This window comes from Sus scrofa, chromosome 2 (assembly GCF_000003025.6).
Source record: "Sus scrofa isolate TJ Tabasco breed Duroc chromosome 2, Sscrofa11.1, whole genome shotgun sequence".
Classification (NCBI taxonomy): Eukaryota; Metazoa; Chordata; class Mammalia; order Artiodactyla; family Suidae; genus Sus; species Sus scrofa.
The window spans coordinates 69,869,970-69,981,962 of record NC_010444.4 but is presented as its reverse complement, the minus strand read 5'-3'; the positions used below and the strand labels follow the sequence as shown (position 1 = coordinate 69,981,962).

Genomic DNA, 111,993 nt, shown 5'->3' with positions numbered 1-111,993 from the left:
CGTTTGCTTTCACCCCCAGCACTGGAGCAGTGCAAGCCAGAGCATCACATTATTCTGCTAATTCTGGCAAAGCTACTGGCTATAAAGTGTCCTCTTGTTCAAATGTGCGTGTTTATGATCATCAGTGAGGGAGTTCCCGTCGTGGCGCAGTGGTTAACGAATCCGACTAGGAACCATGAGGTTGCGGGTTCGATCCCTGCCCTTGCTCAGTGGGTTAAGGATCCAGCGTTGCCGTGAGCTGTGGTGTAGGTCGCAGACACAGCTGTGGCTCTGGTGTAGGCTGGCGGCTGCAGCTCCGATTTGACCCCTAGCCTGGGAACCTCCATATGCCGCAGGAGCGGCCCGAGAAATGGCAAAAAAAGACAAAAAAAAAAAAAAAAAAAAAAAAGGAACCATGATCATCAGTGAGTATGAGCATCTCTTTCCAAGCTCCTGCACCTTCTGGGCTTCCTTTTTTAAAAACAACACTTTATTAGAATTCCCTGTGGTGCAGCAGGTTAAGGATCCAGCATTGTGCAGGTTAAAGGTCTGCTGCAGTGTCTCAGGTTCGATCCCTGGTCCAGGAACTTCCACGTGTTTACAATGCAGCAAAAAAAAATCCCCCAACCCCCAAACCACTTTATTCAGGTGTGACCGACGTACAAAAAACAGTGCACATTTGTTAAGGATCTGGCATTGTCATTGCTGTGGCTCCATTAGATCCCTGGCCTGGGAACTTCTGCATGCAGCCTGCGCGGCCAGAAAAATAAAAAATAAAAGACTGCACATTTAATGTATATGACATGAAGAGTTTGGCTGGGCTCTTTTGTGAGTTACCTGTTCTTGCTCTTGGCCCATTTTCTATACGGTGGGGGCTGGGGGGATGGTGTGGAGGTGTCTTTTTCTGGTGGATTCACAGAAGTTCCTCAAGCCTTTGTTGGTTTCCGATCTCTAAGATGTTATTTCCCATAAGAGACAATTGGAAGGCGCTTTCTTTCTTTTCTTTCTTTCTTTCCTTTTTTCTTTTTTTTTTTTTTTTTTTTGCTTTTTTTTCAGGGCCGCACCTGCAGCATATGGAAATTCCCAGGCTAGTGGGTCAAATAGGAGCTGCGGCTGCCACCCTACACCGCAGGCACAGCAATGGGGGATCCAAGCTGAGCCTGTGACCTATACCACAGCTCAGGGCAACACAGGCTCCTTAAACCACTGAGTGAGGCCAGGGATCAAATCTGCATCCTCATGGGTACTACTCAGGTTCGTTTCCACTGCGCCACAACGGGAACTCCTCTTTCTCTTTTACATTGTTTTTGTTTTTGGCAGCACCTGAGGCATGTGGAGGTTCCCAGGCTAGGGGATGAATGGGAGCTACAGTTGATGGCCTAGGCCACAGCCACAGCAATGGTGGGATCCAAGCCATGTCTGCAACCTACACCATGGCTCTCAGCGATGACAGATCCGAGACCCACTTAGTGAGGCCAGGGATCGAACCTGTATCTTCATGGATACTAGTCAGATTCGTTTCCACTGCACCACAAAGGGAACTCCACGCTGGGCTTTTGTAGCCAGCCCCATGCCCCAGCCCCAGGCGAACACTGATCTGCTCTCCCACACTAGGGATCTGTTTTCCCAGAAGGTTATATAAATGGAAACATATGATATGTAGCCTTTCGAGTTTGGCCTCCTTCACTGCAACATAAAGCATCTGAGTGTAAAGCTTTGTTGCCTACATCAACAGCTTGTTCCTTTTTGTCGCTAAAGAACATTCCATTGCATGAATGGACCCAAGTTTGTTTTATATTTACCCACCGAAGGACAATGAGGTGTTTCCAGCTATTTATGCTTACGAATAAAGCTGCTGTAAATAATTATGGACAGGTTTTTATGTGAACATAAATTTTCATTTCCAGATACGCAGTGGTGGGATTGTGGGGTCGTATGATGGTTGCGTGCTTAGGATTTTTAAGAATTGCCAGGCGTTCCCGTCGTGGTGCAGTAGAAACGAATCTGACTAGGAACCATGAGGTTTGGGGTTCGATCCCTGGCCTTACTCAGTGAGTTAAGGATCCGGCATTGCCATGAGCTGTGGTGCAGGTTGCAGAAGCGGCTCGGATCTGATGTTGCTGTGGCTGTGGTGTAGGCTGGCAGGCAGCTGTAGCTCTGATCGGACCCCTAGCCTGGGAACCTCCATATGCCACAGGTGCAGACCTGAAAAAAAAAAAAAAAGCGCTAAATAAATAAAATAAAAAAACTTTTTTACAAGACTAGATTTCTGGAAGTGGGCCTTCTGAGTCTAAGAGTTCACAGGTTTGTCATTTGGAAACGTCCAGCTGATTTATCCTCCATCTGGTATTTAACTAAGGACACCTCTGCCAGGGACAGACATGAGACTCAAATCTTCCTGAAACAAACCAGAGGGCGTCCCTGCCCAGCTCTATGCCCAGCCAGGGTTCCCCACTGCCTGCTGGGCTGTGCCTAGGCCCACACTGGGAGGTCCTAGGGAACCTGATACCACAAACTCACCACCCTCGAGTCTCACCCTCTCCTCCCCATGTGATTCTAATTCTCCTCCCCATCTCTACCTTGCTGGTCCTTCTCTTCCTGACTTAGCCTGAACTTCAGGTCTCAGCACTGATATTACCTCCTTCGCACACCAGGCATACAGCAGGTGCTCAATAAATGCTGTTGAAATGAATGAGGTGGGAAAGGGAAGGGGGGCAGGCTTATGGGGCAGATGAAGGAGTCTGTAGGCCACAGGAAGGAGCACGGCTCCTTCCTGGGGCAATGGGGAGCTACGGCAGACTTTAAGCAGGGAAAGGCATGTTGAAATTTTTTTTTTTTCTTTTTAGGGTTGCACCTGTGGCACATGGAAGTTCCTAGGCTAGTGGTCAAATTGGAGCTGCAGCTGTTGGCCTACACCACAGCCACAGCAATGCCAAATCTGAGCCGCAGCTTTGTCTATGCCACAGCTTGTGGCAATGCCAGATCCTTAATCACTGAGTGAGGACGGGATGGAACCCACATTCTCATGGATAATAGTGGGGTTCTTAACCTGCTGAGCCCAAACAGAAACTCCAGGCATGTTGAAAATTGTACTTGTAGGGGCAAATTTTTGTGTCAAGGGCCCTTATCAGTGGAAGTTTCTAAGTGCTTAAAATAAACCCCCTTGGGAGTTCCCACAGTGTCACAGTGAGTTAAGAATCTGACTGCAGGGTCTCAGGCCAATGTGGAGGTGCGGGTTCAATTCCCAGCCCACACAGTGGGTTAAGGATCTGGCATTGCCGCAGTTGTGGCTCGGATTCAATCTCCTAGCCACGGGTGCGGCCATAAAATGAAAAAAACAAAAAACAAAAACACAACCACTTGGAGGTAAAGGAAACCCATTACAAACCCATTACATGGGATACAGTTCTCAAAATATGTTTTGATTGTGATGGAATTTGTGCATCTTTCCTCACACATTGAATAGCAAGGCCTGGCGGCAGCTCTAACTTATCACTAGAAGCAACAAGGACCAGAGTTCCCGTTGTGGTGCAGTGGAAATGAATCTGACTAGTAACTATGAGGTTGCAGGTTCTATCCCTAGCTTTGCTCAGTGGGTTAAGAATCTGCCGCTGCCCTGAGCTGTGGTATAGATCGCAGACATAGCTCAGATCCCACATTGCTGTGGCTGTGGCTGTGGTCGGCAGCTACAGCTCCAATTAGACCCCCTAACCTGGGAACTTCAATATGCTGTGGGTACAGCCCTAAAGAGAGGAAAAAAACAAACAAACAAACAAACAAAAAAAAACAAAAAAAAAAACAGCAGTGAGGAGTGTGAGGGATGCAAGTTTTCCCCTCCAAATTCATGGACCAACACCCACCCCCGGAAATCTACATGCAGACCCATTGGATGTCTGAGAACCCTAGAGAAAAAACTCCTAGATGTTGGAATGTGACAAGAGCACCGGAAATAAGCAAATTCCACAGAGGTGTCACAGAGAGGGATAAAGATTGATTACCAGGGACGATGGACACGCATCCAGACAGAGGAGCATCCGGCGGCGGGGCCATCTGTTCAAAGCAAAACAGGAAGCCTGTGGCCTGCCCCTGTGGCCTCTCTCTGGGATCAGCCTTTGTCTTTGTGACTTCAATTCCCAAAGGCAGACCTGGATACCTCGAGCCAGCTCCCAGCTTCCTTCCCCCGCTCCGGAAGCAGCAGGCAAAACACCCGACCAGGCAGCATTTCTCGGGTTCTGTGCTCTCCTGACATCATCTCATGGGCACCAAACATGGACCAGTGGGGTCAGTGCAGAGGGTAGTGTGCCCGTTTTTTCTTTTTCGTTTTTTGATTTTTAGGGCCATACTTGTGGCCTACGGAAGTTGCCAGGCTAGGGGCTGAATTGAAGTTGTAGCTGTTGGCTCACCTATACCACAGCCACAGAAACGTCAGATCCAAGCCCTGTCTCCTGCAGCCTACACCACAGCTCACAGCAACGCCAGATTCTTAACCCACTGAGCGAGACCAGGGATCAAAACCACATTCTCATGGATACTAGTCAGATTTTTTACCAGCTGAACCACAACAGGAACTCTGTAGCATGCCCATTTTACAGGTGAGGAAACTGAGGCCCAGAGAGTACTCCCCCTTCCCTCAGGTCACTCAGCCTGGCTGTGGCCAAGCCAGGAATCCAGATCGCTTTGGATTCCAAGTCCTGTCTGTGATCATTTCTACTCTGAAATCACCACTGACCTCAAGATACCATTCATTCATTCATTCATCCAGTCATGCACCAAGTTATCAAAAGTGCATCTGAGGAACCACAGGAGCAGTTTCCCAGAACATGACAGACCCACCAAATGTGAGTGATTTGAGACTGGCAGCTGTTCCCCACTCAGCCTCTGTTTTCTGCACATATAGGTTGGTGACCTGTGGTGGTGACTTCACCTCCAGGGCTGAGCCAGGCCTGTACACAGCAGGTGCTCAGAGGATGCTTGCTAAATGGACGTGTCCCTTGCCCACCTGCTTTCCTGCTGACCTTATCAGCTTACTCCCTCATGCCCCTCCTCTTGTGGCAACAAGGTTCCCTGCCTGTGGGCGGGACAGCTAGAGGGCAAGGCAAGTGTCCTGGTCCCACCACTCCCACTGCGGGCACCAGGGGGCAGTGGGCACCCACATTCCCCCTCCTCTGTGCCCCCAGCACTCCTCAGTTTGGGAAGCTGAGAAATTGATCCCCCTGCTGGTCAGGCTGGTTTCTCCCACCATGCTGATGATGGAAACAGTAGGCTCTGGGGAACAGGGAGGCATCAGGATTCTCTGGCCACTGGACCTTGTACCACTGGGTCCCATTTATTCTCTTACAGAGCACCTACTATATGCACAGCCATGTGCAAAGCACTGGGGGCAGGGCAGTGAATAAGGCAGAGAAAAGTCCTTTAAGAAACTGACTTTTTTTTTTTGCTTTTCAGGGCTGCACATGCGGCGTTTGGAAGTTCCCAGGCTAGGGGTCAAATGGAGCTGCATCTGCCAGCCTACACCATAGCCATGGCAACACTGGATCTTTAACCCACTGAGCGAGGCCAGGGATGGAACCCTCCTCCTCATGGATACTAGTCAGGATAATTACCACAGAGCCACACTGGGAACTCCTATGAAACTGACATTTAAGGGAGAGAGACAGACACCATGGAACCAGGCAGTTACAACCAAGGGTGATCAGGACTGTGATAGGGATACCTAGAGGCTAGAAGGGAGAGGGGCCCCAAGGAGCCCCTGACCCAGCTTGGGCAGGGGAGGGAGGTGGTCAAGAAAGCCTTCCAAGAAGTGTGAGACCTGGGAAATGGATAGAAATTCTTTCAGGTAAAGATGATGAGAAACCATGTTCCAGGCAGAGGGCATGGGCCATGCAAAGGTCGGGAGGCAGCTGGTCCTGCCCCTGCCAAAGCAGACACATCCCAATGCTACAATGATTCAAATAGTGAGATTCCGGAACAGACACTGAGCAGCAGATCAGGGGAAGACAAGACATAAAGGCCAGAAATAAATATTTATGGATTGCTAGCTATGTGCTAGGAGCTAAGGAGCTCTTGGCAAAGAATAACCCAGCCACTGGGACACACACCGATGTATAAAGGGGGGAGTTCCCATGTGGCTCAGCAAGTTAAGAACCTGATAAAGGATGTGGGTTAAATCCCTGGCCTTGCTCAGTGGGTTAAGGATCCCATAAATATCCAATTTGAACCCTAGCCTGGGAACTTCTATGTGCCACAGTTTCAGTCCTAAAAGAAAAAAATAAATAGGGAGTTCCCACTGTGGCTCAGCAGTAGCAAACCAGACTAGGGTCCATGAAGATGTGGGTTCCATCCCTGGCCTCACTCAGTGGATTAAGGATCCAGTGCTGCCATGAACTGTGGTGTAGGTCGAAGATGCCACTCAGATCTGGCATTGCTGGAGCTGTGACATAGGCTGGCAGCTACAGCTCAGACCTTACCCCTAGCCAGGGAAATGCTACAAGTGTGGCCTTAAAAAAAAAGAAAGAATGGAATTCCCATCGTGGCTTAGTGGTTAACAAATCACTAGAGGTTGCAGGTTCAACCCTTGGCCTCCCTCAGTGGGTTAAGGATCCGGCATTGCCGTGAGCTATGGTGTAGGTTGCAAATGCGGCTCAGATCTGGCATTGCTATGGCTCGGGGGTAGGCTGGTGGCTACAGCTCCAATTAGACCCCTAGCCTGGGAACTTCCATATGCCACGGGTGCGGCCCTAGAAAAGACAGAAAGACCAAAAAAAAAAAAAGAAAGAAAAGAAAAATAAAGGGGGATGCAGAGGCATCTGTGTGAGGTGGCGATGTCCATGCTGAGACTCAAAGGATGAAGAAGGGGTGAGCAAAAGGGACGGAGACAAAATGTGAGTGGAACAGCATTCTAAGTGGAAGGAACAGCATAAGGCATCAATGTGAAGAGAGGTAGTCTTTTATTCCACTCTATCTCTCACCCAGATGTTCAAATCGCCTGCAAGTCAATCTACCTAGAACCCACCCACCTCTTCGGATTGGGGGGGCATGCAGAAGTTCCTGGGCCATAGATCAAACCTGCGACACAGCAGTGACAGCACTAGATCCTTAACTAGCTGGGCCACCAACGAACTCCCAGAACTCACCCACTTCTGGCCATTTCCATTGTTCCACCCCCACCCAGACTGGTCATCTCCCACCTGGACCAGTGCAGTCCCTCCTCCCAGGTCCACAGGCTGCTGCCATCCAAGACCACGCAGCCTGTTCTCCCACACCAGCCAGAAGAGCCCAAAGTTCCTACCAAGCTCAGCCTCTGAGCAGCTGCCAGGGTCACCCCAGCCCCGCCTGGCTGAGTCAAGCCTGCTCTACCCTGAGAGAAACTGCCATGCCAGTTAGGTAGCTGTGCGTGGCTTTTATCTGGAGTGATCTTTTTTTTTTTTTTTTTTTTGCTTTTTAGGGCTGCACCCACAGCATATGGAAATTCCCAGGCTAGGGGTCAAATAAGTTGCAGCTGGTGGCCACAGCCACAGTAACATGGGATCCAAGCTATGTCTGTGACCTACACCACAGCTCATGGCCACACCAGATCCTTAACCCACTGAGCGAGGCCAGGGATCACACCCGCATCCTCACGGAACTAGTTGGGTTCATAACCCACAGAGCCACAACAGGAACTCCTATTTGGAGGGATCTTTAGAGAAGTGTTTCCACCAAGACAGGGCTTAGAGTCACCAAGCTCATAGCCCCTATTGCTCCTGTGGGGAATTAGCACAAGGGTCTGGAGCTTGCTGATGTATGTGCCTCATGCTGTGACTGACCACCAGCCAGCATGGAGCAGATGAGGAAACAGAGACTCAGAGAGGTTGAGCAATTTACCCTGGGTCACTCAGCCTGGCCCCAATAGGGATCCAGCTAGGTTTTGTTTTGGTTTTATTTGTTTATTAGTTTTTTGGCCATGCCCAGGACATGGGGAAGTTACCTGGGCCAGGGATCAAACCTGTGCCACAACAGCAACCCAAGCCACTGCAGTGCCAACACTGGATCCTTAACTGGCTGCACCACAAGAGAACTCCATAGAGACAACCACTTTGAAGTCAAGTTCCTTGGGTCACAGATCTAGAATCACAGGCCTGACACTGATTCACTGGGTGAAATGGGGCAGGTCACTCTGCCTCTCGGGGCCTCAGTTTCCTCATCAGTACAAATGGTATGGTGACAGCACCCACAAGTGGGAAGGGAAACAGCATGTGCAAAGGCCCTGAGGTGGGGCTGTGCCCGTGTTTAGAGAAACATGGAGGAGGCCAGCAGCTGGAGTGGATTGATTAAGGGAGATGATGATGTGGGCCACAGTGAGGACACTGGCTTTTACTCTGAAGAAGGTGTGAGCCATGAGGGATTTTAAGTAGAAGAGGTTCCTTCTGACCACAGAGGGGAGAATAAACTGTGAGGGGTGAGGGCAGGAGCTAGGAGGGCAGGTAGGATGGGGATTGATCTGGAAGGAGGCAGAGACGGGTAGAGAAATCTACCAATCTTGACTCATCTCCAGGTTTCCTGCCCAGCAACTCCCAGCAGCCTGAAAGGCAAGACAAGGACTTTAGCCCAGGAGGCTGCAGCTTGGGGTGGAGCTCAGCAGGGACTGATGGGCGGGGTTACATGTGGTATCTCACAGGCCAAAGTGGCTGGACCACTCAGGCTGGAGCATGCGCTGCTGACACAGGGAGTGCACATGTCACATGCTGGCTGGGCGCCACCCTGCTGTGCCCTCTGGAGCCTGGAGCTCACTGGCAGGGTTTGAGTGTTTCCCCACAATCCAGGCCTCCATCCTGTGGGCTCAGGATCTGACACTGATTCACAGGACAACTGGGGCAAGTTACTCTGCTTCTTTGAGTCTCAGTTTTCTCATCTGTAAAAGAGGGTAATGACAGCACTCATACATGAAAATGGGAATGGCACATCTGGTAGGCGAGGCAGAGCCAAGCCCTAGTATTCCACGTAGGACATTTTTTGACAAAGGCCAGAAGGGCCATCAGGAAGAGAAGACTGTGCAATCAAATGCTGGGAGGTGAGCTAGGAGTTGGCACACACAGAGGCTTTGTGGGAGCTGAAGTATCCCCTAAGACAGCTGCCGTGAGTCTGGGAGAGGAACCATTGAGGAGAGAATTGAGACTACATATTGGCTAAGACCTCCCCACACCCTCCTCTCCGGGAGGTGCTGGGCTAGCCCAGCCTTCCCGACTGGCTCACTCAAGTCCCAAGGTCAGGTCCTGCGCCAAATCTCAGCGCTGGAACATCCTTGTGTCTCAGTTTACTCATCTGTAAAATGGGGGAAATAATGGTTCCTCCCAACCATAGGAACTGCAGGGCCTCACTTAATAAACGCTCCGGATTATACCTATTATGGTGATTATGGTGATCGCTAGCCAGAGAGCGGAAAGAGCATCCTCCGGGAGACCGAGCCACCCGCACTACCCCCCGCCTCAACTAGCCTCAGTCCTGGCTCCTCTCCTCCCCTGCCGCCCTCAGAGACTCAGTTTCCCCATTCCAGCCCCTCGGGCGCGGAGGCGGCAGGGGAACCCGCGCCCCTCCCGCCGGCAGGGGCAGCACTGAGCTGCCCAGGACACCCGGAAGGGCCCCGCCCCCGGCCCCGCCCAGCCCGGGCTGCTCAGAACCGGGAGGCGGCGGCGGCGGCGGCGGCGGCCACCGCGGGGAAGGTGCGCGCGGCGGCAGCAGCGGCGGGGCCGGCGGCGGGACGCGGAGGACGCCATGGCGGCCGCCGAGCGCCGCGCCTTCGCGCACAAGATCAACAGGTAGTGAGGCCGCCGGGCCCCCGCCGGGGCGGTCCCCACGTGTCTGAGCCCCGCCCCGGGACGGCCTGGCCCTCCCCCCGCCTGGGTGCCCCCAGTTCGAGCCCCTTCCGCCTTCTCCCGGTCCGGCCCGCTTCCTCTGGCCCCGGGCAGCAGCGGGAGAGGTGGGGAAGGCGGCGGGGATCCGTGCAGGGGCTCGCTTGGGGGCTGCGGGCGCGGCGGTGGCTGAGGTCCTCTCTCGAACCGGTGGGACGCGTGGGGGCGTGTCCCGGGGCCTTCCTGGAGGAGACGGCGCGGGGCAAGCCCTGCCCGGCCCCCTCCGCGTCTCCTGGCCCCTCCCGGGTCCCCGAGCCCCATGGCGTGGGAGTTGGGGGTCTCTTCTCGTCCCACCCTCTGTGCCGGATGTGGGACAGAGATGCATCAGGCGCCAGGGCTTGGGAACAGGAATGGTGCTCCTGGCAAACTTTGAACCCCCATCGGGAAGTTTCCCGTGGTCTTGTCTCCATCGAGTCCCGTGTCCAGCTGTCTGGGGGGCAGGGGGCAGGGGGACAGCTGTGGCTGTCCCCCCTGCCCCCAGCCCTGCTTCAGGCTCTCCCAGCACCGCCTGGACGCGCTGGAGATGGATGGGCGATTGAATGGAGGGAGTGGGGGCTGGGAACAGAACCAGCTGGTGGGCAGACGGGGGAGGGGGCAGGCGCCAGGCGCTGGGGGATCCATTTCCCTAGCCACTGGAGATTGTAAGAGACTCGGCCTAGTCGGGGGATGTCAGGCTCTCTGGGACTGAAGAGCCACTCCCCCATTAGGGTCTTTGCCTTCCTAGTGGGTTCAGAATCTGCCCTCAATGAGGTGGGGAGGGACCTCTCCTGGCTACCCCCCGGTAAAGAGCCACCCTGTTGTCCAGCGTTGGCCTGAATGGAGACACTGTATCTTGGGGGCAGATACAGTGGGGGAGACGGAGGAGAAGCAGGATAAAGTAGATTATATGTTAGTGGTAAGTGGTATGGGGACATACAAGGCAGAGAAGGGAGATGGGGAGTGTGGAGACTATTTTAGATCTGGGAGGCGTGTCAGGAAGTCCTGGATGAGAAGGTGACATTTAAGCCAAGATCTGAAGAAGGTGAGGGAGGGGTCCAGACACAGGGAAGGGCAAGTGCAGAGGCTCAGAGGTTGAAGCAGGCAGAGGGTGTTCACAGAGCATGGGAGGACAGCTGTGCAGGAGCAGAGTGAGGAAGGGGCCGTGGGAGCTGGTTGTGCAGGGCCTTGAAGGTTGTGGGGAGGAGTTTTTAACTTTTACCCTGAGTGAGATGGGAGCCGTGAAGAGTTCAGAACCTAGGCGGGACATCATGACCTGGTGTCTGGGGCACAGTGGTTGTGCGATTGTTAGGTTCTGTTATCTCTCTGTCTCTGAATTGTTCCTCTGTCTGGGATCTTTGGTGTTTCTGAGCCTGGGGAGGTTATTGCCATCTGTTTCTTTGCCCCTCAGTCCCTCTGTCCTTGGGTCTTGGCTTCCACTCAAGTAATAAAGGCCCTGGTTTCCTCCCTGTGAATTGGATACTCTAGAGCCCAGGATAAGAAGAGCAGAGAACGATCCTGGGGTTCTAGTGAACCACAAGCAAAGGGCTCAAGGCTTCCAGCCACCCTCTCACAAGGTCCCCAGAGCAGCCTGGTGGGGACCCAGGTATTTATATGCTCAGACATAGGCCTGTATTCATCTGTTTGTTCATTCAGTTATTCATACCACGAATGCCATATTAATATGGCACATGAGGGAGTTCCCTTGTGGCACAGCAGGTTAAGAACCTGATGTCACTGCAGTGGCCCATGTTGCAGCTGTGGCATGGGTTCAGCCCCCGGTCCAGGAACTTCCACATGCCTCTGGGGTAGCCAAAAAAATATATATATGGTATATTAATATTAGAATATTAAACAATTTTCCAGTTACCTAATGAATAGATTCTTTTAAAACAAAGATTTGGGGGGGACAATGTAAAAACACAAACTTATGAACATAAACACCATGGACAAACGTTACTGTAGGTAACATAATATTCATTTTTTTTTCACTTGTACGGTTTAAAATAAAATCTGAGGAGTTGCCATTGTGGCTCGGGTTAAGGATTCGGTGTTGCTATGAGCTGTGGTGTAGGTCGCAGACAATTCTTGGATCTGGCATTGCTGTGGCTGTGGTGTAGGCTGGTAGCTGTAGCTCCAATTCAGCCCCTAGCCAGGGAATCTCCATGTGCTATGGGTGTGGCCCTAAAAAAAGGCGAAATAAAATAAAGTAAAATCTGATCTAGAATGGGGATAATGACCAGCACTTCTAATGTGCTTGCTTATTGCATGCCAGTCCTCCTCTGAGATTGTCACCAGAGCCTGTCGACCTCAATGTAACTATGGAAATCAAGACTCAAAGAGGTTAGGTCATTCTCGAGGGTCTCTGGAGGGGGAAATGAGCTCAGGAGGTTGTGGCCCCAGAGCCCAGAATAATCGCAGAAACTATGCTTCTGCCTGCCTGCTCTTACCCCAGGTGTGTCCATTTCATTCTTCCTGGGCCTCCGACAACAGCGTCTTCATTCTACCCCTCAGTTGTCTGATGCGGGGCAGTTTGTGTTTCTGATTTGAAGACATAATGATTTGTTGGTGAGGGCGAGCACAATGAGATATACGTGGACAAAATTTCCAAAGGTACCTCTGGGATTTCGAGGAAATACTTTCTCTCATCCCTGTCCCCAGATAGGTCTGCAAACATGAGCACATGCATAGATTATTACTTTTTACCTTGAAAAAACTGTGACTGCTGACATGCATAGAGAAAAATGCCAAATTTATTTATTTATTTATCACTTACAGCTGCACTTGTGGCATATGAAAATCTCCAGGCTAAGGGCTGAGTCGGAGCTGCACCTCTGGGCCTACGCCACTGCCATGGCAACGCCAGATCTCGGCTGCATCTTTGACCTACACTACAGCTTTCAGCAGCACTGGATCCTTACCCCATTGAGTGAGGCCAGGGATCGAATCTGCATCCTCATGGATACTATGTCGGGTTCTTAATCTGGTGAGCCACAGCGGGAACTCCAGATGCCAAGTTTAAAGGGTAATTATGAAACACATGCCAGGGGAAAAGTCACTTGAATCAAGATAGGTTCTGTCTCTACCTCCCCACTCCAGCAACCCCCCACGAAACTGCTGTGCTACTATCCCTTCCTCACTTGCATTATGGTTTCTCCATTGAAGTTGGCTGCCTCTCTGCTCTAGGTTGGTTTTGCCTATTTAGAACATCCTATAATCAGAACCAGATGGGATGTCAAGTCTTATATACTGGCATAATGTGTCAGGAGGAGGGCTCATCTGTGTCACCTATAGTCAAGCTTATCCTTTTTCATTGCTGTGTATTATTCCCCTGTTTGTGTATTCTCTATCTTTGGTCAGGGAACATGTGAGTTATTTCACTTTTGGGGCTGTCATCATCAGAGTAGCTAAGGACATTCTCAGCCATGGTGTTTCCTCCTGAGTATCCACACCTCAGAGTGGAATTGCTGGTTTGAGGTATCTTCACTTTTGCTTCTTAATTGCAGATAGTTTTCCAGAAAGGATCCCGCAACCACAGATGAGAGTTCGCATTACTCTACATCTTTGCTGGCACTTGTATTATTTGTCTTTAAATTTTCCTGTCAGTCCAGGAGGGGTAGGGTGGGATGTAAAGAGGAGTCCATTTATAGTTTCATATTTATTCATTTTCTTCCCTTGTTTTTTCCAGAAGTGGGAACACAGCATCTGAGGCTTATATCATTCTTATTTCTGGTTTTATCATCCTCCTCCCCTGTGAGGATAGACCTCTGTTAATCTGGCCAGCCCTGGGGAGAGGTCCACAGAGTCACATAATTCCTAGTGATGCCACTACTTCACCTTTCCCCTCTGAGCATCTCTTTAGTATAATGAAGGGCTGTTGAGATTTCACCTTAGGATTTATCTCACCAATAGCTAGAACCCACCACCTTATCTTTGCAGTTTCCTTCATTGAAGCCTGAGATCACTCCTTGAGAAACTTAACTAAATTCAGCTCAACATTTTACCTGTCTTTTTGGGTTTTTTGTTTTTTTAATTTTTTTATTAAAATGTAATTGATTTACAACATCCTGTCAATTTCTGCTGTACAGCAAAGTGACCTAGTCATATATATATACACACACACACATTCATTTTCTCATATTATTTTCTATCATGTTCTATCACAAGTGATTGGATATAATTCCCTGTGCTGTACAGCAGGACCTCATTGCTTATCCATTCTAAGTGTAATAGTTTGCATCTACTAACCCTAAGCTCCTCATCCATCCCACTCCCTCCCCCGCCCCCAGCAACTACAAGTCTATGCTCCAGTCTTTGAGTCTGTTTCTGTTCTGTAGATAGGTTCATCTGTGCCCTATTTTAGATTCCACATGTAAGTGATGTCATATGGTGTTTGTCTTTTGCTTTCTGACTTATTTCACTTAGTGTAAGAATCTCTAGTTGCATCCATGTTGTTGCAAATGGCATTATTTTGTTCTTTTTTATAGCTGAGTAGTATTTCATTGTGTATGTGTACCACACCTTAATCTATTCATATGTTGATGGACACTTAGGTTGCTTCTATGTCTTGGCTATTGTGAATAGTGCTGCAGTGAACATAGGGGTGCATGTATCTTTCTGAATGAAAGTTTCCTTCAGATATATGCCCAGGAGTGAGATTGCTGGATCCTATTGTAGTTCAATATTTACTTTTTTGAGGAACCTCCATACTGTTTTCCATAGTGCTTATACCAATTTACATTCCTAACAACAGTGCAGGAGGGTTCCCTTTTCTCCATATCCTCTCCAGCATTTGTTATTTGTAGATTTTATTATTAATGTAGATTTATTATTGTAGATTTATTATTAATGATAGCCATTCTGACTGGTGTGAGGTAGTCCCTCACTGTAGTTTTGATTTGCATTTCTCTAATAATTAGTGATATTGAGCATTCTTCCATGTGCCTGTTGGCCATCTGCCTCTCTTGAGATGTGGTCTGTGGGGACATCTGAAGCAGATCTGATGTGGGAGTGAGAACAAAAGAGAAGCTGGGGACCACCCCGTGTGGGCACTAAGCATCTAAGAGTGTGGGGCTGCCCTGAGTGTGACAGAGAGGACAGTGGGAGGGCGTGTTAATGGTCAGGCTCTGGGTGGGATGCCGGGAAAACCCCCACATGGGCTCGAAGGAGGTAGGTGATGCATGGACAGATCCGAGGATTTGTTGGTGTTTATTTTTATTTTTGTCTTTTTAGGGCTGCACCTGTGGCATATCGCAGTTCTCGGGTTATGGGTCGAATTGGAGCCCTAGCGGCCAGCCTACGCCACAACCACAGCAGTGCAGGATCTGAGCTGTGTCTGTGACCCAAATCACAGCTCGTGGCAACTCCAGATCCTTAACCCACTGAACGATGCCGGGGATCAAACCCATGTCCTCATGGATACTAGTTGCGTTCATTACCACTGAGCCACAACAGGAATTCTGATTTGTTGGTGTTTAGATGGTGTTGAAGCCCTGAGACTGGATGTTTGGGGGGGTGGGGAGGTGAGTGTGGACAGGGAGCCCCTGTTCTTGGCCCTGCTCCCTATCATGGGCAACATGGAATGCTGGGCGCTGAAGGGCACAGACTTTGACCTCCAGCTAACCAGGGTTCTTTCTGGGCACTGCCACGCTCTGCTGTGTGACCCTGGGTGTCTCACAACCCCTCTCTGAGCCTCCCTCACCTTTGGTATAAAAAGCAAGGTCAGGAGTTCCTTGGTGGCTCAGTGAGTTAAGGATCTGGCATTGTCACTGCTGTGGCTCTGGTTACTGCTGTGGTGTGGGTTCAGTTCCTGGCTTGGGAACTTCTTCATGCCACAGGCGCAGCCAAAAAAAAGCAAGGTCAGAAATTCCAGTTTCCCAGGGTGCGCTTTGAGGCAATGTGGTAACATTGAGCCTTAATTGAGCACTTACTGTGTGCCAGGCCCTACACTTGGAACAGCTCAATAAGTAGCTGGTACTGTCCCAAGCCCAGAGGTACAGAGAAGGGATGTCACTCTCCCACGCTTGCCCAACTCCAAGTGCAGAGCTCCGTGACTCAGTAAACTGGCTCTGGTGGCCAAACCATTGTGGACCCAGCCTCTTAGGGCCTCACTCCAAGGCTAGTGGCAAAACGAAGCTAGAGGCCCAGCATGCCCCGCTTCCTGCTCTGGGGCAGCAGGTGCACAACAGCTTGGACCAGGGTACAGTCAGGTTCCCTGTTCTGGCATCTTTTGTAAATCACCCCCCAACCCTGTGCGTGCCTAGGCTTCCAGAAGAAGTTGACCAGACTTGGGGAATTTGAGAACAAATCCCTGATTTTTAACATCCTTCAAATTTGTTACAAACTTCTCTTCCCTTCCTCCTCCCCCAGCCAATAGAAGCAAGACTCTGAGGCGGTCAACAGAGAAAATAAATGGAATACAGGGACAGAAAAAGAATGAGGCTGGGGTCTCAAACTGGACGTCCCATGTCGGACCAGAGTTGTGGTCAAGTATTATTTGAGCCATGTGGATTTGAGTCCAGATGAGGCTGACGCTCCCAATGGGTCCCAACCCACATCTGTCTTACCTGGGCCTGTCACACACATTCATTGGTGGCCCACGAGCCGCATTTGCAGTCTTCAGCATAGCACTTTATGGGGCACAACTTTTTTTTTTTTTTTTTTTTGACCACCCTGCAGCACATGGAGTTCCCAGGCCCTGGATCAGATCCAAGCCACAGTTGAGACCTACACTGCAGCTGCAGCAACATCAGATCCTTAACCCCTTGCACTGGGCTGGGAATCAAACTTGTGTCCCAGAGCTCCAGAGATGCCACCAATCCTGCTGCGCCACAGTGGGAACTCTGGGGCTCAACTTTTTTTTTTTTTTCTTTTTTTTTTGGTCTTTTTTGCCATTTCTTGGGCTGCTCCCGCGGTATATGGAAGTTCCCAGGCTAGGGGTCTAATCGGAGCTGTAGCTGCCAGCCTATGCCAGAGCCACAGCAATGCTGGATCTGAGCCGCGTCTGCAACCTACACCACAGCTCACGGCAACGCCAGATCCTTAACCCACTGAGCAAGGCCAGGGATCGAACCTGCAACCTCATGGTTCCTAGTTGGATTAGTTAACCACTGCGCCACGACAGGAACTCCTGGGGCTCAACTTTTTATTAAGAAACTTTTTTTTTATCTTTTCGTCTTTTTTAGGGCTGCACCAGCGGTATATGGAGGTTCCCAGGCTAGGGGTCTAGTCGGAGCTGTTGCTGCCAGCCTACGCCAGAACCACAGCAGTGCGGGATCTGAGCCACATCTGCGACCTACACCACAGCTCACAGCAACGCCAGATCCGTAACCCCCTGAGTGAGGCCAGGGATCGAACCTGCGTCCTCATGGATGCTAGTCGTGTTCGTTAACCACTGAGACACGATGGGAACTCCATATTAAGAAACTTTTTGAGAAAAGTAGGAAGTGGGAGAGATTGAGGCCTGAGCCCACTGGCACTTGCCTTCTCAATTTTAAGAGGAACTGAGGCCCAGAAATGTTGTCTTTTCTGCCCAAAGCCACACAGCTAAAGGATAAGGGGCTTCTCCTAACTTAGAGTCGATTTACGCAAGTTGGGCCATGAGGGAGATTGGAAGGGATTCACTCATTCGATTAAAAAAAAAAAATTTTTGTTGGAGTTCCCACTGTGGCACAATGGGATCAGCAGCATCTTAGGAGCTCTGGGTCACAGGTTTGGTCCCTGGCCCGGGAACTTCCCAGAAAAGTTTTTTGCCCCCCCCTGCCCCTCCCCTGCCAAAAAATTTATTGAGCATCTACTATGTGTGGAGTCCAGTGCTGGGGCTTCCACGGGAACCACACAGTGCTATTCCTATCGTCACAAAACCCCAGGGAGCAGGGATCTCCATGCCCAGAGCACAGAGCCCAGCCTCAGAGCCTTTGCACTTGCTGTTCCCTCTGCCTGGCACACTCTTCCTGCAGGTAACGGCATGCCTTTCTCTCCTTCTAAGCTCAACTGTAAGGAATTGAGAGCTTGGGGAATCCCTGTCCCTACTGGGTTCGTTCCAAATTCCTGTGGCCTCCTCCCCTGTGTGTCTTGCGCTTTCACCCTCATCCTCTGGGTCTTGGAAGGCCAGTGCAGAGGCAAACAGTCCGGGAAGGCCGAGGCACTGACCTTGGTGGCCCGGTGTGCTCTGAGAGTCATGCTGGCCAGTTACACACCATCAGCCTCATCTCAGACACCCTGAGAAGGTGCGTGTATGCAGTGCCCACCGAACACCAGGCCCCTAGCTCAGCTCTGCACAGCAGTCCCAGGAGGGCAGGGCAGCTACAGATGGGTAAACTGAGGCTCAGAGGCAGGAACGACTTGTCCAGCAGGGGTAGAACAGGGCTCGCATTCTGAATGGGGAGCAGGGCATAGGGGCCAGGGGAGGCAGAGGTCCCCCAAATGAAGAAGTGGACATCAAGGACCAGCGGAACCCCCCCTTGACCTGGAAGTCAGTCCTGGTGGGATGGGATTCAGGTCCCTGGAGCCGAGGGGAAGAAGGAAGAGGGGGGATCAATGATCCTCAGGTCCCACCCAGCAGCAGCTCCCCCATCTGTGCTTGAGAAGGGAAACGGGGACCGGGAAGGGCTGGGGCAGGGGGCAATGTGTCTGTTGCAGACTTGGAGCCCACACCCTGAAATCTGTGGATCCCGAAGCCTGGGTTCTCTTGGCCCAGGGCCTGATTTTTTTCTTTCCCCGGCCTGGATTTTCCTCTCATAGAAAGAATTTGTTAGCCCCCAAGCCGTGGTTCCCAGGGCCCTGCTGCCCAAGTTTTCCTGCCTCTGATGGCCTCCTTCGTGTCCCCACAGGACCGTGGCTGCCGAGGTGCGGAAACAGGTGTCCCGGGAACGAAGCGGCTCTCCCCACTCCAGCAGGCGCTGCAGCAGCTCCCTGGGGGTAAGAGTTTGGGAGGTACCCCCCACCCCTGGTTTGGGGGAAATTGAGGCTGGGAGGGTCCCAGCTGTGGCAGGGGAGGAGGTGCCTGTCTGGGCCCAGTACCATCCCCAGTCCTGTTCCCAGTGAGTGTGAGTGGGGAGGCTGGTTCCCCTCTCTCCAGCTGCTTCCTTGGGGGGGGTTGGGAGGGGAACATTCCTGTGGGTGGTCAGGGAGGAGAAGTTCCAGTCTGCTGTCGCCTGTACCTCCTGGTGCCTGGACCACCCAGATGGAAATGGTAGGGAGGGAGGTCTGAGAGAAGGGAGGTGCTTCTGGCTGCAGCAGGGAAAGAGGTGGAGCTCTCTTGCCCCAGAGCCTTAGGAATTGTCTCTTTGCTGCAGTCAACATGCCTTTCCTTCCACCATTAGTTTCCTGCCCCTCCAGGCACAGGGTGTGATTTCCTGCCTGGAACAAGGCTCAGGGCTGGCCAAGCGGGGGTGGGGTGGAGTGGCTGAGATCTTCCAGGGCCCCCTCCACAGCTCCAACACCCTCCATGGCTCCCACCACCCTCTGATTTGTCCAAGACCAGCCCAAGCCCACATTCACCCAACCCCAAGGGCAGGAGTCACAGCCACTTTGCTCTGACCCAGGTCCCACTGACTGAAGTTGTCGAGCCCCTAGACTTTGAGGATGTGCTCCTGAGCCGGCCCCCAGATGCAGAGCCCGGGCCACTCCGGGACCTGGTCGAGTTTCCAGTGGATGACCTGGAGCTGCTGCTGCAGCCTCGGGAATGCCGCACCACGGAGCCTGGGATCCCCGAGGATGGGTGGGTTCAGCCCCACACCCTCCCTGTCTGTAACTCCCCTCTGCCCCTGTACCCTCCATCAATACCTCCTTTCTCACCAAGCTCCCAACAGCCCCAAGTTCAATGCGTGGCTCGGCTGTGTGACCTTGGACAAGATCCCTTCCCTCTCTGAGCCTCCATCTCTACATCCCTGAAACAAACTGAAGGACAGGCCTCATCTCATGAGGCCACTGGAATGATTAACAGTGGGCCCTGCCTGTGTTTACACTGATTGTATTTTTTTTGGTCTTTTTTTTCTGTCTTTTTGCCATTTCTTGGGCCACTCCCACGGCATATGGAGGTTCCCAGGCTAAGGGTCCAATCGGAGCTGTGGCCACCAGCCTACTCCAGAGCCACAGCAACGCGGGATCCGAGCCGCGTCTGAGACCTACACCACAGCTCACGGCATCACCGGATCCTTAACCCACTGAACAAGGCCAGGGATCAACCCCGCAACCTCATGGTTCCTAGTTGGATTCATTAACCACTGCGCCACGACGGGAACTCCTACTCTGATTGTATTTTGCGCAGAAAGCTGGATGCCCAAGTGAGGGCCGCGGTGGAGATGTACACCGAGGACTGGATCATCACCCACAGGAGGTGGGTCTGGCTTGGGGGACAGCTCAGGCTAGACAGCTGAGAGGCCAGGTCTGAACTGGGGGAGTCCCCTTTTCAGCTGCCGGTCCCCCTGTTTATCTGCCCACCATCCCTGCAAGGGCAGCTGGACTTCAGGTGGAGCACAGAGAGGGTGGGTGGGCTTGCAGGCATCTCGTGGGCCTTGTAGTGTGTCAGCACATCGGGGAGCACTGGGGAGCCCTCATCGCTGTTCCCCATCCAGCCCTGCCTCCTCCTAGGTACCAGCACCTGAGTGCAGTGTACAGCCCCATCACTGCAGAGACACAGCGAGAGCGGCAGAAGGGCCTCACCCGGCAGGTCTTCGAGCAGGATGCTTCTGGGGATGAGAGGTCTGGCCCAGAAGACTCGGTGAGGGAGCCGTAGGCAGGGGTCACTCTAGGGGTGTGTGTGTGGTGGGGGGGTTACAGCCCCAGCTCTCAGTCATATGCAATGGGAAATGACCCAAACAGCCTTGAACCCCAAAGGAAATGTATCAGCCCTGTAAGTGAAAAAGTAGAGGAAATAATAGTAAGCATTTATTAAGTGCTTACTGTATACTAAACTTGTCTTCATCTTTCATTCTTGGAGGCAAGGTCATACCCATTTTGCAAATAAAGAAACTGAGGCACAGCAAGCTTAGTAGAGGGACTTCACTGGCCTGCTGAGTCGTGAGCCTATAATTTGTCAACCAACATTTATTGAATGCCTGCTTTTACCAGTAATAATCATATCAAGATTTTTTAATTTTTTTAAAAATTTTTTTCTTTATGGCACCATTGGAAGTTCCCAGGCTAGGGTTCAAATCGGAGCTGCAGTGTCTCTGGCGTAGGCTGGTGGCTACAGCTCCGATTGGACCCCTAGCCTGGGAACCTCCATATGCCACGGGAGCGGCCCAAAGAAACAGCAAAAAAAAAAAAAAAAAAAAAATCAGAGCTGCAGCTGCCGGCCTACACCACAGCCACAGCAATACCGGATCCAAGCCCCATCTGCGACCTACACCATAGCTTGTGGCAACGCTGGATCCTTAAGCCACTGAGTGAGGCCGGGGATTAAACTTGCATACTCAAGGATACTTACTAGTTGGATTTGTTTCCACTGAGCCACAACAGGAACTCCAAGATTTATTGTTTATTGTTTCCATTGTTACTATTTGTATGGGGATGTTACTATGTGGATGGGGAAACTGAGGCCCTTAGAATTGGGTTCAGAGACTCAGGGTCACAGAGCTGAGCTGGGATTTGATCCAGGATAGTCTGGCTCTGACCATAGTTGAGTCTGGGAGGTCAGGCAGGGTCCTGGACCAGGGACAGCCTCAGTGAGAAGAACTCTCTCTCCCCTGGCAAAGTCCCAGGGAAGGTTCTCGTTGGCCCAGTCCAGGCATATCCTGACCTTAGAGCCAATCTCTGGGGCTGGCAGGTGCTGTGTTCTGATTGGCTAGGCAAGGGTCATGTGACACCCAGACTGGGAAGTAGCCTCCCCCAACAATAGTAAAGGAGAGGGTTCCCTCAAACAGAAGGTTCTAGAAAGAGGGTCAGCAAAGCCCTCAGGTGACCCCAGCCCCTGGTCCTCAGCTTACCCATCTAGAGAATGGACACCAGGACAGCCTCACTTGAGTAGGATAGAGGGGTATTCAGCTGGTGCTCAGTGCTTGCCCATGCTCCCCTGGCAGGATGACCCCCGGCACTCCTCAGGCTCCCCAGATGACACCCCACGGAGCAGTGGCGCCTCTGGCATCTTTGACCTGAGGAACTTGGCGGCCGACTCCTTGCTGCCCTCACTGCTGGAGCGTGCGGCCCCAGAGGACGTGGACCGGCGCAATGAGGCTCTGCGACGGCAGCACCGGCCCCGCGCCCTGCTCACCCTCTACCCAGCACCTGATGAGGTGGGTGCCTGCCTGCCTGCCTGTTCAGACCTGAAGCCTGTGCATGTCCAACTGATATGTATCCCTGTATATGATCCCACTAACATTTCCTAGGTGCCTACTGTATACCCTGCACCTTAATTCGGTGGGGTTTTTTGGGGGGGGGGTCTTTTTAGGGCCACACCTAGAGCATGTGGAGGTACCCAGTCTAGGGGTCATCCAGCAACTCCAGATCTGAGCCGAGTCTGTGACCTACACCACAGCTCATGGCAACGCCGGATCCTTAACCCACTGAGTGAGTCTAGGGATCAAACCTGCATCCTCATGGATACTAGTCGGGTTCTTGACCTGCTGAGCCACAATGGGAGCTCCTTATTCAGTGGCTTTTATTGGAGGGCTACTGTAGACCCCTGTATTTCTTCAACCAGCATTTATTGGGCACCTATTATGTCCTGCTATATTTACTCAACCAGTACTTATTATATACCTACTATATAGTCTTCTCTTTAATCAAATAGTATTTAATCAATCAGTATTTATTGAGCACCTACTGTATAAGCCTATATTTATCTACCCAGTGTATTGGGCACCTACTGCATACTCTATATTTTTATTCAGTGATTTTTATTTATTTTATATATACTGCTATATTTATCCACTCAGCATTTAATGGGCCCCTACTATATACTGCTATGTTTATTCAACCAGTATTTATTGTATGTCTACTGTATAGTCTTCATCAAACAGCATTCGATTAACTAGTATTTATTGAGCACCTACCATGTGTACTTATATTTATCCAATGGACTGTTATTAGGCACCTATTATATATAGTCACCTAGTGAATTAATGTTTTAATTCAGCCATTTATTGAGTGTTTGCTGTATACCCCTAATTTATACAATTAGTACTTATTGGGTGCCTAGTATATTTCCCTATATATGTCCAGTCAGCATTAATTATACTTTCTGTATATGACTGTGTTTATTTAACCACTTTTTAGTAGGTACGTACTGTATTTATTAACTCTATATTTATCCGATGAAGAGATTTGAGTGCCTGTTATATAGAAGGTACTGGGGATACAGCCATGAGTAAGACAGACCCAGTCCCTGCCTTCCAAGTTCACAGTCTAGTGGAGAAGAGACCTCCCTACCAGGAAATCACAACCCAAACAGAGGTAGTGCCATGATGAGAGGCATGTAATTGTCCCTCACACAACCCTCAGTGTCCCGACCACGTGGCCCATTTCAGCAGGGCCTGGTAAGCATCTGGGGCATCAGATGCCTCAGGTTGAGAGAAGGCTTCCTGGAGGAAGTGCCGGCTAAGCTGTGGCCTGATGAGGAGCAGGTATCGGCGAGGCAAGGAGGAAGCGGGGAGAAGGGAAGCAGAAGACATGTGCAAAGGCCCAGAGGCAGGGTGCTGAGGAAGTTTAGTTAGGCCTGGGGTAGAGCTAGTCTCCGGTCACACATTCCAAGCCCTTCTTAAGGATGTGTCCCAGCTGCCTCTTTGGCTCTTGGCAGGACGAGGCTGTGGAACGCTGCAGCCGCCCGGAGCCACCCCGAGAACACTTCGGACAACGGATCCTGGTCAAGTGTCTGTCGCTTAAGTGAGTGTGCTAACAGGCCCCTCCCTCCAGACATGCAAGGGGACCATGTGTATTACAGGGCAGCACAGGCATGACTGTCACTATGTGATCCCTGCCATTACCGTGTGTAGCTGAGACGCATGAGGACACCCGTGGACTTCCAGGCTGGAAAATAAGACTTCCTTTTTCAGTATTCAAAGCTGCCAGACCTAAGCTGCAGTTGTGTGCCGGGCTCAGTTCTTAGCCCTCCCTGTGTATTAACTCTGATCTTCGCCACTACATTTGTGATCTGGGTGCAGGCGGGAAAGTGAAGCACTGGGGTGGTGAAGTCACTGTGCCCAAGATTACAGTGGCTTGTGAGACCAGAGTCTAGCCCTCATCCAGTCAGCTGCTGGAGGGGGCGCTGGTGACCCGGGACCTGGCTTCCAGCTCCTCTAGGCCCCCCTCCACATCAGCCCCTGGGAGCAGGCAGAGTGCGTGGGAATGGAGCTGAACAGGATGTGGCCTTGGACCTGAGCCCAGCCCTGCCTCTCCGCATCCTGAGTTCCTGCCTGAATGGGGAGCAGGAAAGGGAGGCCTCGTCTGGCCTGAGGCTGCCTGCCTCAAGCACATGGGCTGGCAACCAGCTCTGTGGACTCATCCAGTCATTCAACAAACACTCATTGAGCGTCTACTGTATGCAGGCTCTGTAACTGTGGGATGACCACACAGGTCTCCCTAGGTGGGGGACACCGCACCCACAAAGGCCAGGAGATGCCTGGAAAGAGGGAAAATGAGGCCAAGAGGTGGGCGGGGCTAGAGCACACAGGTCTGTGGGGAGCCTCAATTTTAAGTTTTAAGGTGTTTCCTTGGAAGGCCTGTGGCCAGCAGGGCAGAGTGAGACAGGGAGGCAGTTATGGGAGCCGATCAGGTGAGCAAAGAGGAGATCCAGTCCAGGATGACCAAGGCCATAGAGGACACTCCAAAGAGGGGAGGCAGGGAGGCCTAGGAATTGAGGATTTCAGGATGGGGCGGGAGAAAGATGGGACAGGCCTGCAAGCCCTTAAATGATTCTGCATGAGTCAGTGGGAATTAGATGCCACCCCTCTCCCCACCACAATGCACCAAGCCTGGGCTGGACCTCAAGAGGGAGTCGGAGGTATGGAGGTGGGTGGGTCAAGGTTAGCCTGTGCCAGAGAGCCCCCATTCACTGCAGGTTCGAGATCGAAATCGAGCCCATCTTTGGCATCTTAGCCCTGTATGATGTTCGGGAAAAAAAGAAGGTAGGAGCTCTTTTCTTTCCCTTCCTCCCACCACTTCTACTCACTGCAGGGCAGTGGGCTTCCTGGAAGAAGTGGCCCAACTGCCTCTTGTGCCCCCAGATCTCAGAGAACTTCTACTTCGACCTGAACTCAGAATCCATGAAGGGGCTGCTGCGGGCCCATGGCACCCACCCTGCCATTTCCACCTTGGCCCGCTCTGCCATCTTCTCTGTGACCTACCCCTCGCCCGACATCTTCCTGGTCATCAAGGTACCTACTGGGGCCAGCAAGGGGATGATAATGGTGAAAAGCAGTTGTGATCCCTGGTGCTGTGGGCGAGGCTGGAGGAAGCTTATGACCCAAGCCAGGTGGGGAGAAGTCAGCAAGGACTTCTGTGGAGAGGTCATTACCAAGCCAACACCCATGAGTTGGCAGCCAGGGGACAGCCAGGGGACAGATGGCATCCCAGCACATGTGGGTGGCCATTTAAAATGGTTTTCTTGTTTTTTTTGGGGGGGTTTTTGGCCAGCCTGAGGCATATGGAGTTCCCAGGCAAGGGATCAGATGCAATCTGTAGTCGCGACTTAAGCCACAGCTGCAGCAACACCTGATCCTTGACCCACTCTGCCGGGCCAGGGATTGAACCTGTGTCCCAGCACTCCCAAAACTCGGCCAATTCCATTGTACCACAATGAAAACTCCAGTTTTTGTTTTTGTTTTTTGTTGAGAGTTTTTCAGTTTACTAGGGGAGGAAAGACCTAGTTTGCACATTCACTGGAGACTTTAGGTTTCCAGGAGTAAGCTGAAATTTCCTTTCGCAAAACGTTCAGTGGGGTTACACAAATGACATTAATTGAACACCTTCAGGCAGGCACTGTTCCCAGTTCAGTCAGGCTTCAGAAGGATTTGGGCCTTTGGTCCTCACAGCAGCCCCAAGGGGGTTGCCAGGGGGCCCATTTTACAGATGGGAAAACTGAGGCACAGAATGGGTAAAGAATATGCTTGGCTCTGAGCAATCAGGACAGGTGTCCAGGCCCACAGCCATGCTTGCGGTGGCCTCTGTTTATACTAACAAAGAAAAATTTAAGTGTGGGGGAAAAATGGAGTCTGGGCTTGGAGCCTAGTTTAAAAGGTAGGGAGGTGGCAGTCAGTTGAGCAGACTGACAGCTAGCCTTCAATCCTGGGGACTGAGTGGGAGCCATGGGTGGTGTTGGAGCCAGAGCTCTAGCTGGATGGAATATATTTGAGGCATTGAGGATCTGGGAGGTTGGGGGTGGAGTGGGGAGCGTGGGGTCCTGGCAGTGCCTCACTGGGCCTGCTTGCCTCTCAGCTGGAGAAGGTGCTGCAGCAGGGGGACATCAGCGAGTGCTGTGAACCCTACATGGTGATGAAGGAGGCAGACACTGCCAAGGTAAGCATGGGGAGCTGGGCCGGGTGGTGAAGGGGTCCCTAGGAAGGACAGATCCTGGATTCAGCAGGCCTGGGGCACTGAGCTTGCGGGGTGTTGGGGGGGGCGTGTCTCCCCGCAGAACAAAGAGAAATTGGAGAAGCTGCGCCTGGCGGCTGAACAGTTCTGCACCCGCCTCGGCCGCTACCGCATGCCCTTCGCCTGGACAGCAGTGCACCTTGCTAACATCGTGAGCAGTGCGGGCCAATCTGACCGTGACTCGGACTCAGAGGGCGGTGAGGAGGCGGGGCCAGCAGGACAGGGGCGGAGCTACGGGGGGGAGAGGCGCCCTCTGCTGGCCGGACTCTACCTGGCCTGAGTCCTCTGGTCTCCCTGTGCGCCTCTCGCACGCGTTTCTGCGCCCTCTCTCTCTCATTCTGTCACCCTTCGTCACTGTCACTGTCTCCCCTAGAGCGCCGACCCGCCTGGACTGACCGCCGCCGTCGGGGGCCTCAGGACCGGACAAGTAGCGGGGACGACACTTGCAGCTTCTCTGGCTTCCGCCCTGCCACCCTAACTGTCACCAATTTCTTTAAGCAGGTGTCATGGCTGTGGGGCGGGGGCTGAGGGAGGGGTGCCCAGGGACACCCTGCATTGCCCGCCTTGAGCACACGGGCCCCAGCGACCCCAATCCCCTCAGCCCTGGTTCACTGGGACGGATCCCTGCAGGAGGCGGAGCGGCTCAGTGATGAAGACCTTTTCAAGTTTCTGGCTGACATGCGGCGCCCAACATCTCTGCTGCGGCGGCTGCGGCCTGTGACCGGTGCGTGGTGCCCCCCTTAGACACGATGTGTCACTCGTATGTAGTTACTCAACAAACCCACATTGAGAACCTTGCTCTGCCAGGCCCTGGAGACCCAATGGTGACCATGATAGAAAAAGCCCCTGTTTCAACCTCAGCCTTCTGATGGGGGCCAGGGATGAGAAACAGAATAAAGAAAACAGATACTGGGTTAAATGGGAAAGTGGTGGGCAGAGCTGATCAAATATGGTGACAAGAGATGGGAGCTGAGGATGACTTCTGGCCTTAGCACCTGAAGGTTGGAGCCCCCAGAGGGCATTTGTGGGAGAATCTCTAGAACCCCCACCTGAAGCCCAGAGGGAAGGGGGCTGGGCCCGAGGCTCCTAGACACCTGCAAACTGGCTATCCCCTCCCTAGCCCAGCTCAAGATCGACATCTCCCCGGCCCCTGAGAACCCTCACTTCTGCCTCTCCCCGGAGCTGCTTCATGTCAAGCCCTATCCAGACCCCAGGGGCCGGCCCACCAAGGAGATCCTGGAGTTTCCAGCCCGTGAGGTCTACGCCCCCCATACCAGCTACAGGTACAGCCTTTGGGCCAGCTGGGCACTTAAATGGGGGCATCATGCAGAGTGAGGTCCCCTTTCCCCAACACACAGACACCAGGGTCAGATGCCACTGTTCTGCTTTAATGGGGGGTGTGTAGGCATGAAGGGCATGTGTCCTTCCTTCACCCCTGCTCGATGGGGCCATGTCCTCTGCCTGCATCCCCATCTGCTTCCGTCTCTACTCCATGGCTGGAAGCGGGTCCCAGTGCCCTGGCCGATCCCAGCCAACAGGCAGCTCCCTGGGCAGGGGTCGCGTGGAGCGTGGCAGCATCCCTTGGTGCGTGACAGGTCCTCGGTTCTGCCCAAGCAGGCTCAGGCCGGGAGTGCTGCCATGTGGAGTCTGGGAGGGAGGCGAGGCTCAGCCAAGGCAAAGGGGTCCCCATCCAGCTGTCCCGCACTCCAAACCCCCACCAGGCTCACCTCTCTTGAATCTGTCTCAGCCGCTCTTGCTGTGCCACCATCTCCTGCCGCTGTCGCTGCACGTGGCCCGTGAGGGCCCACACGATGTGGTTCTGCTTGTTAGCATGGGCCTGTGGGATCAGGATGGAAACCTCAGCCAGGGGCTGCCTCACCTCCTATACCTCAGCCCTGCCCAGCTCCCCCTGCTCCCCATTACATCTGTGTGACTCGGCAAGTCACTGCCATTCTCTGGTCTCAATTTCCCCATCTATAAAATGGGGCTGGAGTAGGACTCCCTTTGGGGAGCTATTACGAGCGTGCTGTGGATTATCAGAGGGCGTAAAACAGTGCTGGGTACTTAATGAATGCTCAAGAAATGCTCTAATAGTTTGCATTTATCGAGTTAACAACCATGTGCCCTACCCCATGCTGAGGATTTTATCTGCACTGAGTCCCTGGCTCTGCTTTGAGACATTAGTTCTTGCCTTTATTTGCAAATAGGGAAACTGAGGCCTGGGGAGGGACATGGGTTTTGCTCAGGGTCACACAGAGTAGAGGCCATGGCGCTAGAAGGCTGATCTGGGGGGTCTCTGGGACACAAGCTTCAGAAACGAGGTCTGGTTGTGAGTTAGGGTCTCAACTCCCCAGGGCTGGGAACACTTTACCTTTAAGGCCTCAAATTCTGGGTGGGCATGGCCTAGCCAAGCGCTCCTCAGCTGGACTTCTAGCTGCTTCATTCTCTCCCGTAGTACCTGCTGTCCCTGGGCCACCTCACCCAACGCCTGGGCTGTGGCCTGTGCCTGCAGCTTGAGAGCATCCTCTTCCATCTGATCAATAGATAGTGGATGTTAGTAGGATGACCTCCTGGGACTGGCCTGGTTTTAACACTGGAAGTCTTGGGGAAACCCCAACAGAGGGTCACCCTGGGCATAACCCCACCGTGGTGGACTCTTACCCACCCCACAACACCCCAACTACAGTGCCTACCTGCATCTCCAATAGGCTTACACGTAGCTCCTGGGCTGCATCCTGGCCCTGGCTGACCTTCTGCCCAAGGAGCCCCAGTGCTTGGCCATAGAGGCGCAGGCTGTGCCCAGCCTCTGTCAGCTGTGACTCCGTGGCCCTGTATACACCATTGAGAGCCTGGCTCAGCTGCAGGGCCCCATGGAAGAGCAGAGTCAGCTCCTCATGCTGTGCCAGCTCTGAGCTGCTCACGGGGGTCACCGGGGCAGGCTGGGCCACCATTGTCAGGGTGCACAGCAGGCACAGCATGAGCGTGGACATGGCTGGGGGTCTGGGGTTGTGGCCACAGCACCACTGCTACTGCCTTTTATGTCTTAACACCCCCTTTAACCTCCGGTCAATCGTTAACCGGCCAGCCAGCTGCCCCATGTTGTGCAAGGCTCCGGCGATGGCGCGATAGTTGCATCAGGTGAATGTCCAGCCGGGCCATGCCAGGATCATGCTGGCTGAGGCTCTGGGCCAGGCTTGGTCTGGGGGCACTGGGAGAGGACAGGCCCAGGCCCTGCTGGTGGCCCAAAGCCTCCAGGCCTCAGTTTCCCTTTCTGTGGATAGGCATGGCAACAATAGCAATGATAACAGTGAGGCTTTCCAGCTGCCATTACAGTAGCTGGTCTCATAACCTTCCTATGAGTCTGCGATGCTGAGGTCTTTGTTGGTCAGGTCAAGAGCTAGGGGAGCAGGTGCAGGTGGCAGGGACTCTCCCAAGGCCACCCAGCCTGGCTCCAGGACCTCTACATGCCCTGGATCAATGCTCACCACCATTTTTTTGCCCGGATGACTGTGGGCAAGTGTCTCTGTTTCCCTGCCTGTGTGATGGGGGTGATGTGATTCCTGCCTCCCAGGCTGCTTGTGAGAAATAAATGAATTGTTTTATGTTGAAAGCACAACAGACAGTAGGTGCTGCCTTAGTGTTTGGTGCAGTTACAGACATAACTGTTGTTTACCATCACGTGGTAAACAGTTTCATAGGGAAACTGAGGCCCAGGGGCAGGTTGGGGCCTGCAGAGAGTTATCCCTGCAGGAGGAAGGCAGAATTCTGACCCTCGCCTGTTTCCCCACCCGAGAGACAGGCTGTACAGCTCTTGTGGCCTCTCCTGGGGGAAGGGGGGTCAGGCTCCTGAGCTGGGTGATGGGCAGGTCAGCGTGGGTAGGGCTCGCACCTGACACTGGCTGCCTGGGCCACCTTGGAGCCTGATCCTGAGCACCCTTCTGTCCCCCACTCTCTGCCACTTACATCTCCTGCCCCCTCCCCAGCTCTCGGTGTCCTAGCTCGTTCCAGCAGCGCCCCCCCCCGACCTTGTTCCAGTGGCCCAGCCCTTCTCTGTCCCTCTAACATGCCCCTTCCCCCTCAGGAACCTGCTGTACGTGTACCCGCACAGCCTCAACTTCAGCAGTCGCCAGGGCTCCGTGCGAAACCTCACCGTGCGAGTGCAGTACATGGCAGGCGAGGACCCCAGCCAGGCCCTGCCGGTCAGTGGCTGGCCCAGGGGTGGGGGGACAGGGTGTCCCAGCCAGCCCCTCACACCCCTGCTCTACCAGGTCATCTTTGGCAAATCCAGCTGCAGTGAATTCACCCGCGAGGCCTTCACCCCCGTGGTCTACCATAACAAGTATGTTGGGGGGTGGGGTCAGGAGGGGGTTGTGAATGGGGCACTGATGAGGACACGGTGAGGCAGGAACAGGGGCGGGGCAGGCAGACTTCATGAGTGCTTGTGGGGGACCCTGAGGCAGAGAGCAGGGACAGTAGGGCTTGGCAGCACTGGGGGAACGTGTGGCAGAGGAGGGTGGGACAGGCATGAGGTGGGGGTTAGGGGGAGCCTGGCCCCCAGCAGAACCCCCAGCTCTGCTCTGCCAGATCCCCTGAGTTCTACGAGGAGTTCAAGCTGCGGCTTCCGGCCTGCGTGACAGAGAACCACCACCTGCTCTTCACCTTCTACCACGTCAGCTGCCAGCCCCGGCCAGGCACGGCCCTGGAGACTCCTGTGGGCTTTACTGTGAGCCCCCCCTCCGCCCCTACCAGCCCAACCCCCCACACCCAGCGCTCCTGGCCCCTGTCCGGCCCCATACCTGACCCCAGCCTCTCTCTCCCCAGTGGATCCCGCTGCTGCAGCACGGCCGCCTGAGGACCGGTCCCTTCTGCCTCCCTGTGTCCGTGGACCAGCCTCCGCCCAGCTACTCCGTGCTCACACCGGACGTACGTGCCCTGGACCCCCTGCCAACAGCACCCTATCGCCTATTACCTTTCCCACAACCCCATTCATGTCCTGCTTTCCTTCTCATCAACACCCCTGGGATCCTTGTTGTCCACTGTTAGGGCCTCTGGGGTCCCTGCCTACCTCAGCACGCCACCCCCTGCCCTGTTATTAATCCTGTGTGTCCTGCGCCCCCTTGTGTATGTCCCTCCCTGTCCTCAGCTACCACGTCTCATTAACATTCCCCCCCACACACACTCGCACCTCTGCATTCACCGTCCCCACTAAGATTCCACTGCCTTTCCCCTGCAGTCCCCCATTTGCAGCCCTGCCTGATGCTCTGATTACTGTCCCTCGTCCCTCCCTCCCCCACATGAATGCGCTGTCACCCTCCCACATACCCTTGAGCCTTTCACTAGCACCCCAGGGGCCTGGAGTCCTCCGTTTATGCTGTTTTTCATTCATTCCCTGCAGTAACCTTCACCCTCAGTTTGTTCTCCCGCGAGCATCCCAGGCTTCTGGCCTGCCCAGTGGACCCCCGTCGTGCTCCATCCCATCCGCCCCCATTTCTGGGCTGGGCCAGGCTGGGGGCAGGGTGTCCAGCTGCTCCCCAAGGCAGGGCCATGCTCTGGCCACTGTGTCGCAATGGCTGAGGCTGATGGACTAAGCGGCGGGGGAGGGCCGGCCAGTGCCCACCTGAAGTGTCCCTCCCGCAGGTGGCGCTGCCGGGCATGCGCTGGGTGGATGGCCACAAGGGCGTGTTCAGCGTGGAGCTCACAGCTGTGTCCTCTGTGCACCCTCAGGTAGTGGGGGGTGGGACCAGAACCCACGAGTCCGGCCCTGGGGTTGGGCAACAGTTTCCGCTGACCAGGGAGGCCTGGCTTCAGGCCACGGATGTGACTTCGGTCAGCTGGGTCAGACTCCTGCGGAAGCTGCTGACTCAGGGGTGGGCAGCCGTGTGCCAATGGCCCTCCCAGCTGGAGCTTTGGCCTTTGCATGGTCTCACCCCGACCCCGCATTTGTCCCTTGCTATTTTTGTGGTCACTCCCCGTCTCTTTCCTTTCTTGAGCTACTGTCTTATCCCTTTCCTCAGTTATTGTCCGTTCATTGTCCCCAGCCTTGATGATTCAGCCCACTCAGCACCCCTGACTTGATCCCCTAAGCCCTTCCTGGACTGGGGGCCCTGGCCCTTTCCCGATCACCCCTGGTCCCCCACCAGGACCCCCACCTGGATAAATTCTTCACCCTGGTGCATGTCTTGGAGGAGGGGGCCTTTCCATTCCGGCTCAAGGATGCCGTGCTGAGCGAGGGCACAGTGGAGCAGGAGCTGCGGGCCAGCCTGGCAGCCTTGCGCCTTGCCAGCCCCGAGCCCCTTGTCGCCTTCTCCCACCATGTGCTGGACAAGCTCGTGCGTCTGGTTGTGCGACCCCCTGTCATCGGTGGCCAGATCGGTGAGTGAGCACAGCCTTAGAACTCCCTTTCCCCATCTGAAAAATGGGCTCAGTCCACTGGTCCTGGGTGACCTCCTATAGCCTAGTTTTCTCTGGCCTCAGTTTTCCTATCTGAAATATGGCCCCAACCCCCAAGCCAAAAGCTCGTCCCCTGTGACCTTTTGATGGCCACCTGACCCCCTGGGACCCTGAAGTCTCTTCTCCAGGGGAAGTAGGAGGTCCTGGGACCTGGAACTTGACTTCTGTTCTGTCCTGCAGTGAATCTGGGTCGTGGAGCCTTTGAAGCAATGGCCCATGTCGTCAGCCTCGTTCACCGGAGCCTGGAGGCTGCCCAGGATGCCCGTGGTCACTGCCCACTGCTGGCTGCCTATGTCTATTATGCCTTCCGACTGCCTGGCACAGAGCCCAGCCTCATGGGAGGTGAATGTTGGTGGGAGAGGCAGGGGCCCAGGAAATTCGTGGGAGAAGAGTATCCCAAGAAAAGGGAAGGGCATGCGCAAAGGTCCTGAGGCCGCACTGGCCTTGATTGGTTGGGACAACTTATAGGAGAGAAAGGTAACTTTTTGCCCCATCACTATAAACCTGACTGGCAAGTGACTTAGCTAGTCAGCAATCAGAGATCCATGCTTGAAATAAGGGCTCAAGCAGAACTACCTGGGTTTGAATCTTAGCTCTGCCCACAAGCTCTGTGACCCTGGGCAAGTGACTTCACATCTCTGGGCCTGTTTTCCTACTTGTAAAACAATGCGAGTGATTCAGCCAGTCAGCAAGCAGGGATTCAAGCTTGAAGCAGGCAGGGACTCTCGCTTGAAGAAAGCAAAGACTCATGGAGTTCCCGTCGTGGCGCAGTGGTTAAGGAATCTGACTAGGAGCCATGAGGTTGCGGGTTCGATCCCTGCCCTTGCTCAGTGGGTTAAGGATCCGGCGTTGCCGTGAGCTGTGGTGTAGGTTGCAGACGCAACTTGGATCCCGCGTTGCCGTGGCTCTGGCATAGGCCAGTGACTGCAGCTCCGATTCAACCCCTGGCCTGGGAACCTCCATATGCCGCGAGAGCTGCCCAAAGAAATAGCAAAAAGACAAAAAGACAAAAAAAAAAAAGAAAGCAAAGACTCAGACATACTGCCTGGGTTTGTATCTCAATTCTGCCTATAAGCTCTGTGACCCTGAGCAAATGACTTCACCTCTCTGAGACTGTTTTCCCATTTGCAAAGCAATGATAATAATAGCGCCCCTCAGAGTTCCTGTTGTGGCGCAGCAGAAACGAATCCGACTAGGAACCATAAGGTTGTGGGTTCCATCCCTGGCCTCACTCAGTGGGCTAAGGATCTGGCGTTGCGGTGAGCTGTGGTGTAGGTCGCAGATCTGGCATCGCTGGGGCTGTGGTGTAGGCCGGTGGCTGTAGCTCCGATTCAACCCCTGGCCTGGGAACCTCCGTATGCCATGGGTATGGCCCTAAAAAAAAAAAAAAAAGTGCCCCCTCTTCAGGAGTGCTAATAATAGTAAATGGCATAGTAATCCATGCAAAATGCTTGGCACAGTGAGCACTCAGTAAAGTTGGGTCTTTTTTCATTTGCTAAATAATTTAATTTAGTAACCACCAATGCCTCTGGACATTTACAGTGCGCCAAGTACTGTTCTCAGTGTTTTTCATTCTCCCCCAAATTGCTGTGAGGCAGCAGCCAATTATCACACCCATTTTATGGGGTGAAAAACGTAGAGTTTCAGAGAAAGAAAGTGACTCCACCAAGGGCAGCTCACTGGGAAGGGAGGGGGGTCTTCAGGGTAGGCGAGCAGGGGGCTGAGCCTATTCCTTCCATTCTCAGGGGCCCCTCCAGTGACAGTGCAGCCTGCCACGCTGGCCCGTGGCCCTGGCCGCCCCGCAAGCCTCTACCTGGCCCGCTCGAAAAGCATCAGCAGCAGCAACCCCGACCTGGCTGTGGCCCCTGGCTCTGTGGATGATGAGGTCTCCCGCATCCTGGCTACCAAGGTAAGGCTGGGGCCCTGCTCTCATTCCACCGCAGTGGCCACGGCTGCCGGGTGGGCAGGTGAAGAATCTCAGTGTTGACAGAGGATAGAAATGACAGCCAGCAGCATGGAGGAAGGCTCGACCTTGGACACCAGGGCTGGTCTGTGGCTGTCACCGATCGGGAGCTGGGACTGAGACCTGTACTGGGCTCCACACCCTGAGGCTGACCCAACGACGGGTGGCTGAAACTTGAAAAATGAGCAAAAAATGAGCAGTGTGGACATAGTGCAGCGGTGCATTTCCATGTGTACCCCAAGCCTGTACGTACACAGGGCACATACACGCATACACTCCACGCACAGACGTGTGCAGAAGCATACCCTTGTGCATCCTGTGCGCTTTTGTGCTCACACATATACCAGGGTTGTGTGTGGGTGCCCATGTGGGCATACCTGTGGTCCTGGGCAGTGAGTACGCTTGGTGTTCCATGCTGGTTTCCCCACCCTCTGCCTGTGGATGCTACCACTTTTCCATGTATCTCCAGGGTATCGACCGTTCACACTCCTGGGTGAATTCTGCTTATGCTCCAGGAGGCAGCAAGGCTGTGCTGCGACGGGCACCCCCTTACTGTGGGGCCGACCCCAGACAGGTGCCCTCCCTACCAGCCCCTGCACGCGTGTCACCCCCACCTCAGCATGAGCACCTCCCACCTTCCTGGCTGCGGCCAACTAACCTAGGAGGGCTGCCAGGAGGAGGCAGTGGACCCCCTCCTGCCTTTGTTTGGAGCTGTGGAGTAGGTGCTGTAGGTAATACAGAGTCATCTTAACCAGCCTTTTGCAGCCACACAGACCACAGCCTCAGGCAGAGACAGAAGGGACTGGGTGATATGTAAATAGCATGCAAATGATATGCACATCCAGCCACTCTAACCTCACTGCCCCTGCATGGCCTGTTTCTTTTCCTTTAATCCACTCTGTTCAGGAGACTCAACTGTTCCCTCGTTGCAGTTACCTGAATGACACCAAGGGGACGGAACCAAACCTCTGGGCTCCCTGACCCTGTTTCAGGCAGACGGACCCCTGTGAGAAGTTCCCTTTGCTTGGCCCCTTCACAGGGACCTGGTGTGGGGAAGGGCTTTACCATCAGATCCAGGTTCAAGTCCTGGCTCTGGTATGCGCTCTTTCTGTGCCCCAGACCCTGCATTTTCAGATGCAGTAAAGAATCGAAGTACAGCGTTCAATGCAGCAGTCTTGAGCCTGAGAGGGAGTTAGGGCATAGCAGGTGGGATTTTGTTGGGGAGAAAGATTCTCAGCCCATCCCTGCCTTTGAGCTGCTGCCTTATCAGGGAGATAGACACCTATCAAATAAATGCATGAATGTATAAGAGCAGAGTGTGAAAATGCCTGAAAGAAATGAATAGAAATGAGGCCACCGGCCTCCCTCCTGGAGGTGACATTTTTCCTGGGAAGAGTGAAGTAGGGCCAGCCAGGAAAGGGTGGGTGTTCCGGGTGGAAGGATAGGACCAAGCTAAGAGGCCCCTAGGAACCAAGAGCTGGATTCTCTACATGCTTGGCTCCAGGCCCGGTTCCAGCTCTGTGCTTGTCACCTAGGCAACCTGCGCAGCATGGCAGCCAGGGGACTCTTTGCAGCATGAGCAGGGGAGCTTTTGGGCAGTCTTCTCCCAGGATTGCTAGGAGCCTGGGTTTTTGGGCCCTGCTAGTCTCCACACACCTTTTGAACAGGTCTCCCCCATAATGCCCTCAGTTCTCTGAGGTGTCAGCTGGGCCTGGAAGAGCACACAGGAGGTGACAGGGTGATAGGAGGGCAAGGCCTTCCAGGCAGGAGGTGGCAGTGAGGCTGGCCTTTGCAAGGGATGGCCCATCTGACTAGGGCTGAGGAGCCCAGGGTGTGTGGCTGGGACTGTGGGAGCGGCCCCCTGTCACCCGTCCCCTGAGGGCAGAGGCAGGGGCCTAGGCAGGTCCCATGTCTGGGCCAGCTCCATCATTAGGTCTCCTCTACCTCCCTGTGAGCATCTTCACCTCCTGAGCAGCAAAGGAGGTGGGGAGAGTGGAGCTTGAGTGCCCCATTGCCCATTTCACAGATGGGGTCACTGAGGCTGGCAAGGCCTGGAGCAAGGCTGGAGCGGGGCCAGGCCTGGAACCTGGGGCTGTCAGCTGCTCCCGCTGCCTCTCATCACCATCTCACCTCCTCTGTCCTCATCTTTCTTTTTCTTCTTTCTCCTCCTCCATCTTCCCTTTAATCCCTTTTGTCTATACTCTGCTCCCATGTCTACACTCTGCCTCCTCTACCTTGGTGCCCCCTGCCTCCTCTGTCCATCCTTGAACTCATGGACTCAATGCCCTCCGCCCTCATCCACACATGCGCTCACCTCCTCTGCCCACATTCTTCACTGTCTGGCCATCTACACTGACTTCACCCTCCCCACCTACACTCCCCATCCCTTTGTCCGCCGGGTCCTCCTGTTCCATCCGTGCTCACCTCTGCACTCCATTTGCCCTGCTTCCTTACGATGCTTTGCTTGTCTTCATCTCTTCCGTTACATCCTTACCTTTTCCATCTGCACCCACATGTTTCTATCTTTGTTAACTCGGCTCTCTCCATGTACACCCCTGCTGTCCATCCACACGGACACATCTCTCCTCCGTCCATGCCGATCATCTCTCTTCCCCATCTGTCCTGCCCACATCCACCCTAAACCCCCTCGTCATCCCATCCCCTCGCCATCCCATCATAGGCCATCGACCGCAGCTCTAGCCGAACCTCTTCCTACCTCGAGGGCTCCTGCTCGGCCCCACCAGCCACCCAGCCAAGACCCACTGTGCAGAAGGTAGTGGGAGGCCTGGAGTGGGTGGCTCTATTTTGGGCCCAGCCCCTAGCAGAGGGGTCCAGAACGCCCTGGTCCCCAGCAGGGCCTGGAGAGGCTGGGGGGAAGGGCACATCACCTCCCTCTGGTCCCTCTCCTCCTGCATGGCTGCTTTAACCCCAAGCCCTCCAGCTGCATCCTCCCCTGTCACACCCTCCAGATGGGGGCCCAGGGTGGCTTCCTCTGCTGTCTGTGACTTCTGCCCCTGCCCCCAGCTGCTTCATGAGGAGCTGGCCCTGCAGTGGGTGGTCAGTGGCAGTGCCGTGCGCGAGGCCGTCCTGCAGCATGCCTGGTTCTTCTTCCAGCTCATGGTAAGATGCCCTCCTCCCCACCCAAGAGCAAGGGGCTTCCAGGGGAGACTGTCTCCTTGGGAAGAGAAGCTTCCTGAGATTGCACTCAAGACCCCTGAGAAATGGCCCTAAGAGACCCCCACATAGAGAGAGAGAAGAGGTGCCTAAAGGAATCTCACCCTGAAACTTATCTGAAATCCCCTCACAGTGAGGATTCCCCCCGATCTTCCCTATGAGACTATCTGGAGAGATCATTAAGAGACCACTTATTAGCAAGGAGAGCCCCACCCCCCACCCCCGGCTGCCCCCAAGAGAGAGATGGAAACTTGGGATCAGAATTGAGATATCCCCCCAGACTCTTCAAGAGATGCCTTGAGGGAGCTCTCCTGTGGCACAGCAGGTTAGGGATCCCACCTTGTCACTTCAGTGCCTCGGGTCACCGCTGTGGTGCTGGTTCTATCCCTGGTCTGGGAATTTCCACATGCTACATTCACAGCCTGAAAAAAAAGAGGTACCTTGAACAACTGCCCCCGCCCTCAAGCTGGTGGGCCTTTAAGACCCACCCTCATTCTTACTGCTGGGCTTTGCCCTCTGACCTGCTCTAAGCTCCTCCCATATTCTCTCAGTCTCCCTCTCCTCTGCCTGAGGATCCATCCAGGCCCCGCCCATGGCCATCTCAAACCCTGCCCCTGACCAGCAGAGTCCCGCCCGCAGTGATCAGGCCCCACCCCCATCCCATAAATAACTACAGGGAGCAAACCACATCCTGGACTTATGCTTACCTTTAGCCTAAGGCAAGCTGGCAATCATGGCCCTCCAATCTCTGCCCCCTTCCGGCAAGCCACCTCCACCACAGCCCCTGGAGAGTCTTCCCCTGTCCTCTTGCCCCGCCCCCAGGTGAAAAGCATGGCACTGCACCTGCTTCTAGGCCAGAGACTGGACACACCCCGCAAGCTTCGCTTCCCTGGGCGCTTCCTGGATGACATCGCAGCTCTGGTGGGCTCTGTAGGCCTGGAGGTCATCACCCGCATCCACAAGGTGAGGGATGAGGGGCCTCAGTGGTAGGGGAGAGCGGAGTGGGTGGGCCGAAGAGAGTCATAGAGCCAACCAGATGGGGTGCCAATCCTGCCCACTGCCTGCTGCCTACAAGACCATAAATCCCATTTGCTAGATCAGTGTGTTCACTCAAAACAAGCACCTACCATGTGCACAGCCTTGTGCTGGGAACTAGAGACATAGCCTTGTACAAAACAGACCCAAATCCTTGCCTCATGAAGCTGAATTTTTGGGGGAGACTTGAAGGCGATGATGGGGCAGTCTGTGTGATGTCTGGGAAAAGTGTTCCAAGCAGAGGAAATAGCACATACAAAGGCCCTGAGGCAGGACCATGCCTCTGTTAGAGGAGTAGTGAGGGGATGAATGGCTGGGTGGAGTGAATAAAGGAGAGAATGAGAGTTGGTGAGGGCAGGGAGGTGACAGGGCAGACCCATTAGCTCTTAGCACAGAGCCAGTACACAGTAAGTACAGTGGACATTGATGTTGAGATAGTGACAGTTATCCAGGCCCTGGGCCACTAATTTCATTGTTCTCAGGATCTAGGCAGACAATAATAATAATGATAATAGTAATAAAATTGTGCATTTATTGTGTACTTACTGTGTGCTTAAATACTTCAGATGGATCACATCATTAACTCTCCCAACAGTTCTATGAAGTTAGCATTCTTGTTATCTCCATTTTATTGATGGAGAAACTGAGGCAGAGAATGACTGAGTAACAACCTGATACCATATAACTTGGAAAGGGCAGAATGGGGATTCGAACCCTCACCACCAGCTTCAGTTGGGAGAGTGGGGCTTATGGCAGATGAAAGGATATGTGCCCATTAGCTGTGGCCAGAATGTCTAATTTTTAAAAAGAAATGGGACGTCTGGATGGATGGGAATTTTCCAGATTTTTGAAATGCCGATCCAGCCCAAACTGGTCCTTGTGCAATCCCCCATGACCTCTGTGCTGGTCTCAAAGGTCTCGACCTTGTTTCACTAGAGCCTCCTCAAGGGCTGAGTTCCCAGGGGCTGATCCAAATTAATTGGAAAGCTCCCTCAGAAAGGGCTGCGGGGAAGAGCAACACCCTTGAGAAGCAGCCTTGTCAGAGCCACTGGGGTGGGGGTGGGGGGCATCGGTGAGAAGCCACAGCAGCTCCGCTCCTTCAGTTGACATTTAAGGAGCACCAGCTGTAGCAGGTTCCATGCACAAATCTCTGCCCCCTGTGGACTCGGAGCTCAGGCGGACTTTGTCTTTTGTTTCTATGGGTTGCAGGGAACTGAGAGCCATCAGGACTAACTTGTGAGGCCACAGAGGGAGAGCAGGAAGGCAGCAAGCACCAGCTGGCCCTTGAGGCCATAGCGGCCTCCTTGCTATTCCTCACACTCACCAGTCTCTTCCGGCTCTAGGGCCTTTGCACTTACTATTCTCTCTCTTGAGAATGCCTTTCTCAGAGTTCCCGTTGAAGCTCAGTGGGTTAAGAACCTAACATAGTCTCCATGAGGATGCAGGTTCGATCCCTGGCTTCATTCAGTGGGTTAAGGATCTGACATTGCTGCAAGCTGCGGTGTAGGTCACAGATGTGGCTTGGATCCTGTGTGGCTGTGGCTGTGGTGTAGGCCTCAGCTGCAGCTCCGATTTGATCCCTAGCCTGGTCAGACTTCCATATGCTGCAGGTGTGACCATAAAAAGAAAAAAAAAAAAGGAGGAAAGAAGGAATGCCTTCTCCTCTAGGCTTTTTCTTATCCTTCAAGCTTCTCTTGAAACAGCACCCTGCTAGTTGCCTTTGAAACACATAGAACTATCTGGAATACTTTTGTTTACCACTGCTCCCCCCCCCCACTTTTACTGTGAGCTAGACAAGCAGCAGGGACTGCATCTGTCTCATTCACAGGACTTGGCACATAATAGATGCTCAGTACATGCTTGTTAAATGATTTCTTAGGGCATATCAGGGCAGAGGTTAATCTGCTTAAACATCATCACAAGCAGATTAAATGTGACCAGAGTTTATTTCTGAGCATTAGTGGGCTGTGGGGGGCTTCACGGTATGGGCCTGGCCATCTCAGTTCATCTCGGTACTCGCCACTTCAGGCGTTACAGGTGGAAACAGGAGGACCTGTCCCTTCTGTTTAAGTGGCCACATCACACCTCTCAAATCCCATTGGCCAGAATTTGGTCACATGGTTTTTCTTTTTTTTTCTTTTTTTTTTTTTTGTCTTTTGTCTTTTTGTTGTTGTTGTTGTTGTTGTTGCTATTTCTTGGGCCGCTCCCGCGGCATATGGAGGTTCCCAGGCTAGGGGCTGAATCGGAGCTGTAGCCACCGGCCTACACCAGAGGCACAGCAACGCGGGATCCGAGCCGCGTCTGCAACCTACACCACAGCTCACGGCAACGCCGGATCATTAACCCACTGAGCAAGGGCAGGGATCGAACCGGCAACCTCATGGTTCCTAGTCGGATTCGTTAACCACTGCGCCACGACGGGAACTCCTTCTTTTTTTTTTTTTTTTTTGTCTTTTGTCTTTTTGTCTTTTTGTTGTTGTTGCACATGGTTTTTCTCAGCTGCAAAGGAGCCTGGGAAATGTAGTCTCCACCCAGTTCTGCACTCTGAAGAAGGGCCTCCATACTCTGAGAGAGGGTAAAGGGGGAGTCAGCAGCCAGTGTGTGCCATCCATGTTGTTCATATCTGGTGAAAGATGAGAAAAAAGTGTCCTCAGCAGAGCCGGTGGGGATAGACATAATTGTGGGAAAAGGAAGAGTGAGTCGGAGGGAGAAGGACAACCAGGAAGGCTGGGAATCCAGAGACAAGGGTGTATCAAAGAGACCCAAAGCTTTGGGGCTGTGACGTGGCTCCTGGAGGTCACTGGTGGCCTTGGTGAGAGCCAGGCCCAGTGCAGGGACTGAGGCTTGATGGGGGCAGTGGATGTGAGCTGACAGGCCCTGTGTCCACAGGATGCGGAGCTGGCCGAGCGCCTCAACGCCAGCCTGGCCTTCTTCCTCAGTGATCTTCTGTCCCTGGTGGACCGCGGCTTCGTCTTCAGCCTGGTCCGGGCTCACTACAAGCAGGTAGGGGTGGGCGTGGCAGGAACGGCTCACCATGGGGGGGCGGTGGCCAAGTAGTGTAGTGTCACCTGCTGACCCCTCCCCCGCAGGTGGCCACACGGCTGCAGTCGGCCCCCAACCCGGCGGTGCTGCTGACCCTGCGCATGGACTTCACCCGCATCCTGTGCAACCACGAGCACTACGTGACCCTCAATCTCCCCTGCTGCCCCCTATCCCCCCCGGCCTCGCCCTCGCCCTCCGTATCCTCCACTACCTCCCAGGTGGGCTGGCCTCACTTCTGCCTCCCCTTCTTGACCTATGACCTCTTACCTTCAGCCCCTTTTCTCAGATACTCTCACCTCTGTTCATTTCAAAGAAGGCCACTGTCCAGGGGACTGACTCCTTACGCTGACCCTTCACTCTGACCCCTCATTCTCAGTAGTCTCCCACAAGGACCAGGTTCTAATTTCTCACCCCTAAATCCTAACTCCCAGACTGATGTTCCATCTGCTGCTTCTCAGATCTCTGACCTTGGACCCTGTGCCTTATCATCTCATAGATGAGTTAACTCCAGTCTCTTCCCTCTGACCTTTGGCCTCTGGTCCCTGGCTTTGTCCCCCATCCTCTACAGAGCTCCACCTTCTCCAGCCAGGCCCCAGACCCCAAGGTGATCAGCATGTTTGAGCTGAGTGGGCCATTCCGGCAGCAGCACTTCCTGGCTGGGCTCCTGCTGACGGAACTGGCTCTGGCCCTGGAACCTGAGGCCGAGGGGTGAGCACAGGCCTGTGGTGTGACCCCGAGGCCCCGGGGCGGGGGGGGAAGGTCCAGAAGCCATGCCCACTCCATCCTGAGTGGCCACTTTACTACCCCACAGGGCATCCCTGCTGCACAAGAAGGCCATCAGTGCTGTCCACAGTCTGCTCTGTGGCCATGATGCTGACCCCCGCTATGCCGAGGCCACCGTGAGAGCCCGTGTGGCCGAGCTCTATCTGCCACTGCTGTCACTTGCACGAGACACACTGCCACGGCTGCACGACTTTGCTGGTCAGCGGGTCAGGGCAGGGCTGGATCATGGGCCAGGGGCTTAATTGATCACACGAGGCTCAGGGCGGGAAAGGTGGGCTAGTATGTCAGGAATAAAACATAGGTGTTGAAGTCAGAGAAGTGGGTCCAAGTCCTGCTGTGAGACCACAAGAAAGTCAATGACTGCTCTGAGCCTCAGTTTCCCCCATGTCAAATGGGGACTTCCTAGGATTATGTGAAAACCTGGGCAAGTGTACTACTGCGCTATTTGTTAGCCCATAGTAAATGAGAAATGTGGAATTCCCGTTGTGGCTCAGTGGTAACGAACCCAACTAGTCTCCATGAGGATGTGGATTTGATCCCTGGTCTCACTCAGTGGATTAAGGATCCGGCATTGCCATGAGCGGCATTGTAGGCCACAGACAAGGCTTGGATCCAGTGTTGCTGTGGCTGTGTTGTAGGCTGGCAGCTGCAGCTCCTGTTCGCCTGGGAACTTACATGTGTCACATGTGTGGCCCTAAAGAGCAATAATAATAATAATAGTAATAAATGGGAGATATATTGTTTTCTAGAAAGAGGCATGAGGAGGAAAAGGTGGGGAGCGTCAGGGCGAGAGGGCAGGGGGAGCCCTATGTTCATTCATTTCGATGCACATTCACTGGCATATAGTGAGACAAGTGTATACAGTGGCTGGAAACACAGACTTGGGATTGGTGGGTTGATCCCCTTCATCGTGTGGGGCAAACTCTCAGTTGTTATCTCCTGACTCTTTTTTTTCCTGCTTCATTTCTCTCTTCTCTCCTCCTGGGACTCCAATTACACGTATGTTAGACTTTTATGATTATGTTACGCATGTCTGCTGGGCTCTGTTCTGTTTTTCATTCTGTTTGCTCTCTGAGTTGGGAAACTTTCTGTTCACCTGTGTTTGAGCTCACTACTTCTGTCTTCCGCTGTGTCTGGTCCTCTATTAACTCCCTCCATTGAGTTCTTGACTTTCAGATGTTCTGTTTTTCAGTTGTAAAATTTGATTTGTTGTTGTTGTTGTTGTAGATGCTAATTCTCTGTTGAAATTCTCCATCTCTTAACCCATGTTGGTGCATCTTTTCTGCTACTTTTTATTCTCAAGTCCTTGTTGGCTCACTTCAACACTTATGCATCTCCGTGCCTACCTCTGTCGTCTTTTCCCCCTTAATCAATCACATTTCCTTGCCTCTTCACGTATGGTGATTTTTTTAATTGTCTTTTCAGGATTGAAGCAATGTCATCTTTTTGCACTGAGGGCTCCCCTCTCTGTCTTAGGCAAATAGAATAAGGGGCTGGTCACCTCAATCCAGTCAGGAATTCAGCTAGGTTAAACTGGCCTGTAGCTTTCCCAAAACTCAGCCAACCGTTTATTTCAAGAATCTCTTGGATTTCCTGTTGTGGTTCAGTGGGTTAAGAACCCAACAATGAGACTGTGAGTTTGATCCCTGGCCTCACTCAGTGGTTTAAGGATCCAGTGTTGCTGCAAGCTGAGGCATAGGTTGCAGATATGGCTCAGATCCAGTGTGGCTGTGGCTGTAGTGCAGGCCAGCAGCTACAGCTCCAATTTCACCTCTAGCCTGGGAACTTCCATGTGCTGCAGCTATAAAGGAAAAAAAGCAAGAACAAACAGGGTGGGATCTGTTTTATATTTGTTAGCAGCTCCTCTCTCTGTTTTTTGTTTTGTTTTGTTTTGTATCTGGGGAGGGGGTGGTGTGGAGAGGGTACACTTTTAAGATCATAGATTTTGGAACCAGACTGTTTTAGGTTAAAATCCTAGCTCTACCATTTGCCTACTGTGTGACTCCAGGCAAGTAACAACCTCCCTGTGCCTCAGTTGCTTTATCCATAAAGCAAGGATGAGAAAAGTACTTACCTCATAGGGTTATTTTATTTTATTTTAAAGAGTAACAGTTAATATTTTTAAAGTGCTTAAAACATCATCTCAGGAGTTCCCATTGTGGCTCAGTGGGTTAACTTCCATATGCCACAGATGCAGCCATTAAAAAGGCAAAACATCAAAACAAAACAACACTTGACACATAGGAAATGCTATATAAATGCCAATGGATACAGTAATAATAGCAGTTTTATTATTTTGTTTGTCACCATTGTCATCATTGTCATCATCTTTATAATGACTACTCCTGTGAGCCAGGCCGTGTTCTAAATGTTGAGCATAGAGTGGTCATACCACAGATACTCTAGGCCTTTGTGGATCTTAGAAACAATTGCATGATGAATATTTCTAATTGCAAATACAAGAAGTGAGCTCTGGGAGTCAATAATTACAGACTCCCATCCTGTGTCTAGAGGGTGGTATCAGGGAGGGCTTCCCTGAGGAGGTGACTTCTGGGCTGAAACTTGAGACAGAGATAGCACTTAACATTCTTCTCTCGCCCTAGAGAGCTCAGGTCAACGATCAAGACTAGCCTCTATGCTTGACTCAGATACAGAAGGGGAAGGGGACATGGGAGGCACCATCAACCCCTCAGTGGCCATGGCCATCGCTGGTGGCCCCCTGGCCCCTGGCTCCCGGGCCAGCATCTCCCAGGGTCCAGCGACGGTGAGTACCAGCCTTGCCCCCAGAGACACCACCTGGCATTTGATTATCTCTGCACCTGCATCTAATGTCTTTTCTCCCTTATCAATCACATTTTCTTGTCTCTTCACATGTCCTGTGATTTTTTTTTTTAATTGTACTTTGGATGTTGTGTAGAGGAGAACCATAACCTGGCATAGAAGTCATATGATAGGAGTTCCCTTCATGGCCTAGTGGTTAACGAACCCGACTAGGATCCCAAGGTTGCGGGTTCGATCCCTGGCCTCACTCAGTGGGTTAAGGATCCGGCGTTGCCATGAGCTGTGGCGCCGGCCGGCAGCTGTAGCTCTGATTCGACCCCTAGCCTAGGAACTTCCATATGCCTTGGGTGTGGCCCTGAAAAGCAAAAAAAAAAAAAAAAAAAAGAAGTCATATGCTAAGGTATCAATCAGCTGCTTCCTATTTGAGTATGAAATGAACGTCGACTGTCTCCCTTCTGAGCACCCTGTCCCCTATCTGGCCCCAGGCTGCTCGCTCAGGCTGTGCCCTCTCTGCCGAGTCCAGCCGGACCTTGCTGGTGTGCGTGCTCTGGGTCCTGAAAAATGCTGAGCCAGCCCTGCTGCAGCGCTGGGCTGCAGACCTGGCCCTCCCTCAGCTGGGTCGTCTCCTGGACCTGCTATACCTCTGCCTGGCTGCCTTTGAATACAAGGTTCGAGGGTTGGCCAGGGGATTGTGATGTAGGGGGAAGGCTGAGGACTTGTGTGGGGCCCTGCAGGGCTGAGGGCTGGGTGTGCAGAGTGAACTCTTCTCATGCACCACTTCTGGGGAGTGGGGGTGGCGGGGGAATGGGTGGACTATTTCTTTGCTGAGCCAAAGCAAAAGGGGAGAATTCTCTTCATGAACAGACTTCGGGAGGTGTGGAGAGCTGGCTATAAAAGGGAGAACTGTGTCTTCAAGCTCAGGGTCCTGGAAGTTGGAAAGCGCCAGAAGTAGCAGCACCGGGCTAGCCCACAGCAAAGGGCAGAGTCCACATGGAACTTGTTCTTTGTTGTCCCAGGGGAAAAAGGCCTTTGAACGTATCAACAGCCTCACATTCAAGAAATCACTGGACATGAAGGCCCGGCTGGAGGAAGCTATCTTGGGTACCATTGGAGCCCGACAGGAGATGGTGCGACGGAGCCGGGGTGAGAAGGGGATGTACCTCATGCATGTCTCTACCTGGTGGCCTCCAGCCTGTGTCCAAGGGGCCCCAAGACAGAGGCCATCTTTGCCTCTTTGTCTCGCTTGCTTTTCCCAGAAAGAGGGCCACAGTTTATCCCACACGTGGGTATCTGTGCTCCCTGCTCCCGTCTAACTACGTCCACTTTGCAAGCATGTGCATCACTCAGTGTCCTCACGGGAACCCCATGTGTGTTTCTTCTCATGGTCACATGTGTCCTTATGTCTTTGTTCACCTGTGAACACGCACCTCTTTGTCTCAGAGAGGAGCCCGTTCGGGAACCAGGAGAATGTACGCTGGAGGAAGAGTGTCACCCACTGGAGACAAACCTCAGATCGTGTGGACAAGTAGGTGTGGGCAAGGAGTAGTTCGCTGGGGTTAAATCAGTTTCCAGAGAACCCCCTCTCCAAGAGCAGTTGAAGGAACAGAAAAAGCTCAGCCCTGGGGTGGGATTTGGCCCTGAGAGACACCCCCAGGCCCTCCTGTCCCCTCCAGAACCAAGGATGAAATGGAACATGAGGCCTTGGTGGATGGGAACCTGGCAACTGAGGCAAGCCTGGTGGTTCTGGATACACTGGAGATCATCGTGCAGGTAGGGCTTGATCCAGCATCTCCCTGATCCATAACCACCCCAGTCTCTAACAGTTGGATTTTTGGCCCCACAGACGGTGATGCTGTCAGAGGCCCGGGAGAGTGTCTTGGGAGCAATACTGAAGGTTGTGTTGTACAGTCTGGGCAGTGCCCAGAGTGCTCTTTTCTTGCAGCACGGCCTGGCCACACAACGGGCCCTGGTGTCCAAGGTGAGCACCTTTGACAGCCACATTTCTTAGAGTAACAGTCACGGCCCGTTCATTGAGCATCTTCTGTTTGCTCAGCCACTCCATGAGCCAGACACTCACTCCTTAGCCACAGTTTTCAGAGGAGGGAAGCGAGGATCAGAGTGGCAGAGTCACTCACCCAGAGTCACACAGCAAGGGCTTTAACCCAGGTGTGACACCAAAGCCTGCTGGGCTTGGCCAGAGAAGGCAGAATACAGACAGAGGCCCTGCCCAAGTCCCCATCGGGGATCTTCAGAGCCAGAACAGGGAGGGGCTGATCGGTCTCCCTCTCACCCTGGGGGCCAGTTCCCAGAGCTGCTGTTTGAAGAGGACACGGAGCTGTGTGCTGACCTCTGCCTGAGGCTCCTGCGACACTGTGGCAGCCGCATCAGCGCCATCCGCACACACGCCAGCGCCTCCCTCTACCTCCTCATGCGCCAGAATTTCGAGATTGGCAACGTAAGCAGGAGTGGGGGGTGGCGTCTACAGAAAGTTCCAGTGAGGGGTGCTGACCAGGGTCTCAACGTGGTAGTCACAGGGCGGGAGAGGAGAGGGGGCTGCGCGGGCCCTGGTGTGAGGGTCCAAGGCCCACAGGCAGGTGTGCTCTTCCTCCCGGCTCGCCCAGAACTTTGCCCGTGTGAAGATGCAAGTGACCATGTCGCTCTCGTCACTGGTGGGGACAACACAGAACTTCAGTGAAGAGCACCTGCGACGTTCACTCAAGACCATCCTCACCTATGCCGAGGAGGACGTGGGGCTGCGGGACAGCACCTTTGCCGAGCAGGTGACCCCACCAGGCCCCTGGCCCATCTTTCACAACCAGGGTCTTGACCCTGACCGCCTCCTTGGCCCCATCACTCTCCGCCATTTCCCCTACCCCAGGTCCAAGACCTGATGTTCAACTTGCACATGATCTTGACCGACACGGTGAAAATGAAGGAGCATCAGGAGGACCCCGAGATGCTCATTGACCTCATGTACAGGTGATGAGGGCTGGTTGGGACCTCCAGCCATTCATACCCACAGACAGGAGAGGGGCGTGTAGGTGGTCAGAGGGACAGCTGAGGGGGGAGCAGGTGAGTGTACAGGTAATAAGAGAGACAGGTAAGCACAGACAAGTGAACCGGGAACTGGAGAGCAGACAGAGAAAGATGACCAGGTGAGTGAGCAGACAGGTGATGGGCCAGGTCAGTAGCCAGGTGAGTGCAGAGGTGAGCAGACCGGTGAGGGCACAAGTAAGGTGAGGGCAGGTAAATGAGCAGGTAAAACGTGCCAGCTGAACACATAGATGAGGATGACAGAGAACACGGACAAGTGAGGGGCTAACCTATGAAGGGGTTACAGGTTAAGGAAACAACTGATTTGGAAGAGAGTGAGGGGAATGTAGTAAAACCCTGGAGTGGGAGACAGGAGCACAGGTGATGGGGACAAAGAAGGTAGGAAACCTGCAGAAGGGATGGGCCTGGGCAGACAGATGAAATGGCCCGAGGTTCTTGGTAGAGTAAATTGATGACAAGTGAGAGAATGACACTTGTGGGGATAATGAGGGGATGGACAGGTGCAGAGGGGGATAGGTTAGGAGACAGGTGAACAGAGGAGGAAAGGAGATGATGGACAGGTGAATGGGAAGACAGATGAAGGTAGGACAGGTTGAGGAGACAGATGAATGGGGGTACAGGTGAGGAGATGGGCTGGTCAGTGGGAGACAAGTAGGAGGACACAAAGGATAAGTAGAACAATAGGTGCGAAGACAGGTAAGGGATGGACAGATGAATGGGGAACAGGTGAGGAGACTGGTCAGAAGGGCAGGTGGGTTGGGTCACGAGCGAAGGGGATGGACAAGTGAGGGGCGAGCAGGGGGACGGGCAAGGTGAGTATCCATCCTCCTGACATCCTCCTCACCTGGGCTCCAGGATCGCACGGGGCTACCAGGGCTCCCCGGACCTGCGGCTGACATGGCTGCAGAACATGGCGGGGAAGCACGCAGAGCTGGGCAACCACGCGGAGGCCGCACAGTGCATGGTACATGCAGCTGCCCTCGTGGCAGAGTACCTCGCTCTGCTGGAGGACAGCCGCCACCTGCCCGTGGGCTGCGTTTCCTTCCAGGTGAGCAGCTGGGGGTGGGGTGGATGGGGGGGTGGGCAGGGGGTGAAACATGTGGGCCAGGGATCAGGCTCTGACCCCACGTCCCACCCCAGAACATCTCATCCAACGTGCTGGAGGAGTCCGCCATCTCCGACGACATCCTGTCCCCCGATGAGGAGGGCTTCTGTTCCGGGAAGCACTTCACCGAGCTGGGGCTGGTGGGGCTGCTGGAACAGGCAGCCGCCTACTTCACCATGGTGAGGCCTGGGGCCGGGGCAGCGTCGTACATCCACGGATGGGCCCCGTACCCTCTGCCGGAGACTCAAGGCAAAGCGCTGCCCAGATGCTTTCCAGTCAGGGGATTTGCGAAGAAGGATTGGGGACCATCAGAGACCCCATTACATGCCTATCTCCCTGTAAAACCCTTGACACGTGATCTGGATATAGTAAGCCTTCGGTATATTTAATTAGCATTTAAAATTCTTTTTTTTACTATAAAAAATTGCAAACATACATAAGAGAAGAAAGTTATAGACCCACTACTGCCCCTACCCAGCACTCAAATTCAGGGACCACCTCTCAGTGGGTTAAGCAGTGGGTTAAGCACTGTCACTGCTGTGGCTTGGGTTCGATCCCTAGCCCAGGAGCTTCTGCATGCTGTGGGTGTAGCCAAAAAAAATTCAGCAACCGCCTATATTTACCATCCTCTTTTAGTTCTTTACATTGAGCCTGCTTTTTCTTTCTTTCTTTCTTTCTTTCTTTCTTTTTCTTTTTTTTTTTTTTTTTTGCCTTCCTCATGCCATGCAGAAGTTCCCACCCAAGTCAAGGATGGAACCCACACCAATGCTGTAACCAGAGCCACAGCAGTGACATTGCCAGGTCATTAACCCAGTGCACCACAAGGGAACTCCCAAACCTTCTTTTCTTTTTTCCCTAGAGGTTTTTGTTTGTATCTTTCTTTCTTTTTGGCTGATTCATGGCATATGGAGCTCCTAGGCCATGGATCAGATCTGAGCCACAGTTGCGACTTAAGCCAGAGCTGTGGCAACACTGGATCCTTTAACCCACTGTGCCAGGCTGGGGATTGAACCTGCATCCTGGCATTGCCAAGACACTGCTGATCCCATTGTGACACAGCAGGAACTCCTATTTTTTAAAAATTAAAAAAAATTTTTTTGTTGTTGTTTTTTTAGGGCCATACCCACAACATATAGAAGTTCCCAGGCTAGGAGTCAAATCAGAGCTACAGGTGCAGGCCTACACCACAGCCACAGAAATGCCAGATCCGAGCCAAGTCTTCAGCCTACACAACAGCTCACGAGCAATGCCAGATCCTTAACCCTCTTAGTGAGGCCAGGGATCAAACCTGTATCCTCATGGATACTAGTCAGGTTTGTTATCGCTGAGCCACAATGGGAACCCCTTAAGAAAATTTTACTGAGATTAGTTGACTTACTCCAGAGATTTTCTTTTTTTTTTTTTTGTCTTTTTGCCATTTCTTGGGCCGCTTCTGCGGCATATGGAGGTTCCCAGGCTAGGGGTCTAATCGGAGCTGCAACTGCCATCCTACGCCAGAGCCACAGCAACGCAGGATCCGAGCCGCGTCTGCGACCTACACCACAGCTCACGGCAACGCCAGATCCTTAACCCACTGAGCAAAGGCAGGGATGGAACCCACAACCTCATGGTTCCTAGTCGGATTTGTCAACCATTGCACCACTACGGGAGCTTCCTAGAGATTTTCTTTAATGTTGTTTTTATTATTGTCACTTTGCTGGAGTCTCAGAGACCAAGGCCTCAGGAATAAACCAGAGAGTAGACACAGACCTCTGACAGTCAGCAAATATCCCAGGACACCTGCTGTGTGCCAGGCTTGACGCTGGCCCTGGCTGGGGGCCAAGGGCACTAAGGAGCTGCCATTGCCATGTGCCAAGAGACAGTTGGGTATGGAGGTCTTAGGCACCAGGCCAGGAGGGATGGTATTCGGGTCCTGGCCCTGGAGAGGCCTTCTATGTCTGAGGTTGTTTCCCTTCTGAGGAGTGGAAAAAAATGGTTCGTCCCAGCAATGAAGGAACATGGGTAAAGTGTAGGTATACACAGGTCCAGAGTAAGTGTGATGGAGACCACAGACGATGTCTGCAGGGTCTAGTGGATAGGCTGATGCCCCCTCTGGGGCAGGTGCAGTCAAGATGGGCTTCCTAGAGAAGGTGATAGAAGATGGCGCCCCAGAGGCTGGATGGGAACATGGAGGGAAGATTGTTCCAGGCAGGAGAGAAGACCAGGGAAGGTGCTCTGAATCTTGACATGCCACTACCCCTACTCCCAGGGCGGGCTCTATGAGGCGGTAAATGAGGTCTACAAGACCCTTATCCCCATCCTGGAAGCCCACCGGGACTACAAGAAGCTGGCTGCTGTGCACGGCAAATTGCAGGAGGCCTTCACCAAGATCATGCACCAGGTGGGCCCATACCCTGCCCTCGGCCCCAGCCCCTGGCCCCTGGCAGGCTCAGCTGACCTTGGCCCTTCTCTCCCCCTTACAGAGCTCAGGCTGGGAGGTGAGTGCCCACCTGCTTCTGGGGCCCCCAGGACGACTGGTCAGCAGTGGTCAGGGACCACCAGGGGGCGCTGGAGGAGCGCTGCTGCTGCTTGGCCACAGGGGCTCAGTGGGCGGTGACGCACCCCCACTGCTTCCCCTCAGGTCCCCCCCTCCCTGCCCCAGATCTCCGGGGCAGCCTGTGACTCACCCAGCTGGGAGCTCTCCAGAGACACCCCTCCCTCAGGCAGGGCCTTGGTCACTGCCTGGGAGGGGGGGGGGGCCTCTGACTCTCTCCCTCTTTTCTTTTTGTCTCTGTCTCTTTGTGTCTCTAGGTCTCTTTGCCTTCATCTCTCCCTGTCTCTCTCTCTCTCCTTAATCACTCTCTCTGTGTCTCTCTCTGCGTCTGTGTCTCTCACTGTCTCCCCAACTTCCCCCAGGATCTCTGCTCCTCATTGCCATTTAGTGTTCCCCCTCTCCCTCCTCTCCCCAACTTGGGTCTATTTTTAGGCATCTCCTAGTTTGGGGAGGATTTTCTGGCCGAAGATGGCAGGAACCCAGAGCCAAGGCGAGAAGGCTGGGGGGGCGGGCAGGACAGCCAGCTTCCCTCCCTCCCCGGATCTCCCATCTATGCCCATGGAACAGTTCTCATGCGGCCACACAAGCAGGACCCTGGGGGTTGGGGGGCTCTGACCTCTGACCTCTCCCATGACTTTGTCTCTCTGCCCCCTGCTCCCCGCCTCCATCTCCTGGTGCTTGCCCCACCCTGCATGGATCTGCTTTGGTGAGTGGAACCACCCCCATCCTTCTCAGTGGAGGGTAATCTACCTGGGGATGTGGGGGGCGGCAGTCCCTCCTTCCAAACTTAGGTCTGGGAGGGGAGGGGATGCTGTGGAACAAGGGAATTAGAGCTTCTGTCCCAGAGCAAGAGAACAGCCATGCTTTTCCTCAGCCCCTTACGCACTGATTGAGAACCTGCTATATGCCAAGCCCTGTAGGTATTGAGGACCCAATTGTGAGTAATAGAGCCCCAGTCATCATTTCATATTGCCATCCAGACTTTGAAGAACTGCAGACTTTGAAGAACTGCATGGGGCGAGAGGGAGAATCAGAAAATAGGGGTTTGTGTGAAACGAGAATAAAGATTTGGGGGAGGTAGGACACAGACTGGGGAGAAAGAGTGAGAGTGTGGGCAGTTGGCGGTCGATTGCATCCATGCCCCTGCCTTTGCCCGGGATGTGATGTTCACGGGGCCCGAGGACACCTGTCTCTGTGGTAGGGGCACCTCCAGCGGGGCCATCCGGACAATCACAGCTTTCCCACAGCCCCAGCGCGTATTCGGGACGTATTTCCGCGTTGGCTTCTACGGCGCCCGCTTCGGTGACCTGGATGAGCAGGAGTTTGTGTACAAGGAGCCATCCATCACAAAGCTGGCAGAAATCTCACACCGGCTGGAGGCATGTCCTGGTGGGGGTGGGGGTGGGGCACTGGGCTGTCCTGTGGTGGAGTTGGGTCTGCACCCTCGGGGCCCCAAGTCAGCCCTGTTTTCCCAGGAGTTCTACACAGAGCGGTTCGGGGAAGACGTGGTTGAGATCATCAAAGATTCTAACCCTGTGGACAAAACCAAACTGGACCCACAGAAGGTGAGAGCTCCTGACCGTCCACTCCCCGGGGAACACAACGTACTATATCCTGTGGCTCCTCAAATCCTATTTCTCTGGGAAAGCTTATCTCCCTCAAGAGTAGGGACCCCCAAATCCTATTCTTCAGGGGATTCCCAAATGTCCAGACGAGACCTAGGGAGACCTGGGAACCCCAGATCCAGGGAGGACCAAACCCCTTTCCCTAGAGATGGTGCCCCAGTGGGAGGCCGGCAAACCCCAGGTGGGTGTGTTGGGATTGAGAGCCTCACCCCTGAGCCCTGCGCCCCAGGCGTACATCCAGATCACATACGTGGAGCCGCACTTCGACACCTATGAGCTCAAGGACCGGGTGACCTACTTCGACCGCAACTACGGTCTGCGAACCTTTCTGTTCTGCACACCCTTCACGCCAGACGGGCGAGCGCACGGGGAGCTGCCGGAACAGCACAAGCGCAAGACACTGCTCAGTACAGACCACGCCTTCCCCTACATCAAGACGCGCATCCGCGTGTGCCACCGCGAGGAGGTGGGTGGGGGCCAGGCCAGTGGAGGGAGGGGCAGAGACCCCCAGACTCCAACCCCCAGACCGCAATCTGCGGACTCAAACTCCTGCCTCCTAGACCCCTCTAGTCTAGTCTGGACTAGAAGCAGACCAAAGTTCCCAGAGCCAGACAAAGGCAGCAAACCAAGACCGCCCCGCCTCCACCTCCCCCATTTCCTTGCACAGCCTCTTGGATTCTTATCCACCTCCAGCTGGGGTCCAGGCTGCCCTGGGCTGATCTGGGTCAGGACAGTCAGGCCCCAGCCAGTGCATGCTCACCCCCCCCACCCCCCGCAGACAGTGCTGACACCAGTGGAAGTGGCCATTGAGGACATGCAGAAGAAGACTCGGGAGCTGGCCTTCGCCACTGAGCAGGACCCGCCAGATGCCAAGATGCTGCAGATGGTGCTGCAGGGCTCCGTGGGGCCCACTGTGAACCAGGCACGGCTAGTGGGGGAATGCAGGCTGCCCGAGGCCCCTGGGGCCTGTGCAGATATCCTCACAAGCTCCTCTCACACCACAGGGTCCCCTGGAGGTGGCTCAGGTGTTTTTGGCTGAGATCCCCGAAGACCCCAAGCTCTTCAGGCATCACAACAAGCTGCGGCTCTGTTTCAAGGACTTTTGCAAGAAGTAGGCCTGACCCCCACACACACACTCATCAGAGTTCCTCTAACCCCCATTATGGCCTTCTGCCTACCTGACATCCCAGAACAGCCTATCCACCTGACCCCCATCATAGCCTCTTTGATTTCCATGAAGTCATAGCCACCTATCAGACCTCCCATCATAGCTCCCCTGCATGCCTGACCCTACCTCATGGACTCTGCACGTCCGTTCTTGCTTTCTGCTGAGTGTCAGCCCCTGACCATCTCCTATCATGTGGTCCTCAGGTGCGAGGATGCACTGCGGAAGAACAAAGCCCTGATTGGGCCAGACCAGAAGGAGTACCACCGTGAGCTAGAGCGCAACTACTCCCGCCTTCGGGAGGCTCTGCAGCCCCTGCTCACCCAGCGCCTTCCCCAGCTGCTGGCACCGACCACAGCCAGTAGCCTCAGGTGCCTGACCTGGGGCCTCCCTACCCTAGAGAAGGCAAGGCAGATAGGCAAAGCCAGGCAGAGCATGGGGGCGGTTACACATGTGCACATCAACACGGGTGCTCATGGCTTTGCACAAACATGTGAACACTCAGACATGTGCAGGCTCTGGGCAACTTTTTCTGATCCTAGCCAGGTCATTTCCCAGGCATGTGACTTCATGTTTCTAAGACTCAGTTTCCACATCTATCAAAAGGGGCATGATTCATATCTCCAGTGATGGAGTCTAAGAATCTCTGATTCTGTAGCCAGATTAGAACCATTGTGAAAGGAACCAGGAAGACCCTAGAAGGATCTTTGGAGGAAGAGGCTGGGGAGCATCATGCAGTTGGGGGCCCTGTGGCCATGTTGATCCATCTCATTCCTCCCCTAGGAACTCCTTGAACAGAGCCAGTTTCCGGAAGGCTGATGTCTGAACCCACAGGGCCTGAAGCCACACGCCAGAGGAACCAGCAGCCTGGCCTCAGTTGTCTGTGCCTTCCTGAGAGTCTCCCCCCACTGCCCACTTAGCCCTGGGTGACCACACTGCACATGGGGCTGGGCCCTCTGTTCCTCTGTCCTCATCTGTGTGCACTGATGCTCCTTACCTTTTCTAATTTAAAATGGTTTTTATAAACAGCCTGTGTGGTATGGTCCCTGGGGTCTGGGTCCTGGGTACACTTTACCTGCACACCCTGGCTATTGATGCACAGACACTGAGAACCACTTGGGTGCCAGGGACACATCAGTGACAATAGATGCAATTCCTGCCCTTTTAGAGCCGACATTCTAGCAAGGAAGGCAAAACACAAATGACAGTGTCACATGGGTGCATGGGAAATAATGGTAACACTTACTAAACCCTTGCTGAATGCCCAGTCCTGCATAATTGGTGCCCAGAAAGACACTCCCCTGTTTATGAGCCTTTCTGCCTGAGGGACCTCCCTAGGTCCCTGCCTCATGGTTGGTGAATCTGATCAACTCCATGGTCTTAACCCTGCTTTACAGATGGGGAAACTGAGGCAGCAAGCAGTTGAAAGCTTGGTAGGGTTAGGAACTGAGCCTAGGCATTAGCTTTGGCCTGTGCAGCTTCGCCTTGACCAGGGCCCCCCCTGCCTGCCCCGTGGTGGTCACGCCACCGTGTACCAGGCCCGCGCTGGGCGGCTTCCAGCCCTGGGCTGGCTGGGGGAGGGGTGACCTCCTATAGCCGCCGCCGTCACCACCCGCCCTCAAGGCCCTCCAGGAGCTGGGCCCTGGCCAGCTCCGCCCCGCCAGCTCCGCCCCCTCCAGCCCCCCCCCCCCGCAGCGGCCCAGCTGCAGCAGACCGAGGAGGACACGGTTGCGGGAGGACCCTGCCCTGGGGAGTGGAGGAGGGGTTGGAGTTCGGACACCCCCACGTGCGCGCACACACACACACCTGCCCTCCAGGTGCATTTGTGTCCCCACCCCCACTTCCCCTACACCGCGGCCGGGCTGCCTGGGACTGGAGGGAGCGGGGGTGGTCTGGAGGGGGCGGGGCGGGGCGGGGCGGAGCTACTGCCGAGGGCCGGGCGACCGGGCGGCGGCGCGGAGGACGCACGGGCGGCGGGACGCTGGGACGGCGGCGGCCGGATTGCGCGAGGCGAGTAGCACCCGGGCTGGGTCAGGGTTCGAGTCCGGTTCGGGGTTCGAGCGTGGTCCCCACTCCACCCCACCCCATCCCGCCTTCAACCCCCGGGCTCGACCTCGCAGGTCTCTACAGCCGCTGCCTCCAACTCCGTTATCTATGCCCAAACTTTCCGCACTTCCAGCGTCTCGGTCCCCGCGCCGCTGTCCCGTCCCCATCTTTGACCCTGTCCCAGCTTCTCTCCCCCGGCCCCATCCTCCGTCTGTATCTCCCTGTCCCTTCGCCCCATCATTGCCTTCCCCCTTACCCTCCCCCTTGTCTCCGTCCTCCTTTCCACCTCTGTCCCTCCCCACCAACCTCCACTCTCTATCCTCCCTCGCCCTCCTCCGCAGCCGGGCCAGAGCCAGGCCCCAGGCGGCGGGAAGGCGTCCGGGCGTCCGGCCGGGCTGGGCCTCGGCCTGCGGCTGGGCCGGCGTGGGGAGCGGCAGCTGTTTGCCATTAACTGGGGACCCCGCAGACCCCGCCCTCTCCCTCCACGGGGCGGGGTCCTCCTCACCCCCGTCTTTGGGGCGGGGAGAGGAATGGGAGACCCCAGGGACGTACAGGCTGGTCTGGGAGAGGGGCTTTAGGGAGACCCCGCCGGACTTCTGGCCTGCCTCGGACCCCGCCTGCGCCCTTTCCCTGAGCTTCCCACCTGTCCTCTCTTGGAGTGTCCTGTCTCTCTTCCTATCCTGTGTCCTCCCCATTCTCCAGGGGTCCCATAGAAAGAGAGGACCCTCAGCCACAGACACCCACCACCACTACACTGACCCCCACCATCTGCTGTCTCCACCTTGAGTCGCCTTCCCACGTGGAGGACCCTCAGAGGGCTGGAGAAGCTCAGACCCCAGTCTCTCTCAGAGAAATGGGCAGAGGGATGTGGCGAGGAGGGTGAAGTTGCCTTCGCTGCCAATGGGGAATCTACCAGCCACTTCCCCCTTTGGTGACCCTGGGCAAGTCACTGTACCTCATAGATACCTCATCTGTAAAATAGGGTGATAACTACTCACCTCATTTATCCTGATCAAATGAGTTGTTTGGATGGTGATTATACTTACTACTGTTATTTGCTGTACCCCTCTCCACCTCCAGGGGTCCTCACAGGGGACAGTTCCTGCTCCCTGCTTCCAGTCTCTTTTGGGTCCCCAGAAAATATCTTTGATCACCTTTCCGTTGTGCGTGGGGTGACCAACAGTCAGGTAGAAAACCAAATTTCCTACAATCAGGTGACTGTGTGTTCCAGGCATTGAAAGACGGAGAGGTGAGGACAGAGACGTGGAGAAACAGGGAGAGAGAAGTGGAGAGAGACAGAGAGACAGAGACGTGGAAAGGCACAGAGACTCGGGGAAAGACACAGAGAGACGTGGAGAGAGACAAAGCAAGACACTGAACAAGGACGTAAGACAGGACAAGCTCAGTTGCCCCTGGAGCCCTGGCCCCGCCTTCATGCCTGGCAGTTGCCCCACCTGGCCCATCCTCGCAGGTACCCACTGCCTTGGCACCCATAGGCTGGAAAGGGTCCTCTCTGATGGTGGGTTGGGCCAGGACCTCTGTAGCCGGGTGGGCATAAGTCAGACCAAAGAAGGGTTTGGCCAAATTCAGAGTGTTGGGGACAAAAGTGGCCTGGCTGGCCTCCAGGGCTGGAGTGAGGAGGATGGGGGGGAGCAGGTTAGTAAGAGGCCCTGATTGTCCTTCCCAATTGCAGCCTCCGGGTGCCCCCTCTTACTTCCTCCCCCTAGCCCCATGACTTCCCGGGCCTCCACCCCAGCCTTCTATCCCGACTGTGCCCCCAAGCCGGACGCGTCCTAGAGGGGAGGGCAGGAAGTTCTCGTGTAGCCCGGCAGCGAAACTGTTTATTTTTAGAGAAAATTGTTTCCATAAAGGGGAAAGGCTTTCCTCCTCGCTGCCTCCCCCCAACTTTCCCTACCACCCCCCTACTCCGGTCTGGCCTGACCCAGCTCTGTTTTGGGGTTCCCTACCCTGAGCTGTATTTCTGCTTGTGTCCTTATGTCTCTGTCTCCTCAGATCCTTGCAGGAAGGCTGTCTCCCCATCAGTGCTCCAGCCCCCTGCTCACCTAAGCCCCCACCTGCCCCGGTAGCCAGCTCTTGGCCTGGGCTGAGGGGAGGGGGCACAGGAAGGGTGAGGCCTGTCAGGCTTGGGCCCCCACCCCCAGCCCGGGGGGCCTTGTGGAGGCAGGGCTGTGGGAACAGCTGGAGCCTGTCCAGGGGCTGGACAGATGTGCAGGCGGACTGTGAGGTTTGGTTTCTTTGTTCCAGGCCGTGGGGCCCCCCACCCCTTTCCATAGCCAGGCTGGGTGTGCGCCTATGAGAGGGTCCCACTCCCGGGGGGAGGGGGGAAGTTAGGGGGAGGCAGTGGGGAGGGGTGGCCACATCCCCTTCCCTCCCCCTTGCAGACTCAGACTCGGGGCTTCATCACATCCTCTCCCCAGGTAAGCCTCAGCCTGTGCTGCAGGCAGTCTGACTCACAGTCCCCCAAGTGACTCTTGAGGAGCATCTGCAGGCAAGAGGATGGCCCAAGTCTTGCACGTGCCAGCCCCCTTCCCAGGTCAGGGGTCTCGCTGGGAATCGGGCCCTGCCTGGGGTTGGAGTGGGGGAGACCAGACCCTGCCTGTGAAGGCCTGAATAGAGACAACTTGGCTCTGCTCTTGAGGGTCGGTTGGGAGAGACAGAGTCTTCCAGGGAAGGGGGTGGGCGTGAGTGGGAAACAGGATCCTGTCCTGGTGGCAGCTTGGATGCTGAAGGATAGTGTCAACCCTGTCCTGGGATGATCTGAGGGGGTGACAGGGCCTTGCCCTGGGTTGGGGGTGGGGGGGTGGGGTCTGAAACTGGAGATACAGCTGAGCCGCCAAGCACCCAGTGGGCTCCCATCCTTTGGGCAAATGAACCTTAACCCTCCCAGGGGCATCAGTCTTGCCCCCAAGGAGAGGACCACTGGCGTTTCTCCCCACCCCAGGGACCCCCGGCCCAGCCTCCCCGCCTGCCTTCCCCACCAAGGAGCCCGACCTGCCCTACTCCGTGGAGACACCCTACGGCTACCGCCTTGACCTGGACTTTCTCAAGTACGTAGATGACATCGAGAAGGGCCACACGCTACGGCGGGTGGCCGTGCAGCGCCGGCCCCGCCTCGGCTCCCTGCCCCGCGGCCCTGGCTCCTGGTGGACGTCCACTGAGTCTCTGTGCTCCAATGCCAGCGGGGACAGCCGCCACTCAGCCTACTCCTACTGCGGCCGCGGCTTCTACCCACAGTACGGCGCCCTGGAGGCCCGTGGTGGCTTCAACCCGCGCGTGGAGCGCACGCTGCTGGATGCCCGGCGCCGCCTCGAGGACCAGGCGGCCGCACCCACTGGCCTGGGCTCCCTGACCCCCAGTGCAGCCGGCTCGACGAGCTCTCTGGTGGGTGTGGGGCTGCCACCCACAACACCCCGGGGATCGGGACTGTCCACGCCAGTGCCACCCAGCGCTGGGCACCTGGCACACGTGCGGGAGCAGATGGCCGGGGCTCTGCGGAAGCTGCGGCAGCTGGAGGAGCAGGTGAAGCTGATCCCGGTGCTCCAGGTGAAGCTGTCGGTGCTGCAGGAGGAAAAGCGACAGCTCACAGTGCAGCTCAAGAGCCAGAAATTCCTAGGCCACCCCACAGGGGCCCGGGGCCGCAGCGAGCTCTGCCTAGACCTCCCCGAGGCCCCTGAGGACCCGGTGGCACTTGAGACCCGGAGCGTGGGCACCTGGGTCCAAGAGCGGGACTTGGGCATGCCCGATGGGGAGGCTGCTCTTGCTGCTAAGGTGGCCGTCCTGGAGACCCAGCTCAAGAAAGCACTCCAGGAGCTGCAGGCAGCTCAGGCCCGGCAAGCTGACCTTCAGCCCCAGGCCTGGCCGCCACCAGACAGCCCAGTCCGTGTGGACACCGTCCGAGTGGTGGAGGGGCCACGGGAGGTGGAGGTCGTGGCCAGCACAGCTGCCGGGGCCCCTGCCCAGCGGGCCCAGAGTCTGGAGCCCTACGGGGCCGGGCTGCGGGCCTTGGCGACATCCAGTGGAGCTGAGAGCCCCACTGTGTTCTGCAGCCATGAGGTGGTGGAGACAGTGTTCCCAGCACCTGCTGCATCCACCAGCAACGTCCACCTGGTGAAGAAGATCAGCATCACAGAGCGCAGCTGTGATGGGGCAGCAGGTGAGCCTAGTGGGCCTGGGCAGATCATGGAGGGTCCCTCCTTCTTCCTCTGAATGCCAGGGTCCAGCCCTGGCCCTGTCCTTCCACCAGCTCTCAGAGCCTTGGTCTCTTCATCTGCAGAAAGGGGACAGTTGTGCTGCCAATTCAGTGCCTATAGGGACCATGTGAAGAAACTGAGTGTCTGTTAAGTGTGTGTGTTCATGTCTAGCACATTGTAAATGTTTAGAAAACTGGATATATTGGGGGAGGGTTCCTGAGGCCGCTAGGGGTTGGTTGCTAGGCAAAAAGTCCTCCCCGTTTGCTCTGTAAGTGGCAGGGACCAGCCTCAGACCATGAAAAGGCAATGTGGGAGTTCCCTTAAAGCACAGCAGGTTAAGTATACAGCATCGTCACTGCAGTGGCTCAGGTCACTGCTGTGCTGCAAGTTCATTCCCTGGCCCTGGAACCTCCACATGCCAAAACAAAAGAGAAAGAAAAAAAAAAAAAGGAAATGTGTTGTTCACATAACTTAGGGACACCTTCAGGCATAGCTGGATCCAGGTGCTCAACTATCATCAGCAATCTAACTCTCTCTTCCTCTTTCTCTGTGTACCCTGGAGGCTTCTCTCAAGTGGGCAAAGATGGCCTCACCACTCTAGGGATCTTTTCTTGCAGCTCAGTGGAAAGGGAGTTTCTCAATCCAGATGGCACCAATAAAAATCCTAAGGGTGACCCCCCTTGACTGGCTTGGGTCACATGCCCATCACTGAACTAATCATTGTGTCCCCCACTGCCCAGGCCCAGATCCTGGGAGTAGAGGAACCCCACCCAAATCCTGAGGGAGGAAGGGGGTGCTCCCTGGAGGAAGTGCTGAGTCCTCATGCCAGGAAAGGGGATGTGGGATGTACAGAATGGCAGCTGCCCCACCACAGCCATCCTGAGGTCCCAGAATGATTCATAATAGTAAACAGCTGTTCTTTATCAAACACTAGCCTGGTGTTGAGGATTCTGAAGTTTCACCCACGGAGGAGCTTAAGACAGTGGGCTGTGCAGCCAGCAATCTGGGTTCAAATTCCCCTTCTTACTGTGTGACCCTAAATGAGCAGCTTCACCACCCTGGGTCTCAGTTTCCCTGTCTGTTGAAGTGGCATAGTAACAGTCCCACCTCCAGGACTCTTGTGAATTAGTGCACAGAGTAAGCTCTCAGTCTGTGCTTGTTGCTGCTTCTGATGGTTTTCAGGTCACCTCTGTTTATAGCTGGGGAAACTGAGGCTTTAGGAGAGGCTTTCACTTGCCCTGCATGACACAGCCAGAGTCTAAGCCCAGGCCGGTCCAAACCTGCAGGAGGGCTCAAAGGTGGAACCCAGATCCTCATCTCAGCCTCAAATAACAGGTGGCCAGAGCTCCATGAAGGAACCAAGAGGGCACAAGCTAGAGGGCGGGGACTCAGCTGTGTTTTCTTGTTTCCCCATGTTTTTCCCGGCCAGCTGCAGACTCCACCCCTCTGTTCTGTGTCTATCCCAAACACCCAGCCCTGCGACTCTGGTCCCCAGCCAGGAGCCCCACCCGGCCGAGCCCCAGGATCTCTTGAGAGGCAACCTCCATTCCAGACATGCGTCCCAGGGCAGCCATGAGGCCTTCTGCCTCCAGGACACATGGACCTAGCGAGGTCCCCACCATGTGCAAGCTGCCACCCAGTGCAAGTTCTTCCTTGTATCTTACTTAACTCCCTTTTGCTGCAGCCAGCCCCATTCTCTGCCTTGCTTGGGTAGAATTGGCAAGTGCTAATTTATTTCAGTGTTGTCTCATCTAGCAAACGATTATTGAGTACCTGCTATGTGCCACACTCTTCTAGGCACTGAGGACACAGCAGTGAACGTGACTGACAAAAGCACCTGCAATAAACAAACAAGAGACCACCAGAAAGAAGTGAAGGAAAATTATTTCAGAGAGCACATGTTTGAAGCAAATAAGACAGGTGTGTGGGGTGGGTGGGGATTGGATGGGATGATAGCATTGTAGCCTAAGTTCAAAGTATGGTTTTCAGAATTCCTGTTGCTGTGACTGTGGCATAGGCCAGCAGCTGAAGCTCTGATTTGACCCCTAGCCTGGAAACTTCCATATGCTGCAGGTGCAGCCATAAAAATAATAATAATAAAAAGAAAAAGGAAAACTCCCAAAGGAAAAAAAATAATAAAAAACAAATTCTGGCTTTCCTGCTCCCTAGCTCTACGCCCTTGATCAAGGTGTTTCACCTCTCTGTGCCTCTTTTGCATATTGGGGGTCCTGACAACCCACTGTCACCGAAATCGGTGTGAGCTTAAATGTGTCAGTTGGTACTAAAAGTTCAGTATGGCTCTAGGCCCCAGTAGGCGCTCAAAGGTTAGCTGTTGGCTCTTTGAACCAGGACATAAAAGGAAAGAAGCAGCCGGGTGGCTGCTTGACAGGTGTTTGGATCATGTGTTCTTTTAGGTCGGGCAGCTCGATGCATAGATCAGGGAGAGCTCCCTGGAGGAGGAGGCAGGGAGGAGCCCAGCCTTTCTGCCATCTAGAATGTGCTCACTGCAGCCAAGGGCAAGGAAGGTGAGAGGCAGCCTTCCCCTCAAGCTGGTAAGGTGGGCGTGGGGGGCAGGCAGAGGCTTGGAGACTCCATAAAGTCTCATTTACGTCTCACCTTTCAGAGGCAACACAGAGAGGTTAGTGGGAGAAGGGGGAAGCCAGGCATGTGAATCCGTGAGGTGCTTCCCCAAGGCTTTGAAATTTCCTGTGCTCTTGTTTGAAACATTCCTAGGAAAGAAATTCATTGTTCTTTGTGGAAGGTTTGAAGAGTGCAGAAGAATCTAGAACACAAAATAAAACCCTCACAGAAGTTCCCGTCTTGGCTCAGCATGTTACATACCCAAATAGAATCCATGAGGATGGGGTTCAATCCCTGACTTTGCTCAGTGGGTTAAGGATCTGGTGTTGCCATGAGCTGTAGTGTAGGTCACAGACAAGGCTGGGATCCTGTGTTGCTGTGGCTGTGGTGTAGGCCAGCAGCTACAGCTCCGATTAGACTCCTAGCCTGGAAACTGCCATATACTGCAGGTGTGGCCCTAAAAAAAAGAAGAAAAGAAAAAAGCTATAAACCCACCACTGCCCAGACAGAGCTGCTGTCAACACTTCTGCTTCTTTCCTTCTGATTTTTTTAATGAAGAAAATATGTGTGTTTTTCAAGTCTCGCAGCATATACCTGATGGAATTTGTTGTGATGCTTTATTTTCTGTTTAAAAGCACCTAGGAGGAGTTCCTGTTGTGGTGCAATGGAAACAAATTCAACTAGTATCCATGAGGATGCAAGTTCGATCCCTGGCCTCACTCAGTGGGTCAGAGATCCGGCATTGCCATGAGCTGTGGTGTAGGTCGCAGACACAGCTTGGATCCCGCATTGCTGTGGCTGTAGTGTGAGCCAGCAGCTGTGTCTCTGATTTGACATTCGGCCTGGGAACTTCCATATGTCGCGGGTGCAGCCCTTAAAAATAAATAAATAAATAAATAAATAAATAAATAAATAAAACATCTAGGAGTTCCCTGGTGACTCAGAAGGTTAAGGATCCAGCATTGTCACTGTTGTGGTTTCGGTCACTGCTGTGGTTTGGGTCACTGCTGTGGTGCGTGTTCAGTTCCTGGCCTGGGAACTTATGCTTGCTATGGGCGTAGCTCAAAAAAAAAAGAAAAAGGAGTTCCCGTCGTGGCTCAGTGGAAGCGAATCTGACTAGGAACCGTGAGGTTGCGGGATTGATTCCTGGCCTCACTCAGTGGGTTAACGATCCGGCATTGCCGTGAGCTGTGGTGTAGTTCGCAGATGCGGCTCAGATCCCGAGTTGCTGTGACTGTGGTGCAGACTAGCAGCTGTAGCTCCAGTTTGACCCCTAGCCTGGGAACCTGCATATGCCACGGGTGCAGCCCTAAAAAGAAAAAAGAAAAAACCATCTCAATAGCCCTTATTGTAGCCCAGAACATTATTCGATATTCTTTTTGTATTTTAATTCCAGTACTGCTCTGAGGTGGGTGGTGTTTTTATCTCCATTTTACAGATGAGTAAACTGAAGCACTGGGGAGGTAAAGCAATTTGCCCACAATTTTCAAAGGCAGGATTTTTTTTTGTGTTTTTGTTTTTGTTTTTTAGGGCCGAACCCACGGCATATGGAGGTTCCTAGGCTAGAGGTCGAACCAGAGTTGTAGCTGCCAGCCACAGCCACAGCAACATAACATTCAAGCCACATCTGCGACCTACACCACAGATCACAGCAACACCAGATCCTTAATCCACTGAGCAAGGCCAGGGATTGAACCTGCAACCTCATGGTTCCTAGTCGGATTCATTTCCGCTGTGCCACGATGGGAGCTCTGAAGCCAGGATTTTAACTCTTTGGTTTCTTTGATTTAACATTCTCCCAGGGGCGTTTATTAAGAGAATTATTAAAAATTCTTGGGTCATGCTATTTATTTTTTAACAGCCAGGTGATTCTTTACTGGCAGATGTCCTTCCTGCTGTTTGATTTCTTTTCTCAGGGCAGGTTTCTGGAGGGCTTTTTTTTTTTTTTTTTTTAATGGCCATACCCATGGCATATGGAAGTTCCTGGGCCAGGGATTGAATCCGAACTGCAGCTGCAGCAATGCTGGATCCTTTAACTTACTGCTCCAGGCTGAGGATCAAACCCGAGCCTCCCCAGAGGCCCAAACTGCTGCACTCAGGTTCTTAACCCAGTGCACCACAGCAGAAACTCCTGGAAGGGCTTTAAAAGGACTGTGATATCTGTTACCACATTTATATCCCAACCCCTGTAGACACTGTTTCTTCCTGCACTGGTTGACCAAGTGATTTAAATTTTTTTAAATTTCTTTTGGGAATTCCTGTCCTGACTCAGCTGTAATAAACCCAACTGGTATCCATGAGGACATGGGTTCGATCCCTGGCCTGGGAATTTCTGTATGCTGTGGGTGCAGCGCCCCCAAAAAGTAAAAACTATGCCCATGGGCCGTGGTTCACCAACTTCTGCTCTCTCATCCCCCACACACACTCCACTGTAATATCATTCCTTGCAACCCACCTTCCAGAAACTTATTTAGATATTTGAGTGTTCTTGAAAAATATGCCCTGTGCATGTTTAATTTCCTAAAATGGCATTGTGCTTTAGGGGGAAAAAAAATCCATTCTCTTTCTTATTTTTTCCTCTCTACACACTGTTTTGGAACTCTCCACCCTGATGTTTATAAATCTGGTTTGTCACTTTTAATGAGTGCATAGATTTCTGCCTTAGGTATGTGCTACGCTTTCTTTTCTGATCCCTGCCTTGGTAGGCACTTGGGTGACTTCCAGCTCCTGGATGCCATGAATAGTGGTGGTACCTCCTCCCGTGTCCCCTCCCATGGGGTTTCTGGGTCAGAGGGAATGCACAATTTCACTCCAGATTTTGTCTGATTCTCTTTGGAAAGGGTCTCCCTGTCCACAGTTCCACCAGCCGTATTTGGATCTGAGATGCTCTTTTTCCCACATCCCCTTTGACATACAGTTTTATCTATTTTTCTAATTTTTTGCCCATTTGACACAGGTGCAAACTGGTATCTCCTTGTTTTAATTTGTATTCCTTTGATTACTTGTGATGTTGGATATTTAGTGAAACTCTTCTGTGAATCATCTTAGCCTTTGTTCATTTTTCTTGGGGCAGTTTTGAGAAGTTCCTGGCATATTCCAGAATAGGGATTGGCAAACTATAGCCTGCACGGCCAAATCCAGCCCACTGCCTATTTTTATATAGCCCATGAGCTAAGACTAGTTTTTATGTTTTTAAATGGTTGAACAATATGAAAAGAAGAATACCGTTGTGTGATATGAGCAAAACTATATGAAACTCAAACTTATTAGAACAGTTGTGCCCATTCATTTATGTCCAGCTGCTTTTGTACTATTTGTGACAGACCTTTTGGCCCACGTAGCCAAAAACATTTACGATCTGGCCCGTACTGAAAAAAATTTGTTGACTCCTCTTCTAAAAGATAATCCTAGAGTTCCCATTGTGGCGCAGTGGAAACGAATCCAACTAGGAACCACGAGGTTGCGGGTTCGATCCCTGGCCTTGCTCAGTGGGTTAAGGATCCACTGTTGCCATGAGCTGTGGTGTAGGTCACAGATGCAGCTTGGATCTGGCTTTGCTGTGGCTCTGGCGTAGGCTGGCAGCTGCAGTTTCGATTAGACCCCCTAGTCTGAGAACCTTCATATGCTGCAGGTGTGGCCCTAAAAAAAAGCTAAATAAATAAATAAATAATAAAAGATAATCCTATGACTATTTTTGGCATTAGGACTATCTTCCCACAGCCTGTATTCTCCTGTCAATTAACTTTGTCTAAGAGGGTTTTTTTTTCTTAGCTGAATAGAAATCTTCATATGTTGATGTAGTTAAACCCAACATGTTTTTCTTTTTTAATTTTTAATTTTTTCCACTTTATTGAGATATAATTGACTGATTATATTAGTTTAAGGTGTACAAATTAATGATTTGATATATGTATATATTGCAAAATGATACCAGGGTAGATTTAATTAACATCTATCATCTTACAGTGTTAAATTTTTTTTTTTATGATGAGAACTTTTAAGGTCTACTCTCTTAGCAGCTTTCAAATATACAATACAGTATTTCTTTTTAAATTTTTTATTGTTTTGCTTTTTAGGGTGCCCCCACAACATATGGAGGTTCCCAGCCTAGGGGTTGAATCGGAGCTGTAGCTACTGGCCTACTCCACAGCCACAGCAGCGTCAGATTCAAGCTGCATCTGTGACCTACACTACAGCTCAGGGCAACGCCAGATCCTTAACCCACTGAGCGAGGCCATGGATTGAACCTGTGTCCTCATGGATGCTACTCAGATTTGTTTCTGCTGAGCCAGGACGGGCACTCCCCTATGATACAGCATTTTAAACTGTAGTCACCGTGCTGTACATGAGATCCTCAGGACTCATTTACAGGCATACGTTAGAGGTATTGTAGGTTTGGTTCCAGACCCCTGTAATAGAGCAAGTCACAAAGATTTTTGGTTTCCAAGTGCATATGAAAGTTATCTTTAGTGAATTCCTGTCATGGCTCAGTTGTTAACGAATCCGACTAGGAACCATGAGGTTGTGGGTACAATGCCTGGCTTTGCTCAGTGGGTTAAGGATCTGTCGTTGCCGTTAGCCGTGGCGTAGGTTGCAGACGCAGCTTGGATCCCACGTTGCTGTGGCTGTGGTGTAGGCCAGCGGCTATAGCTCTGATTAGACCCCTAGCCTGGGAACCTCCATATGCCGTGGGTGTGACCCTAGAAAAGGCAAAAAGACCAAAAAAAAAAAAAAAAGTTATGTTTAGGAGTTTCCTGGTGGCCCACCCTTGACCTCTGACTTGTAGAAATCCCTCTGTCTTACCCTCAGGTTCCTCAGACTGGGCCTGTGCTGGGTCCTGTTTCCTCCATTCCTTTGTCCCATTTCTTCCCACAACCATGCCCTGCTGTTTTCTTTCTTTCTTTCTTTTGTCTTTTTAGGGCTGCACCCACTGCATATGGAGGTTCCCAGGCTAGGGGTCCAATCAGAGCTGCAATTGCTGGCCTACACCACAGCCACAGCAATACAGGATCCAAGCTGCACCTGCAAACTACACCACAGCTCACGACAATGCCGGATCCTTAACCCACTGAGCGAGGCCAGGGATTGAACTCACAATCTCATGGTTCCTAGTTGGATTCATTTCTGCTGCGCCACAACAGGAGCTCCAAGTAATTTATTTTTAATTTAGTTTTAGTACAGTTGATTTACATATTGTATTAGTTTCAGGTGTACAGCTTAGTGAATCAGTCATGCATATAAATATATTCATCTTTTTTTTTTTGTCTTTTTAGGGCTGCTCCTATGGCATATAGAAGTTCCCCATCTAGGAGTTCCTATCATGGTACAGCAGAATGAATCTAAGAACCATGAGGATGCAGGTTCAATCCCTGGCCTTGCTCAGTGGGTTAAGGATCTGGCATTGCTGTGAGCTGTGGTGTAAGTCCCAGACTCGGCTTGGATCCTGCATTGCTGTGGCTGTGGGATAGGCCAGCAGCTATAGCTCCAACTCCACCTCTAGCCTTGGAACCTCCGTATGTTGCAGGTGCAGTCCTAAAAAGCAAAAAAAAAGAAGTTCCCAGCTTAGGGGTCGAATTGGAGCTACAGTGCCAGCCTGTGTCACAGCCACAGCAATGCCAGCTCCCAGGTGAGTCTGCAACCTACACTCTACCTCATGGCAATGCCAGATCCTTAACCCACTGAGCAAGGCCAGGGATTGAACCTGCATCCTCATGGATACTAGTCAGATTTGTTTCCACTGACCACGACGGGAACCTCAACTGTTTTTAAATGGCCGGTTCAGTGGCAAGAAACACATTCATTGCTGTTCAACCATCCCCACCATTCACCTCCAGAACTCTCTCATCTTCCCAGACTGAAACTCTGACCCCATTAAACACTGACTCCCCACCGCCATCCCCCAGCCCCTAGCACCCACCATCCTACTTTCTGTCTCTATGGATTTGACTCCTCTAGGGACCTTGCATAAGTAGAATCATGCAGTATTTGTCACTTGGGGACAGTCTTCTTTCACTGAGCATCATGTTTCATCATCTGTTGAGTAAAAAAACCTTTCAGGTGTGTAAACCAGGAGGCCTGAATTTGTGAACTGGCCCATCTGCCTCCTGACATGTTCCACTTGGCCACACAGTGCTTTTGTGTGCTTGTTTTTTTATTTTAAGGGCTGTACCTGCAGCATATGGAAGTTCCCAGGCCAGGGATTGAATCCGAGCCACAGCTAAGGCAATGCTGGATCCTTTAACCCTTTGCACTGGACAGGGGATCAAATCCATACCTCTGTAGTAACCTGAGCCCCTGTGGTTGGATTCCTTTTTTTTTTTTTTTTTTCCCTGCTTTTTAGGGCCACACCCTCGACATATGGAAGTTCCCAGTCTAGGGGTCGAATCAGAGCTACAGTTGCCAGCCTACACCACAGCCTCAGCAGCTCAGGATCCCAGCTACGTCTGCCACCTACACCACAGCTCAGGGCAGTGCTGGATCCCAAACCCACTAAGCCAAGGATCAAACCCCCATCCTCATGGATACTAGCCGGATTCATTTCTGCTTTGCCACAATAGGAACTCCATGTGGTCGGATTCTTAACCCACTGTGCCATGGTGGGAACTCCTGTTTGTTTGTCTGATGTGAATGTCTTAACAAGGTTTAAAGAAAACTATCACAAGGTTCATGTAAAACCCTGGCATTTGCTCTCCGTTCCCCAGGGAAGTTGGAGCTCCAGCTCTGGAATTGGTCTGGCCCAGCCCCACCCTGGGCTGGGGCGCTGTCAGAAGCATTTATGGCCAGTGTATCATCCATTCAATGTGCTTTCTTGTGCTGAGTATTTACTCCCTGTTCTTAGCTCGAGTGTTGCCCAGGGACTTGAGGAAGTAGTTACTGTGGATGTCAAAAAAAAAGTTAACAGTTACAGGGAATTAAAATGAGTTGGTCTGCAGAGCTGATGGCCAGAGGCAGGAAGGGGACATCCTGGGGAAGTGGTGACACAGAAGCCACACGTGGCCTTGGGGCTGGGGGTGGGGGGCCTGAGTGGATTTTGAGACCTGGGCAGCCACTCCAAGTGGCTGCAGTCTGCAGCTCTCTGCCAACCCCACTCCCATCTGTGCAGTGGGCATCCTTAGGGCCCAGGGCCCACAATGGTTACCTTTGTTCTTGGACCATATTTCTCTCCTTTTTTTTTTTTTTTTAGGGCCGCACCTGCGGCATATGGAGGTTCCCAGGCTAGGGGTCGAAGGGGAGCTACAGCCGCTGGCCTATGCCATGGCCACAGCAACGCTAGATCCAAGCCACGTCTGCAACCTACACCACAGCTCACAGCAATGCCACATCCTTAACCCACTGAGCAAGGGCAGGGATCAAACCCGCAACCTCATGGTTCCTGTCAGATTCATTTTCACTGCTTGCACCACGACGGGAACTCCACCATATTTCTAATTATGATCAAATAAATACACATAACATAAAAGATAGCATTTTAAGCATGCCTGAGTGTCCAGTTCGGTGGCATTAAGCACATTCACATTGTTATGCAACTGTCACCACTATCTATCCCCAGGACATTTTCATTGACCCAAACTGAAATTCCACCTGGGTGGGGTTTTAATTTTCATTTTCCATTAGCCCTTATTGTTTCTTTTTCCTGCTTGTTGAAAGGAACACCTGCTTAATGTTAGGTAAAGAAGAAGGAAGCCAGATACAAAATGTTATCTACAGCACAGCCCTGCTTCTGTAAATAAGATTATAGGAGTTCCCACTGTGGCACAATGGGATCAGCAGTATCTCTTTAGCACCAGGACAAACATTTGATCCCTGGCCCACCATAGTGGGTTAAAGGATCCAGCATCACTGCAGCTGCAGCATAGGTCACAACTGTGGCTCAGATCTGATTCCTAGTCTGGGAACTCCATATGTTGTGGGGGTGGCCAAAAAAATGAAAAAATTAAAATTGAAATTTAAAAAAATATAGTATTGATTTATCAAAATGTATTTTGCGTGGAGTTCCCATTGTGGCTCAGCAGTTAAGAACCTGACCAGTATCCATGAGGATGTGGGTTCAATTCTTGGCCTCACTCAGGATCTGGCATTGCTGTGGCTGTTGTGTAGCTTGAAGCTGTAGCTCCAATTCGACCCCTAGCCTGGGAACTTCCATAAGCTGCAGGTGCAACCCTAAAATATATATATATATATGTTATGTATATAGTTTATTATACATATATAGTTTACAGGTCTCTTGAATTAACAACTGCTGTTCCAAGGCTCTTGGTGTGTAGGTGTTGTTCTAAGCCGCTTTCCCTCATGTTACTGTCTTTAGTCTATGCAACGCCACGATGTAGGAAATGCTTTTTGTCCTAGGTACAGAGAGATTAAGTGACTTGCCTGAGGTCACACAGCTTTTTTGTGGGAGATTTGAGTACCTGCTATGGCCACTGTATTCAGCTGTACTATCTTTTTTCTTCTTCTTTTTTAAAATTTTTAATTTTTATTTCTTTTGATTTTTAAGGCTACACCTGCAGCATATGAAGGTTCCCAGACTAGGGGTCTAATCAGAGCTATAGCTGCCAGCCTATGCCATAGCCAAAGCAACTCGTGATCCGAGCCACATCTGAAACCTACCCCACAGCAACCCCGGATCCCTAACCCACCGAGGGAGGCCAGGGATCAAACCCGTAACCTCATGGTTCCTAGTCGGATTCGTTTCTGCTGAGCCAGGACAGGAACTCCTCAGGTGTACTTTCCAGACAACACTCAGGATGATGTTGGAAGGGGGTCACAAGGCAGGATTAGAGGGTCGAGTTGTCCTCCCTGACCCTGACCAGCTGAAAGGTAGGCAACAAACTGGGGCTGGAATCAGATCCTGCCACTTATTTGCTGAGTGACCTTGGGCAGCCCTCTGTGCGTCAATTTTGTTACCTGTAATAATCCAGCTTCCACATGGGCTGGGAAGATTTGATGACATAGAGCAAAAATTATCCCTTGGAGCATCAGGCCCGGGGTATGTGATCCCCAGGAGGCAGCTGCTATACTGTTCTGGTTTTGCTGTTGTTACCCACAGTGAGCACCTCTTTTTCTGCCCCTTCAGGTCTCCCACAGGCTCCTTCAGAGTCGTCCTTGTCACCCCCAGAGAATGAGGAGGACTCCCTGGCACAGCCTGAGACGAACACAGGCTGGGCACCCACCTACGAGGCCACCAGCAGGGAGCTCACAGGGCAAGCAGCCTCGAAGGAGCCAGAGTCCGAGGAGGCCAGGGGAGCAGGTAAGTGGGTGTGGCCGCCAAGAGGGCCAGGTGCCAGAGGCCCAGGCCTGGGGGTCTGGCTTTGGGAGACCCTCCTGACACACCACCCTTCCCCTCTAGGTGGGCCCCAGGCAGGCATGAAGTCCATCATGAAGCAAAAGGAGGAGCCCGCAGAGCCCGAGGCCCACCACAGGAGCCTTCAGTTTGTGGGGGTCAATGGCAGGTGAGAGACCTGGTCTGAGCCCCCCACCTGGATTCATTCCTTTAACCAAAGCACAATAGACAGATGAAGAAACTGAGGTACATTGAGGCCCCATGGGCGGGCCCCAGAGCCTGTGCTGTAACCGCTACACCGCACTCCCCCTCAGAAGGTGCCAGGCTTGGCTCCTGCCCCAAAGGAGCTCTCTGTCCAGTGCCATTGGCCCAGATGGGTGGTCCCAACACAGTGTGGTTGGAGCAATGATGGGGGATGCTTAGGCAGTGGGGTCCCCAGGGAAGTCACTGATGAAGGGGACACATGAGCCTGGATGAAGGCTCAGAGGAAGGAGGAAGCAGTGACTTGAAAAGCAGGAGGCCAGGGGAGCGATGGTCAGGAACAGCTGAGGCCTCAAATGCCAGGCCCAGAAGCTTTGAATTTGTCCAGAGATAGCAAGAAACGCAAGGGTCAGAGTTCCCACTGTGGCTCAGTGGGTTAAGAACCTGACATAGTGTCCATGAAGATGCAGATTCGAACCCTTGCCTCACTCGGTGGGTTAAGAACCCAGTGTTGCTGCAGACTGAGGCATAGGGCACTGATGTGGCTTGGATCTGGCTTTGCCATGGCTGTGGCATAGGCCAGCAGCTGCAGCTCCAATTCGACCCCTAGGCCAGGATCTTCCATATGCTGCAGGTGCAGCCCTAAAAAGGGAAAGGAAAAAAAAAAGGAAACACAAGTGTCCTATTTGTGTCTGAGTGAGGATCTGAATCAGTATAACCCCTGCATAAGGAGCAAAGTTGAAGAGATACCGAAGGGTAAAATGGAAAAGCAGTGTCCCTCCCAGGCCCCCCAAGTGTGATCACAATCACAGCCACTTGAATTCCCTGGGTGGCACAGATGGTTCAGGGTCCAGTGTTGTCACTGCTGTAGCTCTGGTGGCTGCCGTGATGCGAGTTCCATCCCTGGCCTGGGAATTTGCGCTGGGGGTGCAGCCAAAAAAAAAAAAAAAAAAAAAAAAAAAATTAAAGTCACCATTTATTGAGCACTTATCTCCGTGCCAGGTGCTGTGGGCTGCATCCCTGTTAGTCCTATGAGGTTGAGACTGCCATTATCCCTAGCTAACAATTTAACAGACGGGGATGTCGTGGCTCAGTGGTTAACGAATCCGATTAGGAACCATGAGGTTGCGGGTTCGGTCCCTGGCCTTGCTCAGTAGGTTAAGGATCCAGTGTTGCTGAGCTGTGGTGTAGGGGTCGCAGACTCGGCTTGGATCCTGCGTTTTTGTGGCTGTGGTGTAGGCCGGCGGCTGCAGCTCCAATTAGACCCCTAGCCTGGGAACCTCCATGCGCCACGGGAGTGGCCCTAGAAAAGACCAAAAAAGGAGTTCCCGTCGTGGTGCAGTGGTTAACGAATCCGACTAGGAACCATGAGGTTGCGGGTTCGGTCCCTGCACTTGCTCAGTGGGTTAACGATCCGGCGTTGCCGTGAGCTGTGGTGTAGGTTGCAGACGCGGTGCGGATCCTGCGTTGCTGTGGCTCTGGCGTAGGCCGGAGGCTACAGCTCCGATTGGACCCCTAGCCTGGGAACCTCCATATGCCGAGGGAGCGGCCCAAGAAATAGCAAAAAAGACAAAAAAAAAAAAAAAAAAAAAAAAAAAAGAAAAGACCAAAAAAAAAAAAACAAAACAATTTAACAGATGGGGAACCCGAGGCCCAGAGAGGTTAAGCACCCCTCCCCCCATCTGCAGCCTCTCCCCCAGGTATGAGTCTTCATCTGAGGACTCCAGCACAGCAGAAAACTTCTCAGACAATGAGAGCACAGAGAACGAGGCCCTGGAGCGGGAGGAGAGGGTTGCAAGTGTGGCTGAAGCCCCCCAGCTCAGGTCCAAGGAGACAGCAAAGGCCAAGACCAGCCGGGAGGAGTACCAGCTGTCCCAGGAGTCTCAGCACGTGCCTACAGCTGAGGGAGCATTGGGATCAACTGCTGAAGAGGAGATCCGGTCAGTTTTCTGTGTAGGAGGGATTCAGACAGAGGTCCTCCTTCTGCCTCAGATCCCACCATTCAAGCCCTCTGAGGAAACTACCCATCAGTCATGCACACCTTAGTCTGAATTAGTGACCAAGCTCTTTTTCCTTCTGGGCATCTGAAGGTCTGGAGGCTTTGCTAAAGGGCCTGATGGGGGCAATTTGGGCTGTTGGGGTTAGGAATTAGGGGGCAGGTCAAGTTTGTCCTTAAGCTGCCCACCTCTTTGGGACATTTGCCTCACCTGTCTCTCCTACTTATGTCTCTTTTTTCTTTCCCCTGATATAAAACATCTGCCCTCAGAGAAAGTTTTTCTATCTGCCGCTGGCCACTTAGGATAAATGTTGGCCTGTACGTCTACTTTCTTTTGGTGTCTGTATATTCACCATATCTGCCCCTTGGGGCTCCATGTGAAAGTGTGTCCCCGAAGAAGGGGATCTGAGATTCCACCACTCAGGTGAGCCCTGGCAGGGCTGGGTGAGTGCCATGGTGGAGAGTGCCCTCTCCGAGCACCCCAGCTAGGTATGGGGGGGGCACAAGCACCCAGGAGGCTGAGGTGGGTGTTCCCAAGATAAACTCCCCATTCGTCTGCTGCCGGCAGGATGGAGCTCAGCCCTGACCTCATCTCAGCCTGCCTAGCCCTGGAGAAGTACCTGGACAACCCCAACGCCCTCACGGAGCGGGAGCTGGTACGGTGGGGCCCTGAGCCGGAAGAGGGGAGGCTTCCTTTCCACCCCAACCACCTTGTCTTCCTTTGCCTGCCTCGTGGGGACCCCGGGGATCCAAGCTGGGAGCGTGGGGAAGGGTCTTGAGTCATGTGCCTTGGACAAGTGCCAGGGGGATGGGAAAGAGCCAAGGATGAGCCCCTGCCACAAACCTGACCTTGGTTCCTTTTCCTTCGGGTGCATGAGGGAAGCGGCTGCGTATGTCCTTGACTGGTGTGTGCATTTGCCTTTGAAGGTACATCCAGGGTGGAGAGGCTCACACCTTACTGTGGGGGCATTTCTGGGATTGCAGCATCTACACTTCCCTTTAGGGTCCTTGTCCAGGATGAAGACACTACATTTTACCCCAGGGGGCTCTTCTGGGTGGGGCACCTATGTTCCCCCTCAAGGCTCTGATTCAGGCTGAGGGTATCTACATTCCCCTCCTGGGGCTTCCTCCAGGAAGGATTGGGCTGACTCAACCCTCACACCCCTCTCCCCCTCAACCTGCATCCAGAAAGTGGCCTATACCACGGTGCTGCAGGAGTGGCTGCGCCTGGCCTGCCGCAGCGACGCCCACCCAGAGCTTGTGCGGCGCCACCTGGTCACCTTCCGGGCCATGTCGGCCCGGCTGCTGGACTACGTGGTCAATATCGCTGACAGCAACGGCAACACCGCACTGCACTACTCCGTGTCCCATGCCAACTTCCCCGTGGTGCGGCAGCTGCTGGACAGTGGTGAGCCTGGTGGGGTGGACAGGACAAGGGGGCCCCCGGGTGATCACTCCAGTTTGATGATCTGATGGGGGAGACACTGCCTTCCTGGTCTGATAGAGGAGGCTGCCCTCACAGTCTGATGGAGGAAATGCTGTCCTCCCAGACTTATGGGGGAGAGGCCACCCTCTCAGTCTGATGAGGGAGACACTCCCCCTCCCAATCTGATGGGGGAGGTACCACCCTCATAGTCCGATGGCAGAGACACTGCGCTCCTGGTCTGATGGAGGAGATGCTGCCCTCTCAGTCTGATGGGGGAGACTCCGCCCTCCCACTCTGGTGAAGGAGATACAGGCCCTACCTGTGGCCCCAGGGTACTGGAAAAGGCAGACCTGGTCTTAAGAAAACACCCCTCCCTAAGGACCCCTATATATTGATGGTGACATTTCTGGAAACTTAGTCACGGGGAAGGACGTGGCTTTTGGTCTGGGGCTTGGAGAGAAGATGTGGTCCTCAATTAGACATGAAGAAACTTGCTCTCCCCTCGTGCGATGGGGAAGACACAGCCCCCAAGTCAGTCTGATGAAGGAGACAGAGCCCACAGTCTTAACGGGGGAGGCAGAGGCCAGACTGAAAGGTGGTGACTGGGGCTTCTTCCAGATTAACAGGGGAGACATAGCTCCTACTTTCAGCCCTAAATGTGGGTGCCAGTATCCAGGAGGTCCCAGTCTGATTCTGATCTCTATCAGGCACAGTTTCCACTTTTAGGAGCCCCTCCCATAACATAGAGACCCAGGAGCAGAATGAGGTTCTCAGTCTAAGAAAAATGAGGAATTCGGCCATGCCTAGACTGATGGAGGAGATAGGATGCCCAGTGCTCATTCTGGTAGAGTGAACAAGGCTTCCAGTCTGATGGCTGAGACTTGGCCTGGTCCTTGGGGACTCTCCCCCAGGCCTTGAAGCAGGCCTGGCCAGCATCAGGGGTGACTGAGGCCTGATGTCCTCCTGGCCCCCTCCCCTCAGGTGTCTGCCAGGTGGACAAACAGAACCGCGCCGGCTACAGCCCCATCATGCTCACCGCCCTGGCTACCCTGAAGACCCAGGATGACATCGAAACTGTCCTACAGCTCTTCCGGCTCGGAAACGTCAATGCCAAAGCCAGCCAGGTACAGGCTCTCGGCATTGCAGACCAGGCTGGACCTTCCAGCTTATTAATAATGTCCTGGCCATGCCCCAAGCTCACAAGGAGAATCCCCACTATACAAGCAAAGAAACCAGAAAAGTATTAATTTCCTCAAGGTAAAACTGCAAGGGGAGGACTTGAACCTGAAGGTCTAACTCCAAAGCCCCATTCTTTTTTTTGCTTTTTAAGGTCACACCTGTGGCACATGGAGGTTCCCAGGCTAGGGGTCTCATTGGAGCTACATCTGCTGACCACAGCAATGCAGGATCTGAGCCAGGTCTGCAACCTACACCACTGCTCATGGCAACGTCAGATCCTTAACTGACTGAGCGAGGCCAGGGATCAAACCCACAACCTCACAGTTCCTAGTCGGATTTGTTTCCACTGTGCCATGACAGGAACTCCTCTTTTCTGTTTTTCTTTTTCTTTCTTTTTTTTGGGGGCTGCCCCTGAGACATATGGAAGTTCCCAAGCCAGGAATCAAACACACACAGCAAAGACCCATGCTACTGCAGTGACAATGAGGGACACTTAACCTGCTGTGCCACAGAGGAACACCCCAAAGCTCCATTCTTAATGACCTGCCTGCCAGGCTGCCTCTGATACAGGACCTTATGGAAACAAGGGGGAGTGGGAGCACATGGGAGTCCTCAGCCTTTCTTAATCCAACACCACCTCACGTCCTGCTTGGTAGTTTATTGAACAACAGCTAGACTTGGGGAACTTAAAGGTTGGACAAGCAGCATGGTCCCCACCCCCGCAAAGTTCACTAGTTGGAGCATTGGAGACCCAGAGTGGGTCTGGACTCAGGGCTGCTGGAAACCACCAGGACTGTCTGAGCAGGGCAGTGGTGTGGGCTGCTTTCTGGTTTGAAATCTCCCTTTGGCTGAAAGTTGGGAAGCAGAAGCTGGAAGATTGTGGAGGTGACTGTGGATGGATGGGTGTCCAGGTAGAAGAGAAGGGCAACCAGGACCCTGTGGGGACAGCAAAGAGGGGAGAGATTTGCAACAGCCTAAATGCTGCAAAGGGAAGGAGGCAGCGTTCTGACGGTGCAAAGCAGTAGCAGGCCCTGCTTGCTTTTCTTACTGATTTTTCTTGTTTGTTTTTCTTTTTCACCTGCACTTGCGGCATATGGAAGTTCCCAGGCCAGGGATTGAATCTGAGCCAGAGGTACGACCTCCACCACAGCCACAGCAATGCCAGATCCTTAATACACTGTGCCACAGCAGGAACTCCTGATATATACATTTTTTAATTAAACAAAATTTTTTTAGGTTGTTGACTTTTTTAAAAATTGAGATGAGGGAGTTACCAGGTGGTGCGTCAGGTTAAGGACCCAGCGTTGTCACTGCTGTGCTTCACGTCACTGCTGTGGTGCAGGTTTGATCCCTGGCCTGGGAACTTCCACATGCCTCAGGTGTAGCCAAAAAAAAAAAAAAAAAAAAAAAGTAGTGAAATGCAGAAGATAAGATGAACTCTTTTATTTTTATTTATTTATTTATATGTTTTTGCCATTCTCTTTCTCAGGCAAGTTTTCTTAGACTTTTATTTTATTTTTTGTCTTTTGAGGGCTGCACCCGCGGCATATGGAGATTCCCAGGCTAGGGGTTTAATCGGAGCTATTGCCACCAGCCTACACCACAGCCATAGCAATGCCAGATCTGAGCTGCGTCTGCGACCTACACCACAGCTCACGGCAACGCCGGATCCTTAACCCACTGAGTGAGGTCAGGGATCAAACCCACAACCTCATGGTTCCTAGTTGGATTCATTTCTGCTGCGCCATGATGGGAACGCCAAGATGAACTCTTTTAAGGTGAATAAATTGGTGGCATTTAGCACAGTTGCAATGCTATGCAGCCGCCACCTGTTTACTTTCAGAAGGTCTTTACACCCCGATAGGTGACCTGGCACCTATCAGCTTCACTCCCATCCCTCCTCCCCCAGGCCCTGGCCACCTCCAGTCTGCTTTCTGTCTCTACAGATTGCCTGTTCTGGATATTTTAATTTTTTATATTATTTTTATTTTTATTTTTTTGTCTTTTTGCCTTTTCTAGGGCCGCTCCTGCGGCATATGGGGGTTCCCAGGCCAGGGGTCTAATCAGAGCTGTAGCCTCCAGCCTACGCCACAGCCACAGCGACGTGGGATCCGAGCTGCGTCTGCAACGTACACCACAGCTCATGGCAACGCCGGATCCTTAACCCACTGAGCAAGGCCAGGGATCGAACCTGCAACCTCATGGTTCCTAGTTGGATTCGTTAACCTCTACGCCATGACGGGAACTCCAATTTTTTATTATTTTTTATTTTTTATTTTTGTCTTTTGAGGGCCGCACTCGTGGCATAGGGAGGTTTCCAGGCTAGAGCTACAATCAGAGCTGTAGCCGCCAGCCTACATCACAGCCATAGCAACGTGGAATCCAAAGTGCATCTGTGACCTACACCATAGCTCAGGGTAACACTGGATCCCCAATCCACTGAGTGAGGCCAGGGATTGAACCCACAACCTCATGGTTCCCAGTTGGATTCCTTTCCACTGTGCCACAACGGGAACTCCTAGATATGTTGTATGAATGGAATCCTGTAGTATTGTGTCTTTCTGTGTCTGGCTTCCGTCATGGAGTATTTTTTTAAGGTTCATCTATATTGCAGTACACTTTGGTATTTCATTTCTTTTTAAGGTTGAATAATATTCTGTAGTGTGGATATATCACAATTTCTTTAACCATTCATCCTCTGATGATTGTTGATTTTATTTTTATTTTAGTTATTTATTTTAGCCATTATCTGCGGCATGTGGAAGCTCCCAGGCCAGAGATCAAACCCATGCCACAGTAGCAACCTGAGCTGCTGCAGTGACAATGCTGGATCCTTAACCCACTGTACCACAAGAGAACTCCGATCTGATTTTCTTTTTTTTTTTTTTTTTTCATTTTTGGCCTCCCTGCAGCATGTGGAGCTCCCAGGCAGAGGGATCAGATCTGAGCCATAGTCAAGACCTAAGCTGCAGCTGCAGCAATGCCAGATCCTTAACCCACTGTGCTGGGCCTAGGAACCAGTACTCCCAAGATGCCACCAATCTCGTTGCACCACAGCAGGCGCTCCCCTGTTTGATTTTTATTGAAGTTTAACTGGCGGACAGAAAAGTGTACAACTCTTAGCTCAACACATTTGTACTTACGTTTGCACCTCTGAGCTAGGAATCTGATTTAGGTGGGCGTAGGGGTGGGGAGGCACAGAGCACCTCCCCGAGGAGGGGACATTTAAGCTGAGACCTGAGGGCGGAGAAGGAGCCAGCAGGAGGAAGAGGGACCAGCAAGCACAAAGGCCCAGAGGTAGGAAGGATTATTTGCGATACAGATGGGGGCCCATGAGTGGAGGTGCTGTTAGCATCAGAGAACCTGGGAACCACAGAAGGTTCCAGAGCAGAGGTGTCACGCTCTGGTGCGTGCATGATCTGTAAGTCTATTCTTTGCCTTGCCCAGGCGGGGCAAACAGCCCTGATGCTGGCAGTCAGCCACGGGCGGGTAGATGTGGTCAAAGCCCTGCTGGCCTGTGAGGTGGATGTCAACGTCCAAGACGATGACGGCTCCACGGCCCTCATGTGCGCCTGTGAGCATGGCCACAAGGAGATCACAGCCCTGCTGCTGGCCGTGCCCAGCTGCGACATCTCCATCACCGACCAAGTGAGTCCCCACCCAGGCTCACCCCGGGGAGGGTGGGAGCACGGTGCAAGGCCATCGGCATAGCAGCGGATGCTTTGCAGGATGGGAGCACAGCTTTGATGGTGGCCTTGGACGCAGGACACAGCGAAATTGCATCCATGCTGTACTCCCGCATGAACATCAAGTGCTCGGTGAGTCTCAGCCCCAGCAGGGCAGGGGGTGGGAGGCCTCCGAGAGGGGATGGTGTACAAGCCTGTGCCAAGGACTGCATAGTCAGCTGCTTGTTGAACCTTCATGGTGCCCCTGGGAGAAGAAATTCAGGCACAAGGGCTGAGACTGCATGGTCACATTTGGCATCACAGTCTTTGAATCTTTGAATCTGGATCTGTCTGGTTCCAAATCATGCTTTTTTTTTTTGGCTGTGCCCAGGGCATGCAGAAGTTCCTGGGCCAGGGACTGAACTCATCCCGCAGCAGTGACCCAAGCTGCTGCAGTGACAACGCCAGATCCTTAACCCACTGTGCCACAAGAGAACTCCCCCAGATCATGCTCTTCCTTACCATATGGAGGACCTTGGCTTTTATTCAAAGCATGTTAGCATATTAAAGGCCTGGAGCGAGTTCCCCTGTGGCACAGAAGGTTAAGGATCCAGCATTGTCACTGCAGAGGCTCAGGTCACTGCTGTGGCACAGGTTCCATCCCTGGCCTGGGAACTTGCACATTCTGCGGGTGCAGCCAAAAAAAAAAAAAAAAAAATCATACCTGTTAGCAAAACACTTTTCTGAAAGCCTAACAGGAGGATCATATTGATACTTGCTATGTCCCCAGTGTGTGATGGAGGAGAAAGCCCTTCCAGTCTGATAGGGAGACCGGAGCATTCCTCATGGGTCTCCAAAGCAGTACCCTTGTCTGATGGAGGAATCAGGCCTTTCTGCTCTGATGGACTATATACCTAGTGCCCCCCAAGCCTGACATCTTGAACCCTTCACAATAACCCAGTTCAGTTGTCTAAAGGACTTTTATTATTCCCATTTTTTCAGGTGGGGAAGCTAAGGCTTAGAATGGTTACATTCCCAGCCCAAAGTCTCACAGACAGAAAGGGGCAGAGACCGCAGGGTCTGAATCCAGACCGTGGACAGAAAACTTGCTGCCCCCTCCTTCTCACCCCACACCTTGCTTTTGTTCAGGCCCCCCTACCAAGGCACATCTGGAACTGGGTTTGAGGGTAGCATGATGGGGGGTCTGACCATAGCAATTCCCCCAAGTGCTCCAGGAGAGAGAACGTTACTGAGACATAAGCCTTGTGGCACCTACCTGGCTCCCAGGTTCTTACAGAGGCTCTAAAACATTCAGCTTCACTCCTCAGGCTATGAGGAACCTCCTGTGGGGGCTCAGGGGATCACCTGGGGGTCAGCTCTGGGCCTCCATTTCCTCAGGTGATGTCCTGCTGTCTGATGTGTGGTCCTGCTCCCAAAAGACGAATCCCAGTTCTCAATCCTTGTCCACTGGGACCACTGCCGCTGCCTCCACCCTGGTTCCCTGGCTCCCACCCTCACTGCCCCCTCCAGTCTGTTCTCCCTCCTGTCGCCAGAGGTCACTGTGAACACCTGAGTGGGGGTGCATCCCTCCTCTGCTCAGCTTTCTGTGGCTCCCACCCCACTTGGAGCAAAAGCTGAAGTCCTCCCCAAAGCCCACCAAGCCCTGCTTGAGCACCCTCACCTCCCCCCAGTCTCCTTCCTCTCCCCCTCACTCACTCTGCCCCAGCCACACTGGCCTTATCACTGCTTCTGCCTCAGGGCCTTTGCACTTGCTGTTGGCTCTGCCTGAAACTCCCCACCCCTTGGCTGGACCACCAGCATCTCTCAGCTCTGCCGTCACCCTCCCCAACCACCCGCTCTCCACTTCCATTGCCTTCCACTCCTCATCCCTCAGGAAAATCCTCTACCGCATTCTTTTGTGCACTTTTCCGAAGCGCCTCCCCAGCAACGTTGCCTCCTGGAGGCCAAGGAACCAAGGCCTCTTGTTAGCTCACCGCAGGCACAGGGCCAGCCAACAGAATCGGTACCTCATAGGCACTGGAAAGAATGCCAAACAAAAGGAATTCTGCCTCTCATTTCAGTTTGCCCCGATGTCAGATGATGAGAGCCCCGCGTCATCCTCTGCAGAGGAGTAGCCGTGAGGGGGGACCTGAGGCACCTCTCCTCGGGGGCCAGGCAGCCCCAGAGTGAACCACCCCACATCCTCCATCCCCTTCCTGGGCAGCTCCCACTCTACCCACCAAGGCCCAAGTCTCAAAGGCAAGTGGGGTTTCCTTCTGCTTCCCATGGGGAGCCCCCAGCAGCAACAAGACTTCAGCTGAAAGCGGGTTTTTCCCAGGACCCCAGTTCAAAGCAGCCGCAGCACAGACCGAAGCTAAATTCTTATATAAATTGGCGCCAGTGGCTGGTGCTGGGCGTGGGTTTGCGAAGAACGCTGAGAACAATCAACTGGCAATTATGGATGGAGGAGGCTGAGAGGGAAAAATATTGTATTTTTGAATCACTGTCAGGGGAAGCTGGGGGCGAAGGGGGGGAGAATCGCATTACTTGTTGCCAGATCTGAAAGTCACTGGAATCACATATTTTCATTTTAATCCTGAATGTTGTTACACACGGATCACGTCTGGAGTGGCAGAACGCCCCCTCGCCCCCCTCCATTTAATTGTCTGGTATATAATAGTGTCTTGTCCACTAACCCCCACCCCAGACGGCTTTCTCAGTGGAGTTTTCTTCTGGTCTTGTCACAGAGCAGATCCTCTCCTTGTCACCTGGGGCAGGAAGTTTCTCCTGCCTTCGTTTCTTCTGCATTCACATCGCACCCACTCAGGTGCGGGGTTCGAGACCCAGAAGCCCAGGTGTGCACATAGTTCTGATTGAGAAATTACCCAGAAATCCATCCCCTCCCCACATGTTGCGGGGGAGAGGGCTGGCAAATATTCATTTTCCTAGAAAATCCTTTAGATCTGGAGACACAGGAAATGAATCCAATTCCCAAAGGGGCCGCTGCACCCCGAGGCTGAAAACCCCAGTAACGGGGCCGTCCTTGTCCTCGCCAGACTCCAGAATTTCTCTCCTCAAAGGAAAGAAAACAGGGCATGAGATTGTTGGCAAAGCACAGGACCAGCTCCAAAAATCCCATGTGTGCTCGATTAAAAGCTGGCTGCCCCCGAGGGTTCCCAGTGCAAACTTAAAGAGACAGGGCTTTGCTGAAAACCAAACAAGGGCCAGCTGGGTTTTTTTTTAACAACCTACAGGCTTTCCGGAGCTGCCTGGAACAGAGCCTGCTGGAAACAGGGCTCTCCCGACACACGCAGTTTCCTGGATGGCCTATTTTGTCCCCAGAATCTCAACATGGTTCTCTTTCCCATTCCTTGCTTTTTGACCAAAAAAAAAAGGGGGGGAAGGGTGGGGTGGGGATAGGTTCCCAGCCTCAGCAAGTGTCTTGTGATCGGGAGTAAGATCTCAAGCTCTGAAGTGTCCTGCGCTCTCTTGTCCAGTTCTCAGCTTGGCCACCAGGGTTGAAGCCAGACCCCATCAGGACAGAGTAAGCCCTTGGCATTTATACACGTTCATTCAGTAAAGACAAGTGCTGGCCTCTCTCCTAGCAAAGTAGGTTTCCTGGCTTGATAGAGTCTGTCTTGCTTTGATTTTGATGGAAGGGATATACCTAAGACAGAAGGGCTCGGATGGTCAAAAGAGAGGGGTGTGTGTGTGTGTCTGATGGTCAGAAGAGAGATGTGTGTGTGTGTGTGTGTTGTGTGTTGTGTGTAAATGAAACCCAGGCTCACTGGGGAATACCACTGATGGAAGACCACAGCTTTGGGCGGCTTTGAGAAGCGGTACAAGAATTGTGTGTGCCTGTATGTCTGGCCCTGGAGCCTGTGGGTGCATTTATTTTAAGCTTCTAGAAGCAGCTCCTTGAACACTGCCCCCCCCCAGATAAAGCCATATTTATGCCTGTGTTCCCTCCTCCTCCCATACCCACTGGGCTTGGTGTGGTAGGCTACAGGGGGTCCTGCCTCGGACTCCCCCCCCTTCTCACATGTATTCGTGACCTTTAACTTCACTTTTCCACCACGGTACGTCCATTAAGTCAGTATTACTCTTAAATGAAGTATTCCTTTTTGTAATCGTTTTTTAGAAGGTAGAATTTAATAAAGCTACCTTATGATAATGCCAAAGCGTCTGTGTCTGGTCTTTGTCTTTGGACTCCTCTTGAAGTTTTAAAATAGATCTCTTTTGGGACGTTCCCATTTTGGCTCAGCGGTAACGAACCCACTAGTATCCATGAGGACATGGGTTCAATCCTTGGCCTCACTCAGTGGATTAAAGGATTTAGCGTTGCCTGGGAGCTGTGCTATAGGTCACAGACATGGCTCAGATCTGGCATTGCTGTGGCTGTATGTAGGCCGACAGCTATAGATCCAATTCGACCCCCTAGCCTGGGAACTTCCATATGCCGAGGGCGCAGCCCTAAAAAGATTAATTAATTAATTAAAAATATGTGTATAGTTATTTTTGTCTTTTTTTTGGGGGGGTGGCACAGACACGGCATATTGAAGTTCCCAGGCTAGGGGTTGAATCCGAGGTGCAGCCGCTGGCCACAGCCACAGCAATGCCAGATCCAAGCCATGTCTGCACTTTACACCACAGCTCATGGGCAATGCTGGATCCTTTAACCCAATGATCGAGGCCAGGGATTGAAACTGAGTCCTCATGGATACTAGTCAGGGGTTCATTACCCCCGAGCCACAGCCGGAACTCCATATGTATGGTTGTTTTTGTGGCAAATATATATATTACAAAACACTGGAGTTCCCGTCGTGGCTCAGCGGTTAACAAATCCGACTAGGGACCATGAGGTTGCGGGTTCGATCCCTGGCCTTGCTCAGTGGGTTAATGATCCAGCGTTGCCATGATCTGTGGTGTAGGCTGCAGACGCGACTCGGATCCTGCGTTGCTGTGGCTGTGGCGTAGGCCAGCGGCTACAGCTCCGATTCAACCCCTAGCCTGGGAACCTCCATATGCCGGGGGAGCAGCCTTAGAAAAGGCAAAAAGAAAAAAAGAAAAAGAAAAACATTTACCATTTAAGCTATTTTTAACTGTGTAGTTCAGTGACATTAAGTACACTCGCACTGTTGTGCAATCATCACCACCATCCATGTCCAGAACTCTTTTCATCTTCCCAACATGAAATTCTGTCCCCATTAAACATTAACTGTTCATCACCCCCACCCCACCTCCAGCTGCTGGCAACTCACATTCTCCTGTCTATGAATTCAGCTCCTCTAGGGACCTCGTATAAGCGGAATCATGCAGTATTTGTCTTTTTATGACTGGCTTCTTTCACTTAGCATAATATACTCAAGATTCATCTATGTCATAACCTGTGGCAGAATTTCCTTACTTAAAGACTGAATAATACTCCATTGTTTGCATAGATCATATTTTATTTATCCATTTGTTCATCAGTAGACACTGGTTGCTTCCACCTTCTGTAAATAATGCTGGGTGTAACATTAACATCTTCTAGTCCCAGCTTTCCATTTTGGGGGTAAATACCTAGAAGAATTACCAGGTCATACAGTTGTTCTGTTGGTATTTTTGGTATTTTTGAGCAACAGCCATATTTTTTTCCATACCAGTTGCACCAACTTAGATTCCCACCAATCAGTTTCTCCACATCATCGCCAACAATCATTATTTTCTGATTATTTTAATTTTTAAAAATTTTTTTTGTCTTTTTAGGGCCATACCCACAGCATATGGAAGTTCCCAGGCTAGGGGTCCAGTCGGAGCTGTACCTACCTGCCTACACCAGGGCCACAGCAACTCGAGATCCGAGCTGCATCTGCAACCTACACCATAGCTCACAGCAACGCTGGACTCTTAACCCACTGAGCGAGGCTAGGGATGGAACCCAAGCCCTCATGGATTCTAGTTGGGCTCATTAACTGCTGAGCCACGATGGGAACTCCTGATTGTTATTATTATTTCTTTAAATAGTAGCCACCTTCATGGCTGTGAGTGGTTCTTGCTTTGTTTTTCAGAAAGTAGGTAAGCGGCCTTTTTGACGGCCTTATATGGGTCAGGCTCTGGTTATGCAATCTGGAATGGCTTTTCTCATGAGCAACCTACCCCAGCTGATAAGAGAGCTTTTATTAGCCCACGGCTTAGAAAGGTTAAGGACTTGCCAAGGTCATAGGTAAACTGCAGAGCCAGAAACTGAAGCCAGGGTCTTATCTCCTCTTTATTTCACTCAGCATTGTGCTGGCTTTAGGTGGAGAGTAGGTAAGCCCCTGTCACCAAAGTTCACATAGTTGACAGAGTGATCAAATGTTCAGCCAGCAGGAGGGTGAGCCATGTCATCACTGCTGATTCTGGGGACCCAGCTCCAGGGATGGACATTGACATTTCTGCAGGAAACAGGGACGATGTCGTCACTTCTAACATCTGCTAACCACCCTATGAGACAAACTTTGAGGAGTTTCTTAACCTGAAAATCTGGGGACAGCCTTCTGGGGTCCAGAAATCCAAAAATGTGTGCATGATGGTTACATTTTTCAAGGACCAGCCTCTCTCATTGCTTTCTTCAGATTTCAAAGGAAATCTGTGACCCAAGGAAGATTAAATATATTAGCCTTGAGGGTGCCCCCAGCTCTATGGCCACTGTAAAAATATAAAAACATGAACAGCCCCTGCAGTCTTGGCAAAAACTATCTCAAGGAAGTAAGCTCTGAGGATGAGGGTGGCCCCAGGCCTGGGGATGGGGACCTGTAAGATTCCTGATAGTGGAAATCACATTTCCTGCCGGCTCTGTTGCGGTTTCTCCCCTCCCTTCCTGGCTGTGCCTTCTCTGTTTTGCTGGCTTCTCTTTTCTCCGATGTCTGCGATTGGTGGGTCTCAGAACTTGGTTCTTCCACCTCCTCCTCCTCATATTCCCCCCAGGAGAGCTGTCATCTGATATTGGCTGCGCCCTGACAACGCCTGGATCTCTATCCGCAGCCCAAACGTTTCTGCAGACTCACATAGTCAAGAAACCTCTTTCTTTCTTTCTTTCTTTCTTTCTTCCTTTTTCTTTCTTTTATTCCGTTTTCTTTCTTTCTTGTTCGTCTTTCTTTCTTTCTTTCTTTCTTTCTTCTTTCTTTCAAGATTTTATGGCCCCATCCTTGGCATATGGAAGTTCCTGGTCCAGGGATTTAATCTGAGCAGCAGCACAACACCAGATCCTTTAACTCCTTCCGCTGGGCTTGGGATTGAACCCTCACCTCCACAGAGACCCAAGCTGCTGGAGACTGCAGTCGGATTCTTAACCCACAGTGCTTGAACTCCAAGCAACCTCCTTCTTCTGTTTTTTGTTTGTTTGTTTGTTTTGTTTTAGGGTCACACCTGTGGCATATAGAAGTTCCCCAGTTAGGTATCTAATCGGAGCTGCAGCTGCCAGCCTATGCCACAGCCACAGCAACGTGGGATCAAAGCCAAGTCTTCGAACTACACCGCAGCTCACCACAACATCAGACTCTTAGCCCACTGAGCAAGGCCAGAGATCAAACCCGAATCCTCATGGATACTTAGTGGGGCTTGTTTCCACTGAGTGAGCCACAATGGGAACTCTAGCAACTTCCTTCTTGATAGCTCTGTGTGGCCATCCCCCAGGCATCTAGAACTTCCCCAAACTTTTCATACCACACAGTGCCTCACCTCCAAGCCTGCTCCACCCACTCTTGGCCACTAGCAGCAGCACCACCCAACAGGTGGTTGGCCCAAACACTTAGGAAGCATCCTTTCTCTTCCTCATTCTGCACATCTAGTCCTGCTGGCAAGTTCCCTTGATTCCAGAAGATTGGGAGCCAATCCACTCCATGCTCTCCCCTATTTAATGCCTTCCATTACTTCCCATTCCACCAGAATACAGCTTCTGTGCCTCTGGCGAAACCTCTTGCCCACTCCTCTCTGGCAATGCCAACCTCCTCATTATTCCTTTCTTTTTTGGGGGGGGGGGTTATGCCTATGGCATGTGGAGATTCCCAGGCCAGGGATCAAACCCACGCCATAGCAGTGACTCAAGCAGCTGAATGACAGTGCCAGCAGGATCCTTAACCTACTGTGCCACAAGAGAACTCCCTCACTATTCCTTCAAGAAATTAAATTTCCCCAACTCAGGGGCCCTTGAACTTGCTCTTTCCTCTGCCTGGTGCTTTGTTTCCTTTTCATCAATCAGGTCCCAGTTCATATGTCCCCTTCTCAGGGAGTCTGTCCCTGACCACCTAACCTAAAGCCACTTCCCTCCCTGCTCCAACTCTGATGACTCTGTCCTGTGACTTTGTTTTATTGCCCTCATAGCAGGTGTTCCTGGCTAAAATGATCCCATTCATTGGTTTTCTTGCTTATTGTGAGATCTTGCCTCTAGAGCAGTGGCTTGCAATAATTTTTTACAGGATCTACAGCAAGATATGAATTTCACATGGGACCCAGGGAGCCAGGTGTTATGGATGTGAAACAAATTATGCCCGAATTTGCTGGCTTTAAGCAATAGCATTGATCACAAACCTGCGGTTTGAGACCTGCTTGCTGGGAAGAGCTCTCTCTTTGCTCCTCTTGATGTCAGCTGGGATGGCTCAAAGGCTGGGAGCTGGAATCAACTCAGTACTCACTCGTCAGGTGGTTGATGATGGCTTTGGCTGGGACCCTATCCAGGAGACTCTTCACGTGGTTTGGGCTTCCTCACAACATGGCAGCTGGGCTTTGTGAGAGCACCATGAAATTAAGAAGGACAGAGGGAGCTAGCACCAGCAGAAGACATGTCCTAGTTTCTGACCTAGGTTTAGGCTTAGAAATCACACAATGCCCCTTCTGCCATATTGTTTGTCTCGCAAAGTTCTGCTCAAGTTCATGAGCCTGCCTATTCACAGGGAGTGGCAAAGTTGGAATTATTCCTGTAGCCATTTTTTGGAAAATAGGATCTGCCACACCCAGTAGACAAATGTTTGGCGTTTCCCAAAACAATATTTAGCTCTCTATACACAACTCATTGTTGTTTTTTTTCCCATTGTTTTGTAGAAAATGTTGGTCATGACCTGCTGGATTGATTTCTTCACCTCATTTGAAGGACACATCACAGAAGTGAAAAGTTTGTCTTTTTTCTACAGGAACCCTGCCCAGTTAGACATCTCACCCACTAGTTTACTTGCTTGCTTGCTTTTTCTTTCTTTAAGGGATGCACCTGTGGCATACGGCGGTTCCCTGGCTAGGGGTGGAATCGGAGCTGTAGCTGCTGGCCTACACCACAGCCACAGCAATGCAGAATCCAAGCTGCGTCTGCGACCTACACCACAGCTCAGGGCAATGCCATATCCTTAACACACTAGGTGAGGTCAGGGATCGAACCCACATTCTCAGGATCCTAGTTGGTTCGCTAACCGCTGAGCCATGAAGAGAACTCCCCACCCAATAGCTTTCTATGTTTTATATACATATAAAGCATGTGCTGAATACCAGGCACTGATCTCATTCAAGTGTCACGACAACTCTTAAGTAGACACCATGATGGTTCCCATTTTGCTTTCTTCCTCATGCATCCCTTCATGCATCCCTTCATGCAGAGGGATGAAGCAATGTGTCCAGAGTAATACAGCTAGTAAGTGGTAAATCTGGGATTGGAACCCAATACATCTGGTTAAAGACTCCACTTTGCTATGCAGCCTCATATAAGATTTACTTATTTATGATGTTTACTGTGAGAATCCCACGCACACACCACAGCTCCAACAGAATGAGTTCACTGCTTCACCCGAAGAATCTCGCCCTGCGCACGATAGACCCGGGACCTGAGAAAAAAAAACAGCGTGCGCAGGCGCATCAGGCAAAGCTCCGGAGGCTCCCCTCCTCCGCGCAGACTGGCTCCAGACGATGACTGACAGAGGATTCGGCCGCCCTTTTTCGCTAATGATTGACGTGTGATTAACCCAATGGAAACTGGGATTTCCGGAAGGGAGGCGGGACTTATAGGGCTGTTAAATTTGCGCGGGATTGGTCCTGATGTAGTCATGGCGGCCTTCCGGGACATGGAAGAAGTGAGCCAGGGGCTGCTGAGCCTGCTGGGCGCCAACCGCGCTGAGGCGCAGCAACGGCGGCTGCTGGGGCGCCACGAGCAGATGGTGGAGCGGCTGCTGGAAACGCAAGACGGCGCCGAGCAGCGGCTGCGAGGTGAGGGCCGGGTGGGGGGTGGGGGGCGGGGGGCAGCCGGAATCCGCGTGATGGGAGGGGCGGCCAGGCCAGCCTCGAACCCTTTCCATTCTTGGCGCCCCCATCCCCTTCCGTAGTTCCTCGTGCGACCGGCGGGTGAGCGCCCTTCCTTTTGAGCCTCCGTTTCCCTACCTGTGAAATGGGCTTCAGGACAACAGCCACCTCCCAGGGGTTTAATGGTGAATATAAGAGTCGCAGGGTCTGGCCTACTTCTGAGCGCTCCGTGAACAGCTGGGGGACTCAGGGTTTGAATTGGAGCTCGGGTGTCAAAGCGCCATCTCTCGACTTTCCAGCTGTGAGATTTGAGATGACTGCCTTAACCTCGCCGTATCTGTTTCTCATAAAATGGTTGTGACAATAGTCCGTATCTTTCTGCTGAGGTTGTTCAGATGTTTTACTGAGCACCTGCTGTGTCCAGGCAGAGTGCCAGGCCTGGGGGGACAGCAGGGAACTAAACAAACAGAATCTCTTGGGCAAGAGGGGGCTGGTAGGCTAGTGGGGTGAGGCCAGGGGATAAAGAAGAATGAATTCGTCAGGAGGTGATGGGCTAAGGCGTTCAGCTGTTAACTCATGTGATCCCAATCCAGCGGCTTCCTTCTTAAAGCCTCAGTCTCCTCATCTGTGAAATGGGGCCGCTGATAGCATATACCCTCCCCCCCACCCCCGCCCTTAATGGATCAAAGTGAGGTTCATGGAGATGATGTCTGCACAGCAATGTGCCTTTGAAAGGGGAGGAAGGGAGGATGCCTTTGTTACAGCTTTTCTCATCATCAGGGGTTTTGTTGCTGTTGTTTGTTTTTCTTTGGCCCATGGCATGTGGAGTTCCCTGGGCCAGGGATCAGATCTGAGCCTCAGTTGCAACCTACACAGCAGCTGCAGCAACACCAGATCCTTTACCCACTGTGCCTTCTGGGATCAAACCCACGTCCCTGCCGCTGCACAGACATCATCCATCCTGTCGTACCACAGCAGGGACTCCGTTGTTGTTTTTTAAGGCTACAGACGTGTGTGTGCGTGTGCACGTGCACGAGTGCTACAGTTGACATAATGTAAGATTTACCATTTTGACTATTTTAAAGTGTGCAGTTCAGTGGCATTAAATATATTCACATTGTTGTACAACCATCACCCCCATCATGTCCAATATTCCATTATATGGATATTATGGATACACCACATTTTATTTATCCATTCATCCGTCAATGGACACTTGGGTTGCTTCCACCCCTTGGCTATTGTGAATAATGCTGCTGTGAACGTGGGTGTATAAATATCTCCTTCAGTCCCTGTTTTTGATTCTTTTTTGTATTTTCCCAGAAGTAGAAATGCTGGATCAGATGGGAATTTGATATTTAATTTTTTGAGAAACTGTCCTCTAGTTTTCCACTGCGGTTTCAGTGCCAGGGGTTTGTAATGCCTTTTTACCCTATAAGGGGGTGGCCGTTGGGTTGAGATTTGAATGACCTGGGAGCTAGCCATGCAGTGGCTCAGGGAACAGTGTTTTAGGCCCAGGGGACTGTCAGTGTGAAGGTTGTGAGGCGTGAACGAGCCTGGAGACCCAGGAGAAAGCAGTAGAAAATGAGGTCAGCAGCAACCAGACCTTGCCAGGCCTGTGAGCCCCTAGGAGGAGTTTGGATGTTAGTCTAAGCTTGATGGAGGTCCTGGTCAAGGTCTTCTGCTCTCTTTTCCTCCCCTCTTCTTCTCTCTTCTTTCTTTCCTCCTCTCCCTCTCCATTAACTCCCCCATCAGCATAACCCAGCTTGTCTGGGTTTCAGCAGAATGGATGGTTTTGGGTCAGGGAGACAAGAGTCAGTGTTGTAGGGAGCTGAGGCTTTGAACAAAAGGATTTGGTTCAGGAGTTCCTGTCGTGGCGCAGTGGGAACAAACATGAGGCTGCAGGTTTGATCCCTGCCCTCGCTCAGTGGTTAAGGATCTGGCGTTGCTGTGAGCTGTGGTGTAGGTCACAGATGCGGCTCGGATCTGGTGTTGCTGTGGCTGTGGTGTAGGCCAATAGCTGTAGCTACGTTTAGACCCCTAGCCTGGGACTCTCCATATGCCACAAGTGCAGCCCTAGAAAGCAAAAAAAGAAAAGGGGGAGGGGATCCAGTTCAGATCCCAGCTTTGGAGTCAAGTGCTGTGGACAAGTCACTGAACCTCTTTGGGCTTCTGCTCATCACCTCTCAAATGGGGGCCAGTGTTCCGCCCACAGAGGGTTGTGAGAGTTCAGTGAGTTAGGACTCCCTGGTCACCCATGGCACTTAGCACATGTTCAGGTAACAACAGCTTCTAAGGAAAGCCCGTGGGAAAGAGAGCATCCCCAGGGAGGGTCCCAGGAGGCTTGGTGGTTGTTTTGAGGGTAAATGCAGAGGGGGCAGGAAGGCTGTGTAAGAGATCCAGGCCCTCAGGTCTCCTGACAGGAAATCAGCAGGCACCGTCTAACACAGACAGATCAAGAAATAGCAGCATAAGCAAATTATTTTGAAATATGAACGTTGATGCCAGAGAAAACAGTGAAGAGTTTAAGTGGCTGCTTCAGAGGGTGGAGAGGCTTAGAGAAAGAGGGGTGTGTGTGTGCGTGCTAAATTTTTCACAACTATTGACATGTAGTGCTCTGATTAAAAATTAATATAAGTTTGTAAACATTTAAACACCGGTCCTTTGAGAAGCATTTTCATATGTGCCTTCTCTGAGTTGGCAGGTTTCTCTGACTCTACGGAAAGGAACACAGTAACCTTTTTAAGGTGTTTTTGATCTTTTTGGATGCCTTGTTCAAAATGTGTTTATTCTGAGTAGCTACTGGCGATCTGTGGTGAATTTAAGATGCAATCTCTGATTTGAAGAAGAAAGACAAGGAATAAATGGTCCAGTGTGATAGGGGCTGTTCTGGAAGTACAGTCCTGCCCCAGGAGGGAGAGGAGAGTGTCCAGCCACCTGAGTCAGGCATCACCCAGGAGGGCTTGAGGGCTTGTGTCCCCAGTGGTCAGGGACATCCCTGGAGGACAGGCAGGTGGAGGCCCAGGACCGAAAAATGTGGCATGTTTGCAGAGCGATGAGGCAACTTTGTAGCAGAGCAGAGGGAAGATCACACGGTGGGGGTGAAGAGTATGGAGAAAGGTTGGCAAGGATGGTGAAGGTACCCAGAGAGACCTGGACCTTATCCTGGAGACACTGGGAGCCATGGGAGATCTTTGAGCAGGGGAGTGATTTGACATTTGGCCTCTAAAACCTCCTCTGAAGGCAGAGAGCAGAAAGGTTTGGCAGCAGGAGAGCAAAGCAGGGCACAGCAGGGAGGCTGTTGGGGTGCTCTAGAGGGATGTAGGATCAGCGCAAGGAAGGAGTGTAGTTCGCCAGGCTGGATGGTAACTGGATGTGGAAAGTGAGTCCCAGGCTTGATGCTCAGGTGACAGGTTGCAGAGTGACCTCATAAATTAAGACTAGGTGTGTGGGAGTTCCCACTGTGGCTCAACAGAAACGAAACTGACTAGTATCCATGAGGATTCGGGTTCGATCCCCAGCCATGCTCATTGGGGTAAGGATCTGGCATTGCTGAAAGCTGTGGCATAGGTTGTGGATGGCTTGGAACCCACATTGCTGTGGCTGTGGCATAGGCTGATAGCTGCACAGCCTTTTAAAAAAAAAAAAAAAAAGACCAGGTGTGCAAAGAAGGACCAGATTTTATTACTTCGGGTGGATTCAACTGTGATTTGGTGAAATGGAGGCATTTAGGCAGGGTCCACGTGGGACTCTCTGGTGGGCGTTTGCCAATAGGACGATGGGTCCAGGAACTACAGGCAGAAATGAGAACGTGGCCAACGGTGGAAGCCTTGAGGCTGCAGGCAGATGAACCACCCTCCGCTCCAGGGCTCTCCGGGGGAGCCTGAGTTGAGGGGTGCACACCTCTCCCCCCCCACACCCCCCGCAGAGATCCTCACCTTGGAGAAGGAGGTGGCCCAGAGCCTTCTTGATGCAAAGGAGCAGGCACAGCAGGGCGGCACTCAGTTGCAGCAGCTTGAAGCCGAGCTTCAGAGGGCCAGCGAGGAGGACACCCAGCTGAAGGCCAGCCTCCTATATCCTTTGCTGCATGTTCGGAACGGCCGGGCCCCAGCTTCATCCAAGGGGTGTGTTCGTTCACGCTGGAAAACACGCCAGGCTTGGTGTTAGCACACGGGCAGCCCTCCCTCCAAGGCAAGGGGTCCTTAACTACCTGCTTTACTCAGCTCACCAGAGAGTTGAAGGAACTCAAAGACATCGAGGCTGATCTTGAAAGACAGGAAAGGGAGATCGACGAAGACACCACTGTCACCATCCCTTCAGCCGTGTAGGTCCACGGAGCACGTTTGTGTGTCAGTATGTGTGTGCACAGCCTGCAGCTCTTTGTTGGCGTCAGTGCTGGAGTAACTTCCTTTTCTTCTCCTTTTCTTTTTTCATCTTCTCACACAGGTATGTAGCTCAACTTTATCGCCGAATAAGTAAAATTGAGTGGGATTATGAGTGTGAGCCAGGGATGATCAAAGGCAGTATCCTTTGTGGAGAAAGTGGAGCTCTGCACTGTTGGTGGGCATGTTAAATGGTGCAGACACCACGATAGATTGTTAAAAAAAAAAAAAAATTGAGGGCGTTCCTGTTGTGGCACAGTGGAAACGAATCTGACTAGTACTCATGAGGATGTGGGTTTGATACCTGGCCTCACTCAGTGAGTTAGGGATCCGGCATTGCTGTGAACTGTGGTGTAGACCAGAAGCTGTAGCTCCAGTTCAGCCACTAGCCTGGGAACTTCCACATGCCGAGGGTGCGGCCCCAGAAAGCAAAAAAAATAAAATAATAAAAACAGGAGTTCCTCTTGTGGCTCAGTGGTTAATGCATCCGACTAGAAACCCTGAGGTTGCAGGTTCGATCCCTGGCTTCGCTCATTGGGTTAAGGATCCAGCATTGCTGTGGGCTGTGGTGTAGGTCGCAGACTTGGCTTGGATCTCACGTTGCTATGGCTCTGGCGTAGGCTGGGGGATACAGCTCCAATTTGACCCCTATATGCCACAGGGGCAGCCCTAAAAAGCCAAAAAAGGAGTTCCTGTCATGGCGCAGCAGTTGGCTAGTCTGACTGGGAACCATGAGGTTGTGGGTTTGGTCCCTGGCCTTGCTCAGTGGGTTAAGGATCCGGCATTGCCATGAGCTGTGGTGTAGGTTGCAGACACCGCTCGGATCCCGCGTTGCTGTGGCTCTGGCGTAGGCTAGCGGCTACAGCTCCGACTGGACCCCTAGCCTGGGAACCTCCATATGCCGTGGGAGGTGGCCCTAGAAAAGGCAAAAAAAAAGACCAAAAGAAAAAAAAAAAAAAAGTTTAAGGTGGTAAATATAATGTATCTAGTTTACCACAGTTTTTAAACAAAGACAGTGAATTCTCAGAATTCAACTTTTTGTTAATGAAAATTCGTTTCAGTCTCTGTCTTAATAATAACATTTCAGAGGCAGTATCCTTTTGTCAAGGGGGTTGGCTATGTGCTGGTTTTCCTTACATCTGCGCCCTCAGTCCATCACGGCCCCAGCATTGCCCAGCCCATCCACCTGGACAGCACCCAGCTCTCCAAGAAATTCATCAGCGACTATCTCTGGAGCTTGGTGGACACAGAGTGGTAGCCAGGAGCCTCTCGACTGTGTCTTAACAGTCCTACACAGTAGAATCAGCCGTGGTGGGCGGTCGGTGCCTTGGTGGTGAGATCAGCTTAAAATTAAATGTTTATACACAAATGAGGTTGTTTTTGTTTGTTTGTTTGTTTGTCTTTTGTCTTGTTGTTGTTGTTGTTGTTGCTATTTCTTGGGCCGCTCCCGCGGCATATGGAGGTTCCCAGGCTAGGGGTTGAATCGGAGCTGTAGCCACCGGCCTACGCCAGAGCCACAGCAACGCAGGATCCGCACCGCGTCTGCAACCTACACCACAGCTCACGGCAACGCCGGATCGTTAACCCACTGAGCAAGGGCAGGAACCGAACCCGCAACCTCATGGTTCCTAGTCGGATTCGTTAACCACTGCGCCACGACGGGAACTCCTGTTTGTTTGTTTTTTAAACTGGATTTCTCCCCCTGTTCCCTGCTCTTGACTTTGGCCTCAGATGCTGGACTGGCCTCGGCTAGGTAACCAAAGGGAACTGACTCAACTGTGCCAGGCCTATGACTTCACATCTGTGGCAACGCATACAAATGACACTGTAGTATCTGATGACAAATTCCAGGTCTTCCTCATCTGTGATTCAAGTTTAGTGCTTTTTATTCACTCATTCTCCGAGGGCCGCTGCATGCCCATAACTGTGCTGGGTACCCGAGACAAGTTGACGATGACAGGGATCCCTTCAGCCAAAGGAGGAGTCAAAAGTGATCCACCCTTGAGCTAGAGTCCAGGGCTCTCCGGCCAGGCAAGGGGCCTGCCCCAGAGGGTGGGGGCAGCAGTTATGCTAAGAGATTACGTTATGGAATGTATAGAGGCTTGTGCCTGGCTCCAGGGTGGGCTGTGTGTGTCAGAAACCACTGGTGGCCCCCCTGAATTCGTTTTCTGGTGAGGAAATCTTTGTAGCTGCCTAGTCAAAACAACATTTCCCAGCCTCCCTTGCAGTTAAATTCAAGACAGTGAAATGTAAAAGGAAGTGCTGTGTGTGACTTCTAGGAGGATCCTTAAAAGGCAAGGGAGTGTACTCTTTCCCTCTGTTTTCTGGAATTCGGGTGTTGTGATGGCTGGAGCCCTGGCAGCTGTAGTGCCAGGAGGGTAGCAATCCTTTAGGGATGACAAGAGCCTGGTTCCCTGATGATAGTGGAGCCAGGGATCAATGCCGGACATCTTTGGGGCCGGGAGCTAAACTATCATGTATATGTGTGTTATTTTGGTTTTTCTATCGCAAACAGACAAAGTAAACCCTAACTGATTCATCATGCAACTGAGGCTTGGGCCAGCCAATCGATGTGGTCACCTAACCCCCATTCTCAGTGACTGAGGAACTGCTAAGAGTGGGGAGCTTGTGGCCAGCCTGCCTGCCTGCCTGCCTAAGGGTAGAGAGTGAGAAGTAGGGTCCTGTTGATAGCAGGTGCCTCCTGGATACAGCTTTGCCTGAAGCCCTAGATTTTTTAGTTACATCAGCCTATGGGTATTGGGTTTTGTACACGTCTGTACAACTTACAATAAGTACAATTCATGTTTTTTGATCAGAGAGGGACATTCAAGGCAGAGAGAAGAGTAAGTTCTAGCAGCACCTGAGTACATCAAGTGGACACTAAAAACAGGCCCTTCTGGTGTCTCTCGGAGGTCCTAAGGTAATGAATCCTGCCTATTGGGCTCTAAAAAGGAGTTCATCTCTCTAAAATTGTAAGAAGTCCCAGTCCATCTGGCTCACAAAGAAAAATTCCCAGAAGAACTTGAGAGGTGCTGCTTTTATGCTAAGGGCCTTGGCTTTACATATTCAAGGAAAGGGTCATATAAGCCTCCTTGGGTTGTTTTCATTTTCAAGGTTGGCAGAGTTTTTTATGATGCGAAGAAGCAGCAGAACCCCTCATTTGTACCCTTGGCCTCCAAAGGACAAAAGCCTTGACCTAGACCAGGATATTCCCGCCTCTGCCTTTGTGACGTTGTGGCCAGGCCGCTCTGTCTGGTGTGGGCTATTCTGGACGTAGTAGGATATCTGGCTTCCATCCTGATATCCATATTCTTGGCATATGCCAAGAATACACCCTTGTCACAACAATGCTGGGAGGGCCACACACATGGCAGCCCACCTGCCTTGCAGCCTTGACCAGGAACCAGTCAGTCATCCTCCAAAGTCAGCTGAAGGGCTGCTGTCACCTTGATGGCCATTCCTGCTGACAGAGCCAGCCTCCACTGGCTCCCCTGCATGAATGCTTCCCCCTCCCAGCCCCCCACCCCAGTAGACCTGGCTCAGCTGAGGGTCCTAGGGCAGGGAGAGAGGTATACCACTCTCAGACTTTTGGGCAGAGTCCCTGGGAGAGAAAGCAAGTATTGGGTGGGTGAAGTTACAGGCCCAGGCTAATCCCCATGGGCCTGTTCCCCTGCCTCAAGCAATCACCTCACTTTGTTCTGGGAAGGACACAGGAGGCGTTGTCCGCCTGAAGCCCCGTGTCCCCAAGTAGAAGAAGGTTGCTTGAGGGAGGCTGCACAGACCCAGGTTCAGAGGGGCCATGTCTCTGTCTCCCCAGGCAGCCCCCGCGACTGGCCCAAGGAGTGAGCAAGTGGGTTAAGAACGCAGCAGGACCCAGCGGGCGGGTTCAGGGAGGTGCTGAGCTCACAGGGGCCGGGAGAGGCCTGGCCCTCCACATGCCTGGGCCCTGACTCACTGCCCAGCACTGGCCGGACGCCCGGACCGCCTTGGCCCTGTGGCTTCCAGCCTGCACCCCCACCCCCGCCCCTGCCTGCTCTTCCTCCGAGAAACGACCTATCAGTGGCCACCAGCTCTTTCCCAAATTTTGGAGGCCAGCCAGGAGCCCACAGAGCGCTCGGCCAGCCTGGTTGAGGTGGGAGCAGGATTGGCAACCCCCAAACCCAGAGGTAATTGAGGAACCAAGGCCTTGCACCTGCATCACTAAGACCTGACCCCATGCGCTGCCTCCCCCCCCTCCACACCCGCTCCTCCTCCTGCACCCCCTCAGGCTAGCACCATCCCAAGCCAGTGGGGAGAAGCCATTTTTCACGAGGAGAAACTGAGGCACAGCCTGGTCCAGTCAGTTGCCCAAAGTCGCAGGACAATGACACCTTAGAAGGCTGAACTCACCAGTGGGGCCCTAGGGTCTGTGGAGGAGCATCTTGGTTTTTCAGGTGAGACACAGCCTCTGCGGCTCCTGTCCCTTGTCCCAGGTCACCCAGGTAGAAGGAAACCAAGCAAGGACTGGAACTCAGGAGTGTGCTTGGTGGAGACCTACCTACTGGGCAATGAAAAACCAAAATAACAAGTTCTAGATACTTTAAAATCACCAGTGATCAGCGGTTGCCATATATCCACACACCTGGCCAGTCTGGCTTATATTGGTGGTGCTCATATTGGTTATTGGTGCTTATATTAGTTATTGGTGTTTCTGGGGAAAATTCCCCAGGGTATGTGGAAGTCAAGAGGCTGAACCTCTCAAGCAGACCTCTGGCAAGTTTGGTGGGCCGAGGCTGGGGAGAGGCTGGGAGAACTGGTCACAGGGGAGTGACACAGACATGACAGTGCTTGGACCACTCTCAGGAAGGCACCAGGAGGCACCAGCCTCCCCAGCTGACTCAGAAGTGTGTACTGGGTAACCGTGAGCCACACTCCAGTGGATGCCATGAGCAGGTGCTGTGTGCCGGCTTCCAGTGTCCTTACAGGTGATCAAACAAGCATAGAGATGGCAAGCTATTTGTGGAAGGTTTCACAGCTGATGGGTGGCAGAGCCCGCATTAGAGCTGGATCCACAACTTGTACTCTCTTTTTTTTTGTTTTGTTTTTTTTTTTTTCTCTTTTTGCCATTTCTTGGGCCGCTCCTGTGGCATATGGAGGTTCCCAGGCTAGGGGTTGAATCGGAGCTGTAGCCGCCGGCCTACGCCAGAGCCACAGCAACGCAGGATCTGAGCCAAGTCTGCCACCTACACCACAGCTCACGGCAACGCTGGAACCTTAACCCACTGAGCAAGGCCAGGGACCGAACCCTCAACCTCATGGTTCCTAGTCAGATTTGTTAACCACTGAGCCACGACGGGAACTCCCCACAACTTGTACTCTTAACCCAGACCTATGATTGAGATCATCTCAGTGATAAAGCTGTAACTGTTTGGGTGATGCCTCTATGGGAGGCCCAGGGAGAGAGAAGTCATTTGAGCCCAGATAGACCAGAGTCCCTGGGAATAAAAATGTGGAGACTGGAGTTCCCGACTAGGAACCATGAGGTTGCGAGTTCAATCCCTGATCTTGCTCAGTGGGTTAAGGATCCAGCGTTGCCGTGAGCTGTGGTGTAGGTTGCAGACGGGGCTCAGATCTGGCGTTGCTGTGGCTAAGGTGTAGGCCGGTGGCTTCAGCTCCGATTCAACCCCTAGCCTGGGAATCTCCATATGCCACAGATGTGGCCTTAGAAAAAGACAAAAAAAAAAAAAAAAAAAAAAAAAAAAATGTGGAGACAGTGATCCTTGCAGGGGGAACAGTAAATGCAAAAGGTAGGTGTTCAGAGGCAGCCGAGGGGCCAGCATGGAGAGGACCACAAGGCCACAGGGCTGGATCATGCCAGGCCTGCAGTCCTCAATGAGACATGAGGAGGATTTTCGGATTGGGGAGGGGCCCCAGAGTTGGGGCTTGGGGAAAGGGAAGCCTGACAGTGGCCTCTTGACACACGTCATGGTGCAGAGCCCAGTGGACTAGGGGGCTAGTCTCACTGAACCCCCAAGCTCCCCCCTCCATCCCACTCACAGCCATGTGTACAGCGTGGGAGAGGAGGCAGGGGTGAGCAGAGCAGCTGTGCTGGGGAGGAGCCCCTTCACCCAGGGCAGGAGTCAGTGCTGAAACCTGAGCTGCCTGGAGGGGAGGCAGGACAGGTCCCAGGAGTCCTGGAGGCTGTCCCCGCACTGGCCTCCACTCCCGGACACACGCTGCTGCCCTGCTTGGTGGGGTGGATGATCTGACCAGTGACCGCTCAAACTCCAACTCTCAGCTGCTCTCTCATCCCTTCATCAACAAGGGAATTCACTTCCTGGGGGAGGGGAGAGGGCTCAGATGGGGGAGGGGCCGGCATGGGGACAGCTCTCCCCCCCTTTCCTCCCTCCCTTCCTGCCCCCCCTTCCCTCCCACGGACCTGGGCTCAGCCCAGCAGGCTCCAGCCTGACTCACCACAGGCAGCTGTGGTTTCGGATGCCGGGCTGGGGGCGGCAGAGGACACGAGTTGGGGCGACAGGCTTGGGGGAGCAGTTTCCTCCCACTGTCCAGCCGGTCCTGGCCAGAGCTGTTGAGCCGGTGGAGAGGGGGAGGTCAGGGTCCCTCATGCCTGCACCTTGTTCTCTAGGTCCAGTCTGCTCCCCACCCCTTTGTGGGGCTGGGCCCACCGACCAGCTCCAAGTGACATTCACACCTTTCCCTAGGGGACCCCACTGGAGCACAGAGAGGACCACCACCAGGCTGCCCCCACCCCCCTGCGCGCCCTCGGGCTCCTGGAGGAGAGAGGCAAATGGGGGTTGGGTCCCACTAGGAATTGCGGGAGCCCAGCCCTGTGACCCAGTCTCCATTTTCCCATCCCTAAAATGGGCTTTGGGCTTGTCCCCTACTTAGGCAGCAGAGGAGTTAACCCCCCAAAAGCATTTGCTTTTATTTGTCCTGAGGTTCTAATCCTGAGTGTCTGTGTCACACTCAGTGCCATGAAGGGGGTGCCTGCCGAAGGATTTCAGTAACTACCCGCTCCCTTAATGGAAAATTGCCTAGGCCAGAGACCAGAAGCTTCCATCACCTCTGGCCTCTCCCAGACTCTGCCTCACTTCGGGACCTCCTAAGTTCTGCCCCACCCGCCCCTGGCGGCACCCTCGGCCCCTCCAGCGTGCCTGGCCACTCAGGCTCATTTGTCCAGTTTGCCACACGGCTGAGCATGAAGTCAGTCAATCAAACAATTATCGACCGTCCGTGTGTGCAGGCCCCGGACACTTCCTGTGCGGTCTGCTCAGCTTTCGCCCCCAGAGGCATTTTGGAACCTTCCCAGGACAAAAGGCGGAAGGAAGGAAGGAAGTGCCACCCAGTGGACACAGAAAAGATAACAGTCCCTGCGGCTCCTGGTGCTTCTCTCCACCAGATCGCCTGGCACTCGCCAAGCTGGGGAGGTGGAGATCAGCAACGCCGCCACTTCACTTGGGGAAACTGAGGCTCTGATGGATCCAAGGTCATCCAGCTCAACCCAGGCCGCCTGGCCCAGTATGTGCTCTTTCTTCCCACATTGGCCCCACACTCCGGGTCTTTTGCTCCTGGGCCCATCACTGCCATCTCTCAGTCCACTCTGTAAGGCAGGGAAACCCCATTTCACAGGTCCCGCTGGGTTCAGCCCACGGAGGGTACTGGTGGAAGGGGTCCTGGAGGTGGGGAGAGGCCTGAGTCTGCCATGGACCGGTCTCCAAGGTTCCCATAGCTCCTGGGCTCCGGGAGCAGGGCATCTTCCTCTGCTGTTATTTGTGGATGACTTCTTGTTTCTGCATCTGGTCTTTTTATTTATTTATTTATTTATTTTAGTAGTATTTAGCATTATTCTCAGTTGTAGTCTGATATACATAACATAAACTTTATTTTTTTGGCTGCATCTGCTGCATGCAGAAGTTCCTAGGGCCAGGGGTCGTACCTGGGCCACAGCAGTGCCCAGAGCCACTGCATTGACAACACAGGATCCTTATTAACCTCCTGAGCCACCAGGAAACTCCCTGAACTTTACCATCTAAACCATGTTGCAGGAGTTCCAGTTGTGGGGCAATGGAATCTCCAGTGTCTCTGGGACACTGGGATGCAGGTTCAATCCCCAGCTTGGCACAGTGGGTTAAGGATCTGGCATTGTCTAGCAGCAGTAACTATGGCTCAGATCTGATCCCTGCTCTGGGAATTCCATATGCCACAAGGTGGCCAAAAAAGAAAAAACAGAAAAAGCATGCTGCAGCTCAGTGGCATTACGCACACTCCCATTGTGCCACCATCCCCACCATCCATACAGCTCTTTCCTCTTGCAAACCTGAAAGCCTGTACCGATTACCTGCCAACTCCCCATCCCTGTCCCTCAGCCCCTGGCACCCGCTGTCCTACTTTCTGTCTCTAGGAATTTGACTACACTAGTGACTTCATGTAAGCGGAATCAGACAGTAGTTATCTTTTTGTAACTGACTGATTTCCCTTTAGCACAATGACCTCGAGATCTATCCATGTCTTAGCCCGTGTCCCAGTTTTCTTTCTTTTTCAGGCTGAAAAATATTCCATTGTATATATACACATATTTTTTACCTCTTCACCTGTGGATGGACATGTGGGTTGTTTCCACCTTTGGCTATTGCAAATAATTCTATGAACTCAGGTGTGCAAATATTTAGGTCACTGATTTCAATTCTTCTGTGTTTATATACCCAGAAATGGAACTGCTGGATCACATGATAGTTCCCTTTTTTTTTTCTTTTTTTCCTTTTTCCTTTTTTGGCCTCCCTGCAGCATATGGAGGTCCCAGGTTAGGGATCAGATCTGAGCTGCATTTGTGACCTAAGCCACAGCTGCAGCAACACCAGATCCTTTGACTCACTGTGACAGGCCAAGGATTGAACCTGTGTCCTGGAGCTGCAGAGATGCTGCCAATCCTGTTGCAGCACAATGGGAACTCTGATAGTTCTTTCTTTTTTTTTTTTTTAATGTGATCTCTTGCAGGTATGAGGTTATTTCAATATTGGGAACTGGTACTAATTAACAAGGTTTCAACAGGGTAATAAGTTACCCATTTTGGTGTCTGCGTGTTGTAAACTTTTTTTTAAAAACTCAGTTTTATATATTTATAGTAGTACAAGCATCATCATAACCCAGTTTTATAGCATTCCCATCCCTCCCCCCACAACCTGTCTTCTTTGGTAACTGTAAGTTTTTCAAAGTCTCTGAGTCGGTTTCTGTTCTGCAAAGAAGTTCATTGTATCCTGTTTTTAGATTCCACATATTAGTGATAGCATATAACATTTGTGTCTGTCTAACTTCACTTAGCATGATAATTTCCAGGTCCATCCATGTTGCTGCAAATGCCGTTATTCCATTCCTTTTTATGGCTGAGTAATGTTCCATTGTGTTTATGTACCACATCTTCCTTAGCCACTCCTCTCTCCGTGGACATTTAGGTTTCTTCCATGTCTTGGCGATTGTATATAGTGCTGCAATGAACATTGGAGTACATGTATCTTTTCAAGTCATGGGTTTTCTCTGCATAGATGTCTAGGAGTGGGATTGTTGGATCAAATGGTAATTCTCTTTTTAGTTCTGTGAGGAATCTCCATACTGTTTTCCATAGTGGTCGCACAAATTTACATTCCCACTGACAGTGTAAGAAGATTCCCTTTTCTCTATACCCTCTCCAACATTTATTGTTTGTAGTCTCTTTGATGATGGCCATTCTGGCTGGTGTAAGGTGGTACCACATAGTCATTTTCATTTGCATTCCTCTGATAATTAGTGATGTCGATTATCTTCTCATGTGTGTTTTGGCGATCTGTATGTCTTCTTCAGAGAATTGTCTATTTAGATCTGCCCATTTTTTAATGGAGTTGTTTGTTTTTTTGGTATTGAGCTGCAGGAGGTGTTTTTATATTTTGGGGATTAATCCCTTGTCAGTCACTTCATTTGCAAATGTTTCCTCCCATACTGTGGGTTGTCTTGTTGTTGTTGTTGTTTTTATTTTTATTTTTTTATTTTTTATTACTCAAATGAATTTATCACATCTGTAGTTGTATAATGATCATAACAATCTGATTTCACAGGATTTCCATCCCACAGCCCAGGCACATCCCCCCACCCCCCAAACTGTCTCCTCCCGAGACCATAAGTTTTTCAATGTCTGTGAGTCAGCATCTGTTCTCCAAAGAAGTTCAGTCTGTCCTTTTTTCAGCTTCCACATGTCAGTGAAAGCATTTGATGTTGGTGTCTCATTGGATGGCTGACTTCACTTAGCATGATAGTTTCTAGGTCCATCCGTGTTGCAAAAAATGCTGGTATTTCGATCTTTTTTAATGGCTGAGTAATATTCCATTGTGTATATGTACCACATCTTCTTGATCCACTCCTGCATCGATGGACATTTGGGTTGTTTCCATGTCTTGGCTATTGTAAATTGTTGCAATGACCATCGGAGTACGTGTGTCTTTGCGAGTCGTGGTTTTCTCTGGGTAGATGCCCAGGAGTGGGATTGCTGGATCAAATGGTAGTTCTATGTTTAGTTTTCTGAGGAATCTCCATACTATTTTCCACAGTGGTTGCACCAATTTACAATCCCACCATGTCGTTTTGTCTTGTTTAGGGTTTTCTTTGCTGTGAAAAACTTTTCAGCTTAATTAGGTCCTTTTTTTTATTTTAATTGTCTTTATTCTAGGAGGTGGATCTGAGAAGCTATTGCTGTGGTTTATGTCAGAGAGTGTTTGGCCTATGTTTTCCTCTAAGAGATTTATACTATCCAGTCTTTTTTTTTTTTTTTTTTTTTTTTTTGTCTTTTTGTTGTTGTTGTTGTTGTTGCTATTTCTTGGGCCGCTCCCGCGGCATATGGAGGTTTCCAGGCTAGGGGTTGAATCGGAGCTGTAGCCACCGGCCTACGCCAGAGCCACAGCAACGCAGGATCCGAGCCGCGTCTGCAACCTACACCACAGCTCACGGCAACGCCGGATCGCTAACCCACTGAGCAAGGGCAGGGACCGAACCCGCAACCTCATGGTTCCTAGTCGGATTCGTTAACCACTGCGCCACGACGGGAACTCCACTATCCAGTCTTATATTTAGGTTTTTAATCCATTTTGAGTTTATTTTTGTGTATGGTGTTAGGGAGTGTTCTAATTTCATTCTTTTACATGTAGCTGTCCAGTGTTCCCAGCACCACTTATTGAAGGGGCTGTCTTCTCTCCATTGTATATTCTTGCTTCCTCTGTCATAGATTTGTTGACTGTAGGCGCGTCAGTTTAATTCTGGGCTTTCTATCCTGTTCCACTGATCTATATTTCTGTCTTTGTGTCAGTACCATTCTGTCTTGATGACTGTAGGTTTGCAGTATAGTCTGAAGTGAGGAAGCCTGATTCCTGCAGCTCCATTTTTCTTTGTCAGGATGGCTTTGGCTAGTCTGGGGCTTTTGTGCTTCCAAACTTTGTTCTAGTTCTGTAAAAACGCCATTGGTAATTTGATAGGGAATGCATTGACTCTGTAGATTGCCTTTGGCAGTATAGTCATTTTGACAATATTGATTCTTCCAATCCTAAAGCATGGTATATCTTTCCATCTGTTTGTGTCATCTTTGATTTCTTTCATCAGCGTCTTATAATTTTCAGAGTACAGAACTTTTGTCTCATTAGGTAGGTTTACTCCTAGGTATTTTATTCTTTTTGATGTGGTGGTAAATGGGATTGTTTCCCTATTTCTCTTTCCGATCTTTCATTGTTAGTATAGGAATGAAGTTGATTTCTGTGTATTAATTTTGTATCTTGAAACTTTACCAAATTCATTGATGAGCTCTACCAGTTTTCTGGTAATGTCTTTAGGATTTTCTAGGTGTAGTATCATGTCATCTGCAAACAGGGATAGTTTTACTTCTTCCTTTCCAATTTGGATTCTTTAATTTCTTTTTCTTCTCTCATTGTCATGGCTAGGACTTCCAAAACTGTGTTGAATAGTATTTGGCAAGAGTGGACATTCTTGTCTTTTTGCTTATCTTAGTAGGAATTCTTTTAGCTTTTCACCATTGAGAATGATGTTAGCTGTGAGTTTATCATTTATGGCCTTTATGATATTGAGTTAAGTTCCCTTTATGCCCACTTTCTGGAGGGTTTTTATCAGAAATAGGTGTTGGATTTTGTCAAAAGCTTTTTCTGCATTTATTGAGAGGATCATATGGTATTTATTCTTCAGTTTGTTAATGTGGTATATCACACTGATTGATTTGCAGATTTTGAAAACTCCTTTCATCCCTGGGATAAATCCCACCTGATCATGATGTATAATCCTTTTAATGTATTGTTGTATTTGGTTTGCTAGTATTTTGCTGAGGACTTTTGCATCTATGTTCATCAGTGATATCGGCCTGTAATTTTCTTTTTTTATGGTATCTTTGTGTTGTTTTGGTATCAGGGTGATGGTGGCCTCATAGAGTGAGTTTGGGAGTGTTCCTTCTGCAGTTTTTTGGAATAGTTTCAGAAGGATAGGTGTTAACTCTTCTCTAAATGTTTGATAGAATTTGCTTGTGAAGCCATCTAGTCCCAGACTTTTGTTTTTTTGGAAATTTTTAAATCTCAGTTTCAATTTCAGTACTTGTGATTGGGCCATTCATCCTTACTATTTCATCTTGGTTTACTCTTGCAAGTACTCTTATACTTTTCTAAGAATTTGTCCATTTCTTCTAGGTTGCCCATTTTATTGAAATACAGTTACTTGTAATTATCCTTTGTATTTCTGTGATGTCCATTGTAACATCTCCTTTTTCATTTCTAAATTTTATTGATTTGAGTCCTCTCTCTTTTTTTCTTGATGAGTCTGGCTAAGGGTTTATCAATTTTGTTGAGCTTTTCAAAGAACCAGCTTTCGGTTTCATTGATTTTTTTCTGTGTTTTCTTCATTTCTATTTCATTTCTGCTCTGATCTTTATGATTTCTTTCCTTCTGCTCACTTTGAGTTTTGTCTGTTCTTCTTTCTCTAGTTGCTTTAGGTGTGAAGTTAAGTTGTTTATTTGAGATTTTTCTTGTTTTCTGAAGTAGGCTTATATTGCTATAAACTTCCCTCTTAGAACTGCTTTTGCTGCATCCCATAGGTTTTGGATTGTTGTGTCTTTGTTGTCATTTGCTTCTAGGTATTTTTTAATTTCCTCTTTCATTTCTTCAGTGATTCTTTGATTGTTTAGTAGCATGTTGTCTAGTTTCCACATGTTTGTGTGTTTTGCAGGCTTTTTTCTTCTGGTTGATTTCAGTTGTATAGTGTTGTGGTCAGAAAAGATGCTTGATGCGATTTCAGTTTTCTTCAATTTACTGAGACTTGATTTGTGGCCCAGAATGTGATCTATTCCCAAAGAATGTTCTGTGCGCACTTGAGAAAATATATATTCTGCTGCTTTTTAACGGAATGTTCTATAAATATCTATTAAGCCCATCGGGTCTAATGCATCATTTAGGGCTTGTGTTTCCTTGCTAATTTTCTGTCTGGATGATCTGTCCATTGCTGTAAGAAGGGTTAAAGTCCCCTGCTATTATTGTGTCATTGTCAATTTCTCCTTTTAAGGTTGTTAGCAGTTGCCTTATATATTGAGGTGATCCTATGTGGGGTGCATATATATTTACAATTGTTATATCTTCTTCTTCTTGGATTGATCCTTTGATCATTATGTAATGTCCTTCTTTGTCTCTTATAGTATTCTTTATTTTAATGTCTATTTTGCCTGATAAGAGCATTGCTACTCCAGCTTTCTTTTGATTTCCATTTGCATGGATATTTTCTTCTATCCTCTCAGTTGTATGTGTCCCTAGAACTGAGGTGGATCTCTTGAAGACAGCATATATATGGATCTTGTTTTTGTATCCATTCAGCCAGTCTTTATCTTTTGGTTGGGCACTTAGTCTATTTACATTTAAGGTGATTATTGATATATATGTTCTTATTGCCATTTTATTAATTGTTGGTCACTTTCTTCCCTTCTCTTGTTCTCGTCTCTTGTGGTTTGATGACTATCTTTAGTGCTGTGTTTGGATTGCTTTTTTTTATTTGTGTGTATATCTATTGTAGTTTTTTGGTTTGCAGTTACCATGAAGTTTTGTTACGAGTCTATATATACGAGATTGCTTTAAGTTGTTGGTCTCTTAATTGCAAGTGCATCTCCAGTATCCTGTATTTGTACCCTTCTCTTCTCACAATTTCTGGTTTTGGTAGCATATTTGTGTGTGGATGATTTCCTACCCTTCCTATATGTATGCCTTTACTGGTGAGCCTTGTCATTTGTGATATTTTTCTCACTGTGGCCTTTTCTTTTCCACCTAGAGAAGTTCTTTTAGTATTTGTTGTAAAGTGGTTTAGTGGTGCTGAAATCTCTTATCTTTTGCTTGTCTGTGAAGATTTTGATTTCTACTTCAAATCTGATGAGAGCTTTGCTGGATAGAGTAATCTTGGTTGGAGGTTTTTTCCCTTTCATCACTTTAAGTATATCATGCCACTCCCTTCTGGCCTGCAGAGTTTCTGATGAAAAATCTGCCCCGATAACTTTATCAGGGTTCCCTTGTATGTTATTTATTTCTTTTCCTTAGCTACTTTCAATATTTTATCTTTGTCTTTAATTTTGGTAATTTGATTAATCTGTGTCTTGGGGGTGTTCCTCTTTGGGTTTATTTTATATGCTGCTTATGCTTCTTGGATTTGAGTGAGTGATTCCTTTCCCATGTTAGGGAAGTTTTCAGCTATTATCTCTAAATATTTTCTCTGGCCCTATCTCTCTTTCTTCTTCTGGCACCCCTGTAAACATGGATCTTTGTGCATTTAACATTGTCTCAGAGTTCTCTTACACTGTCTTCATTTCTTCATTCTTTTTTCTCTTTTCAGTTCTGCATCAATGATTTCCACTAATCTTTCACCTCAATTATTCGTTCTTTTTTTTTTTTTGTCTTTTCTAGGGCCACATCCACAGCACATGGAGGTTCCCAGTCTAGGGGTTGAATCAGAGCTGTAGCTGCTGGCCTACGCCAGAGCCACAGCAACGCAGGATCCAAGCCACGTCTGCAACCTACACCACAGCTCACAGCAACGCTGGATCCTTAACCTACTAAGCAAGGCCAGGGATCGAACCCAAAACTTCATGGTTCCTAGTCACATTTGCTAACTGCTGAGCTACGACAGGAATTCCTCAATTATTTGTTCTGCTGCTGCCTGTATTCTGCTCTTGGTTCCTTCTAGTGTATTTTTTATTTTAGTCATTGTATTTTGCATCTCTGCTTGCTTAATCCTTAAATCTTCTATTTCTTTGCTCAGTGTTTCTTTATCAATCTTTGCCTCCAGTTTATTTCCAGAATTTTTTTTGTTTTTTGTTTGTTTGTTTATTTGTCTCTTGAGGGCCACAACCTGTGGCATATGGAAGTTCCCAGGCTACAGGTTGAATCTGAATCAGAGCTCTAGCTGCCGGCCTATACTGCAGCTCACGGCAATGCTAGATCCTTAACCCACTGAGCGAGGCCAGGGATTGAACCCCCATCCTCACAGCTCCTAGTCAGGTTTGTTACCACTGAGCCACAATGGGAACTTCTATTTCCAAGATCTTGAATCATCTTTACTATTATTAGTCTAAAGTCTTTTTCATGGAGATTGATAATCTACAGATTAGCTGCTTTTCTGGGTTTTTTTCTCTTCCCTCATCTGAGTCATAACTCTCTGCCTT

The 111,993-nt window shown here is 51.8% G+C and overlaps 4 protein-coding genes across 34 annotated transcripts; 3 read left to right on the top strand and 1 right to left on the bottom strand.

Annotated features, from left to right (window-relative positions):
- On the top strand, positions 9,637-56,110 carry DOCK6 (dedicator of cytokinesis 6). 18 transcript variants are annotated; one of them, XR_002341650.1, is made up of 50 exons: positions 9,665-9,773; positions 18,674-18,761; positions 19,388-19,563; positions 20,113-20,181; positions 20,436-20,565; positions 21,866-22,078; positions 23,581-23,666; positions 24,841-24,907; positions 25,007-25,156; positions 26,217-26,297; positions 26,416-26,569; positions 26,746-26,873; positions 27,003-27,096; positions 27,493-27,655; positions 30,454-30,571; positions 30,641-30,711; positions 30,957-31,095; positions 31,194-31,295; positions 32,010-32,096; positions 32,513-32,744; positions 33,003-33,164; positions 34,568-34,731; positions 35,255-35,359; positions 37,466-37,558; positions 37,810-37,905; positions 38,782-38,922; positions 41,884-41,997; positions 42,084-42,254; positions 42,605-42,744; positions 42,848-43,017; positions 45,423-45,583; positions 46,086-46,268; positions 46,617-46,743; positions 47,041-47,125; positions 47,274-47,370; positions 47,444-47,578; positions 47,903-48,055; positions 48,222-48,380; positions 48,479-48,579; positions 49,510-49,702; positions 49,795-49,938; positions 52,008-52,139; positions 52,222-52,236; positions 53,546-53,671; positions 53,768-53,857; positions 54,147-54,383; positions 54,700-54,839; positions 54,922-55,028; positions 55,289-55,453; positions 55,866-56,110. XR_002341650.1 is itself a non-coding variant. In XM_021083862.1 (50 exons), exons 1-50 carry the CDS (start codon positions 9,730-9,732, stop codon positions 55,899-55,901), a joined length of 6,372 nt encoding a protein of 2,123 aa, XP_020939521.1. In that variant the 5' UTR covers positions 9,665-9,729; the 3' UTR covers positions 55,902-56,110. The 18 variants fall into 18 exon arrangements, 9 of the variants coding, with proteins under 9 accessions (XP_020939526.1, XP_020939525.1, XP_020939521.1 ...); XR_002341653.1 differs by having other exon boundaries at positions 52,222-52,998; positions 53,540-53,671; XM_021083862.1 differs by having other exon boundaries at positions 54,696-54,839; positions 55,289-55,487.
- ANGPTL8 (angiopoietin like 8) lies at positions 27,740-30,407 on the bottom strand. 2 transcript variants are annotated; one of them, XM_021083871.1, is made up of 4 exons: positions 29,066-30,407; positions 28,744-28,905; positions 28,100-28,209; positions 27,740-28,005 (listed from the first exon to the last, which is right to left on the bottom strand). In XM_021083871.1, the coding sequence occupies exons 1-4, from the start codon at positions 29,360-29,362 to the stop codon at positions 27,858-27,860; spliced, it is 717 nt and encodes a 238-aa protein (XP_020939530.1). In that variant the 5' UTR covers positions 29,363-30,407; the 3' UTR covers positions 27,740-27,857. The 2 variants fall into 2 exon arrangements, with proteins under 2 accessions (XP_020939530.1, XP_020939531.1); XM_021083872.1 differs by having other exon boundaries at positions 27,740-28,019; positions 29,066-30,397.
- KANK2 (KN motif and ankyrin repeat domains 2) lies at positions 56,769-85,847 on the top strand. 13 transcript variants are annotated; one of them, XR_002341647.1, is made up of 15 exons: positions 57,013-57,092; positions 58,360-58,599; positions 59,567-59,682; positions 60,091-61,302; positions 63,137-63,259; positions 72,993-73,166; positions 73,266-73,368; positions 75,089-75,340; positions 75,965-76,052; positions 76,585-76,804; positions 77,804-77,946; positions 81,449-81,649; positions 81,730-81,819; positions 83,748-83,925; positions 84,921-85,847. XR_002341647.1 is itself a non-coding variant. In XM_021083853.1 (14 exons), exons 3-14 carry the CDS (start codon positions 59,646-59,648, stop codon positions 83,799-83,801), a joined length of 2,697 nt encoding a protein of 898 aa, XP_020939512.1. In that variant the 5' UTR covers positions 56,769-56,899; positions 58,360-58,599; positions 59,567-59,645; the 3' UTR covers positions 83,802-85,847. The 13 variants fall into 13 exon arrangements, 10 of the variants coding, with proteins under 10 accessions (XP_020939512.1, XP_020939518.1, XP_020939511.1 ...); XR_002341648.1 differs by having other exon boundaries at positions 57,016-57,092; positions 75,101-75,340; XM_021083853.1 differs by lacking the exon at positions 57,013-57,092 and adding an exon at positions 56,769-56,899 and having other exon boundaries at positions 83,748-85,847.
- On the top strand, positions 91,649-97,659 carry SPC24 (SPC24, NDC80 kinetochore complex component). The gene is made up of 5 exons (XM_021083851.1): positions 91,649-91,872; positions 95,834-95,978; positions 96,125-96,229; positions 96,352-96,428; positions 97,439-97,659. The coding sequence occupies exons 1-5, from the start codon at positions 91,713-91,715 to the stop codon at positions 97,543-97,545; spliced, it is 594 nt and encodes a 197-aa protein (XP_020939510.1). The 5' UTR covers positions 91,649-91,712; the 3' UTR covers positions 97,546-97,659.

Coding starts and splice junctions, on each gene's coding strand:
- DOCK6 (XM_021083862.1), top strand. CDS start 9,730: ATGGCGGCCGCCGAGCGCCGCGCCTTCGCGCACAAGATCAACAG. Junction 33,165..34,567: donor AGAGCCCAGCCTCATGGGAG/GTGAATGTTGGT, acceptor TTCCATTCTCAG/GGGCCCCTCCAGTGACAGTG. Junction 48,056..48,221: donor AGAATTTCGAGATTGGCAAC/GTAAGCAGGAGT, acceptor CGGCTCGCCCAG/AACTTTGCCCGTGTGAAGAT.
- ANGPTL8 (XM_021083871.1), bottom strand. CDS start 29,362: ATGTCCACGCTCATGCTGTGCCTGCTGTGCACCCTGACAATGGTGGCC. Junction 28,906..29,065: donor TAAGCCTATTGGAGATGCAG/GTAGGCACTGTA, acceptor TCTATTGATCAG/ATGGAAGAGGATGCTCTCAA. Junction 28,210..28,743: donor CAGAATTTGAGGCCTTAAAG/GTAAAGTGTTCC, acceptor CTGATCCCACAG/GCCCATGCTAACAAGCAGAA.
- KANK2 (XM_021083853.1), top strand. CDS start 59,646: ATGGCCCAAGTCTTGCACGTGCCAGCCCCCTTCCCAG. Junction 59,683..60,090: donor CGTGCCAGCCCCCTTCCCAG/GTCAGGGGTCTC, acceptor TCCCCACCCCAG/GGACCCCCGGCCCAGCCTCC. Junction 63,260..72,992: donor GTTTGAAGCAAATAAGACAG/GTGTGTGGGGTG, acceptor CTGCCCCTTCAG/GTCTCCCACAGGCTCCTTCA.
- SPC24 (XM_021083851.1), top strand. CDS start 91,713: ATGGCGGCCTTCCGGGACATGGAAGAAGTGAGCCAGGGGCTGCTGAGC. Junction 96,230..96,351: donor GTCACCATCCCTTCAGCCGT/GTAGGTCCACGG, acceptor CTTCTCACACAG/GTATGTAGCTCAACTTTATC. Junction 96,429..97,438: donor GCCAGGGATGATCAAAGGCA/GTATCCTTTGTG, acceptor CTGCGCCCTCAG/TCCATCACGGCCCCAGCATT.